Source organism: Mytilus galloprovincialis, chromosome 8, assembly GCF_965363235.1.
Source record: "Mytilus galloprovincialis chromosome 8, xbMytGall1.hap1.1, whole genome shotgun sequence".
Classification (NCBI taxonomy): Eukaryota; Metazoa; Mollusca; class Bivalvia; order Mytilida; family Mytilidae; genus Mytilus; species Mytilus galloprovincialis.
In genome coordinates this window covers 53,314,845-53,449,108 of record NC_134845.1, presented here as the reverse complement: position 1 = coordinate 53,449,108, position 134,264 = coordinate 53,314,845, and the positions used below count along the sequence as shown (strand labels likewise).

The 134,264-nt window shown below is 31.4% G+C and overlaps 1 protein-coding gene and 4 long non-coding RNA genes across 5 annotated transcripts; 2 read left to right on the top strand and 3 right to left on the bottom strand.

Annotated features, from left to right (window-relative positions):
• Positions 1–24,488: 24,488 nt before the first annotated feature.
• On the bottom strand, positions 24,489–122,549 carry LOC143042200 (uncharacterized). The gene is made up of 10 exons (XM_076214467.1): positions 122,537–122,549; positions 38,069–38,102; positions 36,968–37,142; positions 35,640–35,942; positions 33,465–33,534; positions 32,694–32,752; positions 29,905–29,955; positions 29,072–29,116; positions 28,483–28,527; positions 24,489–26,713 (listed from the first exon to the last, which is right to left on the bottom strand). Exons 2-10 carry the CDS (start codon positions 38,099–38,101, stop codon positions 24,804–24,806), a joined length of 2,691 nt encoding a protein of 896 aa, XP_076070582.1. The 5' UTR covers position 38,102; positions 122,537–122,549; the 3' UTR covers positions 24,489–24,803.
• Positions 44,348–47,128, top strand: LOC143043379 (uncharacterized). Its single transcript, XR_012968351.1, has 4 exons — positions 44,348–44,430; positions 45,116–45,221; positions 46,671–46,723; positions 47,081–47,128. It is a non-coding gene; the product is annotated as an uncharacterized LOC143043379 (long non-coding RNA).
• Positions 53,729–55,170, top strand: LOC143043378 (uncharacterized). Its single transcript, XR_012968350.1, has 4 exons — positions 53,729–53,810; positions 54,281–54,386; positions 54,799–54,839; positions 55,131–55,170. It is a non-coding gene; the product is annotated as an uncharacterized LOC143043378 (long non-coding RNA).
• On the bottom strand, positions 69,810–71,159 carry LOC143042199 (uncharacterized). The gene is made up of 2 exons (XR_012967904.1): positions 70,969–71,159; positions 69,810–70,528 (listed from the first exon to the last, which is right to left on the bottom strand). It is a non-coding gene; the product is annotated as an uncharacterized LOC143042199 (long non-coding RNA).
• LOC143043377 (uncharacterized) lies at positions 112,580–115,130 on the bottom strand. The gene is made up of 3 exons (XR_012968349.1): positions 115,059–115,130; positions 114,292–114,350; positions 112,580–112,642 (listed from the first exon to the last, which is right to left on the bottom strand). It is a non-coding gene; the product is annotated as an uncharacterized LOC143043377 (long non-coding RNA).
• Positions 122,550–134,264: the final 11,715 nt, after the last annotated feature.

The following is a 134,264-nucleotide window of genomic DNA, read 5'->3' as shown; positions in this document are numbered from 1 at the left end:
CACGCTAAATTGTATATTCGTTTTCTTCTGGCATATTTTACATGTTCTAGAAGATGTTTTGCAGTATAGATTTGTATTTTATCGTTTGCACGAACTCTTGATTTTAGAAGTTTGCCTCAAATTTGTGAAGTGTTTAATCTTGTTTTTTTTTGCTGTTTCCAAGACTACGGTGGCCATTTCGAAAATAAGAAGACAGATGACATTTCAGTAGCAATTAACCGGGAATAAGCTTAAAATTTGTAAGAAAATTTTACTTTGACGTTTTTTTCCATAGGGACCAATATTACACTTTAAGTGTTAAATGGTAACAGCAGCAATTATCAAAATTAAAAAAAGCAATCAATTCTACAGTTCATACTATTGTTCCACAGGTGTATGTTTGGGGTCGTATCTTTACGATTGATTAACTATAAATTAATTAAGGAATTGTTTTTTTTTTCACGTTTGGACTGTTTCAATGGCAACAGTAGCCATTTTGAAAGCTCATACGACGAATGGCACACTTTCGACTGACAAGTTATAATTTCTAAAAATTTGGGTCATTTTCTGTTTTTTTTTTTACAGTTTAGCCGTTTCCATGGTAACGGCGGCCATCTTGAATATTATAACTCTAAGTGCACATATGCATATGATGCAGTTTTATCTATGTATGACAAGTCATCTCCGAGAACTAAGCTGGACAACAGTATGGATGAACAATTCGTAAGAATAACAATATGTCCCCCTTTTTCAAAAGGGTGACATAACAAATTATTGCATGTTCTACAAAAAAGTCAATAATTTGTTGATAGTAAAGGTGTCATACCACCAATTAAAAGTCCCTATCTGTTCAACCAAATTTTACAATTTTCACAGCTTTCTAAATATTTTACCTTAAGTTTAACTTCATAGAAACCAGGTATATCCTGAATTGTACATGTATCAGCTTTCTACATGCCAATTTTCAACAGCTGTTTAAAATCATATAAAAAAGAAAAGGTCTTCCGAATAGAGGTACCACTAAAAATAACCCCTGGTTTTCTGGAAATCTTAAATTAGTATACTATGGGGTGCATTAATCCTCAATTTTGAATGCAAACTCATAAACAAGTAAATTTTAGCTCAAAATGGTCTTAATATATTTCTCTTTCACCAAAAGTTTCATTTCTGCCAATTTGTTGGTTAGTTTAAGTAAACAATGACATCAAATGCACTATTTTTTGTCCGAGTAGGCCTACTTTCACATACGTTCTAAATGTAAGGATGTAATTGGTGGTATGACACCTAAAACAAGCTCTAAATAATACGCACAACGAACCTGTTTTGTTACCTTTAACTTTAAAAACAGAGGCATATATTACAAGGAAAAACGTTTTTAATGTTACTTGTCGGACTTTTTTTGCACAAACGATTGATTAATTGATATGAAGTCCAAGGGATAAATATATACAAATGTCATTCGAATCCCGGACAAGAATAATTTCACAATAAAACAATAGGCTGATCCTGTGATATTGGCCTTTAGGAATGATGATCGGAGAAATATGGGCTGCCACTGGAAAATGAGGGTTTATTGAATAGGGACATAGATAGAAACTTCAATCTAGACAACTACACCCCTCTGAAGGATGTACACCTCTGAGGAGCCAAACATTAAAAAATTTCTAAAATTAAACTTTTGATTTTTTTTTTAGGTTAATATGACGTTTACAAAAAAATATTGGTGAAGAAAAAATCACATGGCTACAACCCATTGAAAGTACCCAACTTTGATGATTTTCCCATTTTCATCAATTTTCACCCGTTTTTTGGGCTAGTGTCGTTAAAAAAATCACAGTTCCACAATTAAATTTTTTTTTCTAACTTTCTATAAGATGAAATGGACCAATCTTAATTATGTTTACCTTAAAAAACATAGGTAGGTGTTAATATAAGAAAATGTTATCATATGTTTATGCTTTTCGTGTCGGATTAACAATGTTGGGAGTTTTGTAAATTTGTGATTTTTCTGTTTTAAGAACAAAACGTACATCATTTCAACTTGTTTGTTATAAATGATTTTAAAAAAAAACATAACTAAGATATTTGAAAAAAAATAAATGGATATGGGATGGACATGTTTCTGGTAAAATCATTTCTTGTACACCTCACATATTTCTTAAAATTTTGGCTAAAAACTGATTTGAAAGGCAATAACATTCAAAAAAAATATATGAAAAAATCTTACTGATGTAAATACATTTTTTTCCGATTTAAGTTTGATTAAACCATTTTTGAATTCATTGATATTTCCCACTTGTATCACATGTTTTTGAAATAATTCCGGAACGAGATTTCACCGAGTGTGCACCCACACGAGCATGCCACCGAGACCGCACATATCTTTTAAATAGCTACTAGAATTTAAATATTTTCAGGTTGGATTTTTTAGGTACTGTGTTTCTTTTTATGAAAGCAAGAAAGGAATGGTAATTTTGATAAAATAGTGAGAGATGCAACCTGCAAAAAAAAAAAAAAAACACGCTTAATCTTATTGAGTAAATTCAAGCGCAATACATGTGTTGTCTTTTGTACACAAACCGTGATATGGCGCCTAAATTTTAATTCTGGTATCTATTTATTTATAATTTATATATAACAAAATATATAAAGAATTGGAATAAACGTTTATGTTCGTGTTTTATTTTTACTCTACTATATAACCAATGTATTCAGTTTTAAGCCTATTTGAAATAAAAAGAAGAAAACAACCTATTTTTTTGATCCAATCAGTAAAGATAATAAACATACTTACTGTTAATAATTTCTGCATTAAACCACGAATATCCTTCAGGAGTGCCTGTAAAATATCAATCCAATTCAAGATTAAATTATACGTTCAAAGTCTAAAACGCTTCTGCAAATTTGATACTAGCTAACCCCTCTTCATTCATTTATGAATAAATAAAACCTTAATTATACAGAATAAATCCAATACTGACTTTATGTTTTTTGAATGCCAAAATTGACCACACAAGATGTTTCTTTGCCTGAGAATTGCAAGTATGTATTTAATGTTGCTAGTCATCATTGTTTTTAACAGAAACGATCGATTTTTTCTCAAACAGCTTCTGAATATGAATGAACGATAATTATTAGTAGAGTTGAAGCCATTCAATCAATTTAAGATTTATCGACTGCGGTAAAATAACTGCTCTTTAGATTATCTTTGTTCAGTCTTGTCAGTACGTTTTTAATATATGATATAAGAAAGAAGATGTGGTATGCAGGTATGCTTACAGATGAGAAAACGTTTCACAAAAGACCAAATGATACAGAAACAAACAACTATAGGTCATCTTACAGCCTTCAAAGCCCATACCACATAACCAGCTGCAAATATATCAGGCCTCGAAATGACAAATGGATGACAATTCAAACGAGAAAGTTTGTATCCAAATTTTTTAAAGAACCACAAATTTGTATCACAACAAACAACTACCGCTGAGGTACTGTCTCCTGACTTAGTACTATGAGTTTGGTTATCCTTTGCCATTTATTGCATCTATTTTGATTGACAATGCGAAATAAAATTTAAAAAAAAATCTGAATACAGCCTATACGCATACATAAATGTAATCTTTCTTTTATATCTACATTCGATCATGTAGTTAGTACGAACTTGTAATGCAGATATTATTTCATTTCTATCAGTAATATCTTATTACATTGGGAGATGGACGCACAAGCATTTGCGAATATCTGTCATAATAAAATTTATCCACGTTTCCGTTTCAAGACGTATATTTTGGGTCTTCAAAGGAGTGCCTAACTATTGCGTATACCAATACAAAAGAAGTAGATAAAACTTAACATATTTGATTTTAACAAAAGACTTAATAACAAAAAGTGTTTTCTCAGATTACAAGAAGAAACCGGAACTTCATTTATAAAAACATATTTGAGGGGCTTGTGCACGCTAACGTTTACGCTGCATGATTAACATGTTTTGTCCATTTCAATAAATATTTTGTTTTCATTTTGATAGTTTGTAAATTTCAAACTAGATACAATTAATCTAGTTGTATTGACATGACCGAGAAGAAATGAAATTCCCTCGAACAAAATACAAATACTACTACGTGTATTGAGGTTTGAAAAAACTTTGCTTCGCATTAGAAGGTGTTTTAACTATATGAAAGGTTAATCAGAAAACGGAGAATATAATCAGTTATCAAAGGTACCAGGATTATAAGTTAGTACGCCAGACGCGCGTTTCGTCTATATAAGACTCATCTGTGATGCTCATATGTATAAAGCCAAAAAAGTACAAAGTTGAAGAGCATTGAGGATCCAAAAACAAATGCTGTAGCGAGGATAGTGTTACATTGATTACACGTTGAGTTGAATGTAAACCATTTGTAAATGACAAAAATGACCAACGTATAATACTGTATATTGATATTCAAATAAGTTGATAACCAAAAACACTCTTTCGATAGCGATCTATAAGAAACCTTGATACCTGTTAGCCAGCATACGACATTCATTATTAATTCAAAGACATTTCAATGTCTGGGAACTATAATCTCTGTTCGTGCACGGAAACATTGTTGTAACTTTGACATGACACTGTATGTTTAAACGATTGTTCAACTTTGATTGAAAAATGGCAAGAAACCATGAAAAGTTATATACAATCAGGAGATTGAGAAAGATTGCCAACAAGACACCTGCCCACTACAGTTCAATAATGTGGTTTTTGAAATAATTACATGTATCATGTAGGTCATTGTAGTAATGTGAAAAACGCGTATCATATTGTGGGATTTAGGTCTTGATACGAGGAAATGTGTAACAATTAAATTATAAAATCTGATTTATGACAAAACATTGAACAATGTAGATACCCCTTACTGAAGAACCTTTTATACCATTAACTATCAAACTATGGAATCATACCGATTTGTCCCTTCGAAAAGACTATGTCTCAAAATTTAAAATCCGATTGAAATGGCTAAAAATTATGATTAAAGATGTGCCTAAGCTCTTTTTATATAAACCGAGAGAACTTAATATAACATGCATAATTCTGAAATAATTAAGATGTTTTTTGTCTTTCTTGCTATTAACCAATCTTGAACTATGACCTGTTCAAAATCAATATACTTACTGACCCTTCTTGTTTTTGTTAAGTTTAGTTCATACAATCTTATTTGCCGAATTAAAGCAAACTGTATTAGATACAAGTAAACAAGTAACACCTTAATATAATATGAATTTACAATACATCTGTAATATAATGCGCATGCATTGTAAATCAATCAGTTTATAGAATATAAGACAAGCGATCATAGGTAAAAACGAAGAGAGAGAGATTCGATGTAACATTGACGCTGTACATCATTTCCTTTTCGACTGTGCTTTAAATACACGCTAGAGAGACATTCTAATGAACAATCTGAGACAGCTCCTTAATGACCTTCAATTAAAAGTTAAGTTATTTATATCTGGTAATCCGAACCTCTCGTATGAACAAAACATCTATACCATTAAACAGTTATGTGAGTTAGTTAGAAGGTCTGATATTTCTTGTATTTACAGTACATTCACGTCACGTTAGCATTGTTTTATCTTTTTTTTCAAAAGATAGACTCGTAATGTATGGTTATATTCTGAATTATTGCATGCGCTTATGTCAAATGTCCAATTCATTTTACTTTAAATAAATAGAATATGTTAATTTTCGACTTATTAATAAATTAAACTGATTAATAAGAATTAAAATGTGCTTTGTTATTAAATGCAATATCAGTATTTAGTTCAAATATATAATCTTCAATTAATCCTAATTCTATCTTATTCATTCTTATGTGACGTTTTTTCATTTTTTCATTTTTTGATGCTCTGTTTTACTAATTCAAATGACGTCATTTTTTCGTCATTTTTCAGTTTCAAATAGGACGTCACTTGGCGTAGAGATTTAAACGTATTCGGATGTGTCTACTTTTGTGTTTCAAATGTCTGGTTATGTAAATGTATTTCAGTTGTTTCCTGTAATTAGTTAATACTTCAGCTTTATCATGTACATCTTTTGAATATTCATTTTATTAAATTTACTGTTTGCAAAAGTATAAATTACTCTAAATTATAGGGATTTTCTGGTAACTTAACAGAAAACCCTTGCCGTTTTTGGCACAACCTTTTTGATCTTTTGGTCCTCGATGCTGTTCAACTTTGTACTCGTTTCGGCTTTCAAACTTTTGTATCTGTGCGTCACACATAGGTCTTGTGTGGACAAAATACACTTCTGGCGTATTAAAATTTTGAACTTGTTGCCTCTTGTTGGCTGTTGTTCGTGTGATTCTTTGTCAATTGTGTTCTCCAATTTATTTATATTGTAGTCCTGTGTTGTCATTTTGATGTTATATTTCACATGGCCATAAAAGTGCGAGGTTTGGCATGCCACAAAACCAGGTTCAACCCACCATTTTTTCCTTTAAAAATGCCCTGTACCAAGTCAGGAATATGGTCATTGTTATATTATAGTTCGTTTCTGTGTGTATTACATGATAACGTTGTGTCGTTTGTTTTCTCTTATTTTTGAGTGTAAATTCACATTGCGATAAGACGTGTCACGGTACTTGTCTATCCCAAATTCATGTATTTGGTTTTGATGTTTTATATATATTATTCTCGAGGGATTTTGTCTATGTGTGTTACATTTTAGTGTTATGTCGTTGTTCTCCTCTTATATTTAATGCGTTTCCCTCGGTTTTAGTTTGTTATCCCGATTTTGTTTTTTTGTCCATGGATTTATGAGTTTTGAACAGCGGTATACTACTGTTGCCTTTATTTAATTCTAAACAAGAAATAAAAACAACTGGCAGCAATCAATGACAACCATTGCATTTCAGGGTCATTTATTATGATCATGAAGAAAAGTAGGGTTCACAGCTGTAAATACTAAGGTATTAAATGGTTGGTTTATAACAATGTAGATACAGAAAAATTATGTGAAAATATTTATCTTGTTTTTTGGTTTCTGGAATTTTTCACTGTTTCATTTATGGCATTGTACTACATGTGTCTTGAACAATCATGTAAAATTGTTGTCTCATAATAAGCATTGCATAATTGTTTGTGCCTACAACTCATCTTAAGATTTCAGTAACTTACTCTGATGTCGAGGGTGATATGCAACCAACACAAAGCTCAGCATTACTGTGAATATAAAACAAATCGTATTAATATCCAAATACAAATTTAATATAAATTGTAGAGATAATCAATGCAGTTTTTCGTATTTACACATTTCATGCATGACTACTTAGTTACAAATTTCAAGTAGTGACGCATCGTATTAATGTGTTTAATAGCACAGAGAAATAGGGACTGCTTGTAAGAAAGGATTAATACTTCGTACAATGTACTTAATTGTGCTTCATGATTGTATGTCTTATTACCATATAAGATTGTTTAAATGGTACAATTACTATAAATGTGATAATGTGATCATTAATCTTAACTTATACAATATTTCATATTTGTTAAGGTTGTTATATGTATTTGCATAATATGCCTGTTCTATCATACCGTACACATTGTTCTCCGGCAAAACAGGGAGCACTTATATTAATAGAATCTTTGTTTTTTTTAAAATTCAAAAGGGTAATTTTTTCTTCAAATTCTCTATTTTCATCCCATGTTGAACTTGCAACAATGACACTAAAACATATAGTTTTATAGAAAGAAGATAGGATAATCAAAGTGAACTTACACATATTTAGTTATTGAATAATTCTTTTTTCGATTTGTCTGATATTTTGAAGTAAAGAACAACAATAAACAAATGTCATATGTGTAACTTTGGTAAAAGTCTGGGCTAATTGAGTCAATATTTTGCAATTTGATTAAGATGATTTCAGCGTTAGTATTTGGTAATAATATATCTTAAATTGGAACAATGTAAAAAGTATTTTGTAAAATACCAATGATATCCTTACCTGTAGACGCAAGGCTAAATATAATGGCAAATAACACGTAGATTCGACCTACAATTAGGACAATATTATGTAAAAGGAATGAACACACATATAACTGATCTTATGTATACAAAAAAGGAGAAAATGATATATCATTTAATATACGAGAAAAGATAGCTCTGTTCACTGATACGTTTTCAACGTTATCTGTTAATATTGCCATTATACAAATTAAAGAATAAGAATCTACTAATACTATTTAAACAGACCACTAAACAACCGCCACAATTTAAGGAGAAGCGAAATATATCAACATGATCAAAGGGATTTCTAAACTCGTTACTCATTACTCGAAAACAAACTGACAATCCTAGAGAAAAAGAGCCAAAAACACCAAAAAGACAAATACACACAAACACCATATTGTTTTAGCTTAATCTGCGGAAAAACAACATATAAATTATGAAGAAGGTTCTTTGCAAGATTTGGGTTAATATGGATCTATGTCGCACGTGTACTCATAGACCCATGCATTTATGTTAAGCTTGAGAAATCGTAATTGATGTAGGTGTAACACTCCAAACATGGTCAAATTGAAGCATCTGTTCATGAATTACTATTGCTGTTTAAGTAAGGTTCAAATTAAGGCGTGGTTCCAATTCTATTGTTTTGCTCCATATTTTGAAAGACAGATAAGATTTAGTTTTATAAAAATTCAGAAATTGTTGGGAGATCTTGGTTGTGGCGAATTATACGACTGTGTTACTACAGCGATAACTAGACCTTGCATTTTGATATCTTATACATATCTTCTCCTGAAAACACAATAATCAATTTAATAGTTTGGCAAGGTCTCCGTAAATTGCAATAATAAATGTACAAAATAATTTGTCAATCAACAGTACCCGATGAAATGGCGTCGAACTCATTAGTTTTAGATGTAATTGTCTGTATTTGATCTTCTTTTATCCTGAAATCAAACATATCTTCATTGAATAGCGAATTGTAAGACCAATAGTCAAATAAAGCACAAATCAAAGACTGACAGAACATTGAAGCCACAAAATTTCAAGGTATTGAAAAGATTGATTTTAACAAGCTATTCTTGCCATTAATGACTAAAACTATTTTAACTATTATTAGGTACTAATAGTTATCGGCAACAACTTGTTCTATCAAATCAGCCATTTTATTCTGTTGTAATTTATTTTGATGGCTCTCTTAGTATCTACTCTTGTATTCTCGGATATAACTACTTAACAATTTACAATGTATTGCAAATGTAACGTAACATTCGGTAAACAAATTACATGTAAACAAATAAGTGCCATTCGATGTAATATGATTTGCTAAAAATTTAGATTTAAAAGATACATAAACTAGTCTGTACTTACTCGACCTGGTTTTTTAACCGGCACTTAAATGATGAGTTCCACCAAGTTGAAGACACAACGCAATCATAATCTATGAGGTAGAATACACAGATATACTATCAATCATTCGCAAGGCTATGCGTGTTGTTTTATACGAATCGTTTAACAATAGACACCAGTGTGTTATACAAAGGAAGCAGAAATGGTCACATGTTGTATACACAATCACAAACATAAACAATATTTTGAATGTTCCTGAAGTGCTTTTCAAATTTATTGCAGAAAAAAAATATACTTTTCAGACTGTTCAGTTTTTTCTTCGTTGATTCAAATTAAAATATAACCTTCCACAAAAAGTACTAAAACGTCTTTTATATCAAGCCAAGCAACACATAGATTGTACCCAATAAGTACTTTGAAAAAACTATCAAGTTATTTGTAAGGAAATTATATAATAGGAAGACATGTTATTACAGCACCAACTTAACGCGTACATATTATGCTTTATACTCTTCTACATGTGGTAATAGCGTATACTAAATAACTACAACATGTCAGTAGAACTGGTAGAGTATGCAGTTTTGATAAAAAGGGAAAAAAACGAAACCATTTTATAAACGAAATCCACGCTAATGTTTATAATGATAAATCAAAGAAAACAAACTCACTTTCAAGAACACATATATGAATGATGCAACATGTACAAAGCGTATGCATGTATGACATATACTTGATAACACATACCTTAACAGACTGCATTGACCAGGTTCCAAAGCGATATAAACTGTTACAGAATAAAGATAATTGTCATGAAGATCATATCGTTCCAATTAAACAGAGACGAAACAATCAGTATAATTGGGAAACAAAATTTTAAAAAATCATACGGTTTTAGTCGGGAAAAACAACAAGACAGAGAATATTGAAGAAAAAAAGATGACCAGAGATCCTGGTTAAATGAATATATTATACAAACAATCTTCCTTGCCTGGAGTAAGAATTTCCACAAATAAACAGCTCTTCAAGTAACATGTACAATCTTCAGTCTGTGGCAAACAAAAACAAGGATTTCTAGGTTTGAAGACAAAATCAAATCCATTGGTATAATCACATCTACATGCAATATCAACGATATTGGTACCCTTTTAATAAATGATCTGTCCAACATCATTGCATTTCGAAGTTTTGTAAACACATTCAGAGCTACCATTAGTCCAAAACTTGAATGGTTGGTACCGATCATTGTCACATGTTTCTCCTTGCAGATTCCCGACATGTATAAACTTGTATCCTGCAGAGACAAGAACGCATTTGAAAATAATTGAATATAGAATAGATGCATATGACAATATAATCAATTAAAAGCGATTACTAAGCTACATTTTCAGTAACTTGAATGTTTAAACTGGAGGATCAACTTAACAAAAAATCCATACACATGACATCATAGAGCAAGACAAAATGCTGATAAATACTGTTATTTTTGTATTTTATTTCTCTAAACTAATCATAGATACCAGGACAACATTTTGTATATACGCCAGACGCGCGTTTCGTCTACAAAGACTCATCAGAGACGCTCGAATCCAAAAAGTTAAAAGGCTAAAAGGCGAAGTTGAAGAGCATTGAGGACCAAAATTTCTAAAAGTTTTGCCAAATACAGCTAAGGTAATCTATGCCTGAAACTTAATCTATACAATGCTTTTTGTTTACTTACCGGGTTGTTCGAACTCAGGATTCTTTCGACATAATTCTATATTTTTCTTATTATTTTTATCGAACAAACACATATATCCTTCACTTATATTGCATTTAGCATTTGTTCTTATTTTCATTTGAAGAAAGCTTGGACAATCAAATTCATATGAATGCAACTCATTCTGCAATGCAGCTACTATCTGTAGTTAGAAAACAAATTTCTATCATGCTAATATATTTATGCATCTATGATTTGAATATTTTAAAAACTGAAAACAATTCATATTACTATTGGTAAATAGTATAAATGTATTTATATTAAATTGGCCGTTTATCAATAGTGTGTAATGGATAAATATTTATGCATATGAAGGGATAAGAACATATTTTATAGTTTATAGAATATATACATGATATATGCTCTCATCGGTAAGTTGATCGTGGTTTATGCTCTGTCACTATCAAATGTTGGCATGTTGGATAGGGGCACTAAACTACATTCTTTCGTCGAGTTTAGATGATCCGATACCCAACGTTTTTTGGTTTTTGTTCCCTATTTTAAGACTATGATATATATTTAACACATCCAAATAAACGAATTTACAATTACTCCTTTAGACTTATGATACTCCTTCGTGTTTTGTGATGTGTTGTCTTTAGATAACATTTGAGTTAAATATTTTTCGGATTCTTTTGATAGTTGCCACGATATATATCACTTTCGTTTACAATGGTCCTTATCAGGTTATGTCTCATTCTGTTTGTAAATGTATAGAAGTGTAAACTTAAGACATTATTATAAGAACATCTGCAATGTAAAATTCAATCTATCATGTTACAAATTGTATTATTTTACGCATTACATTAATACTTATAGAATAAATGTTTAATTTAAGGAAAACTATAAAGAATAAAAACATACCAAAAACAGTGTCTGTAAAAATGACATGCTGAAAGAAGAGATGCAAATACTTTACAAAAGAAAATAGAAAGCAGTTCGTAAAGCCCTTTTTTGAATGTATGGTTCATCACAGCGGAAGCAGTTTCTAATATTTCTCTAAATTAAAATTCTGGAGGATATATAACTGAAACTAAATCTGAAAATTTTGGATTGTTAATTGAAAGAACATCATCAATACATCTGAATGTGAAATTATTGAAACATCAACAGTTTTGATATAAAATTGAGAATGGAAATTGGGAATGTGTCAAAGAGACAGCAATCCGACTATAGAGCAGAAAATAGCCGATATATTCAATTTCAGAGAAAGATATCTAGATTTAAAATTATCCAGAAGTTAACAAGAGGTTTTTTTTGGGTATCCACATAAGGTAAATACCACTACGCGAGTAAACAGATTTAATGACTAAATAAATTTTGTCAATCTGAGGAACACATCTTTAACATGATTAATTAAGAGTTCTACTGCTCAGGTTTTTTCTTAATTGTATGATAAAAACAAAAGAATGGAGAACCTTTTAAAGCAGTGCCTATCAAACTTGAAATTCAGGTTCAGTATTACTTTAGAAGCATGGGCACTAACGCAAATTTCTTTATTGTCCTTAACTAACTTTTACAGTAGATGCAGTCGACAATTTTAAGTTTTCATGTGTTGTTGCTGTTGGTATTGGATGAATACAATGAAATACATAAAAGGTATAGCATGATTCACCAACATTTTTGGTAAAGTAAAACAGACCCTGGCTTCCAGGTCATGAAGTCGACTTTTCTACATTTGTAAATGCTTAATAAGTACAAACAAAAAAACAATTAAAGACAGGCAGAAAAAACACAGCCAACAACACATTAACCATTTTGCATCTGTCACAAGTGTCTATATGCATAGTTTATTTCTATAAGAATCGTTTCAATTTCAAGAGATAGTTACTGAACTTGAACACTTAATCAAGCGAACTAAAATATCAAGATTCGTGTGAAAGTAGTAATTATAATTCAGTGATGATTTAATTGAAGAATAGAATAGCAGGTTGTGGCTTAGTTTCATCTTGAAGTATTTCCAAAATATTTATCTTCCTTTTCTCTTAATTGCCCACAGATATTTGACAAGAACAATCGTTCTGGAAGCAATCTCAACCTTTATACAATATTTTATTTAAAAAAAAAGCTTCTAAAAGAATTAAAAGTGTTGTTTAAACAAAACAAACAAGACTGTGTGTCCAGTACACGGATGCCCCACACGCACTATCATTTTTTATGTTCAGTGGACCGTAAAATTGAGCTAAAACTCTTATTTGGGATTACAATTGAAAAGTTCATACCATACATTACATGTGTACTAAGTTGCAAGTTGATTGGCTTTCAACTTCATCATACCTTGACCAAAATATTCACCTGACGTGGGACAGAAGGACGAACTTACGAACAGACGGACGGACAAACGAACGGATTAACGGATGCAAATACTAGAAAACACAATGCCTATAAATTGGGTATAGAATTAAATTTACCAAATCAATAATATGATAGTTGTTATTTATTCGTAAAAGGTGTTTGAGCCTTTTGAATGTTTTGATTTTGCCATTTGATTACAAAACTGTTTTAATTTTTTTTTGTTAATTGAAAATTGTGTTTTATTGACCGAACCCTGTTGTGAATTTAAAGTAACGAAACAATACGTTGTTATAGTTGCTTAAAATAATGAATTAATAACGACATTCTGTATTTAGAGATGTCAAATATATATTTTTAATTGTCATCATAGTGTGCAGTCAACAACAGAAGAAATAATTTATCTACTTGTATTATCACTAGTTTCAGATTACATTTTGAAAAGAATATTGTTTCGGCTGTTCGGACCTAGTGTAAACAATAAGAAAACAAACAATATTTCATAACTATGAATTGTATGGGTAAGTATATCAATTACAAAAAACTTTTAAAATTAAAATGCAAAACATAGACAAAATAACACCATACCTTTTTATCCACTTATAACGTGTCTACCTGCGTTTAATTAGTTGTGTATAACAGGTGCAGTACAATACCTTTAAAGCAAATTCTTACAAATCTTTTAGCGAACAGTTTGTGTGTTTAGGTATGGATAACAGATTTAACAAACAATAGAGTATTTCATTTATTTGGCAGGTAAATCTATTGTCATTACAATGCACAAATCAAATTTAAAATTAGTAGATTTGTCTAACTAAGTATTTAGAGGTGAATGAAAAGAAAATAACGAAAAATTCAGAAACTTGAGAATAATTTAAAGCGGAAAGACTTTATTGAAATGTCAAATTAAAAGCTGAAACACATCAAGCAAATGGATAACAACTGACGTATTACTGAATATGTATAGCCATTTTTTTATGTTGAAAGTGGCGGATAAAACATAGTTTTATAGCTAACTAAACATTGTAAGACAGACGCAAACAATTCAATAATATCAACATCAATGGTTGTAGAAAATAAACAGATGCCATTGCTCATTGTTGAAAGCCATACGGTGACCTATAGTTGTCTGTGTCATTTTGGTCTCTTGTGGACAGTTGTCTCATTGGCAATCATACCACATCTTCTTTTTTTATATAATAGGTAAAAAATGTCAAGAATAGGAGTAAATCAGTCTATATTAGGTTATTATCATAATAACAATAAAAACACAGAAATATCAATGAAGACACAAAAAAAGGCATACAGACAAAACACATGAGCAAACAATTAAGAACATTAATACAAAAATTTACCAGAGCACAATAACACAATGAAGTCACGTCAAATGAATGCCTGTTGTTATGTTTGAGACAAAAACAACTGACAGGCGTTTGTGTTTTTGATACGATCGTCAGTGTTATTGACACATTATTTATACACGAAATACAAAACGGAAAGGAATATAAATAAAGACAAGAGTATAATACCGCTGTCCGAAATTCATAAATTGATTGACAAAAAAAAACAAATTTGGGTTAAAAACTAAAACTCAGGGAAATACATCAAATATAAGAGGAGAACTACGACACAACAAAAACACAAAACTAAAATTTTACACACACAGAAACAAACTGTAATATAACAATATAGTTAAGATAAGGTGAAATATGTATTAGTTTTTGAATAAGAGATCAATCAATATACATGTAATCATGACAGGAATAATAAACCTTAAAAAAGCAATGTTTGCACAAATAAGGGATGTACTAAAGTGATTGGCATTTGTATCAAATGTTCGGACTCCTTGGTGTTATTCCATACAATACAAGTAAAATCTTTAGCCCCATAACTAGATATAGGAAGATGTGGTGTGAGTGCCAATGAGACAACTCTCCATACAAATAACAAATTATAAAAGTAAACCATTATAGGTCAATATACGGCCTTTAACACGGAGCTTTGGCTCACACCGAACAAAAAGCTATAAAGGGCCCAAAGATTACTAGTTTAAAACCATTCAAACAGGAAAACCCACTTTTTGCATACAAGATTTAATATCTCATAAAAGATCATTACCAAAATTATAGCAGCTTATTGATTTTTTTTTCTTATGATTAAAAACCCAAAAATACCAATGCAAATCTATACTATTAAACGAGAAGACCTCATTTTGTGTGTCCTTCTCCTTCTTCCACAATAAATTAATCATCATGCCTCTGTGTCCTAAAGGTAACATGTATAGTCGCATTTGTCATCCATTCTTATGATCATTCATTTTGGGTTATTTTGGGAGAAAAACGAAAAAAATTGCGTTCGGATATTTTCCCGTCATTGGACAAAACTTTAAGTCAGATTAGACTTCCGGTTTGTGTTTTTCTGTACTTTGAACATTCAAAGACTATGAATAAAGTGTATACATTTGCTTTCTGCTATTATTTGAGTTCTAGCATTTATCATTTCCGGTTTGTGTTTTTCTGTACTTTGAACATACAAAGACTATGAATAAAGTGTATACATTTGCTTTCTGCTATTATTTGAGTTCTAGCATTTATCATCCTTGCTTAAAGTGTTTCAGTTTGGGTTATTTTGGGAGGAAAACGAAAATAAATAGTATTTGCTTTTACTATCAATTACAATAGTGTACTATCCAAGGATATATTTCTGTATACTTACATACATTTACTATAAATAAATTGTAATTGTTATAACTTTAAGTCAGATTAGACTTCCGGTTCGTGTTTTTCTGCTCTTTGAACATACAAAGACTATGAATAAAGTGTATACATTTGCTTTCTGCTATCATTTTGAGTTCTAGCATTTATCATCCTTGCTTAAAGTGTTTCAGTTTGGGTTATTTTGGGAGGAAAACGAAAATAAATAATATTTGCTATTTACTATCAATTACAATAGTTTACTATTCACGGATATATTTCTGTATACTTACATACATTTACTATGAATAAATTATATTTGTTATAATTTATTATTAATTCCGATGGTTTACGGGGGAGGGTGCTCTTTACTATTCATGGCGTTCACTGATGTATATATATTATATAATATCAGTGCCTGTATTTTAAACACTTTTGAAGATTGAATAAAGTGTATCAAGTTGATTTCTGCTATCATTTTGAGTTCTAGCATGTATCATCCTTGCTTAAAGTGTTTCAGTTTGGGTTATTTTGGGAGGAAAACGAAAATAAATAATAGTTGCTATTTACTATCAATTTCCCCGCGATTTCGCGGCTGTGTTCTAGTATAAGGTATATTTTAAATATCAAATATGTCCAAAAGGAGGTCCATGACCTATCAATATTTTTTGCTTATTTTGATTCATAACCAATGCTCTTTTGACTTATATCATCAATTTACATTCTTGATTTTTTTGAATTCCACAAACCCGCACCTAAGTTCATCATTTAGTCTTTAACAAGCATTGCAGAGTTTAAAACAAGTGCAATATTCAGAGTCAGATAACACAATGGTATATCCACAGTAAACAACATATTTTTCATTATAAATATTGTTATAGAATCTTTAAAAGTAGTAAGTTACAAATACACCTCGGAAAACTATGTTAAGTCAGCAACAAATCCTAAAAACCTCTTGGTGGTAAGGGGACTGACTCCCATATTATTTGACAGTCTACTAAAATTGCTTACAGCTACAAATGAATTGATGAACATAATTTGTTCTAAGTAGTTAAACTTTTTATCAACACAACTCTTATTATTCTACTAACAGGGAAATTGTTTTACATGCAAATTATCAACCCATTTGTAAAAACCTTTTGTGCATTTTCCACTTGGTTTGTATCAGCTTTTTTAATATTTACATATTTAGTAATTGGAATATTCTTGATAACACACAAAAATAACCATGCTTAAAAATGTTGCATGCCAACAAAATGAAGCCCAAATTATTTAAAGTTAAAGAGCGAAACAAATGACGAAGTTGAAGAGCATTAAGTAGCCTAAATTCCGAATGGTATTTAAAAGTATAGAATGTTTTATATGCCTGGAGTAAACATTGTCACTTTAATGAAAATGTCAAAAATTAGTTTTCGATTAATTTAAAGTAATGCCCATATTTATGAAACATGAAGTCAACACTGTTGAATCATGGGCTTGTTATGGCCCATGCCGGCTAAACACCTCAGGCAGTGGCATCGGCACAGTGGAAATATATCACAAATTCATACGTATATGTACGTCAATGCTACGGGAAGACTTTTTTTTGTTATTATTTAATTATTATTTAAAAATGGGTGATTTCGCTGGAAGAATAGCAATTTCGAAATTTCACATTAAACTTTAATAAAAATGAAAACTGGAAAATAACATTCCAAAAAATTAACGATGTTCTGTTATGTCTCTTTAAATACAAGCAAGAAGACAAATATCTTAAGTTTAACATTGCAGCTAAAAAACTGTATTTGAAATGTTACTAATGTTATTCACATAGCTTATAATCTAATAATTTTCACTAGCATTCATGCAGGCTTTATTGAGGTTCATTCATATAACTTAACACGACGATCTCACGGGGAGGATTACTTCATATATTTTGAGTGGTATGAGTGTGCTGCAAAACAAGGTCACTTTTCTATGCCCTGCTGGTTAGAGTTCCCCTTTTCATGTCCTGTTGGTTAGAACAGGGTCGCCTTTGCATGCCCTGCTGGTGAGAACAGGGCTCTTTTTTAAACAAAGCATTTGTACCTCAGATAGATAACCTTAGCTGTATTTAGCAAAACTTTGAGGAATTTTGGTCCTCAATGCTCTTCAACTTCGTACTTTATTTGGTCTTTTTAACTTTTTTGGATTTGAGCGTCACTGATGAGTCTTTTGAAGACGAAATGGCCGTCTGGCGTAAATATAAAATACTGATCCTGGTATCTATGATGAGTTTATTTGTATAGTACAGGATCGCTTATTAAACTGTTTAAGATACAGACTGGATCTGCATCTATTTTATACGGTCTAGAACAGGGTATAGATTTTCTGAGCGTGTATAGAACAGGGTATGTTTTTTCAATAATTTTGTTTAGAACAGGGTATGTTCGTCACTGTATTGGCTGCAGTAAGCAAAGCAACTTACAATAGCATACATGACAGCACTGTAAATATAAAAAGGAAGATGTGGTATGATTGCCAATGAGACAACTATCAACAAAAGACCAAAATGACACAAACATTAACAACTATAGGTCACCGTACGGCCTTCGATAATGAGCAAAGCCCATACCGCATAGTCAGCTATAAAAGGCCCCGATAACACAATGTAAAACAATTCAAACGAGAAAACTAACGGCCTTATTTATGTAAACAAATGAATTAAGGCGATACAAGGAGTGATCACATCGCCTGTCCTTCTGGTCTGAAAGTCCAGGGTAAAAGATATGAAAGAGATATGAAAGAGTAATAATTGTTTGAACGACATGTCCTTAAGAAATTTAAAGGACGAGAACATAGTTTATGATAATGTAAATGACTGCAATATCCCGTTCATGTTATTTCCAAATAACAGCTGAGAAAAATGACTGTAAAGATTTTACCTATATCTGCCGTCGCCATATTGGGATAGCCGTAATTCCAGTTACGATTATCTCTTTAATACCAGTGACATATGTAGTATGAATTTTACATTATTTTGTTTTAAAGTATTCAAATGAAGGATGTCAAAGCGATTCATCGGTCCTTAGGTAACATTTTGGGGTATAAAATTCAGAATGGAAATGGGGAATGTGTCAAAGAGACAACAACCCGACCATACCGCAGATAACAGCAGAAGGTCACCAACAGGTCTCCAATGCAGCGGGAAATTCCTGCACCCGGAGGCGTCCTTCAGCAGGCCCCTAAACCAATATATATACTAGTTCAGTGATAATGAACGCCATACTAAACTCCAAATTGTACACAAGAACCTAAAATTAGAAATGATACAAGACTAACAAAGGCCAGATGCTCCTGACTTGGGACAGGCGCAAAATTGCGGCGGGGTTAAACATGTTTATGAGATTTCAACCCCCCTTATACCTCTAGCCAATGCAGAAAAGTAAACGCACAACAATACGCACATTAAAATTCAGTTAATAAGAATTCCGAGTCTGATGTCAGAAGATGTAACCAAAGAAAATAAACAAAATGACAATAGTACATAAATAACATCAGACTACTAGCAGTTAACTGACATGCCAGTTTCAGACTTCAATTAAACTGATTGAAAGATTATGTCTTCATCATATGAATATCAGGCACAATCTTTCTTGTAAGGGGTTTAGTATGATTGACAAATACCAGCTATAACGATTTGTGTTGTTTATAGCATGTTTGCCTGGAATTATCTTCATCAAACGCTTTTATCTAACCATTTTAAAGTGAAGTATCAATGACACCTTAGTACACGAAGAGCTTATAGTTATTGCAGGTGTCAGTAGTTTAATGGTTGTAATTGTCTTTGGTTTTGGAACCGTTTATACAATGTACCTTAATTTTTGGTTGTTGTTTATTATTGAAAAAAAGCCGTACAATACCTTATGATTGTTTATATCATTATTCATCATGACTGTTTTATTACACACCATAACACTAAATCCAAAAAATGTTTAATGTATGTACGTATTACGATGATGATCTAATGACAAATGTTGATGCATTGCAAGTTCCTTCGTGCTTCTTTAAAAGTTGAGGTAACTTCCTAGTTACCTTCATTTTGCTATTGTTAGTGGTATTTCTTTGGCTGCTCTATTTATGTTGTTTCCCTTTTGCAACCAAGTCTCTACTATATTCGAATTTTCGTGAACACAAGCATTATTGAGTTGTGTCAACCCTTAAGTCTTTTCTTCAGCGTGAATAGCATTCCAGCAATGTTTGGTAAAAGATATATTATTGTGTCGGCGATATTCATTTCGCATGCTTCGTATAACGGTGTTCTTCGAATATTATCAATTTCATTCAATTTAACTTTTTTTAACATGTTTAAGGAGTTTAACTACTTCTTTATTCCCTCTAATCATGCTGATCGATGCCAAATGAAGTGCTGTTAAACCTTATGTATCTTTCTTATGGTCACATGCTTTGTGCTTGAGTAACATTTCTCCCGTATGGAGATCGTCTTTGCTTCACGCTATATGAATCACATTGCGACTGTTACTGTTTCGGAGATGCACGTCCGCTTTTTGTTGTCAAATAATTTTAGCAATGAGCTGAGCTATGCATTACTGCCAAATGAAGAGCTGTTTTTCCCGTCTACATCTTGTTGAATAATACTTGGCATGTCATTTTTTTTAAATATGCTTATAATATAAATCAATGTTTACGGATAATGACACTTTGAGACAGTCAATTTGTCTCTTGAATTACCAATATCTTTCATCTTTAAAGCTTTAAAAGCGTGGAATCATTTCCATTCGAAACTTACCAGAACACATTTGTTTATTTGCAAAGACAGCAGATATGTATCCACGACTAACGTCGTTTATTAATCGAATGAAATATTCATTAAACATATCTGGAGTAACATTTATCATGCATATGCTGACATGAATTATCAATGATATGGTTATATTTATAAATTAACTGTTTACAAAATTTTTAATTTTTAAAATACAAAGGCTTTTCTACCCGAGGCATAGATTACCTTAGCTGTTTTTGGCCAAACTTTTAGGAATTTTGGTCCTCATTGCTCTTCAACTTCGCACGTTTTTTGACATTTTTAACATTTTTGGATTGGAGCGTCACTAATGAGTCTTTTGTAGACGAAACGCGCGTCTGGCGTATATACAAAATTTAGTCCTGGTATCTATGCTCCGCTTATATACTGCATTAGGAAAATAAATTCATCAATGATTCCAGGATTGAAACTTTGTATTTGCGCAAGACAATGCAAGACGCATGTTTCCTCATCAGTGAAGCTCGAATCAACAAAGTTAAAAAAAATCACATAAACAGGATAAAGGAATCTCCTCCGCTAAAACTCAAATATCTATAACGAATTCATTGGACACGATTGTATATCCTAATGTTACCAATTTCAAGTAGAACCAAACCATGAACATAATAATTATGCACATGCAATTAAATCTTTGCGTATAATATATAAACACAGAAACAGAAAATACACACAATATTAGTAAACATCAACATGACAACAAACACTAGACTCCTAAGAAAATATAAAAAAGAATATGTGGTAGTTTTGCCAATGAGACAACTCTCGACAAGAGACCAAATGACTCAGAAATTGTAGGTCTATAGGTCTATAGATCACCGTACGGCCTTCAACAATGAGGAAAAACTGATACCCAAAGTCAGCAATAAAGGCCAAATATTAATGTTATTTTACCAATTTGTAATTAGTTCTTGAACATAGTTGACATTGGCACACATATCGATTTTGACATCAGCAAACTAAAACATAGCTACATGTATAAATATGTATTATATCTATAAACATCTTCCTATATTTATGTTTTTCAATTTTTTGTATGTATAAATACACATCCACGTTAATTTGCTTTATACGTATTTATTAAGAGGTTAAATTCTAACTTTCTTACTGCCTGTCGATACTTTTTTGGTATTGCACAAGCCATGTCTTCTTTGACCGTCCATAAAGTTAAAATACATAATTCCTGGGATGTTTTTATTTATTTTAGTCTGATGCATGATGTTTTATTATTAATAGTTTTTGACTTTTGACTTAGCTTTCAGTAACTGCGAGTACTCTCAAATCGTACTTTCGTGATAATTTTATCTGTTCATAAAATTTGTAATGTTTTGTTTTTTTTATATTATGTTTAATTATTGAATGTGATGTCTCGTCTCTCTATTTTTAATATATAAAAACTATTATGAGTATTTAGTATGACTATAAATTTTCACTCTGTTTTCGTACTATGAACAACAAAGTTATTTGGTTTGAAAAAATAATGGCATTTTGCATGATTGTATAATATCTAGCAACCATTTTTGTTCATTTACTTGTGTAAATTATTCAATTTTGCAGCTTTTTGTTCGCGTCACAATGTCCCGATTTTTATATACGATGGACAGCCGAATGCGAAAATTGTAAATTCGTACGAAGTTGGTCCCGACTCGTTAAAATACCAAAAAGTGACCGAAGCAAGTACGATGAATAACTAAGTCTATACGATGGTGCTGAAATTATATACGATAACAAAAGATGGACATACGAAAGTTAACCGAAGACGGGTATTTTAGCTTCATTTCTCAGCCGAAACCTACACGATAGTACACGAAGGCTACACGATCGATTACGATGATGGCGCGATAAATAGCATAATACACAGGAAATTGGTTGCTCATTTTTTTACCTGCTGGTTCTAAAGAAAATATTAAAGGTATTTCCAGTTACTGAATGTTTTGGTTGATTTCTAAAAAAACAGTTTATGTATCAAATATGCATATTCAATTTACCATTTTCTGCATGTGTCATATACAAATATAGTGTCTATATTTGTCCCCAATATGTTACATACGAGGGGGTGCCTCGCTCGGCATTTCCTTGTTTGAACTGTAAAATGTGTGCACTAGTCTGAATAATCACCCATAACTATGTTTACTGATCTATCTTAAAGGTAAGGTAATGGGTTCGTTGATCCCTTTTATTCAAAAAGAGCTCTTTCCAGGAGAATATCATAATGATATAGACAAAAGGAAGGATGTGGGGAAGCAACAAATGCGGCAAAATATGACACATAGAAAACAAAATGGTTATGGAGTAAACATTCGTGTGACAACAACTCAGACGATACATAAAATCAGCATAATGAAGAAAAATTTGGTTTCCCTATATACGTGTATCCGCAGTGTTGGTGTACGAGGCGCGTTTATGATTTTCATTATGTTACTTGATATGAAAAATTGACAAAAAATAATATTTTACTTGTAAAAGTAAATCCTGAGCCTGTAATAGCTGCTCTTCTTGTTCCATTTGAATTAATAGAAACAACGTTGTCGCCTTTCTTGTTCTCATAGAATCATATAATATGAGCTCCATGTTTTGTGAATGTCTTTCTTAACTGTCGTATTAGACTGACCATTGCATATCGCGCATGGCACTTTAAATGTATTTTAGCGCGAAAATTAACTTACATTTAGCTGGATTTATTGCCGTCGTTGTTCCATCTTGTTTTACTTTTATTCGATGGCAACACAACGGGATTACGAGGTCTTCACGAAGTCGTGTTGGCATCGTAAGACCTTCGGGTAGCTTCGTGATTCATTCGTGTAGACATCGTAATGTCAAAACTGCCCGATGGAAACGATGAAAACACGAATGCAATACGATGTTCAAAGATGCATTCTCGGTGACATTATGATGGTGAGGATGATGATACGAACTCAATACGAACCCTCAACATCGGACGCACCTTCGGGGATTTTTTAACATGTTAAAAAATTTAGAACCCTTCCCGAAGTTGTCCCCGAAGGCTAGAAAAAGTGGCCGATGATTCTACGATGGTTAAAGATCGCACTACGAATAGCCCGATCTGGATACGATCACTCCCGATTTTGAAAATTTCTATAATCGTGTTGCCATCGGCGTAAAAATCGGGACAGTGTGACGCGGGCATTAACATTTTACCTCTTATCTCACCTTAATCTTTTTATATTTACGAAGTTTCATAGATTCAATTGGTTTGTTCAGTGTAAGTTCACTTGGTTGTGTGTGTATGTCATTTGTTTCGGTTCAGCCATTTTAATATATATTTTATAGTGTGTCTGTCTATGTTGTGATGTAATACTATTGTTTCAGATAAGGGTGATATGTGGTACCTACGTAAAACGTATCAACCCCCTACATTCGTTTGAACCTGTCCTAGTCCATAAGTGTTTCTCGTTTCCCTTTTTTTATATAGATTATACCGTTAGCTTTTTTGTTTGAATGGCTTTACATCAGTAATAATTTTGGTCCTGTATCGCTAGGTGTTAGCCAAGGCTTCGGATAAAGGAAAGTACTTTGACCTAAACAAATTATGCCTTGCCTGGAGAGTTGTCTCATTGGCATTCAAACCACATCTTCTTATATTTATATCCTTTTTTGAATTTACAGGTTGGTATTTTTGGTAAAGTTTTATTAAATTTTAAGGAAAGGCTGTGTACAATTTATCATTTTCTTTTACAAATATTATGTTTAAATATTATATTTGATTTTCCATTTTTTATCTCCAAGTAATTGCGAGTAAAGTAGAACATTTTTTTCTGGTGATATAACAATATTTCGCAAAAATTTCAGAAGAAATATTAAGATAATGTGTATAACATGCTACAAACATATGTTCCATCTAAAATTAAGGGAAATAAAGTGAAATCGAGTTGTTTTGCTTTTATATCCTATTGCAGTACTTAATGTTTACATACATGCGCACTCCTTTCACTTATGTATCATTGTTATCTCTTCATATTCCCGCAAAAGTTTGATTATATTTTTATTTCCATGCCGTTTTGCAATTTTCATTGGTGTGTCATTATTGTTTGACGGTCTATTTACGTTTGCACCGTTTTTTAACAATGTATCTACTAAATCTGTATGTTCTTTCTCACATGCAATATGAAGTGGTGTAAAGCCATTTTTGCTGTTTTCAATATTAATATCGTTCATTGTACCATGTGGACGTTGCTGTAAGAGGAATATAACTACATCTAGACGATTCATTTCGCACGCTACATAAAATGGTGTCCTTCCAATATCATCAACTTTATCCAGTTTGGCTTTCTTCTGTACAAGAAATCTAACTACTTCAGTATGACCTTTAATGGATGCCAGATGGAGTGGGGTGAATCCATGTTTATCTTTCTTATTTTTGTGTGCTTTGTGTTTTATTAACAGATCGGTCATGTGCAGGTCACCATTGTTACAAGCAAAATGAATCGCACTACGATTGTCACTGTCTCGGAGATGCACGTCTGCGTTGTGCTGTAAAAGAATTTCAGCAATGTGCTGATGTCTGTGCAATACAGCCAAATGAAGAGCTGTTTTCCCGTCCAGATCTTGTGTATCAATGTTTGGCATGTCATTTTTCACAAAATATGCTAATAAATCAGTGTAACCCGAAGATGAAACTTGATGAATAACAGTCGACTTGTCTTTTGCATCAACAATAGATTTTGCTTGTAAATGTTTTTCAAAGTGTGGAATCATTTGCCTTCGAAACTTACTAGAGCACAATTGCTTATTTGTAAATACAATAGATAAATATCCACGACTAATGTCTCGTATTAATCGAGTGAAATATATGTTGTACAAATCTGGAGTAATATTTATCATGAAACTGTCAAAATTTTCTAATAAACCAGCTATTTGTATTCTTGTCTGCACAAAATCAATAGATCCATATGTTAATACACTTCTTATAAAATGTTGACCAATACAACAAGCCATCATTTTAAAAATATATTTATGCATAAATGTAAAACAGTTATCACACTTCTTAACGAATGTACCATCTAATGATCGCAGAGTAGATAACAGTAAGCCTTTAGAAGGAGTTTGCAAAATTCCTGACTCAGTAATTATATCTCTAAGCATGACGTCAGTCTTAACGTTATCTTCATCTAGTACATTTTCTTCGACAACATTGTCGAAAACAACGAGCAGGGCTAACACTAAGTAGGTCGCATTTGATTTCAGTTTAATGTTGTTGACTTCGTATGCTACATAGCTGGTAGGATATGTGAAAAAGTTTTCATTTTCTTTACTAGCTGCTAAAATTATGCAAATACATGGGAAAAAGCTGTATAACATGCAAATGTCATCTTTAAGTTCACTAATGATTCCACTCTTTAGGTAAGATTCACCAATCTCTTTTCTTTCGTCGACTGATAACTGAAGGTCATCTAAGAGAAAATCACAATGTTCAAAGGAGATATTCTCCAAAGCTAGTTGATTCTGAACCAATTGATATATCTGCGATCTACAGGTCATTATTATTTTTGTGTTAGCATGGTAATCTAAAACTGTTTTTAAAGAGGAACAAATAAGCTTGAAATCTGTGTCACAGCAATATATCCCAAAAACGTCATCAATTATAAACACTTGGTTCATACTTGACAAGGCATACTTATGTAGATCACAAGCATTGACTTCAATTACCATGCATTTATGGGTTTTCTCTAAAATAAAGGCCACATAATATGCATTTGCCGTTTTACCAACGCCTGGAGGCCCACTTATTAATAAACAGTTGTTGTTCTGAATTCTCTCCAAAATTACTTTTGTGGCTCTTGTACTGACAAACTTTTCCGTTTTCTCTTTCCAATTTAGTTTTTCCTTATTTAGGATATCTGGAAATAAAACAAATGGTACAAAAAACTACATATACCTGCTTTTTTTTTAACATTTTTACCTATTGCGTCTGTTCGTTGTGTTCACCAATCGTTGCCAATATAATGGAATTTGATGCGACTGTCATACACATAAGAGCAATCCACCATTTTCTACATCAGAAAATGTCTCTACAAAGTCAGTTATATGACGGTTGTATCATTCGTTTGATGTGTTGGAACTTTTTATTAGAGAAATTCCTTTTAGAATTGTCCAAGGTGTTCAGTATTTTTGTGATTTAAATCTTGGCTAGATTTTAGGATTTATCAATAAACACATGAAAGATCCCAGGATTAAAAGCTTTTACGCTAGACGCAGGTTTCGTTATCTTTAGAAAAGTCATCAATGAAACTCGAATAAAAAAGTTAAAAAGGCAAAATCAACTACGAAATAATTTGAAGCGCATAGAGTCCTTGTTAATTCAAAAGGTTTTGCCAAATTCAGATCATGTTATCTATTCAACTTAGCATTATCATCATGTCAATTCCGTCATTTTTAATTTAGTAAACAGAGGCCTCTATTTCAACGAGAAAAGTGGTTAAATTTATATGCTCGACATTTTCTCTTTTCATAAATAGTTGATTGGTTGATATCAAATACAGTGGTCAATATGTAATGCATATTCCGGACTAAACAAATTGCCAATAAAATAGTAGTTGGATACTGTAATATTAGCCTTCCGGAATGATAATCGGTGCAATTAAGACTGTGCCTACAAAATGAGGGTTTATTGTTTAGGGATAGAAATCGAACCTTCAAACAAGGCTCCTACTGACCTCTTAAATAGTTGTTGCAATAGTTCTAAACCTGCAGATATCGTCTTTTTCTACAAGAGGAATCGGATTAAATGTCCCCATCATGAGACGTTATTTAATACATTTTGTGTTGCATATACCATAGCACTAAACATATCTTTTAGTCACATGTCCACCCAAAATATCGATAAATACATATTTGTAATTTTGTAATCAAAAGAACAATATATACTAGCATTTAATTTCAGGATAGGTAACTTTATTTTACTGCGATTTTTTAAAACCAAGAAGGGATTGATATAATATTGAGACATGTGCATCGGATCTGCGAATACAAAAAAAGGCAGCAGTAGTATACTCATAAATCGATTGAGAAAAAAAAACCAAATCAAGGCTACAAACTAAAACTGAGGGGAACGCATCAAATATAAGAGGATAACAACGACCTTACAAAAAAACAGCATTAAAAAAATGTAACACAAACAGAAACGAACTTTAATATTACATTGGCCATTTTGCTGACTTGGTACAGGACACACACAAGACTAACCAGTGACGTTCAGATGAAAAAAGTTCGACAGCCAAAACAAGTACAAAGTTGAAGAGCACTGAGGACCAAAAGTTCCAAAACGTTGTGCCCAATACAGCTAGGGTTTTCTAAGAACATCCTTATTATTTAGAATAATTTATACTTTTGCAAACAGTAAATTTTATAGAATGACTGTATGATAGATATACATGACAAAACTAATGTGGTGAAATAATACCGAAAAAACGGATACATCACATAAAACAACTTAATCCAGAACATAAAAATACACAGCCGAGTTGGTCAAAGCCTTAACGTACAAAGTGACGTCACATTTGAAAAATAAATCGTTAAATTTTATTGTGTGAATCGAGGAGCTATTCGCGTGTCTTTTGTAAATGAACTACAATTGGATCAAATCAGATAAAATTGTTAATATACTAACTATTCATAATTTCTTTGTTGAACCATGAATCTTCGTCATCAGTGCCTGTAAAATATCAATCCATTTCAAGATTAAAGTATGCGTTCAATTTCAGATGAAAAAATATAAACATTAAAAGAACAGTTTAATGTGTACGAAGACAGAAACTAACAAACCCCAGGTGATATAGTTTATTGATATATCAATCTTTTGATATACGTATGTTTTATTTCCTGAGAAAAATAAGTATGTTTTAAATGTCATCATTACTTATCTTTTCTTTTATTTGAAATGGTCAACATGTTCTGAATAGCTTCTAAATAATATTGAACGATTACTTTTAACATGTAACGTTCAATTGCAGCCATTCAATTGATTTTAGGTCTTATCAACTGCCGCAAATTCAGTACTGGTTAGACTATTTCTGTAGTCTCGTTAGTACATTGTCAACTTATGATATAAAAAGAAAATGTGATATATTTGCCAATGAAATAACTCCTCACAAGGGACCAACTAATACAGAAATTAACAACTTGAGGTTACGCATAACAAGCATTTTATAATATTTTGTGTTCATGCAAATAATTTCAATTTCAGGTAAGTAACTTACTCTGGTGTTGAGAGCAATATGCTACCAGCACAAAGATGAGCATACCTGTGAATATAAACAAATTTGTCTAAAAAGCCAAATACAAATGAAATATAATTGTAGAAATGAAGACTGAGTGTAAAAGACGGATTCACGGTGTTTTTTGGGCGTCTGGCGCAGATACGAAATTTCACTCCTGGTATCTATGACGAGTTATTTTAGTATAATTGTGTAACTGTGATCCTTAATCTTTACTTTAAAATCTTCCATACATATTTGTTTTTATCGGTTTTGGCACACTAATAATGTTGTGCAATGCCGTTCATTTTATCATGCTAACAATCGGTCTCAAATCTTTATCGGGCCTTTATTTATTCGAAGTTTTGTAGGTTTATTTCAGCATATACATGCGTTTATGAGATCTATTTTCAATACCTATTGAACTCACAACAGTTACACTGAAAACAGTTTGATTTTAGGTTTTGTGGCGTGTTGGAGATCTTACTAATATTTGAGATAAGGCACTACAATAAAAGAACTGTCAATTAAATGCACTCGATTTTTACAGTTTTTTTTTACGATTTCGTTATACACAATTTTGTTTCAATTCTGTCACACACCACCTGTATACCATGAATTAGCAACATGACTCATGTAGTTAAAACTATTGCCTCTATGTGTTTGTTATATTTGGACTTTTAACACTCGTGATGCATATCTTTATATCTTTCATAAAACATATTTGGCAGTTGAAATAATAATTCTTGTTTATGCTAATTTTAAGCTTAGTGTTTTTGAAAATATTTAAATCTGAATGTATATGTTTTTGGTCAAAATACAAGTGATATACATACCAATAAGAAAAGGCAAACAAAATATAATGGCGAATGAAACGTAGATTCGACCTAAAAAATAGACAAAATTATGTGTAATAAATACAAAGCAAATTACCACAACATCTTTAAGACAAAAAGAAAACAATTATAAAACCAAAAGAACAGTAGTGCATATACATATCAGCTTAGAAGACCCAAGTTCCCAGTTCAAAAGTATACATTGAACTGAATAAAATTTAACTCTGAGTTGGTATCACTGAGCATAGTCACTAGTTACAGTCGATTTATGCACAATCTTAAAGTAATATGGTAAAGTTGGAAGCGACAATTGAAACACAACAGTCGTGCTAAACAACAAACACAATAAACAAAAACAAAAATACGTCAACCACGTTACTGGTTAAGAAGGACATCAAATTGGAAGGAAATATTCGTGCTGATAGTTCGAAAACAAACAGCCAATGCCATGGCAAAATACGATAAGCGTCAAAGGTCAACATGGTCAAAAACAGTACACATAACAAAAAAAAAAAAGAAAACTAACGACCTAGCAATACAAACCTTAGCAATGTGGTCAGGGACGATAGGCATATCCTGTTCCACACGATACACCCATTGTGGTAATCATGTAAAACAAATCTTATGATAACTAAAGTATGGTAAACAACTTTCGAAAAAGATCGAAAGGGATTGTGGTAACGTTATTTGGATCATTACAGTCGTTCTCTGTGAAACAGATTGTCCGTATCTGTCAGCCAGCATGTGGTTCGTGTTGTTTATTCTTTAGTTTTCTATGTTGTGTCATATGTACTATAGTTTGTCTGTTTGTCTTTTTCATGTTTAGCCATGGCGTTGTCAGTTTGTTTTAGATTTATGAGTTTGACTGTCCCTTTGGTATCTTTCGTCCCTCTTTTGTGATGACATTCATAAACTTTTCGAACTAACAACAGTTTTATTACTCCATTACATGGAATTATTTATACAATAACTTTATTAGGTCTTTCCACTTTTCTGTGGAAAGACCTATTGTTTTTCTTCTGATTATTTTTTTTTTCTTCCGCCTAATTTTGTTCTTGCGATAAACATTTGTTTCGCAATATGTCGCTTAGATATTTGGTATATGATATCGAACAGTTTATGCGCTTTTGAAATTTACCCTGCGTAAACGAATACTTTTCTTTGTAGGAGTTATCTCCCCAAACACTGTTTTCCTTGTTAGCGCATCTCCTTCGCAACCGTAAAAGATTATGACAAATTTATTTTACAAAATTGCTCGTTATATCCTTCGCATGATTTGTCCTATTTTGACCGAAGCGATATGACCGCTCCATATGAGAGTTATTTCCCCTTATGCATCTGATATAAGTGATATGAATTTCTATCTTATAAATCATAAGTGATAGAGACCTAGGATCTTTTGATTTGAGGTCCTTGGTCCCAAAAAATGAAAATTAGGTCAAGGTCAAAGGTCAAGGTCATATTCTAATATTTGAATTTGGCTTATTTTCACTTATATCCAAAGACTGTATAAGATATCAACAAATTATTTTTACTAAATTGTTAGTTGCGACATGTCGTAAGATGTAAATTTTGATTGCAAGCGTACGTTGAATGTAAAAGGGAGTTTTCTCCCCTCTTGTATTTAAAAATACGCGTTTGGTGATATAACTCATTAACTAAATATAATAAAGACCTATGGTCTTTTGATTTGAGGTCCTTGGTTTATGACCTTGAAATTGATCTCAAGGTCATAGCTTAATTTGACGTTCTAGATTTTGACCTTTGCTTTTATTCTATATGTATACATGATAAAGATATACAACTTTTAGAAAAAGGTATCAAACCATTTAACCTTGTAAAAAACAACCGGAAGTGACCCTTTGTAAACCGGAAATAGCTATTTTTTTGTACTTTATTAATATAAAAGTATATAGAACCAGATATTTTTGGAATCAGTGTCAAGTAAATATTCAAATATAATCGGAAGTAACATTTTTCAAACCGGAAGTAACAAATTAACTCCCTTATTTAAAAAAAATGTATGGAAACAATATATTTTTGGAATCAGCTTACTAGGAGCTATCATTTGACGATTGAAATGACATTTTAAACTTAGTTTCACAACTTTTCATATCAAAATACATTGTTTTGATGGAAAGACCTTCAATTGTTCTCTGAACAATTGGTTTTTAATTATAAGCAGCAATCCTTTTCAATAAATTTATAAAATCATGTTAGGAAATTCAAGCTCTGGACCTCAGAAAATATTGTAATTTTAAAGCATCATTTCACAGGGGCGGTTCAAGACATTTTAAAATTTGGGGAGGGGTGGCCCAACCCAGAAAAAAGGGGGGTTTCAACCATATGTCCCCATTCAAATGCATTGATCGGCCTTAAAAAAGGTGTTCTAACCCCCAGACCCCCTTGGATCCGCCACTGTTTAATGAATGAATAACGCCATGTACTTTAGTTGACGATGAAGTTTAGAACTAAATATTGATGTTGTGTCCTTAATTTTGTAAACTGATAAATATAAGGACTTTTTTTTATGATAAAGACAATATGTAGACCCTCACGAATTCAAATAACATAATCATTTTTATCCAATGGTATTAAATGTAAAAAAAATGTGGGGAAAACATCTCATTTAAAATCCTAGGTTTTTTGCGTTTTGCCATTGTCTTCAAAACTATTCAAGTGTCAATGTTGTCAATAATTTTCATGTCACAATTGTTTTCAAGCGAATGAGTGATGTTAGTCTATTGGATCGTTCAGTTTTATAATTTATTACACAACAATGTATCTACCTGTAGTTATAGCACCAGACTCGTCAATGGTAACTGTCTGAATTTGATCTTCAATTATTCTACAATTTTAATCCATATTATGAATAATCAACTATACAGTAATAACAGCAGTCTATATAAAAGTAAGTCAAATTTATAGAAACTAAAATATAATTTGTTATGTGAATGATATATCTAGCAAAAGATGAAAACATATGAAAGCTTGCAATTTGCCAAAATCTTTCTCATTATAATATAAGAGTAATACAAGTCATCAACATCCACAGGGAAATTAAGATTATCAACATCAATGTGAAGTCATTTGGATGACCCCCAGTTTTTTGCTCAACTTCTGTTGTAAATTTACATGTATAAGGTATACAATATAATACATGTAATAGAAATACTGAACTCCGAGAAAAATTCAAAATGGAAAATCCCTAATGAAATTACAAATCAGAGTTCAATCACATCAAACGAATTGACAACAACTGTCAGTTTCCTTACTTGTTAAAGGCATTCTGTTATGCAGAAAATTGTATTTTATTGTAATTAAATTCAATACCGTCGTTATTGTTTTAAGCATCGTTTTTATTTGATGTTGATGGCTTCTTTGTAAATCTATATTTACTTCTCTGTTTGTACGTAACTTTTTATCAGTTAACAATGCATAGCTAATCTTGTCTAATTTCTTTTAAAACTTAGTATATTTCAGCGTCATTCCATACCCTTTTTTTATAGACTTGTAAAAGAATACAGAATGCAAGGATTTCAAGGCAAATATAAACTTACTCTGTGTTGTCTTTCAATCGGCATTCAAATGATGAGTTCCAGTGCGTTGTAGGCGGAACACAATCATAATCTATGAAATTAAATGTGCAAAATATACGGTAAGTCATTTGTGAAGTTATTTGTGATGATCTTAAACTCATATTATTATCGCCCTTTTACAGTTATAATATTAAAAACCGTGTTACAAAAATTGCAAAAAAATGTCAATACAAAGTTAAGGTGTTTTGTACAAAAGTATTACTATGTAATTCATTATATATAGGCTTATTTTGAATTAACACTGTTTTTTTTTAAATAGATTAAAGATATGTATATGACTTGGACATTTTTGACGATCATATACTTTAATGTATTCAAATTCAAAGTCAAGCCTTCAGGCACTAATTAAATTCATCATGTACATGTGATTCATATAAATTATTTGTTTTAATTTGTTTAAAAGCAACTTTATCTTAACAATCAAAACAAGCAACACATAGATTTTATCTAAAACAAAAATGATGTGAAGTTGTTAAACTGTTAGTATAATGGAATGTGCATGAAACTCAAATCATGAATTAACTACATCTAAAACAACATAAAAACAAAACAAAAAACTGCACTTCTACAGCATATCATAAACAGTAGTATGCAGTATATTAAACTGATATTTAGTCATGATAGCAAAAAATGCTCACTCTACTAATTACAAATGTATCTGAAAACTAATGATTAATAGCAAGTAAAAATAAATAAAAATAAAAACAACACTACTTTTCTGGAAAGCATCTGAAATATATTTTGAAATCAGTTTGATATAAAATAACTTATAAAAATGAAATATTTTAAAATTTTCTTCATTCTCTTATGATATCATAGCAATGTAATTTGTTATAAACTCTTTAATTGCATTATTCATGTTATTGTCATTTATTGCTTTTTCTCATAATTGAGGTTTGTTAATTGCTTTTTAAGAGCTACTCTTGTCTATTTTTGTTGAACAAATTCCCAAGGTCTATTTTTTACTTATGAATTTCGTCGCTAGTTTTCTCATTTGGAATTGTTTATGCGGGGACTTTTATGGATTTTTGTTCACCGTTAAAGGTTGTATAATTGCCTTGTTATTGATAACAATAGCCTAGTTTGAATTAGGATGGACAGTTACTTAAATAAAGATTTACTAGCCCATCATAAAAATTGGACAGTCATTTTCATAAAGCAAGGGACTGATTATTCATTTTCAAACTATATTTATGATTAGAAAACATAATTTTTTAAATGATTTGTTTATTATAAATAATATATGTATAGTCAAGTCATTGTGTACCATTTGATCAGAATTAATCATCATCCTCTGCAGAAATTATTCTTTCACATTCCCAACTGCATGCATGTATATGTATTGCATATCTATTTAGTATTAAAGTTTGGTTGTAACTACAATGTAGTATCTTTAAAAGTATTTGCAAACATATTTCGCCGAGCGGAGCAAAGCAAAATATTTTTAAAAGGGTTTTGGAGCCACTGAAGGCCCAAGAAACTATAGAACAAATGATGCAAAAACCCTTTCTTAATCTGAAAATACAAGTTTTGCTTTAATAATTTTAACTTAAGTTTCTAGGGACAACAATAAAATACCAATGTGCACGATAAAGCAAAAATGGATTTTACATAGTTAATTCTGTGATTGCAGTTTTTTTTAACTCATGATCAATTTCATAACAAAATTACTAGATTACAAAAGGAATGCAACACTAACAAAATACAGAAGGGCAGTCAATGAACAAAAGACAAATAATGAAGAAACATTGATCCCGAAAAATCAATGTAGTTACGGCCCTGTTAAAAATAAAAGTGAGGTAAGGTTTCCTGAGACAATATACCTCAAGTTTAATGAAACCAATTGTCAGACATTTCAAGTATATATTTAAATAATATCTATATTTTAATTATTAAAAAAAATTGGGAAGAGTTTCCCGATTTTTTTTTTTGGGAAAAGATGAGTTTATGAAGAATCTGGTGCCATCTCATTCTTTCGATTAGACCTGCTGAGTTATTTATTTACAATGCATTGCAAGTCAGGTAATTTATTTTCAAACTACCACAGAACAAACCATTTTTTTTGTGATTATCAAGATTGATTTATTTATTTTCAAAATCCTCCTCCCCCAGAATATCAAATGGTCGTCCCCTTACCTGGAGTTAGAATTCCTCCAACAGAACATTTTCTTAAGTAACATGTACAATCTTCCTTCTCCGGCAAACACATACATGGATTTCTTGGTTTAATGACGAAAGCATAGCCGTTAGCATAATCACACCTACATGCCGTGTCTTCAGTACTTGTACCTTTTGTGTACATAAGTTGTCCAATACCATTGCATTTCGACGATTTGAGCACACATTCAGAATTCTCATTGGTCCAGAATCTAATCGGTTGATACCTGTTAGTGCCACATGGAACTCCTTGTAATGTCCCGACAATTATAAAATTGTATCCTAATAAGAATATAATGATTGGGATATGAACATTGAATACATAAAATTGCATTTGAAAAATAGAGGCCTCAAGCAGCCTTTGTCGCTATTAAACCTGATATTTGTATTTACAATTGATACATTTGTACATGAAAAGATGCAACCGTTATACTTTTGCTTTAAATTTTGGAACATAATTTAAAAAACTGCGTTTATCCCCTATGTTTATTTTTAGCAATGTTTGCCATGTTGGTTGGCAGGAAAGGGTCATTGGATACCTTTTTTTGAAACTTGATACCCTACTACTTACTGTGGCTAGGTTTTGGTCAAATTTGTCTCTGTCGTTTTGGAAAAAAATAAATTTTACTTGTTAAGGGCAATAACTCCTTATGCGGTAATATAATCATTTTGGTTGTGTTGACTTAATTGTAAATCTTACATTGCCGAAAAATTATTACAGTTTATCTCTATCTATAACATGTATAATAATATTCAAGATAATAACAAAAAAAATGCAAAGAAAATCCTTCAAATTACTAATCCTGGGGCAGCCATCCAACAACGGCTTGTGTTCAGGACAGATTGATCTTAACCTGGTAAACATGTTTACCCCTTTTTTTCTATTTCTAGCTATGGTAGTCATCGTGATTTGTAAGTTGGGTCACCGGACTAATTTTTGGAACAACATACCACAATGATAGTTGTGACCAAGTTTGGTTAAATTTGGCCCAGTAGTTTCAGAGGAGAATGATTGTGTAAAAGTTATCGACGACGGACGACGACGGACAACGGATGACAGACGACAGACGACGGACGCCAAATGATAAAAAAAGCTTAGTTTGCCGTTTGACAAAACAATGACATACAAGAAAGGTATCTTTTTATAAAAAGTGTTGTTAATGTCAATGAACATAGAATTTACAGAACGTTGAATGTTTTAACAAGATGAGAACATTTAAAACAAACGGACAGAAATATACGATAAACGTCTTTAGTTGTGCTTCCTCTTTTCACTTTGACACATTGAATTGTCTTTGTTTACTTACCAGGTATTTCAAATTCTGGCTTATTTCTACATGACTCTCTGTTGTGCTTCGTGTTATCATCGAACAAACAAAGATATCTGTCACTGTCATTGCAATTAGCAATGGCTCTTATTTTTCGTTGTAGATATTTTGGGCAGGATAATTGATATGAATGTGATTCCAGCAATACAATCATCTGCAGTTAATAAACAAATAAATCATTATAATTCTTTAAACTTGTACCTACTTATAAGATTAGAGAATATAATTATAATTATTAATGACAAATAAAATAATATTGAAATATTTTTGTTTATTCAATTTACAATTTAAATAAACATGTTGCTTGATAAACATATGTTGAGAATGTTTGCATCCATATTAAAAGATAACCACACATAATCGATTTAATAATCGATTTGCTCTGCAGAAACCATTTGATTGCTGTTGGCGAATGATATAATTTAGTATAGGAGTCGATAAAGTTCCAAAACAACAGATCACTCATTGTTACCCTCAGTAATACCTTTAGCATGTTTTAGAATTCGACAGGTTATTTCTTTATCTTATTCATATGTATTCATGGTATTCGTAACCTAAATCTATAGACTTGCCCACTTTTTTAGATTTTATTGTATTGTCACATATAAAGACGCATGGATTCGATACCTAAATGGATGACTATTGAAAGTTTCACAAAGTGTCTGATGTCTACAATGTATCTGACAATGTGAATGTGTGTATTTATACTAATTGAGGCGAGGATATGATATGATTCTTACACCTATATTTTTTTTCAATTTTTTGTGGTGAGTCGTTCATATCATTACCTTCGAAAACTTAACACTTCAAGTTCCCTAAATTACGATTAAAAATGCATTGTATTTCTTTGATACAAATGAGTATTACTCAGCTCCCAAGTTCTTTTCTAACTATCGATAGCAATGATACTCATGATTTTGTCTCATTTTTGTAGAATCTTGTCCAAAATACATGTCATATCGTATGCAAACTATATGTACAAACCCAAGTGTTTAAAGATTATAAACTCTGACGTATACATATATTATGCGGTTAGAATATTTAAAGAGAATGCTATGACTAGAAAACGAATGAACTTACCAAGAGAACTGTTTTCAAACACCAAGAAGCCATACTAAAAGAAGAGATACAAATAATTTTGAAATAAATAATTGCTCGAGAAAGAAAGTATTTACTTATTAGATTCAAACAAAACTTCATTATTTCAAGTATTTGTTAGTTCTTTTTCTCCATGTACTTTTTTATTCTGTTGATGGTCACCTTTTTGTTATAAATGCAGTATGTAACAAATTAAGTTTGAAATTGCAGGTGATCTGAAAGAAATTTATGCAAATACCTTACAAGAATGTTGATTTCCTTCAATAAATTAACCGTCAAAATAGCAACGTATCATATCGTTCAGTTTCTTTAAACTCATGAAACTGATGTTTTCCCTTCATAATCATAAAAACATGCTTAAGTTTTGTTTTAGTTGGTGTTGTTGTAATCGTATTAATAAATGTGTTATACATTAAATGGTATAATAAAAAAACCTAACAATAATGGTTAAGTACACGACACAATACCCTATTTGAATTCGACTCCTTCAAGAAATATTTATGTATAAATACATACAAGCTGGTAGACAGACAACAGCCAACGACATACAAGCCATTTAGTATACGGTTTGATTTGTGTATTTATATGGATTATAAATTTAACGAGACAGTCAGTTCCTAGACCCGGTAATAGACTAGCATACCAAATTATCAAGCCTGCTATACTGGAAGAGGTTTTCTAATTTGAGAGGTGTAATAAGAATTAGAATTAAACTAAATCAAAAGAAAGGCTAAAGATCCCAGAGTTGCTGTAAAAAATATGAGTCTTTGTTCATCAAAATTAATCTGCAATAAGCCGTACGTTGTGTAATGGTCTATCATTAAAATTACTTACACACAATTCGTGGGTGTAAGAAAATACTGCGCGTCAAATTTTATCATACACAGGAAGAGATGTTTTTAAATGTACTAGGTTTGCACTTTTTCCCAATTTAGCATGTTTAGTTTCATGTTTTACTGCATGAAAAATATAAAATTGCAAGGTATGGCTTAGGTCATGTAGTATGTTGCGTCTTGTCATTTGTCAATGATGGTGAAAAAATATAAGAATATTAGTCTCAGATCTTTTGTTTTTAACAACATGCATAACTTTTAACTTGAAAGGAACCAACAAGATATCTTTTGGAATTCCGTGTCATTGACGCATATACAATATATCCATGATATTCCATACTTTATTTTCCGTTTAAATGAAATATTCACAACATACTTTTAAAATTTTGGTTTCCACCTTGTGTCAATCGTTTTCTTCTTTCCAGAAAAATCGGACATTGGTTTCGAATGACAAAGACTTCATATGAAATGCTACAAATTAAATTATGTTGAATTCTAACAAAAAAAAAGCTTAACGACTTTTAACGACGTGACTTTCGTGAGTTTGAATATTGAAAGGACACGATGCATGTTCAACAATGAACATTCCTTTGGATTTAAAGTGACGACACTATATTTGATTATTGTTTACATGTAGACTGTAAACAATAGCGAAAATGTGTATATACTGTATAACTGATCATTGATAATATAGTGTGCAATTAAAATTAGGAACATTGTTTACCTGTCTTCATTGTAGCTAAAAGATATCATTTAAGATTAAAGCTTACATACTGAAAGTAAAGGGGTTTAACCATTTTTTCACTAAGTTGAAAACAATAATAGAAACAATTAAGTTCAGATTTAATTAAAACAACAAGGCTGTATCTGTTATGATCATAATACGTATATCGTTAAATGATTGTGTACTATAGAAAAACTGTTTATGCATGGATATGTAAATATGTCACATTAAACTTCACAATCAATAAATAGAAATAAAAACGCCATACCTTTTATATACTTCCCTCTAATGGATTTCCTACCTATGTTTAAATTACAAGTAAAAGGTAGGGTACACTTTATTTAAAGGTCATGAATATGTGTGCATAGAAGTGTTTTTCGCCGAAATGTTAGTTAGATAACGTACAGGATATGGATTTAAAAAAAAAATATTCATAAGGGGTCCTTAAGCATTTCAAGATCTATATTACTCGGTTAAAATGTTTTATTTCAGAATTTTCTTCAAAAAATGATGAATATCCTTCGTTCTAATAGAGATTCGTGATTAAATAAGGTAGGATCTCAACAATTCCATAAATATTGAAGGACGTCCTAACTTCTTTCAGATAAATTTCGCTTAACAATAATGTGAAAAAAGAAAAATATAAACGGAGTGACAAGTTGGCATGAAATTATTTATACAACTAATTATCAAATATTAATGCATACAGAAAGTAAACCATCTACAAATATTAGATAGATTGTTGGTTGATCAATGTATTAACAGGGGAAATAAAAACAGATGATCTCTTATAGCATTAAGAAATTTTTCGAAATTACACATTCTGAATGGGCTCAATGAATATTTCCTACACTTATGAATTAACTTAAGTTAATCTCGGAGTCCTTAAATATAGGATATTTGTTCTGTTGTTTTTATTCTGTTTATTTTTATTTTGTAGTTACAACATGTAATTTAAATGATGAAATCACAACGCAAGCGTTTTACTGGCGGTTAAAAATATAAACATCTTCTTATACATTTTCAAACACTATGGTTTAAATAACGTTTTATTTTATGATCACCTGATTACAGTTGATCATTCAAATTAAACATGTCTGTGTCATTTGGTCCCTTATGGAGAGTTGTGACATTGGCAATCATACAACATCTTCTTTTTTGCATGGGAACTTTTGATTTCAAATAACTCGAAGCATCAGCCATTACTCGTATACAAATGTAGCTATTTTAAACATGAAAAAATACATTTGTATACGAGTATGTCAATTTGTTGTCATCTTTTGGGATTTTTTCCCAGTCTGTAATAATATTCATACGGATGAGAGGCATATCTTGCTCTGTAGACACTTTTTAAATCTGCAGCCATGTCTGGTTTCAAAGAGGACGTTATTTCAGAATACGAAACAAACAAAACTTTGATTGGGAAATAAACAATTATGTGCAAAAAATAAATAAGGTACGGTTGGAACGATAAACTTATAAGTTAAGACAGTTTGATTTATATAAATATGACAGTAGCAAGAAAAAAAAAAAAAAAAAAAAACAGGCTCTATTACAAAGACGAAATCTTCAAATTACAAGGCAGATATGCACGAGAATAGTGCAAACTCATCCATTTGCCTTTGCGAATCCCCCATCAAAGTATTACTCAGTGCATAAAAAAATTAGCTAGGCTTTATAAACACACAGAAAGTTACATGCTCCTTTGATGTCACAACCTGTAAACTGCTTGTTATATGAATGCGTCTGGATTCATTAAAACAATTGTGTTTAAGGCCTAGTGTCATAATTGATAGTTTTTTTATGTATCTTGTTTTAAATGCACTTCACCATGAACCACGTGACGTCCGTCTATATCACTTGCAGTTCTTATTAAAATGTATTGATCATCGATGGAAATATCGGAAGGTGTCATTTACTTTGAATTTTTGAAAAACTAAGGCTTTTCTACCTCAGGAATAGCTGTATTTGGCAAAACATATAGGAATTTTTGGTCCTCAAGGCTCTTCAACTTCATACTTTTTTTGGCCCTTTAAACATTTTTTTTATTTTCGAGCGTCTTTTTGAGACGAAACGAGCGTCTGGCGTAGTTATAAAGTTTTAAACCTGATATCTGTGATAAGCTTATTTGTTCAACCTTGGTACATCTATATACATTTATAGTTTGTATTACAGATGTCAGATTTAGTCAGACGGACACCGCTTTTGAAAAATAAAGTAAGGCGATTTATACACATGACTAAATTGTTTGTGATGTAGATGTAAATAATTGCAGGCGTACAAACGTCATTAAAGAGTAAACCACATACATTAAGCCAGAATGAAGGACCCAGACAACACAAACACCACATCACGAAAACAATCAGTGAAATAATTAGAAATTGTGAATTGATACAAAAACATTCTTTCTGAATCAATGTTATTTTTGGGTTCTGTTTTCCCCATCGGGCTAGTCGGTGATGATGGTTGTTGTTGTGGGGATAAAATCCGAAATGAATTGAATTAATTGCATATATCATGTTTGTTGGAAAACTATTCCATTTACGGACATGTGGTTCATAAGTGTTTCTCGTTTCTCATTTTTATATAGATTATATCGTTGTTTTCTTTTTTTCGTTTGAATGGTTTTACACTAGTATTTTTGGGGGCATTTTATATTTTGGTGTTCAATGTAAGGCTAGGCTCCTTGTTGAAGACCGTATCTTGACCTTTAATGGTTTACCTTTATACATTGTGACTTGGATGGAGAGTTGTCTTATTGGCCTATATCTATGTATTCCCAATGCCTTTACTGTTGTAAACTAAATGTATCTAACAACAAACACTTATGCTATGCGTTTGTGTGCAATACATAATCTTCAACGTATACACCGAATATTGTTCAAACGATAAGTGCATTTATTGTGGCTTTTTAGTTTATATATAAATATTATACTTCCCTATACTTTTTGTTGATATGGAAACGAAAATTTGGTAAAAATGACCTAATTTAATAGTGGATTTTCTATTTTTTTATATTGATTTAATAAAACAAATACAATTTTGCATTTAATCTCTTCCGTCCGTATTCACTCTAAACAGGATATTTGGTAATTCTGACATGTATAATGAGGTCACTTTTTGCTTTTTTCTAGTTTCTTTGTTCATAATATGCAATTGTCAGCTGTCTACAAACGGACACTGCTTTCGAAACATAAGGTGAGATTGTATTGTCTTTTTTTTATTCCATTGTAATTCGATGTGCATAACAATACCAAACTTACAAACTAAATGCACTAGGTATGTAAACATTTATTCGGGCCTGATATAAATACCTTATACAACAGCTCCTATGCATAACTTTTACTTTGTGCAAAAAGCTGTTCGGATAATTTTCCAAAGCTTGAGGACTAGGAACATTTGAAAAAGACTTAGTAAAAGTTTCTTCTAAATGAAAAAAAAACCACAAACAAGTAAAACAATTACTCAAACCCGCGGCACTCGTGTTTAACTACCAATTTTTATGAGCCCACGGGCTCGTTTTTGCTCGTGTATAGGTAAAAATTGCTCGCAAAATCCCAAGGGAACAGGCAAGTAGTGCATTTGCATACCAAACAGTACATTTCTATTTTACCATTCTGTGAAATGCTTCATTAGGGAACAAATAATACTTCCTGGTTTCTAGGGGATATCTTTATATTGACTTTTATGTTCGAGCCTCTTACGCTCAATTGAATTTATCTTCATCTGTGCAGGGCAAGTCAGGATTAGGTGTAGTTTTGACAGGTTATGACTCCAGTTTTATGCAAAATAAAGATACAATAGCTGTAAATGATTTAAATTATAAACGTAAACATGCAAAGCACTGGAGTAATATTTTTTTGTTATTTTATTCAAGACACTTAAAAGCATGTAGAATTTTGATTTACGAAATTATACCCATTGCAATCAAACATGATTACATATGTTGTAAATCCAATATTACGTTTTCATATTTTATAAAAAGAAGCAACGATTTGTTTGTAAACTAAGTGAAACATTGTTCGAAAAAGAATTATCCTTATGTATGGACTTCTATATATGTTTATTTAACATATATTCTGTGACAAATAAAGACGTTTAGGAAATACAATTGTTAATTAAACATGTGTATATTAATCGTATGCATTTTTATGTGTATAACGCATATGCATGTTATCATCTGGGATGAGTTTAATTCCAGTGCAATGCTTGATTTCAAAGGTAAACTAGTAGTGTTCGAATTATTAAAAGCAAAGTCAATTCTAGTCAGATTGAGATACTGTTTTAACACAACAAGATTTTGCCCTGCTAGAAATAATATACATTTGACAAAACGTTAGCAATTTTTGGTCCTCAATGCTCTTCAACTTCGTAATTTATTTGACCTTTTAACATGTTTTGATTCGAGCGTCAATGATGAGTCTTTAGTAGACGAAACGCGCATCTGGCGTAAATATAACATTTTAATCCTGGTATCAATGATGAGTTTATATACAATGAAGAAGTACATATTTCCACCAAAAAAAAAAAAACCACGAAGCAATAACTTTTCAAATCAGTGTATTGCAGAATTTAACATTATGATAGTATGTGCAAATGAATTAGTATTTATATTTCTTTAACTAGGCTGTAAGACATTAGCGTGGGGTTAATTTAACTCAGGTTTGTAATATGATTTTTCAAACGAGTCGTTATTTTATTCTCCAGTACGTCAGAGGGCATTTCCATCAAAACAGTATTCTGTTGTCGCAACTTTGAACCAATAGGCAAAAATAACACATGTAAAGGTATGTTTAATATTCTCTATGACAAACAATTGAGGAATCACATATCAACAAGCTATGTGATGATCGTCAAAGAGCAGGAAATTCAAAAATCGCTGAAACAAAGTTATTTCTAATTAATTCATGAACCCTTTTATTCTTCTTTTCAAATTTCTACTTGTTTTACTTTATAGCTATGTAGATCTGAGCGTCACTGATGAGTCTTACGAAGACAAAATGAACGTCTAGCGTATTAAATTATAATCCTGGTACCTTTGATAACTATTCAATTATCTTACAATACCTATAAGTCATCAATTGAAACAGAAGATAAAATAGCCGCCCCCCCCCCCCCCCCCCTAAAAAAAAGAAGAATATTGCACATAAGTTAGAAGGGACATTTTTTTAAGCAAATTATTATTTGGTTCCGTTTTTAGATCCCCGATGGTGTAGTTTTCCTTACTTATTTACCTAGAAAGGTATTGGGCAGGTCATGATCATGGATGTCAGCACATGCACAATTAAACAAAAAAGACACAGCAATAATGGTTGAATTGTGGGAAAACTAACGATCACAGAACAACCTACCAAATGAATGAACTATTCTCTTTAGATATTATACTTGCCTTATCTTAAAACTATTAAAAATACAGCAACGATCCAAAAAATAAAACGTGGTCCCATAATTAATTAATCTCTATATTTTCAGTGTGCGAGTTTGGATTTACATCCGATGGTTCTAAATGTGAACCATGTCGTAACAGCAAATATGGCGAAAAATGTGGAGAGACATGTTTCTGTAACGACAATGAAAGGTAAGTCTAAAACAAATTAAAAAATAATAACTTTACAACAATTTTTTTCATCAAATTCAATTTTATGAAATAATTAATTTTTCATGACAAGCACATATGTTTTCTGGTGTCTGATTGGAAGTTAAAATTGGAAAGACTGGAATTGACATTTCATTTTTCAATTTTCAAAGTGTAAATTTTTTCATTCACATAATTTTTTTCATTTCGTTGCATTTCTGTCAAAAACTATGGTAAAAATGAACACATCATTCGTGCATTTGGGGAAATCGTTACTTTCTTCCCTATTTATTCATATTTGATGCAGTATTGTTCAAATTGGATTTTTATAATTGATAACCAGTATGTGGCATTAGGGAATTAAGATTAAGTACTTACTAACTAGCTGGTGATTTTTAACGACCTTGGCTGGCTAGTAAGCCTTTGCATGGTAGGTAGGAGAGAAAATGTTAGGGAAAAACAATTATTTGTCCTTAATCCTACATAATGATTATCACAAAGACGCTTGTTGAGCTTTGATAGTGCAGGGATACAGGCAATCCCCTCTATCTGGTGATTAATGTCATAAAGGTGCGCATAATTGACGAACTTTTCCATTTTTCACACGTAGTCAAGTAGTTCAGAACAGGAGATTCGAAATAGAAATAAACATGCTAGACAAGATTAATGAAATTGAATACTAAAAAAAAGAAACAAAACATTGGCATAATCGACGACAAAAATCGCGATAATGTAAGTGTATGGTGCAGACTTTAGCATACATGCCATTTCGTACGAGGTAAGCCTCAACAAATTCGCAACCGAATCAAAGAATAAACTGCATACCTCTTCTTTAGCAAACAATTTAAAATCAAGAGCATCGCTTAATTCTACAAAATTAATGCAATCTTTGATTTGAATGATTATATAACTTGTTTGGGTTTATAAATATTTCGATATGAGCGTTACTGGTGAGTCTTTTGTAGGCGAAACGCCCGTATGGCGTACTAAATTATAACCCTGGTACCTTTGATAACTATTTAAACCACTGGGTCGATGCCACTGCTGGTGGACGTTTCGTCGCCGAGGGTATCACCAGCCCAGTAGTCAACATTCCGGTGTTGACATGAATATCAATAATGTGGTCTTTTTTATATAAATTTCCTGTTTACTAAACTTTGACATGTATGAATTTTTCGAAAAACTGAGGATTTTCTTATTTCAGGCATAGATAACGTTGGCCGTATTTGGCACAACGTTTTTGAATTTTGAATCCTCAATGCTCTTCAACTTTGTTCTTGTTTGGGTTTATAAATATTTCGATATGAGCGTCACTGACGAGTCTTATGTAGACGAAACAGGCGTCTGGCGTTCTAAATTATAATCCTGGTACCTTTGATAACTATTATGGTTTAATATTATTTTAATTTTCTAATTTCTAAAGTTTGATAGGTTGTTTATTTTCTCTTGCAGGTGTCATCATAAATACGGTTGCGTCTCTGATAGAGAAGGAAAGGATGTGTCTGGTAAGCATATAAGTTTTAACTATGTAATAGGCCACTAAAGCAACAAACACTATATGATATGTATTTGCATTTTCCTGTATACAAATACTTTATTTATCTAATCGAAAGACTCAAGCTAACTGTTTTGAAATGTTTAAACGAGTGCAAAGGATACTCATTATTGTTAGGATTAAAACTGGACCATATCTAACATGACATTATTAGCTAAAAATACGCAAACCAGACATTTTATAGAAGAAAACAAAAATTTATTTAACTAAAATTCCTAAATCATGTTCGTAATTACATGTAACAGAACATCGAATTGAGCTGATTTTTAAAAATTTATTTTAACTATATTTTCCTCTCTAATTGCAGGTACTACTACAACGTGTACAACTATCATTCACAATTTGGCAAATGAAGGCAAGTTTACCAAAATAATATTTAAGTCGTTAAAAACGCTTGTGACAAAAGCTAAAATAATATATCTTATAAATTAAAAGTTTAAATATAAAACAATACACAGGTTGACGACGTTTGTACTTGTAACAGATAGCTCTATACGATATCAAATCAAGTTTTGTATGACACATGCTTGAATAATAAATGAGTGATGTATAAAGTTATCAATCGTTTGTTTTCAATATTGCATATCTCGTTTTATACACCAGCAATAGGCAATACAACTTTTATGTTTAATGTTAATATATCAAAAAACCGAATGTTTAGGAACGAGTTATAGTTATAATAGTTAAAAGTAAGGTTTATTATCACATTAGCATTGTGTAAATAATATTTATAATAGGAAGATGTGTCTATTCAGAAACAACATATAAAAATTTGGTGCGTTATTTTCAGGTGTGAACCCACGTGTGCACCACATTTATGAGATTATTTCTAATAGATAGAAACAATAGTACAGTATTTTTCATAATTTAATTTCACATTCTCATTTTTAATTGAGGAAAGCATTGAATAACATTGATCACGTCCCGGTTACATTAATTATAGCAGCAACCTGATTGTTTTTCTATATCATCTGTACCAACTATATGGTGACACAGAAAAGTATATAGCTCTCTTGATATAGTCTGTGTTATCTATGTCAATGCCCTTATAAACAACTGAATTTCAGTCAATCAGAAGACTTTTACATAAATAATTAAATTATGTGTGTGTGCTTTCAATGCCGTTGATATTTTGAGATGGGTTATCAGAATTTGTACTTTACTGTAGGGTTATAACTTCCGTTTTAGTTGTGTATTATTAGAAATACTTGTTGTTTTTTATTGAAATTACATGTAATTTATTTTGTGCGCTTTTCACTTATATATTTATGTACATTCAGAGCACATCTGATCTTCATATGTTCATGTGTCCGTCCTTTTTTAGGAAGATCATCATTAGAAAACTATCTCGTATTATTTTTTTGTGATTGATGATCTTGTTATTATCTTTGTCAAATCGAAAGCCTTGCTACAGTGTTCGACACATGTAACGATACGTGTGTACGGTCGTTGAATGCTTGAAAGAATGACAAAATAAAAAAAAATAAATAAATGGGCAAAACAATTGTGACAGATACATTAGGTACTTTTCGAATAATATAACATGTGAGAGAAAACTAGCTTAATGCCACGAGGTTTACAAGTATGATATGAACAAGAACATGATATTCTTATCCAGTACATTCATTTTGAATACTTATAAATTGTCTTGTAGCTTATTGCTACGATTTGATATCAAAACATTTTAGCTATTGGAATTTGGATAATGACTAGTGTAGAATAAAAAAAATGACTGCATGAAATATGATTCAGTATTTGACCAAATAAAGCATTTAATGTAGGCATGGTTATCTTGGAATTGCTATAACATTTATATATTGACTATTTTTTTTTATCAACTTTCAGCTATAACTTCGCGGGAACAGATGTTTATTGTTATCATTATATTTCTCGGTTTGTTACTTTTATTGGTTTTGTTGCACAAGTGTTGCAATACATCCATCAATCCACCTAAAAGCATTGACAGAAAATTAAATGAAATAGGACATGCTCAACCTAAAAATGAAGAGGGTATTGAAAGTGTATACAACGAAATAGACGAATTAGCTATGAACACAATAACTTCAAATACATCATTTCATCACTCCTACTTAGAATTACCAAATATTCTTAGTAGCAAACTGACCACAAAAGAAAATACATTTAACAGATCAAGCAGTATTTTTACCACACACTTAAACTCTGAATCACAACCCGTGCAACAAAAAACTCGAAATGACTTTAAAGAACACACAAATGACTTACACAGTCCAGAAGGAAGTGAATGTTCAGATGTGCACATACCTTCAACGTCTTTTTCAAAGCTTCAGTCAATTGAAACAATGTTTGAACATCGAGAAAGCTCGTTACCAAGCAACGGAACTGTTACAGGTATCCAGAATGAGTATTCTGTTTCCAAAGATTCTACCTGTAATGGTTTCGGCAGGTCAATGAGCAATAACAAACTAACGTTGAAAGATGTAAGAAGTCAGGCAAGGCGAATCAATGTAGTGGACAATCCACTTTATAATGAAACAGTGAATATGCAACCGAAATCAGCGGCATGGCTTTCAAAAAGGAAAACTATATAATTTTAAAACACACATATTCAGTCATTAGAGTTCGGTATATTTGTTGATTCATTTTATTTATTAAAAATTATGTATTGTTTATATTTCAATCATGCATCGTTCGTTTCTACATGTTCTATTAATTGACTCTTCCAATAACTTTCACATAATATGTGAAAGACAATTCGTCTGATCAGAAGCTAAAGGACTGTGGGTATCTTTATTGTTCGTACACCAAAATAAAAATAATTTTACGTCATTTGTTCAATTTCGATTATTGATCACGTAGCAAACCAATCACAACGTTTTGGTGTACGATTTGGAAATATTACCCAAAATGCATTAGATTCTAAAACGGCGAATTGCATAACAGTTGTTAATATAGTGTTCTGTGTTTTTGTCGTTATGCACTTGTTCTTTTTTATTATGATGCTGATAGGCTAAAATAAAAAAAATGTAAAATAAGTTCTATGATTTTGTTGTTTTATCAATTATATTTCCACGTGTCGAACAGGCAAAAAGCTTTATTTGATATTAGTTCCAGTTTTCTTTAAAAAAAATGCATTCCTTCAACATTTTCGGATATATCAAATTCGTCTTATAATACAACTATAATCCTTTTTTTAAAACATTGATCACATCATTTTCCGTCTGTATAAATTGACAGATGGTTTTCATTATCATACATGTATGACAACATGCATATTTTTGTGGGGAATTCTAGCAGTTCAACAAGTATGTACATTTATAATTGAGATAATTAATGTTTTTTTTATTAAAACATTATGTATTATGTATGTGTGATATTTCATTCAAAATAGCTAAATTCCTTTTGATTATCAACATAACGATTTGAAATAAATCAATTAGTGCAAAACTTATATATTTGAGTTTAACTTAGTAGTTTTTGGTACACACCTTCTGTAAAACCGTACATTTCCTTACAGTTTTCTTTTGTCTCGCAGTTCGGTATATTTGTTATTTTATTTTTTAAATTGGACAAGAGATCAATGCAATTCAAATTAGTTTTCCCCTTATCGTCAATTACGTCGTACATTGTAGCAATTAGTTCCAGTAGTATTTATCGGTTGATTATGTTTCCAATATATCTTAATAATTGCTTATGATAAAACTGCACACGTTGAACACTTACTTCTTAAATATCAAACTAAAGTTTCAAAAAGAAAATCCAGAAACTTTCATTGTTTATTAAAAAAAAGCAATGAATGAGGTGGTTAAATTTGATATATGCCTTTTTGTGCTTCTCTTTATATATATTTTTCTTTGTTTTTATAGTAATTAAGATTATAACACAATTTTGACTGCTGTTCCCCTTTTTTGAAATGTTTACCTATTATTTCTGCTCGTTTTGTTCACGCATTGTTGTCCAGAACATTGGTGACACTATTATCAAAGGGACAGTAGCATCATGATCTTATTTGGCATACACCTATTCCCTATTTCTAAATATATTTTTACTTGATTGGACATTCCTCTTCAAATTCCACCCAAAACAGTTAGGGCTTCTTTCCAAACTGTTCAATTTTCTGCGTTTATGTAACTTGCAGAAACTTTCTATACTTTCAAAATTCGTTGGATTTCCCCTGCAGAAATTGCACGTGCCAGGCTGTAGTAGAGATGTATGTCTTGTTGTTCTTCAGGTAGGTTCTGCTTTTCGCTTAAGGTTGTAAGATGACTTACGTCAGTAAGATCCCAACGTGCGTGTGCATGCTGAGTGTATTTTCATGACCAACATATTTATGTTGATTTACCTTTTACTATTAATAAAGATTATATTTACTCTATATTTTACTTGGACAATTTACTTTTGTCAATGGAGACAAGACAAATTTGCAATCATTAAAGTAGAAAAAAATATTAAGCTATTTCATGTTTTATAGTAAGCCTGCAGTTGGTGACCTGGAATGATTTGGTTCACTGACAAAAACAGCACGAATAGAATTTGTGTGACCATTTAAATGCAAAAGATATTCCAATGCGAGACAACAGGAACATATGCACACTTCATTTTCGAAGAATGAAATTTTGGAAAGAGAAGATTTTATTAGCTATACAAGTCCGTTAGCAAATATGCTTTGTAATTTCAAAAGTATGTGAATGAGAAGCGAAAAATATCAAAAGAACATTCAAAATCAATAGTCGAAAAGCAAACTGACAACGTCATGGGTAAAACATTGAACACTCAACAGACAAACTGTTGTACACACAACAAAGCATAGGAAGCTGCTGACGAAGCAACACGAACCTCAATACAATCTGGGACGATATCATGTGGAAGGGTAAAAATAATACTAAACAAAACAAAACATCACAAATAAAATAAAAATATGTAGTGCACTCATACATTTTATTCATACATGTATAAATGTATTTTAACGAACAAGTTCACTTGGTACAATATAACAGGCCACAGGAAGTCATGTCACTCTTTTTGAACAATATTTTACCCCCACTCTCAAAGTCACAAATTAACAAATCTTTGGCAGTTTTAATTACAATAACTTCAGACAATATAGTTGATGTAAAAAAATAAATCAATTACATAAAGCATTGTCAAATGCACAATTTATACCATAGAGATTGCACTTTGTAAATACAACTGTTTCACACACAACGCCTCTTTTGCGAAGATATATAATATGCATATATCTGTCGTTTTGTTTACGTACTGGTTCCTGGTCATGATCTTTATGTTTCATCTCGTAGAGACATGCCTTTTGAAGTATATATAAACATGGTTGTGGCGAATTTTGAATTATGAAGTTGGACACAAATAAAAGAAGTGATATTACGGAATTTTAATACAAGTTTAAAGTCTCAGAAGTTCGGCCATATACATGATAAATGCCACACAACCTTAACTTTTGACCTTTGAATAAATTAGAAGCGCAAAGCGATTATTTATTTAAAGATATTTGATAATAAAAGGGCACCATTTTTAAGCGCACTGGATAAATTAAAATTAAATTAGTTAAATTGCATTTATATATTTACAGAACCTACAAGTTCATGTATGTACACTCACTTTACCGTTGCAAATTGAGATCTTCTAGCAAAATGACGTCTTACGTCCATTTGTATGTACAAAACTTGCAATCACTTTTATACACAAATTACTAGCAATGAAACGTTATGCACATTGAGTTAACCTTATAAGTGTTCAATTATGTAACATAACTTTGTCTTTATATGGAAACACACAATAGTTGTAATGACCTAATTCGATATTGGTTTGTAAACAACGTTATGTTAATATACAAAAAAAAACCACACAATTTTGTATTCAATGACTTCCGTCCTTATTCCCTTATAATAGATTATTAAGTATTTTTGAAATGTATAATGGAAAATTCTAAAAATGTAATTTGCCTGATTTTAGTTTCTGTTTTCAGAATGTGCAATTGTCAGTTGTCAACCAACGGACAATGCTTTCGAAATATAAAGTAAGTTCATTTTGTCTGTTTTACTCTTATTGTTATACGATGTGGATAACCACTAAAATATCACGCTTACTTCTATAGGTATATTATTATGCAAAAATTTGGACCCGACCTAAAGTTAAAAAAAATAATTGTAATGCGTAGCTTTTTGTTTTAGTAAACGTGTTATGGAAATGTCGTTTCGAATAAAAGAAAATGGACAAGAGACCATCGTACAATTATCAGTCACAATTTTGAATTGTCTTTAATGAGTTTAGTTATCAGTAAAAAAACTTGCTTTCAGAGACATTTTTCATTGTTTTAATCAACAAAGCAAACCATGTGAAGCAAGTCGGATTCTGTAACATGTCTGGAACCATTAATTCTGGCCCTGTTAGAAATAACATGCAGTTGAGTAGATTACATGTCCGATAAAACAAAGTCCAGCGCATAGCTGTAACATTGAAAATCAAATAATAGAATGTTGGAGTAAATCCAGCAACTAAAGAAAGATAAAGGAATAATAAAAGTAGAGTGATTAGTTGCAGATTACAGATCACGTAAGGCCACAACAGTACAAAGGTGCTTTACGAGAGTGAGCTTCAAAATCGAACTGTCATACTGTTATATATGTATTTTTGTGACTTTACTATTCAGCAGTGCATGCTTTTAAACTACTAAACTTTCAGAAACCAGTGACCTTTTGTTTGCAGTTAAAGCTATTTCAAATGTGTGAGCACAAACTAAGGTTATGTAAACGTTTAACATAAATATAATTCACTTTTTTCAACATCAGACAAACAATCTACGACTGCTATAATTTGCAGAATTTAATATAAAAAGCATGGGGCTATGAATTTTACTTGTATTAATCCTGACAAGACTGTAAGTTTGTTACTGTTTAAGACATGTTAATAATATATGATTAATAGAATAAATTGTAACTTTTTTCTCTCCAGTACGTCTTCTAGTGGATTGATCATTTCCGCCAAAACAATCTTCTGTTGTCGCAACTTTGAACCCATAGGGAGAAACAACACTTGCAAAGGTATGTTTATTATTGTCGAATAAAAAACAACTGTTCGAAATAACATAACTTTTTACACATGATTTTGGAAAAGAAACTTATGATGTTTTCTGTAATGGATCCAGAATAAAGCTTTAGTTCGACATCGAAATAAAAATTTAAACAATGGAAAAATAGATTGCAAATAATGACTCTAGTACGTGCACAGCGAAAACCAAACTAAAGCAAAGAAACAGCGCTGTTATTGTTGTTATAAATCTCAAAATTCACAGCGAGGCCTTACATGGAGCATAACGTCTTGCATCACTACTAGTAAATGAACCGTGTATGGCGCAATTATGTGCAAACTAACGATCACGCAACAATTTTGCCTTTATACATATTGATACTGTTCTCTTTAAATAGTATACTTTTCTTATCTTTAATTTGTTCAAAGGGCAACAACAAGTAAACATAACATTATTCTTCCATAATAAACTACTTGTTTTCAGAGTGTGAGTTAGGATTTACATCAGATGGCACTAAATGTGAACCCTGTCCTAGCGATAAATTTGGCGAAAAATGTGGAGAGACATGCTTCTGTCACGATAGTGAAAGGTACGTATGTATCTTTTGAATCACATCTGACAAGAATGACAGATTCAAAATGATAAAAGAAGGAAAGAAAAACCATTAGCATTAGCCACGACAAAATTGAAACAAATATATTGTATAATGCTGACTTTTGCATGCATTCCTTTTGGTATGGAACGAACACACAACCTTACCTAGTACGCCACAAAATCAGAGATTCTGACTACATGAAAAAAAACTTAAGCAAATGTGTTACATTTAAATAAAAAGTATTGCTACCTTCTAAATAACTTAATTCGACCTTTAATTTGATGGAATACATATTAAGAATGAGCATTTGTGGTTTAATAAAAAGTTATCAAAGTTACCAGGATTATAATTCAATAATGTTTAAATATCTACATCATAATATGTGTTTGTCATCATTTGTTTTCAGGTGTCATAATAAATACGGTTGCGTCTCTAAACTAGTTCATGGTAAGTATATTAGTCGTTATTGTGTAATAGGTTACCAAAAGCACAAAGCACTGTTTTGCATTGTGCAATTTACTGCGTATACATACGTAATGTTTATATCGTTACTATTGTACAAATTAAAGCGTCAATAGTGAGGCTGTAAATCAAATTTGTTTTTAAAAAAATCTTACGGTCACTAGAATTTCTTCACCATTTTTTAGATAGCAGTACAGCAATAAGATTGATTTTATTTGTTGCTGTTTTTTAATGTTAAATTTATTTTTTCAACTGTATTTCCATTTATAATTACAGGAATTAATACTACTAGGACTACCATTCATAATAAAGACGGCAAGTCTCATCTTAAATTATTTTAGTATTATACAAAAAAAAGACATGGAAATCTTTAACTACTTTTAATATTAAAGAGACTACAAATCTGAGTGTTTTTTTTACAGGTTATAAAAAGACATTTTCAACGGTATATTAAGCCGTTAAAAACTAAAAATAAGAGAAGAGTATCAAAACAAAGTCGAACTATTCGATGCCATAAGTTAATGACATATAAGTGTGATACGGTTCCGTATTTGTCGTTTGCCAGGGAATTCGAAAATATTTCTATTCAGTATGAAATGCAACATATCTGCTGCATGTACTCACCTTGGCGGCGAAAACACAATTAATGTGTTTACGAAAGTTTTAACTTAACTTTCAATTTCGTGTTTGCAAAGCATAACAAATTTGATAACAAAAATTGAAAGTTTTTTTTGAAACATTCGTGTACAAATATACCTAAAAAATTCAACAATTGTTTGATACTAAACTAGATATAATGCGTATATCTAACCTATGTACCTTTTTGTATTTCATGTTTGTCTATTTCTTACGTATTATTTTCTAACACAAATGACTATTGGTTATATTCTTTGATTTTTCTTATTTTAGGTACTGATAGGAACAATGTAATCATATTCATGATTTCCATTGCTGTCATAGGCATTATAGTTATAATCATTTGGACAGTATGGAGATGTAGATTCAAACTTCTACACTTTACGAAATTAAAACGTAGGAAAAAATTAGGTGAAGGAAGACATTACGGTTTACAGATAGAAACGGAAGTTGACATGGAATAAACTGACCGACATACTACAGATGCAGTGATAAACGAACGAAACATGATCATGTTAGAATGCTGATCAATAATTTATTCATGGTGCAAATTAAAAAAGCACGACACGATAAACTAACTATTAATCTTTTCATGAGGCTAATTCACATCTCTTCCCCAGGTTAATTTGTACAAAACAAATCTTATTAGGAACCGTGTTTACCAATTTTGCAATCAAACATGTTTATTCAACTGTGTTGTGTTTTAAACGTATACAACAACAACATATGTCTTGAAATCATAGAAAGGCATCTTTTAAAGGTATTTTCAGCGTTATTTATATTTGCAGATATAGATGCGGGTGCGTATAAATGTGGAGTAAGTGCTCGTTTTCGCTTCGGAGCTAGTCCTTTTTTGCAATGTGCTTTGTAGCTGGAACTAGTGAGATGTTGGTTGATGTGGCTTCAGTCAAATGTAACTCGGAGGTCTGCTCTGTGATTTGCTCCATATATATGCCTATTAAGCCATATTGCAATGGCATCTTCTTGGCCCTGACAGTAGCTGAAAGGACAATATCGTTAGATATAAAAGAATCTTATTGAAGCTTTTCTTTCGTTTAACATGCACATTAATTTAAGAATATAAGTTTTTAATGCCTAAAGATAATCAATGAGTCACCATGAAAGAGGATGTGTGATTAAATTACAAATAAGGGAAAAGACCCAACTATGTTCAAATCTATCCTTGTTTTGATAAACGCCTCATCTCTTTTCGACACACACTCTGAAAATAAGAATTTAAAGCGAACTAGTGATTCAAAACCAAAAACCAAAAAATCATGACTTTCATCGAGGAAGTTTTGATATACTTTTTTTTAATAACATCATGTTTTAATATGTTGTATACATATATAAATGGCTCACAAAAAAAACCCAGTACGATATAAAGTTCCCTATAATGCATAGTGTAAAAACAATTCAAACAGAAAGACCAACAGTTAGGGTTATATAAAAACGAAAAAATGAGAAACATATATGTACTGCAACATCAAACAACAACTACTAGACACAAATTTCTGATTTTAAATCATAAAAATAAAAATGCTATTTTTTTAAGTTGTGGACAATATTATAAAACATCTCTTTGATAGCTAATGCAATCAATGACTTTCAACCACAACTGTAGTCCTACATCTGTCCCTAATCCGTGTTGTTCTTGTCGAGAACACTCTGCTCCCGCTAATGTTTCTTGAGAAAATAACAAAAGTATCGAACTCCGATGAGAAATCATGAAAGGAAAGTCTCTAAGTTGATTGATTTCGTATATCTGTCATGCAGCTAAAAATCTTTAAATATGCATGACGCATATGAGTCAATATTAAAAAAAAGTATAATTTCCATGTCCCATCTCTCACCAACAATTATTTCTTTATTCAGGCATCTTTATGGAAAATTTTAAGTTGTAGTATTAACTCGAGTATATAATGCACCAACTGCAACCAATTGAAAATTCTTTTTAATATTCTTCTAATAAAGTTTTGGAATTTAAATGGTCAACTCCCCAAAAAATCATGTTGTCCCCTGTTAATTCTCAAAATTAAATCATTCAAAGAATATCGAAATTAAGTAAATAGCCAGTTAGATTATATAAAAAAACTTCTCCATTACTGGTCTGATTTTGTTATAACTAAAGTATGTAAGAACATTTTGCTTTTTTATTTCAATAAATCGTTGTCAAAGCCTATCCCAGCACCCCAACGCCATATATCATAAGGTGTTTCGAACATCTATTTAGACTAATTAGAATTAACTAATTGACCATGGTCATGTCCATCGTCAGGAGCCCAATCCATTGCATAGTGACACTTATTATAAAAAAACTGTAATTTCAATTAGGGGCTCGACACCTCATGATCTGTCTGACTAATATTTTTCTATACTCTTTATCTACTTCACCTTGTTTATCAATTTAACGAACACAGTTTAGAAACTATTTTCATAATCTGCAACATATCAATTACCCAGAGTTGCTGATGTTACTGTGTCTTTCAAGTTTGTATGCACACGGAAAGCAAACAGAGGTCTTTTATCAAATAAAAATAAAAATTTTGCCTCTTCGTCATCCTTAAATGTATCCCAGTGAATTAAGATATTGTTCTTTATGTGTGATTTCTGTCTTGAAAACACTGTTGAGAAAACCCAGGGAGGCGACTGTAATACAGATTTGGGCTTGACCATTAATGTGTCTTTTCTTTGTTTTGCAGTCACTTCCTGCATAACCGGTTCATATCCAGATTTTGTTAAAAAGGGATGACGTTTAAAAAAATCACCCTTGTCAAAATGATATTTACATCTTAGTTTTCTTGCAAATTCATTCAAATCTGATGCAATACTAGATTTTGCAAATGTGGTCAAGGGAGACGGTAGATATTTTAATGTTTAATCTTTTAAACAGTTGTGTTATCTAAACAACAATGAAAAAATAAACTTTTGAATGAAAATATACCAATTTGAAATTAAAATATTTAATAAAGTAATAATTGTAGGTCTTGAAGGTACATACAAACATAGTACATGTATTATCTACTTTGCACATTTCGATATTACATTTCAAAATTGACATTGTGTTAAAATAAGTGGCAATTGTTTTTCTGTATTATATCAAGCATTTCCAATACACTGATACTTTAAATACTGCAGATACTTTAAAAAAAGCTATTTTTTACAATCATTTACTCTGCAAAATTCACTAGCAGGAACATACTTAGGTAGGTTTTGTGTGTGCTGTTCGGTGTGAGTTAAATCCGAACTTAGGTCAATGATGGTTTACCTTTATAAATTGTTACTTGGATGGACAGTTGTCTCATTGACACTCACACCACATCTTCTTTTAGTTGAATGACATATCAGATTTGATACAGTTGCTATGAAATGTAATGCGTATTTTTATATTGTCAGATTATATGTTAGAAAATCAGGGAAATTGAAAAAAAAATGTACACACGTTTGAGGTGATTTCGTTTTTGTAGTTTAACATGTTGAATTTCAAGTTAAATAAAAATCGAGGAATGTAAACGCTTTCGAGTTTAAATGAAAGCAAATAAGGTGTATGCTCTTGTTTTGCTGCAAATAATTTAGTTCCACACATGTCTGTTATAATAGATTCAACGAAAGGGTGGAATTATCTGCCTTTGTTTAAAAAGCATACTAAATGCATGTGGTTCATTTACATGTACCCATGACTTCAGTTATGAATGCGTTTTTTTCGCCTCGATAAAGTAAAAAATCTAGACTACACAGACGCAGGGCAACAATGGGTTTTCAATACAGCGAGAAAATGAAGCACACATATGTGTGCTTCAGCTTGTCCTTAAACAAAATAAACTACTTGTTAAGGGATAATGAACGTCATACTAAAAGAGGGACAAAAGATATCAGAGGGACAGTTAAACTCATAAATTAAAAATAAACTGACAATGCCATGGATAAAAATGAAAAAGACAAAAAGACAAACAATAGTACAAATATACACATGACACAACATAGAAAACTTAAGAATAAGCAAAACGAACCCCAACAAAAACAAGGGGTGGTCTGAGGTGCTCTGGAAGGGTAAGAAGATCCTGCTACACATGTGGCACCGTCGTGTTGTGTATGAAATAACAAATGCGGTAAATAGTTTAATTCACATTCATGAAAGGGAAGGGGCTTATAATTACGACGTAAGAAACATATCCGATATCTTTTGTAAAACGGTTTTTCCATAACGGTCAACCAACTCGTGATGGTGTCCCTGAAATTTACGAAGGGATGATTTCAACTTCACAATTTGGAACTCTTGATGTAATAGCTTCCGTCTGAGCAGCAACCCTCTATCAAGAAAATCATGATAGGAAATACATGTACGGGAATGTCGTTTTAATTCGAGGACATATATCCCGTATGAACTAAACTTCGAAACATATGAAAGAAACTAAAATTACAAATTATAAAAAACTAACAAAGACCAGAAGCGCCTGACTTTGGACAGGCGGAAAATGCTTCGCACCTAAATATGTTTTAATTAGTTTGTTATTATGCAATGTTTTCAGAGAAAACAACTAGTAGAAATTAAGTGACATTTTCTTTGCAATTGCATAAATAGTGATACATCGAGTTTCGATTGAAATTACAATGCCTTGTCTCCGCATTCATAGTTGACTGATTTGGATTATTTTTCCCTCTTAACTTTGATATTTGATGGATGATATCAACAGTGTACTTATCTGATTTCTAGCTACTTTTCGATATACCTTGAATGTCAAATACTTAAATTCAAATAATTAATACACTTACATTGTTATATTATTTGTATGTGTTATGTTAAAATGAAGTTTCAAAAGCATAGAAAGAATCGACTGATTCATAAACAAATATAGATCAAGAGGAATTTCCTGTTTAAACATGTTAAATGAGAACAGGACATTTGATCGAGCCTAAACGGAAAACTGTTGTTTGTACATTTTCTGGCAAATGAATGTTGAATACAACTAATCAAGGTCATAATAAAATACGTTTGTATACGTTTTTATTTTTATTGAAACATAATTTATTTTGTAAAGCCGAATAAGACTATTATCAGTGCTACCCTTTTTTTTTAAACAAACAATACAAAACCAATTGTTAGTCCAACATTATTTCACTGAGCTGTATCCCTTCGAGGACTTGAAAGTGGAAAACCAAGTTAATAAGAACATGTAAATATTTAATTTTTAAGATTAATGAATACAATGCATATTGCTGACACATAATGCATATCCCAATCCGTATTCAAATCGATGTATAGCCGTATTGTGTTGCAATGGCAATTTAAATGTCAGTACTTCAAATTGTAGCTTCATTGTTTTGTCCTGTTGAACTGATTAGATAAGACTGAAACTTGAAACTACAATTGGATAAAAAATGACTATTATACTTTTTTGTTAACTAAAAGTCTCAAGGATTCTATGTCGCTCATTTTAAATCAGTCAAAAATCAAACCGTAGAAAACTCACATGTTTTACCCAAAAACTAGCATATTTAAAGTGACCAGATCCCTTGAAGAAATGTGATGCACAATGCTTAGGTACAACAATCGAACAATTTGTGAAACACATACATGTAACTGTTTTTTTGCTAAATGGACGACCTTTTCAGTAGTATTTCTCACATTCATGAAGCTTCCATTTATATTTTGTTTAGTGGCGACCAAATTTGTCCATGTCTATGACTTATTGGTATCTTTTATCTTTTTGACGTTTAATTGTGCTTATTATGAATACATTAATATGCTCAAATACTTCAAACGATACATCATCGTACATCACCGAGTAGAATACCACATGCGGGTTTGGCAATGTTTGACACGGGGTTGCGACTTTTAATATTCGAAAATACAACACATTCAGGTAATTATCATATGATTATACATGTTATAAGTATTCAAATTTATTTTTAGAGAATTGTAGTTATATATTATGTAATTATTATGGCTTTATTCATATATTGATATGAGCGTTACGGATGAGTCTTACGTAGACGAAACGCGCGTCTAACGTACTTAAATATAATCCTGATACCTTTGATAACTATTCACACCACTGGGTCTATGCCACTGCTGGTGGACGTTTTTTCCCCGAGGGTAACACCAACCCAGTAGTTTACACTTAAGCGATTAAGTGTTGACATGAATATCAATAATGTTGTCATTTAGGAATTTACAAAACATTGAATACTAACAATGACCACTGCCCTTTCTTCGATCTTGATATCTATATCACTAACGGAAAGCTGAATACTACAATTTATGATAAAAGAGATGATTTTTCATTTCCTATTGTTAATTATCCATTTTTAGATGGTGACGTTCCCTTGTCACCATCTCACGGTGTTTATATATCTCAACTTGTACGATTCGCTCGTGTATGTAACAATATTTTAGATTTTAACGAGAGAAATGTATGTATTACTGAAAAATTATTACACCATGGTTTTCGATATCACAAACTAGTTAAAACATTTACTAAATTTTATCATCGGTATAAGGACATCATTCGTAAATATAGCTCAACATGCAGACTTAGTATACGTTCAGGTATTTCCCATCCATTTTTTTTATTCACCTCAGAAATTAACAAACCTTTGAATAGACTTATAAAGAAGGGATACAGTGACGATATTGTTGTCAGGTCATTAAATATTGCATATTCTGGCGTTAATATTGATTCACTTATAGGGTCTTTGCATCGGAACTAAACCCAATTATTCAAAAATCAGTTGTTGGCATGACACGGATTATGTTCTTCTCATATATGTTATAATGGTATGATACTAAACCCCTAACGGGAAGGATTGTGCCTGATGTTCATATAATGAAATCATAATCTTTCAGTCAGTTTAATTGAAGTCTGGAGCTGGCATGTCAGTTAACTGCTATTAGTCTGTTGTTATTGATGTATCATTGTCATTTTGTTCATTTTCTTTAGTTACATCTTCTGACATCAGACTCGGATTTCTCTTGAACTAAATTTTAATGTGCGTATTATTATGCGTTTGCTTTTCTACATTGGCTAGAGGTATAGGGGAGGGTTATTATATAACAAACATGTTTAACCCCGCTGCATGTTTGCGCCTGTCCAAAGTCAGGAGCCTCTGGTCTTTGTTAGTCTTGTATTATTTTAATTTTAGTTTTTTGTGTACAATTTGGAAATTAGTATGGCGTTCATTATCACTGAACTAGTATATATTTGTTTAGGGGCCAACTGAAGGACGCCTCCGGGTGCGGGAATTTCTCGCTACATTGAAGACCTGTTGGTGATCTTCTGCTGATGTTTTTTCTAGGGTTGAGTTGTTGTCTCTTTAACACATTCCCTATTTCCATTCCAAATTTTACCAGAGGCGTTTTTTTTATTTATCTGCAATTATAATGACCAAAGCCGAATCTGTAAAAAAAACATGGATGTTTAAAAACTGAAACAGTGGAAGAACTGTTTACAAATTTTCTATAGCTGTATGTCTGTGCCTTTAAGACTTACGTATTTAACTTTGGTATCGAAATTCCTTCACTTTTTTTATACCCTACCAATATGTTTGTATAATAAATGTTATGATGATATTTCTCATAATTTTAAATGCGGTGTTCTTGCAATTTATAATGCTGTATTTTTTTCATCCTGATTTTAACATTAACTTTGAAAAAATAATTATGGTGGTGTTTAAAACTTTAAACTTATTATGTTTGATTTGTTGTAGAAAACAACAATATTTGGTATATGATGCTTCCACCGGTGATTTTTTTATAACATTTGCAGTCTTAGGCCGACAGAAGCAGAGACGGTGAATGCTTAAGCATAGGAAATTGTCTGCAAATCGAAGTATTCGAACGATTCTGATAGAATAAACGATATAGTTTAAAACGAAATATGTGATCACGGTTTACAACTTGCTCAAACGTATATAATGTTCATTGTGGTGATGAAAATGGATCTACGAATTGAAGTTTTAAGCAAGTTTATTCCTTTTTTAGCTCACCTGGCCCGAAGGGCCAAGTGAGCTTTTCTCATCACTTGGCGTCCGGCGTCCGTCGTCGTCCGTCGTCGTCCGTCGTCCTGCGTCCGTCGTCGTTAACTTTTACAAAAATCTTCTCCTCTGAAACTGCTAGGCCAAATTTAACCAAACATGGCCAAAATCATTATTAGGGTATCTAGTTTAAAAATTGTGTCCGGTGACCCGCCCAACCAACCAAGATGGCCGCCATGGCTAAAAATAGAACATAGGGTTAAAATGCATTTTTTGGCTTATAACTCAAAAACCAAAGCATTTAGAGCAAATCTGTTATGGGGTAAAATTGTTTATCAGGTCAAGATCTATCTGCCCTGAAATTGTCAGATGAATCGGACAACCCGTTGTTGGGTTACTGCCCCTGAATTGGTAATTTTGAGAAAATTTTGATGTTTTTGGTTATTATCTTGAATATTATTATAGATAGAGATAAACTGTAAACAGCAAAAATGTTCAACTAAGTAAGATCTACAAATAAGTCATCATGACCAAAATGGTTTGTTGACCCCTTTAGGAGTTATTGCCCTTTAAAGTCAATTTTTAACCATTTTTCGTAAATCTTAGTTATCTTTTACAAAAATCTTCTCCTCTGAAACTACTGGATTAAATTAAACCAAACTTGGCCACAATCATCATTAGGGTATCTAGTTTAAAAATTGTGTCCGGTGATCCAGCCAACCAACCAAGATGCCCGCCATGGCTAAAAATAGAAGATAGGGGTAAAATGCAGTTTTTGGCTTATCACTCAAAAACCAAAGCATTTAGAGCAAATCTGACATGTGGTAAAATTGTTTATCAGGTCAAGATCTATCTGCAACAACAAAAGAAAGAGAGTTTTTCACGACCTCAGCTGGCTATACAACCCTTGCACTGGTGGCAAAGTGGGGGGGGGGGGGGGGGTTTACGCAACAACAAAACTACTTCACAACTTTCTCATTACTTTGCATTTCTTGTTAGATAAATTTTACAAAAATTCTCCCCTGAAACAACTGTCGAATTTAAACAAACTTGGTTTAAATCACCACTAGGATATCCAGGGACCACTGTGTATGATGACCCTGCCTGCCCACATGGCTGAAATAAAACATAGGTTTCAAATGCACTTTTTAGTATTATATCTCTGAAACTAAACGACAGTACAACAGTTGCATTTATCATGCAACAATTGTAAATAAAAATATCAGGTGAGCGACACAGGGTCCTTGGACCCTCTAGTTTTTTATAAATTCTGAGGTTACGGCAACAAAGAGTGACATCGTATTGATGTTTTTAATTATGACATCTCAGTCAGTGTTACCAATATTTTCAATCGTTTTATTAAATTACTTTGTAATTATTCAAACTATGAAATAGTTATATGACAATTTATTTCTTGAACACAAAATAACAGTTTTCTAAGTCATTGTTGCATATAATACGAACACTATTGATAATGTCCTCCACAGTATTACCCATGGCTTTCGTCTTATTTATAAAAAAAACGTTATGAAGATGTTTTATTGTATATAACATGTAAACATGTTGGTCGATAGTAAAACGTAAAACAAAGAAGACAATGACACACAGTCTTCAACAACATAAAGCTTGCATACAATATGGTAAGTTATTAGTTGTCCCGAAACTACAAATAGTTGTAAATAGATTAGCAATAGCTTCGAGATATATAACAAATCTAAAGAATGAATTGTATTTTTCAATCATTAATGAAAGTGTTATAGTGAAATACTTATTCGCTTTTATCAGCCAGTTTGTTTCAATTTAGTCAAAATTAGCTAAGAAACATTGATGATGAATTTTGCACTTGCAAGTGAATAATTCGACCTCTTTGAACCCGTATCCATGTCAACTTTAATGAAATCCATTAGCTGAAATAATCAACATAAGTAATTCGAAGTAATATTTTAAGTAATTTCAAGTATTTATTACAAGTAAATACTAATAATATAACAAGTAATTGTAAGTAATTCACAGTAAAACGTCAAGTAATTCACAGTAATAATCCAAGCAATTTCAAGTAATCCTTAGTAATTATCTTAAGTAATTCTCAGTTAAATAATAAGTAATTACAAATAATTCTAAGTAATAATTTCAAGTAATCCTTAGTAATAATTTCTAGTAATCCTAAGTAATAACTTTTAGTAATCCTAAGTAATAATTGTAAGTAATCCTTAGCAATAATTTTAAGTAATTCATAGTATTAATATTAAGTAATTCTTAGTAATAATTTAAAGTAATTCTTAGTAATAATTTTAAGTAATTCTTAGTAATAATTTTAAGCAATTCTTAGTAATAATTTTAAGTAATTCTTAATAAAAATCTTAGTAATTCAAAATAATAATTCAAGTCATTCTAATTTAAAGTAATCTGCTTAAAGTACAAGAGTTCAAGAAAACAAAATCTAATCAATGAAATATTTATTCAAGAACAATTTAAGAGTAAATAATTTCTGTACTGATTAATCCACACTCCCATAGATTTGTATGTCATGTGTTGCTATTTATAGCCACTTATTTATAAAATAAATTGAAATAAAAACTACACTGTTTTATTATAAATGCATATAATTTGAAATAGTAACATACCTTTTTAAAGAATGATCATATACTATATCCTTTGTTATAATCCATTACTCTTGTGTTTTGTAAGTTAACATTGGCAATCTCCCCAGCAACTCTTTGTGTTACATTTTCATTTAATTGAATTAGTACACAAAGAGTAGCCAGAAACATGAAAACCCACAACATGTCCTTTGTAAGGTTCTCCTTTCCTTTCATGTTTGTAACTCGTGCAAGTATTTCAACAAACTTTGTAAACTTTTGTTCAAATTCAAAACTGAATGAGCTCCAGGCAATTTTCAAAAATAGCTTACCAAAGTCAAATAAAACCTTAATTCTGATTGGCCGAATATTTTTTCAGTCTCAAATCAAAAACTACTTATTTAAAATACAGGAAATATAATACAATTTTGTACATTTATAATTAATAGTTAATTTTTAATTTTAATAAAACTTAGTCATGTTATTTTACATTATAAAATTATATCAAAAATAGATAATAATAATTTGAGGATATTTTGATATGAAAATAGGTTAAGTAATGACTAGTAATTCTATACTAAGTAATTCCGATCAAATGTTTTAAGAATTTCAAAGTATTATCTAAAAACAGGCTATTTTTTTCAAATTGGAATTATTTTTTGTAATTTGCATGATTTCTTGTGCTTGAAATTCCATGTTTATTCTGCATTATTATTTTTAAGCATTGCATAATACTTTCCATACAATGTTTTTTGTATAGATAGTGTTGTGCGCAGCACAGTACATTCTATTGAAAATGTGTTATCTACTTTGAAATAGAAAGTGTTGGGCGTCACACTGAACATTAGAATACAGAATATGCATGAAATTTATAAAAAATTTCAAGCACAGGAAATTATGTAAAATCCATATAATTAAAAATATTTCCTAGTTGGAATAGTTGCCTGTTTAAAGAAAATTGTTATCCAAAATTATGCAATTTTCAGACTCAAACCTACATATTGTTGACATTGTTAAATTATGGAGTCAAATTTCATAAGAAGCATTTATTGATATATATAATAATCCTTATGCAAGAAAAGAACATGATATAGTGCCTTAAAAGAGGGACGAAAGATACCAAAGGGACGGTCAAACTCATAAATCTAAAACAAACTGACAACACCATGGCTAAAAATAAAAAAGACAAACAGAAAAACAATAGTACACACGACACAACATAGAAAACTAAAAAAATAAACAACACGAACCCCACCAAAAACTTAACCTACTTAGTAATAACAAGTTTTATATCCATGTTATCAGAAGTAATTCATGCAGTAACTTTCATACATCATTTTAGTATGAATTCAAATCAAAGCGCGAAAGCGCTGTAAAGGCAGTTAATTACAGGTTGTGTGTATTTCTAGTCCAGTTATATCATTATCTTCCACAGAACAGAGGTGGTTTGTAGTATTTAAGATTTAGAGTTCTCTTGTACCTAGTTCACCTATATCTATAGTCTACTGTTTACAGTATATTTTCTGTAACTCGCCATGAAATGCATTTTTAAGACATAAGAACTTTTCCTTTTTAATGTAAATAAAACTATTTTTAATTATTGATTATATACACATATTCAATTACTCCTATCCTATGAAAAATAATTCACAAAGATTGACTAGTCTCCGTTCTGTGTGTATTGCTAGAACATCAAGTAACATAATGGTTAATGTACATAGTAACATGTCAACTCTTTTGAAGACAGAACTTTTTTAAAATTCTCCCTCCAAGCAAAATTATTTTTCAGTATAAATGTTCCAGACCATATGAGTATTTGGACCGTACGCGTACGGTCCGGACCGTATACGTATACTCGTACGGTCCGACCATACGCGTACGGTCGGACCGTATGAGTATACGCGTACGGTCCAGCTGACCAGACATGTTTTGAGATCATATGGGTTAAAAACAAATATTTATCAAAATCTTTATTTTTAGTTATACAAATTGTTATTATTACAAATAGATGGATGAAGTGAATAAGCGAACAATTGACATTAAATATTTGTTTAATTGTATATCTGAATCCTATTTTGTTACTCTGGCCCAAGGTGACACTAGTCTTGCTACCACAAGGAACGTCATATTTTTTTTTACATTAACATGTTTTGTTCATGCATGTTCCTTTGAATATGCATTTTTTTTTGTAAAGTTCCTAAATATTCTATGACAATTGTCCTCCCACATTATGTTTACTTCCGATAACTTCAATTTCATGAGCATACTGGGCTGCAATTAATGAATTACTGACATGCTAAATACAGGAGATTAACAGATTAAATAAGCGTGTTTTTTAAATAGTTAAAATGTTAAGTTTTTATTTCAATTACTATTGAACCTTTTATATTAATTTGAGATATAAGTTATGTTGATCTGTTATATACATTTGTATCTAATAAACTTGACCAACTTCTTAATATTAGTCAGACCGTACGCGTACGGTCCGACCGTATACGTATTTTGAAAAAGTACGCATACGGTCCAGACCGTACGCGTACGGTCCAAATACTCATACGGTCTGGAACATAAACATGATAAAGTTATCTACCTGTATTAATGACCTAAAGACTCTCAAGAGCCTGTGTCGCTCACCTTGGACGGTCTATGTGCATATTAAACAACGGACACATATAAAATGACAAAATTGTGTTTTTGATGATGGGGATGTGTTTGTAGATCTTTCTTTACTGAACATTCTTGGTGCTACAATTATCTCTATCTATAATAAACATGGCCCAGTATTTACAGTTGAAAATATTTTTTAGAAATTAACAAAAAATACAAAAATTTATGAAAATTGTTAAAAATTGACTATAAAGGGCAATAACTCTTTAAGGGGTCAACTTAAAATTTTGGTCATATTGACTTATTAGTAGATCTTACTTTGCAGAACATTATTGCTGTTTACAGTTTATCTCTATCTATAATAATATTTAAGATAATAACCAAACTCTGCAAAATTTCCTTCAAATTACTAATTTGGGGGCAGCAATCCATCAACGGGTTGTCAGATTTGTCTGAAAATTCCTATGCAGATAGATCTTCACTGAAGAGACAATTTCACCCTATGTCAGATTTGCTCTAAATGCTTTGGTTTCAGAGTTATAAGCCAAAATCTACATTTTACCTGTATGTTCTATTTTTGGCCATAGTGGCCATCTCGGTTGGTTGACCGGGTCCAACCACACATTTTTTAAATTAGATACCGCAATGATGATTTTGGCTAAGTTTGGTTAAATTTGGCACAGTAGTTTCAGAGAAGATTTTTTGTAAAAGTTTATGGACGACGAAACCAAGTGATGAGTCAGGTCAGGTGAGCTAAAAAGGAGTTCTTAATCAAGGTAACAATGACATCTGGTGGCCATAAAAGCTGTCTCATTAGCATTTTAACCACTTCCCATATTTGCTTTTAAGACAATAGAAGAAAATTATTCAATGCAAAAACAAGAGTTACTTGTAAATATGAAATTCTCTTTACAGTATGAGTTTTTCTCATTGTTGGAGATTGTACAGTAGTACAGTCCTGTAACTGCTTATACCCATTTCTTATCCCCTTGAGTTTGATAAACTCACAGAATATCATATATTTACATTGTGCCACATCTCCTTATTTTTATATGCATTACAATAACATGAACAATTGTAATTCAAATCTATATATCAAAGCAAAATGAATTTCACTACTTTCATTCATGCATCCTTTGGGAAAATATAAGTTCTAAAATGACACAATATATGTTTATTTATATAAAAATAATATTTAGTTTTCGACTCTTAACAGGTATAAACAAGAATGTGTCCCCAGTACACGAATGCCCCACTCGCACTATCATTTTCCATGTTCAGTGGACCGTGACATTGGGGTAAAAACTCTAATTTTGCATTAAAATTTAAAAGATCATATCATAGGGAACATGTGTACCAAGTTTGAAGTCGATTGGACTTCAACTTCATCAGAAACTACCTTGACCAAAAACTTTAACCTGAAGAGGGACAGACGGACGGACGAACGGACGAACGGACGAACAGACGAACGGACGCACAGACCAGAAAACATAATGCCCCCCTACTATCGTAGGTGGGGCATACAAATGCACAGCTTTGTCATGATTTGTGAAATCTGTGCTGAAAACATAGGCATTTATGGTGTTTGAGTAATTCCATCTGTGAAGCTCAACATTAGCTCGTCAGTTGGTGGTGGACAGTTATAAATCTTTCCTGCAGGATGAATGTACATCTGTTGAGGAAAACCAATTTCACAAATCAAAACTCTCCTCTAGATTTCTCCTACAATATTCATCCAGTTTAGTTCTTTTGGTTTAACGGGACACCGTCCTGATTTTTAATTTTGTAAACCATTCAGTCTCTTGCTTACAAATGGTGCATGAAAATAGGATGGGAATGCATGGCAGTAGACAAGTCTCTATAAAGTGGGTATGTGCCCTGAAAAAAGTTTTATAACATTAGCTTTTTTGAAACTTGTGAAAGACTTGTGCAACACACATACCTAAATAACTATAACATAGGTGGAGAGCATCATTCATGTCAATGTTTTGTTCCTGTTTACATTGTCATTGATATTTTTCAAGAAAGCCCGAGACATAGCTCATGAATTCTTGTCATTACAACTGAAATTTACATAATTACAGCTAAAATAATTATCAGTATAATATATCTCTTGTAGAAAAACCATTCAATTGTAGTATTAACCAAAAAATGTCAAACAGATGATATTGAATCGTAATCCCAAAAGTTATGACGTCTTGAATTCACCCCCCTTTTTATTCTAAAACGATAATTGCGGTTGCAAACAGACTTTGGTTTACTTGCATGGCGATTATATAAATAACAGTATATATTTCTTAAAGAAAATAAAGTTTTACCATGAATAGTTTCCTGAACGTAGTCGTTTTCAGTAAAATGTGCCTTGCAAACAACAGCTGATTGATATGGGTTCTACGATTGCATCGCACATGACAATCTACGTTTGAGCCATGGCGTTGATCCAACGTTTCCTTCTTATTAGGTCATTTAGAAATGCAAGTCCTCCTCTTAAATGACACTCAGGAACACACCAACAAGGACTAGGCATCTTTAATTGTGTGATTGTTTTGCAGTGCAAAAACGGAAGTTAAGGACGGAACTGACTGGTCTCACTAATAAGAGACAAGAATAATTTTAGAGACAAACAGCGACAAGAAGTTTAATTTAGTGACGAAGCGACAATAACTAACAAAGGACAAGCGAATCGTAATTCTCTCACGAGGCTATTCTCATTTGATGTGATAGGGTGAAGCTACACCTATCAAATACGTCCCTATGAAAAAGAAGAATTTCACTGTTAGAAAGGAAATGATATTGCATGGTTTTGATTCAATAAATTCTTTAAAAAGAAATTGATTTTTTTTTGTTTTGATGGCCAATTTTTAGCGTGTGCATAAAATATATTTTTTTTTTATATCTAATAAAAACTAATTCCTTTCTTCTTAATAAAAACATATTTTTATCTATCAATGTACAGTAATATAAAAAATGTTTTATAACCGCCCCTATAATAAAAAATAATGCATGTTTTTTTAATATCTATGAGGAATAAGTTGTTGCAATGACATTTTTTTTATTTATGTATAGTCGCTATATAGTCTTCTTGACGCTTCTTCTCGCTAAATTAATTATATTGTCGCTTCTTATCGTTATTTTAATTTTATTGTCGCTTCTTATCACTTTTTGACGCTTCTTGTCTTTAATTAGTGGAACCCTATTCAGGAACGATAATTTCATATTTTACATAACTGAAACCGAAATAACTATAACGTCATACGGCTTCACGTACAGAAATACTTTAAATTGTATATTATGCAATATAATTCACGGTCAGTCGACTTTTAATTATAATATCATGTTATATCAACGAGTGAAATGATTTTAAAATATCTTTAGATCACAAATAGTACTCGAAATTGAACGGACCTCTTTCCACACGGAATTCGAATAATGATAAATTGTAATCAGATTGACTGCTTATAATGCACAAGACACATTAATAAACAGATTTTTAAAATGAACAATACACACTGATCGTTTCTTTATTTCCCAATGTAAATGAAAGGAACAAAAACCAATACATACCACAAAAAGTAGAGGAGAAATTTAAACATTTCCGGATCTATTTCTTGCAAAATGACCCCCAGCAAAGATTTGCGTAAGGAAAGATGAACCTCATGACTTGAAAGTCAGGCCTTAAAGCACTGCCTTTAAAAAATGGGTAGTTCTTGAATATATGACTTAATCTAAGTTATTTCTTTCTACTAAAAACAGTACGTGTAAGTAATTACCTAAATATGGATTAAGTAATTCATTTAATCAAGTGACTAAAACTTTTATTAGTATCTGTTTTAATTTAAGTAATTTTTTTGATAGACACACGTTTTCAGTAAACAAATTACTTGTTTCGAGTAACTATTTTCATATCTAGTAAATAATCTCATCATAGATACAAGGACTAAAAGGACTAAAATTTGTATATACGCTAGACGCGCGTTTCGTCCAACTTGGAAATATTTTTAAAATATAAGTAATTGCTAGTAATAGTGAGTAATTGGTAAGCAATTCCTAGTGATGAGTAATAAATTATTCAAGTAAAATATAATTACTTAGTAACATTTTTTTGTTTGTGATATACAGATGTATACACGTCAAAAATATTGTAATTCTTGAATTTGTACAACAAATAATACTAAGCCATTTGTATTAAATAATCAATTTCCAAGACCTACACTCACAATCAAGACATTATTACAGCAAATAGCTAGATACAAAACACCAAATTGATATCAATCAAATTTAAATCTTATCTAGACGCAATATTTATTTCAGAAGTTGTAAATATATAGAGTCAAATTATATAGTAATCATTTTAAGTAATTTATTTAATCCTACCTAGTAATGAGAAGTAATTTGTTTCAAGTTATCAGAAGTAATTTTGGTAAATCATTTACTGCATTTAAGTTAAAATAAATTACTAAGTAATTTTTGAAATAGTTTTACTAAATTCAAGTAATCAATTTTTACTTAAAACTATTTGGATTACTTTAATCAAGAAAAATAAATAATTAAGAAATTTCAAGTAAGTTCTTCAGAATATTTAGTAAAACTAAGTAAAAGTAAGTAATTGTAAGTAATAATAAGTAAATATGTAAGTAATAAAATTACTCAAAATGAGTAAAGAAAAATTACTAAGTATTTTTTTTTAGTGTGTGTGAGAAATCGAAAATGACAATATGAGTGAAATCGGTGAACAAGAATTAGAGAGCTACATGTAGTGTCCTTTTAATGTCGCATGATATGCACCTCTAAATAATCTTTTCCATAATCCTCATCGATATAAGATACTACAAAAGTAACAAGATATAGGGTTTAAAATCTTGCAAATACAATCCTCCACCAAATATCATAATTACTGTAGCGGTACATTATACAACTTTTTAGTGAATAAAAAAGAAATACATGAGAAACTTTGCGAATGTCAAGGGAAAAAACCCAATGCTAATTCCTTATTGACCTAGGCAATATTTTGATATGTTTGCTTGGTTTTTGTCTTTTTGTTTTTGTTATTTTAACGATAATTGTTATCGCTTCATCGTTTTGTGACTATGAAACTGTGGTATAATACTGTTGCCTTTATTGATTCTAAGTGAGTCAGCAAATAACATGTAGTTGTCTATAACGAAACAAATACAAACTATAGATATGTGCATACATTATACTTATCTGCCAGTTTAATGTAAGCACAAACATGTATAACTAACTTCCATTTTATAATAATGATACTCACTTTTTCATGGGTTCACCTTTAGAAACGTAACAGTATGGTTATAGCTAAACCTAAAATGAACAGAAAATATTCAATCTGAACTCATTCTTTCTTTATTACTCACAAAGTAAACGCCATTTTGTCATCAATAAGACCCTCGAGTACACACACGAACATAATAGTTAAACCGTCAACAAATTGTCTTATCATAACTATGAATCATCAAGCGAATATGTAAACTGTATGATGGCATACCTTATTAAATAGCTTCTCTTTTTTTTAAAGATTTGTAAATGAAATAGATAGTTGTACCTTCATAAAATAACGTATAAAGCAAATACAAGGATAAGCATATGCAATACAATGTATACTCTAGAGACTGTAACGCGTATCTGTTTATGTAAAACTGTTCTACCGAAAAATACATGTGTATGTCAACATTGGTATGTAATGTCTTCTGCGCAATAACTGTATACAAAATATTTGTTAACAGAAAAACAAGGCTGAAATAAGATGATGACAGAAAAGACGGACCATGGAGACAATACACAGCCATTCCAATATGATCTTCAACATGGCATGACAACATGTAAACTATCAAGGTTATACAACGGAGAATAACTATTAACATGATTAAGGTGAAATTCCCATGCCACGTAATATGTCCAAGCAAACACAATATGTTTTTCTTTCGTTTTTCTTATTCAAAGATGAAATCAATTACCATTAAGAGATGAAAAACTCAAGTAAATGCACATACTATTAAGATCATTTCAGGAACAATGTATGTAATGCAGACGTGTGATAGCTGAAACTATTACACTTTAGAGTTAAAAACTATTTAATGAAATGTGATAGTCTCAAGTCGGGTACATAATGTGTGACTGTTTCTGTATATATGTTGTTATTTATTTGTTCTTTGACATATGTTGCATATTTTGTGTTGAACCCATGAAATTGTAACTTTTGTTAACTTGAAGGTAGTTAACACCTTGTCTAAGCTAAAGAAGAATCATATCGATATTACTGTTAATGGAGCCTTGATATTTTATTTAAATGATCTGAGGTTTGCAGCTTACCTGCAATCAGTAGTGCCCTACTGGTTAAGAATGTCATTGGGATCATATCTTTCGTTTTATCTGTTTTCGGATTTACTGAAAAAGAATATATACAAGCTAGATAAACGAACTTCATATTACAAATCTTCAATCATTTGTCTAATTGCTCGACTTCAAATGCAGAATTCATTTTGACCGTAAGTTCCCAATTCATTACATTATATCTTCAAAAGTACCTTTGCCAAAACTAAATTTACAAAACTGAGCTCCGGGGAAAAAACAAAAAAAAGGAAAGACCATAATTTAAATGGAAAAATCAAAAACTCAAACACATCAAACGAATGGATAACAACTGCCATAACTGTTTATGTCTCCTTTGTGGTTTGCTGCTGCTGGCAATGAAAGTTACCTATTACAGATTTTGAGTATATGAAACGTTTATGGTGAAATTACAAAACGCAAAACAGAAAAACAAACATCGTTTATTGTGGAAAACGTAAAAGGTATGATAACGCTAACTTAGTTTTTCCGTAGTCCAAAGCAATATAACAAAAATACCGGAAAGTTCCTATTCAAACGATTAACGCCCGCACACACCCAACGAATGGAGGACTGCATATTTCTATATTGGCACAGCCATTTTCTTATATAAAAAATGGTGGAGTTAACACGATTTTATTGTTCGATAAACCTCTCCCTTGTATGAAATTTGCATACGTTCCAATTACATTAAATTGACGTGTGAACAAAACAAACAGACATAATAGGTAAACTTTTCAAACATAGGACTACATAGTCAACATTGTGTTCTGATATTATTAACTATTAAACAAACATTTTTCTTTTCGAAAATGTCGAATGAACTAACAAATTTTCATTGATAATATTTGTTTTTATAAATTGCCTAGTACCTATGTCTTGTGTATAGTATCAAATGGTTGGTAATACCCATTTAAGAGTTCAAGTTATGTCTTTTCATCACCTTAAGGTGGTACCCAACACTTTAACTGAAACTAATTTGGCTCGTTTAATTTTCATAAAATGTTGACAAATTATTTACTTTGACCCTTTGACAAAAAAATACACTGGTTATATAGCAGGTTGACAAATGCTTATTTTGATCATTGAGAAGCTTTATATTCCTTTTATAACACAACGTCATTAAAACGTTTGGCTGATTTTACAGAGTTATCTCCCTGTAGTGTTAGGTACAACCTTAAAATCATTTTTTTTTGGTTCTCATTTTTCTATTATTTCGTTTATATTTCTACATGTTCTAAATTTAATTACTAATAATGGAATATTAGTAAACTATCGTCGACTCTATAAGGCACATTAACCTGATGGTTATGTTGCTGAATAGTTACCAAATATAACCTTAAAATCATTTTTTTTTCTCATTTTACTATTATTTCGTTTATATTTCTACATTTTCTAAACTTAATTACTAATAATGGAATATTAGTAAACTATCGTCGACTCTAAAAGGCACATTAACCTGATGGTTATGTTGCTGAAAAGTTACCAAATATAACCTTAAAATCATATTTTTTTTCTTCTCATTTTTCTATTATTTCGTTTATATTTCTACATGTTCTAAACTTAATTACTAATAATGGAATATTAGTAAACTATCGTCGACTCTAGAAGGCACATTAACCTGATGGTTATGTTGCTGAAAAGTTACCAAATATAACCTTAAAATCATTTTTTTTTCTTCTCATTTTTCTATTATTTCGTTTATATTTCTACATGTTCTAAACTTTATTACTCATGATGGAATATTAGTAAACTATCGTCGACTCTAACATGCACATTAACCTGTTGTTTATGTTGCTGAATAATTACAAAATAACCGTATGTCATCAAGCAAGAATGTGCATGCGTTGTACGAGTTTGACATTGGATATACGTTTATCTAGTTCTAATTTATTTCATACAGCATGTCCGGGTCCTTATGGAAGATTATAGTTCAAATTGTATAAATATCCCAAAACTACAAGGTGATGTTAACTAAGGTCAGAATAATACTGGACCAAACGACCTCTTAATTTCGAGAGACCAGTACTTATAAATCATATATATGAAGAAAAAAGTTATTTGATTTTTTTTAATAATTGTGTATTTTTAAGACAGGTATTTACAAAACAAAAAACATTTATGAACTACTTACCATGTACAATTTCTGTTTCTATTGGTTTATTTCTGAAAATACAATTTTATGTATTTGACATTCTCAGAAGAAGCATGTAGAGTTATTACGAATGATCATTGTTGTGACATATCAAGTTATATCATTCGTTGACTTTGTAACTCCTAATTTATTATATACAAATATATATATTTTATCAACTGTTACAACTTCAAATGGCAATAGTTGTTATGGATATTCTTTTAGATCAGCTATCAAGTTTTACGAACCATACAACTAAAATCGTTTTCTCCATACGCAACAAAACATCCTTGATATATATTTATATTTGATATCGTATTCTTAGCTGAGTTATACATTTCCCGATCAGTGAAAAATTAGCTTGATAATTAACATGATAGTGTTTGATAGCAAGCAAACAAGTAAAATTTTCTTGTTTTCCTTTAAAATACTTTTTTTAAGTAGAAAAATGGGCAACCATTGCATGATGACGTAATTTATAAAGAACATATCTTTTGCAGATTATTGAAACAGAAATATAAAGATGTTCTTATTTACAAAAAACAGTCTAATTACAAGCAGAAAACTCGCGGTTAGAAATATTAAGTATGTTTAAAAAATTGTGGAATGTTTTCCTCGTAATGGGATGCACATTAACTTGTTGATATTACCTGCATCTGAGATTATAGTTAGAGATGTAGTGTTATCATCACCCAGCAAATAATTTGATTCAAATAAAAGCCATGCCAGAGTCTACATTGCACTTGTAACGAATTGTGACCTTGCATGTTTTAATAAAGGCCACCCTCCTACTTACAGATGCACAAAAAGCTGCAACAACGTGTTAGTTATGTGTTGCTTGTTCTGTTTGTACAATTTAGTCATAGATTGACTCACCATGTTATATATGCTTAATATCATATGTAATATTGAATATCCGAATGATATACTAGTATTGGTTCTATTTTTGTTGAGCGAATCATCACATAACAAAATTATATATAATAAAAAAAAAAAAAGTTAAAATGATAACAACGACAGCTGTCTTATTTCGACCTCATAAAAGTTTTAACAATTATGATATTTGAACATATCAACTTACTTTGAAGGGATGCTGGGGTTGTTTGTTGTGCTTCCATTGTGACTTGAACTACCTGTTACACATTGATAACCTGTTAAAAAATAGATATTTATGAAATGCAGATAAGAACAAAACACTTTTGATAAATAGCATTTTGAAATTGACTTCAGAATGGAGAATAAAAAATTGAATAATGATTTTTGATTGATTGTCTGTTGCTTAACATCCAGTGCAAAAAAATGCATGCATATTTAGGACGAGAAAAATATATTAATAAATACAGAAGGTAGGTTCTGTAATAGAAGTGTCCGGCATAAAGGTCGACAAAATTCAAACTACCACGGGAAATGAGTTTGTTTGATTAGGACGGAAAATGAGCATTGTAACAGGTCACCTACGGGCCGCTCATCTGTCTTACGTTAGGTTGTGGCATTCTTTCATCATGAGGCATCGGATTAAACGTCCCCATTATGACTGGACGTATATGCAAATTAGTATATTCCGCACAGCCAAATGAACGCACCACTGTGGCGAGGGTTTTACTGCCGGTTGGTGGAAGACTTCAATTTCCCAGTCATCCTTACGGTTATACTCATGCTGTATTTAATTGTTAACACAAGCAGTTTGAGAAAGGATGTATACTTTGACGAGTCATCTTATACATATAGCAATTTCTTTTCCTTTTTTTCTTTTGTTTTCTGAATGGCGTTATGAGTTTCTGTGCAACGGGTGACATCTCCGTTTTGAGTCTTTTTTGTGTGCCCTTGTCTGCAGAATGTTTTTCAAGTGCATGTATTTCAAAATGATTTGGAAAAACATTAAGTATAGTAAAATTTAAATACAGTTGTTTTAATCAAAATCCATATGACTGTATGATTGAGCGATGGGTCTTAGAGGGCAATGTTTCCAATGAATTTACAACAACGCTAGATTGAAATAACGACTCTTTCATTAAATAATCAACAACCGGATATAAAATGCAAACATTTATTTTTATTTTTTATTTTACTTTTATTAACGTTTCTCAATGATCTCATTAACGTTATAAGTTTTAACTATTTGTATGTTCATAGTGATGTACCTGCATTTAGTATATATCCATCATTACAAAGTTTATTGTAACATGAACAGTCTTCCTCAGAAGGCACACAATGCGCGATATTGTTAGGTTGTATAATAAAGGAGTACCCTCTCTCATAATCACAGCGGCAAGTAGTATCCGTCCTGGTTACTAGATATTTGTCAGTCACAATTATTTGACCCTCTCCGCTGCACAATGATTTTTGAAATGTACATTCACTGCTTCCGTTTGTCCTAAACAAAAATGGCTGGTAACGGTTTAAGGCACAGAATCTATGGTCAATATAAACCCTAACCACAACCTTAAACCCTGAAAAAAATGTGGTGTACTTTTTACTTTTACATATACTGTTGATGCAAAATCAAATAAAACGAATTCGGCGGAAAAAAAGAGGCTTATTTGCCGATATCTGATAGTTGTCGTGGTAACGGATTTTTGATATGTAATACTGCGTTCACACATTACCGATTACGGCTCACGTTCGAAACATGACATCTCTAAGACACAAAAAATTGAAAACAACTTAGAGAAAAAAGAATTATAGTACATGTGTCAACGTGTATCAATTTTAAGACATTTCTATCAAACCTTAATCAGGCAACAGCATTTTTTTACATTTGTAAATTTGTTAAAAGTCTAATCAACAATGATCAAGGTCCTGTGATTCATGGTAATCTTAAATATTTTAAGCCGAGGTCACACATTCACAATGTGTTCCATCGTCCGGAGCTTCTGTGATACCGTGAGTGATGGGAAAAACAATGTTTCATCGATGTTTTTCACTGAAACAAATAAATGATAGCACTAGTGTGAAGAAATGAATTGACACTCTGCGCATTAGCGAACTGAGTCTTAAAATTATTATCCAGGTCAATATAGGTCATTAGACCACAAGGACACTAGTTGTTTTTATGTAAGAGTAAAAATGTTTGGTTATGTTATGTTAACTGTATTACGATAAATATGGAGATGTCTTATAAAATCATGGACACTACTGTTGAGAAACGTCTGTTGTGAAGTTTCTATGGTGTCACCAACATGGTGTTATTGACTCATTCGGGCTGACATTGAAATGTTTTGTTCAACAAAACAGAACTATAACATTATTATCTGACATTTTGAACTTGAAAGACAATTTAAGAAAGAAGCGCAATTGTATTATGAAAGTGATTCCGTTCTGATCACTCCTGTTAAAGCATCATATCTACAAAACAAATCTATATTGTGTGCAAGTTCACTGCAAACAAGATTTTACCTTGATGTTCAATTAAATGTTGTACATGTTTCCTCTTTCTATCATTTTAAACCTAGGTAAATTGAAGTTCCGGAATTATTAAAAATTGCGCTTTGGATTTTATAAAAAAAAATATAACAAGTATATTCGGCAGCACATTTACCATTCAATTGCAATCGAAGGTTTCGTATATGCTGATGGTCTATTGGTTGACCAAAAAACGTATTAACCCACTTAAACATACATTTTATCAAATGTGCACGCATATGTGAAGAAATTAATCAATCCTTAATGCAACATTAAATAATTAATTCTTTATTAATGGATCAGAACATCACTTTTATTCTTGAAAAAATGTTAAACCATGGTAACTTTGTGTTTACCTTTCAAAAGGAAAAACAAATGATAAGAAGAGTTAGAACATACATAAATGAAGCAAAGTTCTGTGTTTTGAATGGACGATTTGCATTGAACGACAATTTCACTTCGATATCACGCAAAGGAAAAGCCGTTGTAGACATATGTGTACCACAAGATTCCTTCAATGACTTCCGAATTTTAAAGTGCTAACAACTCAAGACATTGTTGACAATAACAACTTACAAGGGTTAATTGCCGATAAATCAAAGCTACCGGACCATTCAGTAATCACCTGCGAATTTAAAATTACGCTTTGTAATCTTGTCAACAATCAACTGAAACATCAAATCGATCAAATACTCGCTCCAGACACAGACTAGATAGGATACAGTTAGATTTTATGTCAAGTCATTTAATGCAACACACTTTATTGAATCTTATTGGTCAAATTTAGCATAGTATAGAAACTCAAGAAAACGTTGACAACATATATGACAATTTATGCAACTTAATTATCGTAGAGATGGATGACAAAATTCCAAAAACAAGTTCTAATAAATCCAACAGACGTTATAAGCATAAGAAACCCTACTGGAATGACACTCTTAAATACTTATGGAATGCTATGCGCATGCGTGCAAATGATTTTCTTGCGTGTACAGGGACACAGAAAAACGGCTGTTCGACAAGAATACATACAAGCAAGAGATACATTCGACAAAACTTTGAGAACGCTAATACAGACGATTAAAAGCTGTAGATATAGAAACAATGTCAACAAGTGAGTTTTGGGAGAAAATAAAAAAACTAAGTCCGACAAAAGATACCACAATACCGATGGAAATAATGAAAACGGAAATCCAGTTAGAACGGAATCCGATGTCCTTAAGAAATGGCGTTCAGATTTCCAGAATCTCTGCAATGTAAGCAATGGTGACGAATTCAACAAAGAATATTATGATCAGGCTATAATACACAAACAGTTACTTGAACAAAACATGGAAGACCCATTATACTCGCAAAATGATCAGATAATTACAATATAACTATAGAGGAAATAACAGAGATTGTAATGCACTCATGAAACCGTTCTGCATGTGGATATGACCAAATTCCTAACATTGTCTTGAAATTACCTTTGATTATAGAAACTCTACATCATCTGTCTCAGTTCATTTTCGACACAAGTATTATACCATCTATATGGAGGAAAACAATTATTTGTGCAATTCTGGAAGATTGTAACACTGATTCGAGAGACCCAATGAACTACAGGGGAATAAGCTTGTTGCCTTGTATAGTAAACTTTACAGTGCACTTATTAATAGAAGAATCACGAATTATTTAGAAGGTAATGGTTTCTTAGCGGACGAACAAAACGGCTTTAGACGGAATCGTTCATGTAAAGACCATATTTTCCCATCCGAAATAATGAGAACTTATTCGTTGCTTTTATCGACCGGAAAAAATGCTTTGAGTCATTGACAGGGATATGATGTTGTACAAACTACTACGATATGACATTAATGGAAAGGTGTACAACTCTATAAAAAACTTTTACCAGAGTTCTGACTCATGTGTGAGATTAAACGGTAAAATTACCGACTGGTTCTGTTGCGAAACGGGTGTAAAACAAGTGGACAATTTATCGCCGACATTGTTTTCGATATTTGTTAATGACCTGGTGATGGAGTTAAACGATATGAATATTGGATTTGGATTAAAAGACAGCAATCTCTCAACATTGCTTTATGCTGACGATATTGCGCGTTTGGAAAAAAATGAAAAGGACTTACAACAAATGTAAGACAACTTTCTGGTGCAAACGATGGAGATTTTTGATAAACACAAGTAAATCGAAATGCGTCAATTTTAGAAAATCTAGAGCTAAACCTACACACTTTGAATTCAGCGTTGGTCAAAATAAACCTGAAAATGTTAAGGAATGCAAGGAGTCGTGTTTTCTTATAATGTAAACTTCTTAACGCATACTGAAGCATTAACGAAGTTATCAGGACGAGCATTGGGGAAAATAATATCAAGTATTACCAGTTTAAAGAGTTCGGAGTTAAATCATACGAAAAACTGTTTTATGCCTGTGTAGTGCCTATATTACACTATGGATCCGGAATTTTGGGATGCCATAAGTTCCAAGCTTTGGAGAATATTCATAATAGAGCGATACGTCATTTCTTAGGAGTTCATCGCATTGCACCCTTGTTGGCGATTTATGGTGATATCGGATGGCTACCTTGTCACTACCGACATTACATTAACATGGCACGTCTTTAAAATAGATTTACAGTGGATTACAAAACTTGCTTTCGAATTTGATTATGAGCGATGCCAAAACAATTGGTGTTTTGATTTTGAAGACATTCTTATTAAACTTGATTTAGACAGCCATTTTGAATGTTAGGAAATCATCGATATGTCGTTATTGGACTTACGATTACAAGACTTCTACCTATCTATGTGGAAAAGGGACATTAATCATTAAAGTTTCCAAGCTAAAAACGTACACTAAACTGAAACAATGGTTGAACAAGAATCATACATTAAATTGAATCTCAGCAAATCACAACGATCCTGCATAGCACAATTACGGTGTGGAATTCTACCACTTAGAATAGAGACTGGAAGGTAATTGGTAAACAACGAGAGGAACGCATTTGTAATTTCTGTACCGGAAACAACATTGAAAACGAATCTCATTTTGTTCTTGACTGTTCGCTTTATACTGAACTTAGAAACGAACATTTCGAAGACATTATTTCAGATGTCAACTACTTGCAAACGAGCAATGCCAAACAACTTTATCATAATATGTTGATCAACTTTCCACGAAAAACTGCTAAATATCTGGTGGACGTAATTAGGAAACGACGTCAAGTTGTATTCAAACAAGTTTAATTAATTATCTAAAACTTTAATTTATTGATGATTATAAAAAGGTTACTTCATGGTCAATCTCAATTCTTCCAGTTTTTTTATTATAAATAATAATCTATTATGCATTCAACTGGAAATTTACTAAATCGATCTTCTGACAACTTATTTTTTTTTCTTTTATATAAGTTTGAATTTTTCACTATTAATTATTTTGAATTTAGCTTAATTTTGCTTTTCATTATTTTGTTTGAAATCCGTGATAAAAGATTTACGTTTATAGTTTGAAAGTGACTTATAGACCAAATTGTATTGTGTATATAATATATTGTACAGTACTGAAATGTGATTACACACGTCACTATAATAAAAAAAATACTTACTAACTTACTTTAAAAGAAGAATACGTTTCATTACTTTCTTCAAAATGGTAAAAATAACTTGTTATTTATGATATTATAACTCATTACTAAACTAGACTTATTAGTGCAATTGTGATTGGTATATGTATAGCAATCATATCAAACGTCCCTATTTTATAATGTACCGTTGTAGTGGTTGTTATAAGACTTTTTAGTTAGTGATGCACTACACATAATTGAAATATGATTTGAAAAAAAAACAGACGACTGAAGCAAAGTGAGTGACTCTTTTACTTAAAAGAGGATATTGTACAACATTTGAATACGAGTCAGTATTGAGTGTGTATCTTATATTAAACATTTCCATTATGTATTATCTGTAATTGGTGCATAATCAGTTATTATTTGACGATAAATAACTTGTACATTAGTATTTTTTACATTAAAAGACGCGAAGACAATGCGCCAATATATGAAACAGCTTTAACTTGTGAACCAAATGTCTAACAATAGTGATATGTACAATTTAGGTTTATTGAATGATATTTTATAAAAGACATTAAAGGAAAGAATACCTGCTAGTGCAACATCTGGATGTTGCCTACATAATTCAGTATACATAACGGTGTTTTCGTCGAACAAACAGTTATACTGTGATCTCTCCTTACAACATGCATCTGCCCTAGAGTTCCAATGTGAAGAATGGGGACACTGGATATCATATGATTTGTATGAACATATGTATATTAAAATCTGAAAACACATTTATTATTTGATATTTAGCATTATGAAAATAAAACAAACAATGTGAAAAAGGAAATCTGAAGTATTCATATGTGTATGTCGAATAATTGAACCCAGCAAATAAAAATAAAACTTCTTACAAGTTTTATGAATTTACATTATACAATTCAACTAAATGTTTACTGAATTCAGCTACTTCATTTCGCCTTTAACTAATTCTCGGGTTTTCGAATTATAATTTCCTCAATGTTCTTCAACTTTATACTTGTTTGGCTTTATTACTATTTTGATAGGAGCGTCACTGACGAGTCTTATGCAGATGAAACGCCCGTCTGTCGTATCTAATTATAATCCTGTTACCTTAAATAACTATTAAAGCTCTCCTTATGAATTTAAAATTAACAGGAAAATTTGATAAACCCCCCTATATTCTACGATATCCTCAGTAGATTAAATAAAAAAAAACAATACTAAAAGGAACTTTTCTTTGAACTTTTATCATTTAATCCCTGTATATGTGTCGTGAATAACTAGTACTATCCCTACTTTTGCCTAAAAACTGACAATTTTTGTCTAGCATGCTATGCAGAGGACATGCATGGTTAAACATCGTTGAACATGTATGATCTTATATCATTCATATATGACAGTTATAATTTGAGACTACTTCACTTAAACTCCTTTTGTTTGTCGATGTTTCTTGAGAACATAATGTGTTTGACTTCAATAAAAAAAAATGTTTCAATAATATCCAGTAAAATGTACAAAAAAAAATGTAACTCAATTTTGAAATTTGAGAAATATTTTCCCATTTAAGATTTAGAATGTTTTATTCAAATTGACCACATTGTGTAACATATTTAATGAAATAAATATTAAACTGCCGTTAAACTGTGTCTTGGTTTTTTGGAATTTTATAAACAGAACAAAAAGACAAGGAACCATGTTTAAATAATCTTTAATGATACAATAAATATCATCTACCAGTGTATGTAAAGTGCGGATCCTAAAATATCATTTTCACTGTATATGTCATAAATGTCTGATGTAGAATGATAAATAAACAGACGATTTATTTTTTATTTTTGAAGAAAATGAGGAAAATTAGTTAAAATGAATATGTTTAGAAATGAATGATACTAGTAAGACAATGTCAGAGATGCGAACGGGGTTTTATCGCGCATAAAGCCATCCAGCAGTGAAATATATACCGAAATAGGTGAATATGTAGGACATTTCGCGAACAGATCGTGCAGTTGATTTTTAAAACTAGCAGGTGAGATGGTGTTGCAGAAAAATGTTCCTTTCAACACAATTATTAAAGTTGTATAACGTAGAATAGGTTTTGTCATTCAGTTTCTTCATATTGAACTAAATTCCACTATGATGCTTTCTTTATGCAAGTCATGTTTGAATGAATGTATGAATGAATGGATGAATAAGACCCTTTATAACTTGCTGTTTGGTGTGAGCCAAGACTCCATGTTGAAGACCGTATTTTGACCTATAATGGTCTACCTTTATAAATTGTGACTCGGATGGAGAGTTGTCTCATTGTCACATATAACATTTTCTTATATCTATCTATGACTCAAACCGAAACAGGATGGGATAAAAAGGGATAAAAAAAACACACTACTTTTCTAATATATTTATAATGGGCTTAATATACCATACATTTGAGTGTTTTCAAATCGTACAATTTTGCCTAACCGGTTACGCGGATAGTCGTTTGCCCGATTAAACGGTTAACCGGTAGTTTAAGTTCATGTTTAAGAGCCTTACCTATAGTACACTAAACATGTTCGTTTTCATAGACTAGGTCTACGCAATATCAAAAATAGAATAATGAAGCAAATCCTAAAATTTAATCGGATTACTGATTTAAAATAACGGTTTAAAAAAAACATGCATTCTACTCATGTTTACTTGAGATCTTGGCCCGAGCTGATACTGTGAGCCAAAATGTGTTCCTGTGAAAAAAGTTCTAGTTGAACTTTTATCACAGAAAATATGTTCTGAGAGAACTTTTTCCACAGACAATTTCTATATAATATGTTCCATCTCTATAAAATAAGTTCCACACTTTACCTGGTGAAATAAGTACCGGGTTTGGGAAATATGTACCTTACAAAGAGAAATTAGTTCCATATTTTTAAGATTTGTTCCATACCTCGTGAATAACATCTGGGTTTATGAGATTTGATGCTCACCTGGTAAAATAAGTCCTTTATCGGTGAAATATGTACCACTGGTTAAACAAGTTATCGTATATACTGAGCATTTATCATCAGCCAGTTAAAAGTTATCATTCAAGTTCATTATAAAAATAAGTATTATATTAATTGTACAATAAATAAATATAATTCATCAAATTTGTATTCTTTGGAGTATAGCAATGTTTAATTATATAATCGTAAATGATATCAAAATGACAATAGAGTCAGAAAAGTAGAATACTAATGTTCATCTTCATCCTATTGTTACAGTAACGCCTTCAGTTGTAAATGTATCCCATGCAAGCACACTCAGTACAGCATAAAGCTTGCATTATGATTCAAGTGTAACAAGAAGCATTACAAGAAAATTTAAATAAGAAGTGAACTTATTCATTAATGTCTATGAAAGATGTGCATATTCGTTTAAAAAAAATACCACAGGAACTTATTTTACTCTTAATATTAATTGGAACAAAACTCATAGTTATAATAAAGAAAAAAAGTAAATTTAAGAATATAATATGAAATGTTGAATAACCATATATTTGATGAAATATGGATGAGGAGTATATTTCAATTTGAAAATATCATTAATACTTAAGTCATCAATTAAGTTTTTTCATTTGTTGCAAGTCCATTTATCACATAAATCTACAATAAAAATTCCTCGCATCTTCGAAAATTCTACAGCAGAAATGATTGCATTAACAGTGATAATTCGTCGCATCTACAGTTATAATGGATCGCTTTCAATAATCGATATGCTATATTATGTTGCCTTTATAACACTTATTTGAACTTAAATGCTGGTTTTGTACATTAAAAAGACATATCACAATAAAAATGTTGAAACTTAACTTCAAATCAATTATTTTGGTATTTTCGAAACGTAAACAAATACAGTTTTTCCATGATCTTTTATTCTACAATAGACATACTCGCATATGACAGTGAAAATGAACTAGCTGGATTCGCACTTTATATACACTGATCTTCAGTCGATTTAAACAAATGCATATACTAAACAAGACATTCAAACTTATTTTTGTACATGTACTCACCATTTGTATAAAAAAGTGTTTGACAAACATATTCTAGGCAACTGAAATGACAAATTATAAATTATTTTTTATAACTTAAAAAAATACGAGTATCATACAATGGGTATACAAAGGAAGCTACAGGAGCAAATGTAAGTAACAATTCCTATGAAGAAAATAGATTATAGCTTGCAGCTGATCAAGCCATCAACCATTCTTTACTCGCAGTAAATTTTAATAACGTTCCATACATGTTTAAATCTTCAGTTATCGCAATACCAGAAGTTAACCTTCGTAACAAAATTCTACATGTTTACGTCATCTCATTTTTCAATTTAGCGTACATCCATTTATTTTTTATTTTATGTTATTTTTATTTATTTTTAGGTTTGCCTGTTTGAATAATTTGCATTTTTGCGCCTGTCCAACTTCAACAACCTCCAGCCTTTGTTAGTCTTGTATATATATTCTATGTTAGTTCATTTATATAATGCGGAGTTTAGTGTGTCGTCAATTTTCGCTGAGCTATTACATATTTTTGTTTAGGGGTGCGGTATTTTTTTGCTGCGTAGATAAGCTATTGATGGCCTTGATCGGTTTGTCTCTTTGACACATTCCACTTTACATTTTCAATTCTATTATATAACAATGATACCAATAGCCACTTTTATGCGGTGAAAAATCAAAATTCCGCTTCAAACAATGTTTGCTCGATTCCCAAAGATGAGGAGGGAAAATACAATTTAAACAAAGAAAAGAACAGTACAAATACGTCTATACCGCATAGTTTTTCTCACTTTTGAAGTTCGTACGACATCATGAATTAGTACGGCATGCACTACAACTAATATATTACTTACATACATATAACGTGTTCTACCAGACTCACATGATTCAATACACACGGTACACCTTTTTGTGAATAATTTTATTTTCTTCACAATGTAATCTCTGTTTATTTATTTGTTTGTGTTTCAGAAAAGTGTAATGAACATATTATATTTTATTCTACTTCAGCACAATAATGTCAAAGGATTCTTAGTTTGTGCTTTTTATATATAAGCCAATATTGAAGATTTATAGTGCATGTCTTCAAAGAATGGAAGCAAATTGTGATAAATAAAGAAGTACTTTGGGAGTCAGTCAAAAAGTAAGTATATGCAAGGCATTTGTGCACGAGAGCTAACAAAAACTGTCAAGAATGAACGCTAAATTTCAATTGAAGCTTTTCCAGGGTAACTGATTCAACATTGTCTTCAATAATGGCTGATTATAGTTATTATCTTCATGAACATTTCATTTAATTCTTTCATTATATAAAATCAGAAGGCAATACTAACACCTTCAATGGGCTTATAAACGATGTATTGAAAAATTTGAAATGCATTTACACTTTTGTAGATTAAAGCATGTTTAAGCCGTTAGGAGTTTACAATAACGTAATTGATGAACTTCAACTTTTGCTTAAATGTGATGTTTTGAAAGTGCTAGCCATTGAAATTCTCTCTACAGATATTTGCAGTAATATATAACAATTGTTTGGTGGTGATTCAGTATGTATATATAAAATTACTAACGTATTTCAAAAGTCCTTTAAACATTATTTAGTCTTGTGCTATAAGATCAAAACGAGCTGATTCCTCCAGGATAGAAAATGAGCCAAAACGGGAAACATATATTTGTAGTTCTATGATAGGATGAAGATGATTACTATTTATAGTAACAAATAAAGTAAATGAAATGTAAGAAAAAAAAACTTTGCATTCCGTTACTTTATATATATCTTTGGCCATGCTATCTTCATTAAAATAGAAAACTCGTATTAGTTTTATTCTCATTTGGTTGATTTGACCAATCCACCACATACCACATACAGGTTTACAAGATATACAAATAAGACATATTTTAAGGGAGTGACCAAACCGATTCGGTTAACAGTGATGTATTCATATTAAACTACTGATTGTATTAATACCCTTATAATAGATATTTAGAAAATTCCTTGTACCAAGCTTTGACATTTTTCCCACAGGCAATCATCAGAGATGCCTCTTATATGGTGTCATATCAACACCACACTATATGAATAAAAATGTTTGGTATAACTTCCATTGTAGCATATATCAACCAAAATCAAAAAGGTGTGGATGTATATGAAAACCTTTCTGTTTGTCTTTGAATTTTGTAAAATAAATTCTCCCTGTTTTTCTCATACTCAACATCCAAAATTGGCCAACTTTGGTACACTTTACTTTTTAAATGCAAGATAGTGATGTAAACAAAATAAGATCTACATAACATATTATTTTAGTGAAATATTTTATATTCACAAATTAAAAAGCGTCACATCTGAAAGTAAACGTGAATATTTACCATGTTTACAGAACTGCTGAAAAAAACTAGCAACTGATGAAGAGAAAAAAAAAACCAGTCATGTTGTAAGTTTATTATTGTGACGTAATGCATTTAAGTTGTTGTAGAAGAATCCAATGGAATTATGCCAGTCAATGGTGAAGATAGGACACTAGAGCAGTAACTCTTTCAACAATTAACAAGACAGAATTTATGTAAGAAGTCACCTCGATGAAAAGTTTTTTTTAAACCACAGTTAATCATTTTTGTTGATGATTACTATTAATATACAACAGTTACATGACATAAAATGTACAAACTTAAAAAAAAATCACCTTTTTAATCTGAGATGTTCAGTGTGTGTGTAAAATCGGGAGCGGAAATCAGGAATGTGTGAAATGACAACAATCAGACCAAAGTACAGAAAACAGCACAAGTACATACATTGGTCGTCAACACAGATCGTTGACGCGATTGAGCTGACCCTTTAACACAAAATATTAAATTCACAGAGCAAGATTGCGATCTCACAAAACATATTGAACTCCGCCGCATTTTGTCGCCTGTCCCTAGTCAAGATCATGTAACACGTGTTAGTCATTTGTTTGTAATTTGTTCCGGCAATCAACTGTGGCATTTTAAGTGACTATTTTAATTAAAAAGTTGAGAAATAAGTATATATATACTATATGTTATTCAGGTCTCAAACAGGGTATATACTGTGACATTCCCGGCTTAGAGCTTATATCCCCTGAGCCGAAGGCGAAAGGGATATAAGCCCTAAGCCGGGAATGTCACAGTATATACCGTTTCTTAGACCTGAATTACACATATATTACGGATTACCCCTGACTTAATGTTTTTTTTCCAGTGCAGGTATTTGTTGACAACACAGATATATTGAAAAACCCAACCTGATATGATCGGCATACGTGAAGGATTTTCTAATTTGCTGTGAACATAATTTTATCGTGCATGTAGTAATTAATAATAACACTTTTAGCATTAAATTTAAGAATTAAAAGTGTAAATTGCGTGATTTTAAATTCAAAATGTATTGACTGACACACGTCATTATTTTCCCTCTGTGAGCCTGACAGTCCCATAGCTTTTGACTACGCCACATAGTAACTAGTGTTATGATGACGTTTTTGAGGTTCCAATTGGGGATGGAAACGTCGTATATACCCCGGCAGTTTCCCGAATATATGCTGACATCTCGGTGTTGTTATCAAATCACAAACCTCGACACATTTGTAATCCGTAATATACATTTATATAAGATAATAACGAACATCTTATGTAAAGGAGCTTTCTAAAAAAAGTTATCACCAAATTTGTTTGCGTTTTCACATATTTTTTTCTGATTTTAATCCAGAACTGACATTTTATTATTTTAGGTCTTCAATATAGATATGTAATAGGATGTTCTATTTTCTATAAAGATTCCATTTAAAGATTTTAATCATACATGTATATAACCGAGTTTTTCCACTTTTCACTAGTTTTTCTCTGGAAAACGAAATTTTAACCAACATTACCAAAATAATATTTTTACTTCATGTAACTATATGCTGCAGTTTTCCATAGTAACTTCCTGTGTTGCTAAAACTGTGACTCTTTTACTATGACGGTTCATGAAAAATTGTATGCTTGAATGGAAAATTGATTTACTTCATGTTAATACTATTTAACGTCCCAAGGTATGTCTCTATGAGATAAAACCTAGAGATCATATCTGAGAACCAATATTTTAACAAATTATCTATCAATATTACAATCTCTCCAATAGAGGCGTTGTTTGAGAAACAGCTGTATTTACATAGGGCAACCTATACTAACATTTATTTAAGTAGACAACTCGCTAACAACTCTTTTTCTCACAACAATACTTATTTTTCAGAATAATAGCCTTAAACAAATCACTGCATATACTCTATTTTTCCTTTTACAGTATATTTTATAATCCCTACCACTGTTTCAATTTTTCTTTATTTGGAAACAAAACTTTAATTATTGCCAGCTTATACTATGTGCATGTTTTCTAGCATTAAATGTCTAGAACCTGTTTCAAACAATTCTTGTAACATATTGAAAGCACTTTAGAATACTACAAATGTAATGTTGAGTAGTACTTCATTCCATCATTCAATATCATAGAAAGTATTCAATCGTGCCTCTGTCTCCAGTCCATATCTTACTGTATGTCTATTTGTCAAAGAACGTTCACAACTTTTGCCTCAAGTAGTCAGTGTAGAAATCATGTCACAACAGTATAATCTCTAACCATATGTCTTACAAATTTAACTTATATATGAACTAGAAGTGTTTATTGAGAGCCATTTGCAAAAGTGGTACGTGTGAAGATACCTTTTTGGTGTATGAATTCATTAAAAGATTGATAGAAATGACTGCTCACATCTGAGTTTTGCAAATTTTCCAAAGGAGGTGTGGTTTGAGAAACAGCTGTTACAAAGTGCAACCTATAGGATTTCACAAAATTAACATAAAAGCATATGTCCTATTTTCTATAAAGATCATAATAAAGAGAAAAACTATCATTATCAATTGAGATTTCTTAAATTTCCTGTTTTCAGTTGGTGTTTTTTTCTTTGAACCTACACTTTTCACCTCAAGATTTCTTTAATACGTGTAATGATAAGAAGGAGACTTTATGAAACTCTAGTATGATCAAGCGTTCTGTCTTTACCGAACTATTTACTCTTCCGGTTATAATTATTTCCTCTCTAAAAACAACACATATACTCAACCAACAATAAAATTTCCCTCAAACTATTTTTATGATAATTATTTAACATGTTGTTTTTACAAATACATATTCTGATTTGCACTAAAACAAAACTTGTGTTGCAACTAAGTTGCATGTTGAGTGATTTGTTAGCTAAATTAACAAGGCTTAAATAATAACCAATTATTGTTCCTAAATAGTTTTACCCAATTATCCCTATTGATTAGTACACAGCATATTTGAATTAACCAGTACATACACTACAATGTTGGCGTTTAAAGTGTGCATTTAAAGAGGTCAATTTATAAACTGAACTGAAATTTTTACTTGTCGAACTTTTCTTGTCATTTTTCACATATATTTGGCTCTTTGCCAATAATTAATATATAAATAAATCTTACCTCACAAGAAAAGATTACACCACGTGTATGAAAAGTATATAAACGACGCGTGATTTAAATGCAGGTGATCCGGATCGATTGATTTTTTGTAAACGCATGCGTTGTTAACTTTGTCGTATTTCGGAAGAATGCTATATTTTATTATTGAAAACAATATCTCTTTATTCCTGCTTTGCTTGAATATATCCTTGGTATAAACCTAGTTTCCGCAAATGTCAATTGACACTTTGGGTTTTCCATATATATCAAGTATAACATATTGTTTTATAATGAATCAACATAAATAAGCACTTCGATCAGACAAGTGCTTATTTTGTATATTTTTAAATTGTTTCCTGAAACATATCCGATGAACTATGTGAACGTTCAAAACTATAATGCGTTGCAAAAATGAAATGGAATTTACTGAATATTATTTGTATATTTAGTTTTTTTAATGTATGTGTCAAAGCTTCTAATTTCGGTGTATGTACAGAGTACAAAAAGTATGTTACAATGTAGTTCCAATTGAATACTTGTTTCAATGGGAATGAACGCTGTATTTATAACAGGGAAGAAGCTCACACCATTCTCATGCAAACATATGGCACAGTTTGTATATCAATGGTTAAGTTCTTATACGCTGATTGCAATAACTGTTGTGTAAGTTTTATTTCACTCGTACTTGTCTTTTAATAGTTTAATTTGTATAAGAAAATAACTGAATCAAGTCAGAAATGTGACAGTCGTTTGATGTGTTTGAGTTTTTGATTTTGCAATTTGATTAGGGACGTTCCGTTATGAATTTTTCTCGAATTTCAGTATTTTTGTGATTTTACTTTTTTCCTTTACTTAAAAGTAAAATTTATTGGGTTGATTATATTAGAAAAGATATATATGGTGATATAATTGCAAATATATCTTTTAGTATATAAACTAGAGGCTCTGAAGAGCCTTGATTGCTCACCTTGGTCTATGTAAATATTAAACAAAGGACGCAGATGGATTTATGACAAAATTGTGTTTTGATGATGGTGATTTGTTTTTACGTCTGACTTTACTGAACATTCTTGCTGCTTACAATTATATCTATCGATAATGAACTTGGCCCAGTAGTTTAAATGGAAAATATTAATAAAAATTAACAAATTTTATGAAAACTGTTAAAAATTAACTAGAAAGGACAATAACTTCTTATGGGGTCAATTGACCATTTTGGTCATGAAACTTATTTGTAGGTGTTACTTTGCTGTACATTATTGCTGTTTGCAGTTTATCTCTATCTATAAAACTATTCAAGATAATAAAAAAAATGTCAAAATTTCCTTAAAATTACCAATTCAGGGGCAGCAACCTAACAACGGGTTGTCCTATCCATCTTCAAATTTCAGAGCAGATAGATCTTGTCCTAATAAAAAATTCAACTCCAGTCAGATTTGCTCAACAATTTTACACTGTGTCAGATTTGCTATTAATGCTTTGGTTACAGAGATATAAGCCAAAATCTACATTTTACCCCTATGTTCTATTTTTAGCCATGGCGGCCATCTTGGTTGGTAATCCGTGTCATCGGACACATTTTTTAAACTAGACACCCCAATGTTGATTGTAGCCAAGTTTGGTTAAATTTGACCAAGTAGTTTCAGAGGAGAAGATTTTTGTAAAAGTTAACAAACGACCACGACGGACGACGGACGCAAAGTGATAAGAAAAACTCACTTGGCACATCGGGCAAGGTTAGCTAAAAACGAGATTATCAACAACTCAAGGTCACCGTAGAACCTTCATCAATAAACAATTCCATATCATATAAAACAATGTAAAATGCGTATAACATGTATAAGGCCATTATAGTATGATTTTTAATTTCAGTTTCTTGTGTATAATTCGGAGTTTAGTATGAAGTCCATAATTACCACTGAACTAGTAACATATTTGTATAAGGGCCAGCTGAAGGACTCCTTAGTGGCATTCGGCTGTTGTCTGCTCTATGGTCGGGTTGTTGTCTCTTTGACACATTTCTCTCTTTCATTCTCAATTTTCTTTAAATTAATCATTATCTTTATATATGCACTGACCACGGCATTGATTTATGACATGCCATTTCCACGTGTGTTTACCGGAGATTATCTTTTATAGAAATTTATAAATAATTAGTGATTCATAATTAATGTTCATGAAAAAAGTATTTAAAACGTTTACAAAACAATTAATTGTGATTTAAATTAGTGAGGTTGGGTATGTATAAAGTACGGATTATGACTTCCGTTGATTATCACCTAAACACTACTCAATCGGGGCCTTTAATCTTGTTGTGTTTTGTTTTGAAAAAAAATAGTGAGATATAACAAAATAAAAAAAATCTAAATCATCTAAAACCTCTTGCATCCGAGAATAAACCATATTGTCAACGATAAACAACCTGAATACGAATTACCGCTAATCCTGGCTCACCCAGTGGCGTCAGATATTTTGTATTGTGACGTCAACATTTTACGGGAACCTGTGTGATATCCAGTAATGGCGGACAAATAGCGATAAGGTGTATAATGAAACTATCGATTGGAAATTACTCTTACGGATAAAAGCCATAGGAAACAATGTAACTGAAACAATTGAATAAGTAAAAATAATGTTATTATAATAATGAAAGACCATGACATACAAATACATCGATCTCATACCAGAATATCGATACCCTTCCCATATTCAACCGGATTTATTTTAGCTTTACCAAGCTATGCAAGAGTTGTGTCCCTTGTTCTGTCAAACTTCCGGTTTTCGTTTGAGTTGAACTACGTGTATCTCGAAATATTTCTCTGGTCCAGCTAACTTCGAGATAACGAGAGTCGACCGAACATTGTGACTTTGATTGTGAGTTGTCTGATTGACACTCATACCACATCTCTATATGTATAGGTTCGGTCCAAATGATCACCCCGAAGATATAACAAGTAATTTGAGCAAATAAATTTGTCGTTTGTTTTAAGGTTATGAAGGAATATCGGATATAAGAAAAAAAAGTGTTCGGAGATACTCTAACAAGAACAAGTTTTCGATTAAACAGGGTCAATTTTAAAAACGTACAAACTGTTCAATATCATAATATAGGCGGAAGAAAACAAAATAATAATCAGAACAAAAGCAAAAGTCTTTCCACAGAGAAGAATTTTCACTTTAACATGTTTAATAAAAGATTGCCATTTTGGGTAAAATGCTATAATAATACTAAAGACAAGTTCTCACTCTGGCAAGCATTGTCCCGTCACAATGTTCTCTATTATGAAACATATAACATTTATTTGTTTAATGTATTTTTAACGATATTTAATAACAATGTTTTTTTCATTTACATTAAATATGAATTTATTTGTTAAAGCATATTTATTAACAGGATAAAACATGGCAACGTTTACAGAAATGTAATAGTAAAAAACTGTTGTAATCACTTCTATATGTCGAATGGAACTTGTGTAGGTAAGTTACAATACAATATTAGGTCAATGTAAGCAAAATATAAACTTTTTTGTATGAGGCTGAGTAAATTTGGGAGGGCGAGGTTCTAAATAGCTATCAATGTATTTAGGGGCCTGCTGAAGGAAGCATCCGGGTGCGGGAATTTCTCGCTACATTGAAGACCTGTTGTTATTTTCTTTGGTCGGGTTGTTGTCTCTTTGACACATTTCCCATTTCCATTCTCAATTTTATTAGTTTAAAAGCTGCAGTATAAAAAACAATATTAGGTCAATGTCATAAAAATATAAACTTTTTTGTACTCGGCGCAAAACTGACGAAGGGCTTGGTAGAACCTCGCCCTTCTCCAGTTTCTAAAGCAATACAATACGTATTAGAAGAATGCAAATAGTTGAATAGAAACAATACCAGCTTCAATTAAATCCCGCTAGATGTATTTTTATATGCAAGCACATCTAACATTGATGGCTAATAATATATTTCTAACGATGAAAAGGTGTATGATTTCAGAATGTCCAGTCGGTCACTTCTCTAAAGGCATAAAGTGTGCACAATGCCGCAATGGAAAATTCGGGAAAAAATGCGCAGAAACCTGTAGTTGTAGCAGTTCAGAAAGGTAAAATCTTGAACTAGTGAATGATAAGTATTCCTTAAGTTTTTATCATTGGTTGCACAATTCTGAATTTCTGGAATGTTAAAATATACAATCGACAGGACGCTTAAGGAAGCTTTCTATTTAGATAAACCTTTTTCCTTAAACACACGAAATAAAGCTCATCTGACAGATCGGTTATAGAATTACTGTAGTAAGGAACAAACAGGGGCTTTTATGGGCATTTACTAGATGACTATGCGGTGTACATTTTGTTGGCTGTGCTCATTATTAAAAACCGCACGATGATCTATAGTTGTTTATTTCAGTGTCATTTGGTCTCTTGTGGAGAGTTGTCTCATTAGCAATCATACCACATTTACTTTTTTTATATTTGTATACATGTATTTTTCATCGCACAGTTTGAATGGCACTTGTAAGTGCTAGCGTAATATGTCCCCGTTTAACGTATAATATAATATGTCAACTGTTTATCTATAAACATTAATGATGACTTTTTTAAGCTGTCGTCAAACCTTACCGGATAGCTCGAACAGACGCCGAACGGATGAACAAAATGTTTTCCGTTGTCAAACTTTATATCCGTTGGGTGTCCATTGGTATACTGATTGAATAAAACGGACTGGTAACGAATGCATAACGAACACTCACAGGATATCCAACGTACGAGAAACGAAAACGTACCGGACAAAACGGACGTCGAACGTTCGTCAAAAGGACGAGTACTGCATAAAAAGGACACCTTCCGGAAGCTACCGGATAAAACGGATGAACATAAAAAATGGAAAATTAAAAAAAAACGATAACTATAACACATATCTTTCAGGACAAAATTAGTCCGTTAGCCACGGTTTTCTCGTTTTAATTGTTTTACATTGTAATTGCCAATGCGGTATTGGCTTTGCTCGTTGTTGAAGGTCGTACAATGACCTATAGTTGACAATTTCTTTGTCATTTGTTCTTTTGTGTACACTTGCCTCATTGGCAATCTTACCATCATCTTCTTTTTCATATATGCAATGATCTTGCCCACCATCTCATTGGTCTTCTCCTTCTTCTTTCGACAACTAGTAGGTTTATTTTTGCAACTTTTAAGGTCAATCGGTCCTGAATAAGAGCTGATTGATAGTGAAGACACGCTCTTACTCCAAGATACTTCTAGAGAAATTATAGACAATCATGACACTCAAAAAATTGGACATATTATCAATAATTGTCATTTCTGAGTGACGCGAAATTTTCAATTGGCATTTAATCTTTTTGCATTCGGTAGGTACACGTATGTGGTTTACATTCGTTAGTTATCTGGTTTACATTCGGTGGGTATCCGTTATCCTTCCGTTCATGCCCGTTTTCCATCCGTTCATTATTCGTTTTATCCGTTAAACGTCCGGTTAAAGTCCGTTGGTAAATTTGTCTACTGGAACTCCAACAGATTTATAACGGACAGGTAACAGATACAAAACGGAAACGAAACGGACGAGTACTGTACAAAAAGGACGCCTATCAGACGTTCAACGGCCACTGCATCTGTTGGACGTCCGTTCAAAGTTTTAAACATGCTAAACAATTTCCACCGGACAAAACGAACGTCGACGAATAAAACAGATATGAAACGGATATGGACGGACGTGTAACGATAAGAACGGACGTCTAACTGACATGCACGGATTGCAAAAAAAGTTATCCGTTCGGCATCCGCTAGGGTGTGACCGAGGCTTTATATATTCATTTCGCAACGTGGTGTTTGGTAAAGTGTTAAACGGATGAATATTCTATAAATACATTGCCTTTTTCAAATAAATCATTGAACTATGTATTAGAACATGTATAAATGACCCAGTTCACTTTTTGTTTGAAATAATATATATTTTTGTATATAGATGCGATCATAGAGTTGGATGTATTACTACCGATGGTAAGTCATGTTACACAGGAGTAACTTTTCATACATATATTTAATATCTCGTATTTTCATACATATCTATATATTATCATTATGATATTAAAAACTAATTGTATATTCAAATCAGAATGCTCTATATGCGCTCCAGTAAAAACATTGTTTTCTTAATAACAAATTATATACATAAAGAAAAGTAAAAAAGTCCTAAGTATTAGCTTGATCCTAGTATATTTTCGCATTGAAATATGTTGATACTGTAATTGTTTTATACAGCAACAAATACAGTTACACATATAATAGCTGTAGTTTTGTTTTTAAAAGAAATAATTGAACCTGTTCAAACGAGCATTCATTTGAATACGCAATGAAATTATTTCTTTTACAAGAGATGAATCATCACACATACCAGACGTACAGTTTTGATGATATATTCTTGGTTTCATGAGGTTCATTTTACGCAAAAATAGTGAAGTGACAACCATACAGTCTGTTGATTTTATATCTATCATTACTGTTATTGAAACAAAAGCAAATAGATGCGAACTTTGCGTATAAAATTGGTATTTAAATCAACATTGTCAGTGAACAAAAAGACTAAAATATATTTTTCTCGATTCATTATTTATTTGGTATATTATGACATATATACACAGAAAGTGAGGTATGATTGCTACAGAGGCAAAATTTCCTCCAAATACCAAATAACGCTAAAGTTAACAACTATAGGTTACCGTAAAACATCCAACAAGGAGAAACACCCATACTGCATAGAAACCTATAACAGGACCCATATATGGAAAAATTGTACACAATTATAAAAACTTAAAAATAGTTATTTAAGGTGGTACCTAACACTTTAACTAGAATTAATTTGCCTCTTTTAATTTTCTTAAAATTTTGACAAAGTATTTACTTTGACCCTTTGACAAAAATATAAAAATTTCAAAAAATTTGAACCAACTGTTTTATCAGAAAAATTACACTGGTTATATAGCAGTTTGACAAACACTTATTTTGATCATTGAGGAGCTTAATATTCCCTTATGAACACTACGTCATTAAAACGTCTGCTGATTTTACAGAGTTATCTCCCTGTAGTGTTAGGTACCACCTTAATGTCAATTAAAAATCTTTCTATTGCGAAAACATTAAAACTTATGTCTCTTTTTTTATTTTATAGTAGTAAATCCTCTAAAGGATAACAAGATATTTATAGTCTTGGTCATCCCAATCATTATCCTGACTATCATTATTTTAACTTATAAATATTATCAAAAGAAGAAACAAGATAATATTGCAAGTTCTTATTTGACGTCAAATGTAAACACGGACATTGTGAAACAAACTGTTGCTACGCATACATATGATGTACAGGAAGAGCCCCACTTGTATGACGATATATCTGACGAAGTACACGGAAGAGATACATGTATGGAAGTTGAAGAAATTATCAATCAGGAAACCGAAACTATTAGTGTTTCTATCCACTATAATGATACATGTGGTTCATCTATTGAAGAGAACGAACCAGAGACTAAAAGTTTACGAAACGAAACTGATCACGATCATGGGATAGATTCAAAAAGCGAGAACAGTGACAGAGGTTGTGGGTGTTTAAATAATTATGAAGCAATAAGTTCTGACAACATCGAAGCACACAAATACCTATCATTAGAATCAATTGAAACATCAGATTGTTAAAATATGTCAAACCCTATAAATCAAGACAATAAACAATATTTTCTAAACTATTGAACTGCAAAATTAGATATAAAAAATGTGACTTAAATGATGTAAATGTCTTTGTTGTATAGGTAAACTACCACATGCTACTAGTCTTCAATCAGATACTGACGTCACACATACTAATTTTGATAAATGCATTTGATTGTGTGACTTCAATTGTAGAGCAAACTACTTTCTTAAATGACGACCTCACAGTACTAACATAAACGGCAAATAAACATACACTTGTATTCCTACCGAACTAGACTATTACTGGATTTGAAATAACACAAACAACACGGCGGGTGCCACATGTGGAGCAGGATCTGCTCAATCTTCCGGTGCACCTGTGATCACCCAAGTATTAAGTGGGGTTCGTGTTGTTTAGTCTTCAGTTTTCTATGTTGTGTCTGTAATATTATTTGTTTGTTTGTCTTTTTACCGTTTTAGCCATAACGTTGTCAGTATGAGTATGACTCTATATCTGTTATCTTTCGTCCACGCAAGACATTTCGTATTTCATCCGCTCGAGTTTCTTTTTCTGTGTTAAGAAATTATCATAATTTAAGAATGGTTTTTTTATTTATGACATGATTTTTTTTTAATTTCATGGAATGCTATTACACTAAGACAGAAGCTCATCTTTATGTTCAATTATAGTACATTTTGTATCTAATACAATCTGTTTTTTATTTTATATTTTACGAATAAAAGAATTCGCTGTTTACAGCCATCCTTACATAATAACACTGACAACAGTAGAGATATGTGGTTCAAGGGATCGAACCTTTATGATATGTGTCTGCTTTTATATGAATTAAAAAAGAAGATGTGGTATGGTTGGCAATGAGACAATTCTCCACAAGAGACCAAAATGACACAGAAATTAACAAATATAGGTCACCATACGGCCTTCAACAATGAGCAAAGCCCCTTCCGCGTAGTCAGCTATAATAGGCCCCGGAATGACAATGTAAAACGATACAAACGAGAAAACTTTAGGCCATATTAATTTTAAAAAATGAATTACAGGCTCCTGACTTAGGACAAGCACATACATACATACATAATGTGGCGGGGTTAAACATGTAGCGGAATCACAACCCTCCCCTAACCTAGGACAGTGGTATAACAGTACAACATAAGGACGAACTATAAAAATCAGTTGAAAAAGTTCTTTCAAATTTCGAAAAGATAAAAATCACACTAAACAGGGGTCTTTGGGTAAAATCGTTACAGTATATTCCCCTCTCTTATTTAAATTCGACAAAATTCCATGATTCCGTTTGAATTTAGCGCTTAAGTGCCAGTCTGCCTAAGAATCAGGCAGTGGTGAAAACATGACAAAAACAAACCCACCCAATTTGACATTGATTTCAGTTCATAATATGTAGTTATGCACAAAACTAACATTCATTTCCATTTTCTGTTCTGGTAATAGAAGATACAATTTGATTGAAATGCACTAGAAATTTACGAATAAGGGGAGATAACTCTGTAATTTGCTATCATTCTAACCAATTTTCTAACCAAGTTATTTGATATTACCAGACACACACAAACGAAAGACTAATAATTTTTAACTCAGGATGATGGTTAGTATTAAATAGCATGATAAGCTCGATGGCTTTTTTCTAATAATGTTTTAATTTTTACATAAATTGCCTGATTCTTACAAAGACTGGCACGTAAGTGTTTATGATATCAAAGAAGAAACGTGTAGAGGCTCGATGCTAAAATATAAATCCGGTTCAGAAGATAAATGCATTGTAGCAAAACAGGCGAATTATTCATTTTAAGTGACTATAGTACAAAGTCATGTATCATAACAGGACATAAACTCAAAATAAATCGGAAGAAACATTGTTTCCTTTGAATCAAAAACATCACGTTAACAATATATTTATTTCAAACTGAAGCTCATTATTCAGAAAGTTATTGGCAGAATTTATGTTTCACAACTGATAAAGAAAAGACGATAAGCATTTAACTAGCATAATTTTAATAACTGCAAGTAATCCAAAATCGTACTTTCGTGTTAACGTGACCTGTTCATACACTTTGAGTGCTTTTTAATTATTTTTGCTCACTACTTGAGTGTAATATCTCGTCTCTCTTTATTTTATACATTAAAAGTAGATAATATTGAAAATGTTTTGTAAGACTATTACTTTTCACTTCTGTTAACGTACTATGAACAACACAATAATTTGTTTTGTAAAAATGAATTTCCGTATTCAATTATTGTAAACCTAACATCAAAATTGTTTTCATTTACCTGTGTACATTATTTTATTTGCTGCTTTTTTCAAGGTCATTGATGTCTTGAAAACATTCACCCCTTATTCAGTTGATTTTGTATTTACATTGGGGCATAGATTAACTATATTCGTTCAGTGTATTTTCACTTGTTTGTGTTAATATGAATTTTGATTGAATTAAACCATTTCAATTGATATTTTGTATTGCGTCTGTCTATGCTGTGATGTAACACTATTGTTTCAGGTAAAGGGAGAATATTGGTTTCTATGAGAAAAGAAAAAGCTTAAACTCGTTGCATTTGCTTGCACATTTCCTTAGTTTGGAACCTGGTGTTTAGCGGTTGTCATTTGTTGATCTCTTTCACAAGTGTTTTTTTTTTTGTATTTTTATAGAGTTTAGACTCCTGTTTGAATTGTTTTACACTACTAATTTCCTTGGGCATTATAGCTTGCTGTTCGGAATATTCGGTATGAGCCAATGTTCCGTGTTAAACACCGTTCTTTGACCTATACTTTTATAAATTGTGACTTGGATGGAAAGTTGTCTGTATGGCACTCATATCTTATCTTCTTATAGCTATTCCTTTTTGTAAAGTTTTGTTTAAGTTTTATTAAGTTATAAGGAAGTGTTGTGTTCAAATTATTATTTATTTTACAAATATATTGATTACATATCATATTTGGTTTTTCCTTTTGTATCTTACGCCTCCTATGTAGAGTAAAAAATATATTTCGTGTTCGGTTATTTAAAACTTGTTCGCAAAATTTTCCTTAGAAAAGGAAATGTAAAGACATCTAAAATTAAGGCAAAGCAAGTGCAATCGAACGCTTTGCCTTGATATAATAGTGCATTACTAAATAATTAAATACATGCACTTTTTCACTGTTGTATCGTGTTTGTCTCTTCATATTTCCGCAAAAGTTTAATTATATCTTTATTTCCATGCCGTTTTGCAATTTTCATTGGTGTGTCATTATTTTTTGAAGGTCTATTTACGTGTGCACCATATTTTAACAAGGTATCTACTAAATCTGTATATTCTTTTTCACATGCAATATGAAGTGGTGTAAACCCATTTTTGCGTTCTTCAATATGAATATCGTTAATTGTACGTTCCTGTAAGAGGAATTTAACTGTGTCCAAACGATTCATTTCGCAGGCCACATAAAATGCTGTCCTTCCAATAGCGTCAACTTTTTTCGGTTTGGCCTTCTCCTTTGCCAGAAGTTTTACTACTTCTGTATGACCTCTTATAGATGCCAGATGTAGTGGGGTGAATCCAAGTTTATCTCTCTTGTTTATATGTGCAGTGTGTTTTATTAACAGATCTACCATATGTAGGTCACCATTGTTACAAGCCATATGAATCGCACAACGACTGTCACATGTGTCACTGTCTCGAAGATGCACATCCGCTTTTTGTTGCAAAAGAATTTCAGCAATGTGCTGATGTCTATGCAATACAGCCAAATGAAGAGCTGTTTTCCCGTCTGAGTCTTGTTTATCGATATTTGGCATGTCATTTTGCACAAAATATGCTAATAAATCAGTGTAACCTAATGAAGATACTTTATGAATAACAGTCGATTTGTCTTTTGCATCAACAATATCTTTTGCCTTTAAATGTTTTTCAAAGTGTGGAATAATTTCCCTTCGAAACTTAGCTGAACTCATTTGCTTATTTCCAAAGACAGTAGATATATATCCACGGCTAATGTCGCTTATTAATCGAGTGAAATATTCATTGAACAAATTTTGAGTAATATTTATCATAAAACTGTCAATATTTTCTAATAAACAAGCTACTTGTAATCTTTTCTGCACAAAATCAATAGATCCATATTTTAGTATACTTCTGATAAAATGGTGACCAATACAACCAACCATCATAGTGAACATGTATTTATGCATAAATGTAAAACCGTTATCACACGTCTTAACGAATGTTCCATCTAATGATCTCAGAGTAGATAACAGTAAGCCTTTAGAAGGAGTCTGCAAAATTCCTGACTCAGTAATTATATCTCTAAGCATGCTGTCAGTCTTAACATTATTAGTGTCTAGTACAATTTCATCTACAAGATTGTCTAAAACAACGAGCAGAGCTAACACTAAGTAGGTCTCATTTGATTTCAGTTTAATGTTGTTAACTTCGTACGCCATATAGCTGGACGGATACGTGAAAAAGTTATCATTTTCTTTACTAGCTGCAAAAATTATGCAAAGAGATGGGAAAAAGCTGTATAACATGACCACATTATCTTTCAGTTCACCTATGACTCCACTATTTATGTACGATTCGCCTATCTCCCTTCTTTCATCAACTGATAACTGAAGTTCATCTAAGAGAAAATCACATTGTTTAAACGAGATACTCTCCAAAGCTAGTTGATTCTGCACCAAATGATATATCTGCGACCTACAGGTCATTATTATTTTTGTGTTAGTATGGTAATTTAAAACTGCTCTTAAAGAGGAACAGATGAGACTGAAATCTGTATCACAGCAATACCTTCCAAACACGTCTTCAATTACAAAAACTTGGTTTATACCTGACAAAGCATACTTATGTAGATCACTAGCAGCTACTGCCATTACCATGGATTTATGGATTTTCTCTAAAATGAAGGCAACACAATATGCATTTGCCGTTTTACCAACGCCTGGAGGCCCACTTATTAATACACAATTATTGTTCTGGATTCTCTCCAAAATTACTTTAGTAGCTCTTGTACTGACAAACTTTTCTGTTTTTTCTTTCCAATTGAGTTTTTCCTTATTTAGTATATCTGGAAATGTAAAAGAATGGTAAAAAAAACTAAATGTACTTGCTATTTTTCACATTTTTACCTATTGCGTCTTTTCGTTTTGTTCACGTATCGTTGTAAATATAAAGGCATTTGATGAGACTGTTATACACATGAGAGCTTTAGCTAGCTTTAAAACCAGGTTCAATCATGGCCACCTTTTCGAAATAAAAAAATGCAAGTACCAAGTCAGTTTTATGACAGGTGTTATCCATCCGTAAGATGTGATGGAGCTTTTGAATTGTCATTTGATAAGAGAAATTCTTTTTCCTCGGAGTTCAGCATTTTTGTGATTTTACTTTTGGCTAGATTTTTAGATCTATTAATAAACACATCAAATATCCCAGGATAAGAAGGTTTAACATCAGACGCAGGTTTCGTTATCTATAGAAAAAACTCATCAGTGAAACTAAAATAAAAACAGTTTAAAAAGCAAAATTAACTACGAATTAATTTGAAGAGCATTAAGCACTTGTAATCCGAAAGGTTTCATCAAATACAGCTCAAGTTATCTATTCAACCTAACATCATCGTCATGTCAACTCCGTTATCTTCAATTTAATAAACAGATGCCTGTAGTACAACGAAGAAACGTTGTTAGTATATATGTACGACGTTTTCTCTTTTCGTAAATGATTGATTGGTTGATATCAAGTCCAATGGTCAATATGTTATGCATGTTCCGGACTCAAACAATTTCCCAATAAAACAATAGTTGGATACTGTGATATTGGACTTCCGGAATGATAATCGATGAAATTTGGACTAGTCCTGCGAATGAAAAATGAGGGTTTATTGAATATGGACAGAAATCAAAAAGCAACCTACATACTACAAGAGTTGTTTCAATAGTTGTTAACCTGCAGATATTAGTCTCCATTCCTACAAGGGCATCTGATAAAGTGTTCGCATTCTGAGGCTTTATTTAATACACGATACATTTTTTATTACATCTACCATAGCAAGAAACATATATTTTAGTCACATTTCCCCCAATATCGAAACAAACATATAATTGTAATCAATTGTATTTTTTTTCCAAATCAAGAATGGATAGATAATGTGGATAAAATAATGAGACATGTACATACATCTAACATGTGTATACAAAAAAATCTTTAATGTTATTTAGATTGTCATAGCCACTAGAAACAATTGATTTATTCACAATCTTAAAGTAAAATGGTGAAGGTGAAAAACTATAATTGAAAATAGTCCTGCTCAACAACAAACACAATAAAAAAAAAAGTCATCCACGTGACTGGTTAAGAGATGTACAACACACCAAGGAAATCTTTGTGTGTAATTCATGTTTTTTGTAGAAAAACCGTGCATCTGGTGATGAAACATTTTGATTATGGAATCTATTTAAAAGCTTAAAAGTTAAACTTATCTTGACTGGAACTATTCAACAAATTTATTTTTCAATGTTAACCCAGTTTGAATTAAAATTAAAAAAAAATCTATTTTGGTTCAATCAGTAAAGATTATCCACATACTTACTGTAAATGATTTCTTTTTTGAACCATGAATCTTCATCATCAGTGCCTGTGAAATATCAATAATTTTCGAAACTAAAATATACGTTCAATTTCTAAAACAATATTTAAGATTTAAAGAAAGTTTAGTTGGTACGAAGACAGAAACTAACAAAACGGATTTCTGATCCATGTATATTCATAGTTTAAAATAAAGATATGCTTCTGAAAGGTTTGATAATATCTAGCACCGTCTTCATCCAACATGAAATTAATAACATCTTAATCATACAGAAAAAAATCTAATAATGAATTGCATGCTTTTTTGTGAATGACACAATTGACCACGCAAGATATTTTTTCAATCATGTTTCAAATGTCACTAGAAATAATTTCTTTATTTGAAACGTTCTATTATATCTGAACAGCTTCTGAATAAAAATGAACGATACACTATTAGAAATAAGTATAATTGCAGTCATTCATTAAAATCTAGACTTATCCACTTCGATAAATAAGTAATTTTCAGACTATTTTTGTGTCAGTACGTTTTTGACCTATGATATATACAGAAAGATAACATAACTCTTCCCAATAGACTAAGTAGTATATAAATTAACAAACTCATGTCACTGCTCCTTCTTCAACAATGATCAAAGTCCATGCCATATAGTCAGTTATATAAGTAGATATCAGAAGATGTGATATGAGTGCCAATGAGACCAATCTCCATCCAAGTCATAATTTGTAAAAGTTTATCATTATAGATCAACGTATGGTATTTAACATAGAGCGTTTGCTCACGCCGAACAGCAAAACATATATAACGTGCTCCAAAAATGAACAGTGTTAAACTATTTAAACGGGCAAACCAACGGTTTAATGTATATAAACACGAGAAAAGAGAAACATTTTTGAGCCACATCAACAAACGACAACCACTGAACATCAGGTTCCTGACGTAGTACAGGTACAAACAAATGTAACGGGTTTAAACGTTTTGACAGGTACCAACCGTCACCTTTTCTTGAAAAAATAGTGTAACATCACAATATAGAAAGACAAATTATAAAATATCAATTGAAATGGCTGAACTTATTCAAAAGACATGAACACCAACAATTGAATACACACTGAACGAACAAAATGGCGTATGACACAAGATAAATATAAAATCAATAAAATCAAGGGTTAGATAATAAACAATTTCAGAAGGTCAGTCATATCCTTGAACAATATAATTGTTTTTTATATGGCGAACTTGGCCATTTACCTCTTTATTGTTGTTAGAAAACATAAGATATTGAAATATTGGTTATGTATTATAATAAACAAAAAGTTGTATACGATGTATATAAACTGATCTATGACGATGCTATCAATGGTTTTGTAAACGTGGCCTCAAATATTCGTGATATGTTATATGATCTTGTTTTAAATCATGTATGGCTAAATAAAGATGCTAGCACAATTTAAAACATTAAAACTCGTATTAAAGACCAATAATTGCAGAATTGGTCAGCAACTATTTAGGAATGTAGTCAACTGTCTTTTTATAGTAGATTTAAATTAACTTTTTTTTATTGAAAAATATCTGTCTTATATCAATAATGTTAGTCTGTTAACAAAGTTACGTAGTGAAACATTAAAGTTAAATATTGAAGTTAGCCGTTATAACACCATTCCTAGAGAAAATCGTTCATGTGAATATTGTAAAATGTGTGTTATTGAAGATGAATAATATTTTGTTCTCGTTTGTTCACCTTATAGATCTGTACGAACACAATTTTCACCAAAGTACTATAATTGTCATTTGCCTAATACTATCAAACTATTAAATTTACTACAAGCTTTTAGTAAGTCACTTACGATCAAATTATGTAAAAGCTGCATGGAATATTCGATCTTATATAGTCTCATTACTTAATTTATATGTCATTGTATTATACTATTGTTCTCTGCTGTCTATTCGTGTTTTATATTATGTAATATATGTTGTTAATTTTGCCATATAGCATGTCTATGCTTTTCCAATTAAGATTCATTCATTCATTCAATATGCCGCCATATACATGATAAAACGATGAAAGGTCCAGAAATGACTTATGTTAGACAAATCAAAAGAGAAAACTGACGGTCTAATTTATGTACAAAATGAGCACCGAAAGAAATAGGTAACAGCAACATACAACAAGCATTGAATTACACATATACCATTCTCCAGACTTTAAACTATGAGTTTGATTAGCCTTTTGACATTTTCGCATCTGTTCTGATTGAAAATGAGAAATAAAGCCTTAACATGCAATACAGGGACTATAAAATTGAGAATGGAAATGGGGAATGTGTCAAATGTTTAACAGTAAAATCTTGTCACATTGGAAGATGGACGTATACGTGTATACTGGATTAACTGTCATAATTAAATTTCTCCAATTTTCTGTTCAATGACGTGTAATTGGGGTCCCTAATATTCGTGATAGTATTATATAGCATTCTTTCAACTATGATTTATACCAATACAAGGGACCAAAGTCGATCAAAAGAAACACATTTGATTTTAACAAATGACTAAAAACCGATTAGTTTTCTCTCGGACTAATTAACTCAATAGGAACGGTATTCATCAAAATATGTGTCATGCTAGTGCACGCTAAAATTTGCGCTGTATAATTAGTATGCTTTGCCAACTTGAATTGATTTCCTTTTGCATTGTAAAAAAGTTTATGTGCATTTCAAACAAAATAAATCTCGATTACTCGTATCGAGAAGAAACAAAAATCCTTTAAACACAATATAAAAATAATTACGTGTATAAAGGTTTAAAAAGACTGATCTCAGAATTCGGGAAAAAAAACACACTGTACCGAGGATAATGTTACATTGATTATATATTTAGTTGAATGTAAATAAAGGCAACAGTAGTATACCGCTGTTCAAAACTCATAAATTCATGGACAAAAAACATAATCGGGGTAACAAACTAAAACCGAGGGAAACGCATTAAATATAAGAGGAGAACAACGACACAACACCGAAACGCAACACACACAGAAACGGACCAAGCAACAGACAAAACACCACGAGAATAACAAATATAACATCAAAACCAAATATGTGAATTTGGGATAGACAAGTACCGTGCCACGTCTTATCTCAATATCTCAAAAATAAGAGAAAACACAAACGACTCAACGTTAAAATGCAACACACACACAGAAACGAACAATATTATAACAATGGCCATCTTCCTGACTTGGTACAGGACACTTTTAAAGGGGAATAAATGTGGTGGGTTGAACCTGGTTTTATGGCATGCCAAACCTCGCACTTTAATGGCAAAGTTAAATATAACATTGAAATGACAACATAATATTACAATGTATTATAAACCATTTGTAAATATTAAAAATGACCAATACCATAATACTGTTTTTTATGTTTTAATATTGAAAGAAGTTGATAACCAAAAACACTCTTTCGATAGCGATCAATAAGAAACCGTAACACCTGTTTGTCAGAGTATGACATTCATTATTAAATTCAGAACATGGCATCAATTTCATTTTAAAGTATAGAACACGATCGCTTTTCGTGCGGTTAACACACAAATACCATTTTAGTGTTGACTTATATTTTTACATGACACAGTATGTACAGTTTGAATCATACACAAGCACTTTAAAATATTGTTTGAGCATGCAATTATGTTTTTGTAGATTTCAGGTAAGTTACTTACTCTGAAGTTGAGTGCAATATGCGACGAGTACAAAGATCAGCATACCTGTGAATATAAACATTCGTCTTAAAATCGTAATACAAATCAAGTATAAATTCAGAATAATGACTGAGTGATAAAATAGGATTCACACGTAGTATTGCTTTAAATAGCGCTTCATGGTTTCATGCATTATTATCATTTTAGATGGCCTGGTTTTGGTGGACCAAAAGCTCTTCAACTTTGTACTTAACTTTACTTTGTTTTACCATTTTTTATTATAGCGTCTTTTGAGCGAAATGTCAACCCTGGTATATATACTGAGTTTATTTGGTACAATTGTGTAAATGTGATCCTTAATCTTAACTTAACAATCTTCGATACATATTTGTTTTTATCGGTATTGGCACACTATGACTGTTGTGTAATGTCGTTCCCGTTATCCTGTCAACAACAATGGTTCTCTTATCTTTATCAAGCTTTCATTTATTTGAAGCTTTGTAGGCTAATTTCAGCATATACATGCATTAATGATATATATATTTTCAATGCCTATTGAACTCACAACAGTTACACTGAAAACTGTCGAACAGGTTCAAGGGCACTTTTAATGAACTTGCAGTTATAATTTAGCTTTTGTGGTGTGTTGGAGATCTTACTGATAATTTGGGATTAAGCACTACAACAAAAAAACTGTCAATTAACTGCAGATTTGTTTTACGATTTTTTTATACACAATTTTGTTTCAATTCTGTCACAAACTACCTGTAAAAAATGAATTAGCAACATGACTCATGTAGTTAAAACTATTGCTTTTGTGTTTTTCTCATATTTTGACTTTAACACGCGTGATGCATATACTTATATCTTTCGTAAAACATATTTGCTAGTTGAAATGATAATTCTTTTTTTTGCTATGTTTAAGCTTAGAGTTTTTGTTATAAAATATATTTTAAAATATTTGAATCTGAATGTATATGTTGTGGGCAAATACAAGTGATGTACATACCAATACAAAAAGCCAAACAAAATATAATGGCGAATACAACGTAGATTCGACCTAAAAGATAGACAAAATTATGTGTAATAAATACAAAACAAATTACTAAAACAGAAGAATAATAGTGCAAATACATATCAGATTAGAAGAATCAAGTTCCAAATTCCAAAGTATACATTGAACTGAATACATGTTACGTTTCATTTCGTATCACAGAGCATAGGCACTAGTTACAGTCGATGTCTACACAATATTAAATTAAATGATAAAGATGGAACATGATATTTAAAAAACAGTCCCGCTGAACAACAAACACATTAAAAAAAAAAACAAAAAACGTCAACCACGTGACTGGTATTGAAGGGCAAAAATAGCAATAAAATATTTGTGCTGATATATCGAGAACAAGCTAATATCATTGTCAAATACGAAAAGCGTTAAGGCGTGAACATGGCCACACACAGTTCACATAACGAAAAATAGAAAACTAACGACTAAGCAATACAAACCTAAATCTCCTTCTCCGCATATTATACTCGTTGTGGTAATGATGTAAAAACAAACCTAGTGATTACTTTAGTATGGTAAACAACGTTCGAAAAAGATAGAATGGGATTGTGGCAACGTTATTTGGATCATGTAAGTCGTTCTCTGTTAAACTGATAGTCCGTCTCTGTCAACCAGCTTGTGATGACATTCATAAACTTTTCGAACTATCAATTTTATTACTTCTTCACATGGAAATTTTGATTCAATAACTTTATTACAAGCAGCAATCCGTTTCAATAGAATAATGAAATCATGCAAGGAAATTCAAGCTCTGGACCTCAGAAAATATTGTAATGTTAAAGCATCCTTTAATGAACAAATATCGCCGTGTACTTTAATATTTATACAATATTTAGACCCTCACGAATTCAAATAAAATAATCATCTTTTCATATTGTGTTTCATTTTAAAACAGTGAGAAAAACAGCTCATTGAAATTCCTATGTTTTGTAGTTTTGCCATTATCTTTAAAACTATTCAAGGTATACTAGATTTGAACTAAGGCTCACTTATAATTTTTTTTTTCAAATTACTGTCAATGTTGTCAATAGGTTTCATGTTACAATTTTCAGGCAGATGAGTGATGTTAGTCCATTGGATCTTTTTAGTTTTATAATACATGAAATCATAATCTTTCAGTCAGTTTAATTGAAGTCTGGAGCTGGCATGTCAGTTAACTGCTAGTAGTCTGTTGTTATTTATGTATTATTGTCATTTTGTTTATTTTCTTTGGTTACATCTTCTGACATCAGACTCGGACTTCTCTTGAACTGAATTTTAATGTGCGTATTGTTATGCGTTTACTTTTCTACATTGGTTAGAGGTATAGGGGGAGGGTTGAGATCTCACAAACATGTTTAACCCCGCCGCATTTTTGCGCCTGTCCCAAGTCAGGAGCCTCTGGCCTTTGTTAGTCTTGTATTATTTTAATTTTAGTTTCTTGTGTACAATTTGGAAATTAGTATGGCGTTCATTATCACTGAACTAGTATATATTTGTTTAGGGGCCAGCTGAAGGACGCCTCCGGGTGCGGGAATTTCTCGCTACATTGAAGACCTGTTGGTGACCTTCTGCTGTTGTTTTTTATTTGGTCGGGTTGTTGTCTCTTTGACACATTCCCCATTTCCATTCTCAATTTTATTACATAATAATTTATCTACCTGTATTTGTAGCACCAGACTCATCTATGGTAACCGTTTGAATTTGATCTTCAATTATTCTACAATTTTAATGCATATTATGAATAATCAACTGAACAGTAATACCAGTAGTCAAACTGAACGTAGCTCAAATTGAAAGATTTTGGAACCCAAAATATAACTCGTTATGTAATTGATATATCTAGCTAAGATTTAAATATATGAAAGCTAGCAATTTGCTAAAATTATTCAAATTATAATATAAGAGTACTAAAAATATTCAACATCGACATTGAAATAAAGAATATCAACATCAATGTGGAGCCATTTGGATAACCCCCAGTTTTCTGTTGACTTCCCATTGTAAATTTATATGTATAAGGTATACAATATAATAAAAATACTGAACTCCGAGTAAAATTCAAAACGGAAATTTCCTAATCAAATGGCAAAATGAAAAGCTCAAACATATCAAACGAATGGACAACAACTGTCATTTTTCTAAATTACTTCAGCCAATTTTTATGTAGAAAAAAATTGTATTTTATTGTAATTAAATTCAATACCGTTGTTATTGTTTTAAGCATCGTTTTTATTTGATTTTGATGGCTTCTTTGTATATGTATCATCACTTCTCTGTTTTTACATAACTCAATTAAAAAAGCAACTCTTGTCCAATTTCTTTTTTAAACACAGCATTTTTCAATGAGCGTCATTCCATATCCTTTTCTCTTAGACTTGTAAAAGAATACAAAATGCAAAGATTTCAAGGCAAGTCTAAAACTTACGCTGTGTTGTCTTTCAATCGGCATTCAAATGATGAGTTCCAGTGCGTTGTAGGCGGAACACAATCATAATCTATGAAATAAAATGTACAAAAATACGGTAAGTCATTTGTGAAGTTTTTTTTGATAATTTTAAATTCATGTTATTATCGCCCTTTTACAGTTATAATATTAAAAACCGTGTTACAAAATTGCAAAAAAATGTCAATACAAAGTTAAGGTGTTTTGTAGAGAAGTATTAATATGTAATTCATTATGTGTAAGCTTATTTTGAATGAACACTATTTTTTTAAATTAATTAAAGATATGTATATTTCTTGGACATGTTGCACTAGCATCTACTTTAATGTATTCAAATTCAAAGTTCAGCCTTTAGGCACTACTAAAATTCATAATGTGCATGTCCTTCATATAATTTTTTTAATTTGTTTGAAAGTAAACATCATCTTAACATAATCAAAACAAGCAACACATAGATTTTATCTAAAACAAAATCGATGTGAAGTTGTGAAACTATTAGTATAATGGAATGTGTATGAAACTCAAATCATGAATCAACTTCATCTAAAACAACGTAAAAACAAAACAAAAAACTACACTTCTACAGCATATCATAAACAGTAGTATGCGGTATATTAAACTGATATTTAGTCATGATAGCAAGAAATGATCACTCTACTAATTACAAATGTATCTGAAAACTAATGATTAATGGCAAGTAAAAATAAATAAAAATAAAAACAACACTACTTTTCTGGAAAGAATTTGAAATATATTTTGAAATCAGTTTGATATAGAATAACTTTTAAAAATGAAATGTTTTTAAATTTTCTTCATCCTTATTTGATATCATAGCAATGTAATTTGTTATAAACTCTTTAATTGCATTATTCATATTATTGTCAATTATTGCTTTTTCTCATAATTGCTTTTTGTTAATTGCTTTTTAAGAGCTACTCTTGTCTATTTTTGTTAAACAAATTTCGAAGGTTTATTTCTACTTATGAATTTGGTCGCTAATTTTCTCATTTGGAATTTTTCATGCGGTGACTTTTTATGGATTTTTACTCACTGTTGAAGGTTGTACAATTGCCTGTTATTCCTCACATTCGCCTAGTTTAAATTATGGTGGGCAGTAACTTAAATAAAGATTTACCAGCCCATCATAAACATTGGACAGTCATTGGAACAATCACCCTTACCTGGAGTTAAAATTCCTCCAACAAAACATTTCCTTAAGAAACATGTACAATCTTCCTTCTCCGGCAAACACATACATGGATTTCTTGGTGTAATGACGAAATCATAGCCATTAGCATAATCACATCTACATGCCGTGTCTTCAGTACCTGTTCCTTTTTTGTACATAAGTTGTCCAATACCATTGCATTTCGACGTTTTGAACACACACTCAGAATTCTCATTGGTCCAAAATCTAATCGGTTGATACCTATTGCTGTCACATGGAACTCCTTGTAATGTCCCGACAATTATAAACTTGTATCCTAATAAGAATATAATGATTTGGATATGAACATTGAATACATAGAATCACATTTAAAATAAGAGGCACCAAGGAGCCTTTGTTGCTAACCTGATATTTTTTATTTACAATTGATGCATGAAATAATACAACCGTTATACTTTTGGTTTATATGAAATTTTCAGATAAAATCCAAAAACTGCGTTTATCCACTATGTTTATTTTTAGCAATGTTTCCCATGTTGGTTAGCAGGCAGGGTCATTGGATATCTTTTTTGTAAACTAGATACCATAATACTTATTGTTGGCAAGTTTGGTCAAATTTGTCTCTGTTGTTTCAAAAGAAGACTTTTGTAATATGTTAAATTTGACCTTTTAACTCCTTATGAGGTCAATTGACCATTTTGATCGTGTTGACTTATTTGTAAATCTTACTTTGCTGAAAATTATAACAGTTTATCTCTACCTATAATAATATTCAAGATAATAACAACAAAAATGCCAAATTTTCCTTCAAATTACTGATTACAGACGGCGACGGACAACGGACAAGTGATGACAAAAGCTTACTTTACCGTTTGACAAAAGAAAATGACATACAAGAAAAGTATATTTTTTATAAAAAGTTTTGCTATTGTCAATGAACATAGAATTCACTGAACGTTGAATGTTTTAACTTGATGATCACATTTAAAACAAACGAACAGAAATATACTGTAAACGTCATTAATTATGCTTCCTCTTTACAATTTAACACATAGGATAGCCTTTGTTAACTTACCAGGTATTTCAAACTCGGGCTTATTTCTACATGACTCTCTGTTGTGTTTCGTGTTGTCATCGTACAAACAAAGATAACTCTCACTTCTATTGCAATACTTATTTGCTCTTATATTACGTTGTATATCGCTTGGGCAGTATAATTCATATGAAATTGATTCCAGCAATACAGTAATCTGCAGTCAATAACAAATTATCATTATCATACTTAATACTTGTACCTACTAATTTGATAGGAGAATATAATCATAATGCTAAATGAGGAAAAAATAAAACTTGATATATATTTGTTTATTTCATTTTCAATTGATGACAATTTTTGCATGCAAATAACGATGAGAACAAATTAGCGATTCAATAAATTTATATGCACTGCAGGAGCGTTTGGATTGCAACTGGCAAATTATAGAATGTTGTATAGGTGCATGTCTTATGCCTAGCAACAGGTTACATAAACATGTAGTAACCCATCAGTAATACCTTCAGCATGTTGTTGATTTCGATAGGTTAGTTCTTTATTTTATTCGTAAATAAATCAGCTTAATATCATCATTCATATTTATGTTACCTAAATCTGTTGACTTGCCCACTATTTTCAGATTTAATTGTATTGTCAATACTTGATGATTCGATGCCTTAATGTGTTCCTTTTGATTGTTTTATGAAGTCTCTGTTGTGTATCCGATACTGTGACTGTGTGTTTGTTTATTTAAATACAGTGAGTATGTGATATACTTCTTACACTTACAATTTTTCGTGTTTTGTGATGTGTCATCCCTAGACACTATTTTCGAGATATTGACACTCAAAGTTCCGTTTACATAGCATAGTTATTACTTGATACGAAGGGGTGTTACTCAGTTATCACGTTTTTTTACCTCACGTCGTATATAATGATACGTATTGGTTTTGTCTCATTATTGCAGTTAAATATACATGTCATATCAAATGCAAACTATTAACCCAAATGTTGTAAAATCATAACCTATGATGTATACATATAATATATGGATTAAAAATTTAAAAAGCATGATATAAGTAGAAAACATATAAACATACCAACATAACTGTCTGTAAAAGTCTAGAAGACATGCTGAAAAAAGAGATGCACATATTTTTGAAGTAATACTTGTTTGAGAGAAAAAATACTCACGTATTGATTTCACGCCTTACGTTGATATCACCGTGTTGTTGTGCGATGTGTGTTCCACATTCTCTCTTAATTCGTGTATAGAATTTGTTGTATTGCAACATGAAAAGAATTTGGTTTGAAATTTCAGATGACAGAAGGTCATGCAAATAACTTTCAAGATTGTTGATCATTCTTTATGTTTTTGTTTCTTAAGATGTTCAATGAATAAACTGTCAATACCAATCAAGTATTATATTGTTGTGTTTCTTTCAATTAATGAGACTTATATTTTCCCTTCATAATGATTATAAAAAGAATGGAAAGAATATATAAAGCCGTGTCTATTCAAGTTGAAATAAAAATCAAGTGATATTTTAGATGCGTGAACATGTACATGTATGTAACATGTATGTAATTTTGAAGAGCATCTGTGTTTTTTTATTTTCACATTTTATTCAACCAACATGTTTATGTTTTTCTTTGTTGTTTTTATTATTTGGATAATAACAGTGTAATACATAAAATGCATGTCAAAAATTACCAAAAAACAATAATTCAATACAACACACAATTCCTAACACATATACGGCTCGTACAAGTAATTATACCTTTAAATAAAATACACTGACAGACAGACAGGCAACAGCCAACGACACATAAAAACCATTGTGTATATTATGTAATTTATCGCAAGTATTTCATGTATCTATATAGTTTCATTTTTATGAGTCAGTGTAATTTATGACATTTTCTGAATGGAATAGACCGGCATACCAAATTATTAAGCCTGATATGTACAAGATGAGGTTTCCTCATGTGAGTGGTGTAATAAGAATTTTTCTTAATAGTTTCAGAGAGAGGCTAAAGATTCAAGTGTTGCTATAATTATAGTCATAACCTTTGAATAAAATATGAATATGTGGTCATTGATTTCTTCTTGGATTTGTCGTACGAAATTTAAGAGTCTTTCATTGACATTACTTGAATAAGTCGGTGTAAGAAAATACTGGTTTTAAAACATATAGTATCTTCATATAACGGAATAGATATAACAAGAAGTATTTATTGCTACATTTTGCATTGTTTTTCCAGAACGAACGTGCAAACGTTCCGGATAAAATGTCTTAATCTAACTGTTTTCAATTCTCATTAACATAAAAAGCATTTTGTCGAACAGAGATTCTTGAGTTAGAATTTGCATGCACACGACATATGTTCAACAATGAATATTCTTTTGAACTCAAAGCAACGACGACACTATTTAGTATGTTGTTGTTTACATATGAAATGTAAACAATAAAGAAAGTTTGAATGTAGTCTAGTGCAAAATGTATTACTTCAAGGAGGGGAATCTACGTCATCACGCAGGGTGTCGGCGATTGAAATAGGACCACCATCTTGTCGCTTCAAGGTAAGAATTTTACTTATTATGCCAGTTATATGAGGGTTATGATTATACAAAATAGTCCACCAAAGACTATATAAAGTAGGAAAATGAATGAGCCATCGCTCAATATTATTGGTTATCTCAATTTTGCAAACACTTCGATACCAGTTTTAGGAATTAGGTCAACATGCAGGATATCGGCAAAAATTTTCTTAACAACATCTTGATTATCAAGAACCGCCTACTTTATCAACAAATGAACATGTCCGAATTCTTTATTGTACTCGGGAAAATACTTGTTACTCACAAATATCCGTCATTATAAAAATGGAAAAAGGATGTCGGCAACACATCGAATATCGAAGGATGTCGGGGACACACTAATATATTAACAATGTAAGTGTCCTTTGATTATATCAACCATAATAAAGATACGATAAAAAAAACAGGATTAGTGTTCCTTGCTTGCTTCCATTTCATGCACTCAATTTCAGGATTCAATTTTTGTAAATATTCGAGAAAAAAAAGTTTTAGAAAGTGAAAGTCAGATTTCGTTTCAGTTAAGCCAGGGGTCCCACAGGGGTCAATTATTTGACCAAGTCTTTTTATTTATAAATTAACTGTTTACAAAATTTTGAATTTTTTGAATTTTTTTTTCTACCTCAGTCATAGATTACCTTAGCTGTATTTGGCAACACTTTGAGGAATTTTGGATCTCAATGCTCTTCAACTTCGTACTTTATTTGGCTTATTTAAAACTTTTTTGGATTCGAGCGTCACTGATGAGTCTTTTGTAGACGAAACGCGCGTCTGGCGTATATATAAAATTTAGTCCTGGTATCTATGATGAGTTCATTTCATCTGGCCCTACATCTACCGGGTGTTTAGTAAAAGCAGCAGTAGTATACCGCAGTTCGAAATTCATAAATCGAGAAATAAAAACAAATCCGGGTTACAAACTAAAACTTAGGGAAACGCATCAAATATAAGAGGAAAACTACGACACAACAGAAATACAACATTAAAATGTAACAAACACAGAAACGAACTATTATATAACAATGGCAATTTTCCTGACTTGGTACAGGACATTTTAAGAAAGAAAAAATGGTGGATTAAACCTGGTTTTGTGACATGCCAAACCTTCCAGTTTAATGGCAATGATAAATTTAGCATTAAAATGACAATATTACCTGACAGGATTACATTACAAAAAAATGGGAGAAAATATAGGACAGAGAAATACACTAATAATAGCTAACAAAAAGTATCAGGTTTAAAATTGTATACGCCAGACGTGCGTTTCGTTACATTTTTACTTGCAGATGATACCGTAGTTAATTTGGCTTTTTAATCGAACTTTCATGTCTCTACAGTACAAAAAGATCTCATGGGAAACTATGCTGGTAAAGGCATTCCACCCAGACAATTATGCAATGTCATCCCAGACACCAGATTAAAAAAGCAATCTTATATAACTACACGTTGTTCAACCACGGATTAGCATAAGGAAGAACTGCAGGAGCAAGTGCTATCAATTCTTGCAGTTTGTCATTTTTTGGGGATCCTTTATTTCATGTTCCATTTCATGTAACTTGTCGTTTTGAAGTTGATCTACAAACAATCGTATGCATGGCCCTGTTGGTCCTCTATCGTGACATTTGCTCAAGTCTACTGGCGGTTTTGTTGAAATTTCTTCAGTAATTGACATTGGGGAAACTTTATATTTTTGCCAGGCGTTTTTATTTTGATGACAAATGAGGATTAGCATGGTTTTGATTTTTTTACGGGTGGCGACTTAGTGGGCGATCTGGTCGGCTGTTAAACATCGGATTGTATTCGCGATCGTTTCCGCCTGCACAAGTTTAAATTTGATTTGTGGCTTGTCATGACCATTAGTTTTAAATAAGATCTAGTCACATGTTGAATAACATATGTGTTAAAAATAGTATATATTAGTGTGTCCCCGACATCCTTCGATTTTCGATGTGTTGCCGACATCCTTTTTCCATTTTTTAAAAATAAGACGTTTTTCGACCATAATGACGGATAATTGTGAGTAACAAGTATTTTCCCCGAATACAATAAAGAATTCGGACATGTTCATTTGTTGATAAAGTAGGCGGTTCTTGATAATCAAGATGTTGTTATGAAAATTTTTGCCGATATCCTGCATGTTGACCTAATTCCTAAAACTGGTATCGAAGTGTTTGCAAAATTGAGATAACCAATAATATTGAGCGATGGCTCATTTATTTTCCTACTTTATATAGTCTTTGGTGGACTATTTTGTATAATCAAAACCCTCATATAACTGGCATAATAAGTAAAATTCTTACCTTGAAGCGACAAAATGGTGGTCCAATTTCAATCGCCGACACCCTGCGTGATGACGTAGATTCCCCTCCTTGTACTTATAATGTTGTGTATAATGATAAATATAGAATATTGTTTACCTGCTAAACGATATCGATTCAGATTAAAGATTACATACTGACAATATTTCCGTTTCACCTTTTTGTACTTAGTTGAAAACAATGATAAAAATGATTAAGTTCAATCAATTACATGCAATTATTAACAGCAAGATTGTATATGTTTGAATTATAGTAAGTCTGTTATTAAATATACATGGAGATGTAAATATATGTAGTAATAATCCATTTTGAAAATAATAGATAGACATGATAACGCCATACCTTTTATCTACTTCCCGCTTATGAATATTCTAACTGACATAAAAGTAAGTTTAAATTACAGGTAAAAGGTAGGGTACACTTTTTTAAAGGTCATGTATGTGTGCATACCAACATTTTCTTGCCGAAAAGTCGGTTAGAAAAAGTATATGTTGTGAATTTAAAAGTACACATATTTAAGGTGGCCCTTAAACATTTCAAGATTTAAAGATTAATAATAGGTCAATTACTTAAGAAGGTCCTTGTATGTTAAGATATCCTCCATGCTGATGAAACTTCATAATGATACAGTTCAAGACCTCAACAATTCCTTTGATGTTAAAGGATATCCGGAAACTTAATTGTAGACTGAGGTACTTAAATGATAAGCAACTCCAAATTTTTTTTTTAGGATAACTTAGAATAAAATAATTTGGATACTTCCTTATATAAATTTCGTTTAAATAAAATGTGAAAAAATGGAAAATATAAACTTCGTAACAAGTTGGTTCGAGTACACAGAATATAGTCCTTATTTGAAAAGTGTGTTACTTGCCATTTTTTTTATACCCCTTCCAAATTTATTTCTCCATGTGTTATGCCTAAAATAGAATGTAGGAAGGTGAAATGACACTGCCAAAAAATTCGGTCATAACTTTTAAAGTAAAGTAGTGTTTTTGTCCAGCTGAAAAAGGTTAAAAATTAGCACTCGTGAAGCTGTAAACGTTTTCAAGACCCCTTTCACACAAAATTGTCCATATGATAGTCGAAAACATTTTGATACAAGAGATTTAATTGGTGCACGCACCAAATTTTCAGGCCGGAAATTTGGATGTTTTTTGTTTAAAAAAAAGTGCATCTCATATATGGACTTTCATCTCATTTTCTCATCAATGAAGTTTATGTCAAGATGACATATTTTTTGGAACCCTCGGTTTTGACTATTACAGACCCATCTACTGACAAAATATTATTTCCCCACGAGTTGTATCTCAGATATGGACTCTAACGAAAATCAGTAAAAAATGTAATCAGTCACTCATATATGTGAAATGTAAGTCAAAATAACCTTATCATTATCAGGACCACTTCCAGTTCCAGCTCTCCCTTTACACCATTTGCGAGTGGGGTCTTGCGAAACAATGATAGTCCATCGGAAGGGGACGATAAATGGTTGACCCGTGTTAAGAGAGATCAACATCTCTTGCACGTAAAGGACACCCTTGTAGCTTTCGAAAACAAGAAGGCCAATTTCACTTTAGGGCAGCATTCGCATCCGCAAAGTGGAAAGGCATTTATATAATTGAAATAACTTGTTTCCAAATTCACTATAAATAAATATGGTTATAGTAGATCGATGAACCTTAACTCTACGATGGACAGATGAAACACTAAATCCCTGTCCCAACTTCGTTTGACAAAAGGTATAAAAATCTTTAAGGCACACAAATTTCAAAATATCCCTTTTAGTAAAGGTTTAGAAATCCTAGACATAATGTTTTCATTTTATTCGCTTTTGGTGAAGTATCAACTATTAATAACAGTCATAAAAATAGGAATGTAGCTTTGAATGCTATTTAACCATGAATTCTGCTCAAACCAATGCGAAGGATCAACGATAACTTACTATCAGTCATGAGAAATATTGATCATTGTCGAATGTCTCATGGGGACTTAAATATTCAGTACAACAGTTAAAACGTTCCATATTTAGGTTTTACAATATTTTGGTATTACTATTGTCTCATGTTAATTTACATATTCCCTCCATATGTTCATCGGGTATACGACAGACTAAAAAACTATTTCATACTACAACTCAAAACCATAAAGCTTCAGACACATGAAGCAAATTATTCTTTTCGTAACAACTGATAATTTTAATTTCAATCTGTTTGGTTATAGTAAAATTGCAAAGTATCAACAGACGTCAAGTGGATATTTTAGAGGTTTGAAAATCACTTTCATTTACTGAAACACGTTACCTATAAAATGAAAAACTTCGAAATCGTTTATGTTGAAAGTAAATATATCTTTATTATGATTATTTTTCTAAATGATGAAAACTGTATATACTATTATTAAAATTGTAGAAGAATATAAAATGAGAAAATAAAGCAGACTATAAATTATTTCCCATGTTCCGACGACGAGTTGTTGTAAGAACATTGTACCTTGTTTACATTTCTAAAAATATCCTGGTTTGGGAAATCCCACAATACATGCAATACGGGTCAAGCATTCTGTGCATAAGAAAACAAGGAAAATTTATTGTTATAAATACTTGGCAACTTCTTCTTATATAAATGTTAACAAAAAATGTATTTATTTCAACTACCTACATGTAAAATCTTTTATTTTCATATACCGCAGAAAATGATAATGAAGATCTGCAGAAACTTGTGTAACAATCTCAAACCCATATCATATAATTGACCGGCTTAGTGCCGGCCCATAATAATTTGTCCCAAAAGTAATGCAACACACTTTAAAAATATCATTGAGAAAGCGCAGGTTGAATTTTTAAATTTTTTATTTATTGTCTAAAAGAAATGCACTACGAACTAACTGTGTACTTTGACCAGTTGGCATTAATTAAATAACTAAAACAAGTTATAGTAACTGTTAACAATTCAGCAAAAATACTTAACTAAACCATCTACAAATGTTAGATAGTTAGTAGTTGATCAATGTATTCTAAAAGAATGATAAAAAAGTACATAGCAATGATGGCCTCAATGAGTCTTCACTACACTTATGAATTAACTTAAGAGCACATCCTTCAATATATGACATTTTGACTTTGCATGTTTATGTTTTTGCAATTATAAAATGTAGATCCAATATGAATTGTGATCAGATTCGAAAACCCAATCAAAACCACAGTGTAATTGTGTTTACTGGCGCTCCAAATTATAAACATCTCCTTTAATATTTGTCAACACCACGATCAAATAAATAACGTTTTTGTTTATGATCTCCTGATTGCAATTGGTCATCATAAGAAAACAGTTGGTAGCTTGTGGACAATTGTCTCATTGGCAATCATACCAATTTCTTTTTTGTTTTGTTTGACAACTTTTGATTTCAAATAATTAAGAATATTATCTGTATATGCTATTCCGAACATAACATAATAGTATACGACTGGTGTGTCAAAATATGGTAAACTTTTTTACTTTTTTGGGCTTTTTTTTTCTTTACGGATGAGGGGAATGACATCTAGTAGGCTGTATACACTTTGTAAATATGCAGCCATTACTAGTTACAAAGAGGAGAAGACGCTACTAAGTTGAAAAACTTGTGTCTAATCCATTGGTCTTTTTTGAACAATAAAATATATTAAAACTAAACTAAACTACAAAGATGATTGTATTTTAGAATACGAAAACACTTTTTTTTTGAAACAAACAAAACATGATTTGGAAATAAATAATTAAATGCAAAATAACAATTCAGTTACAGTTGGAACGATCAACGTACAAATTAAGACTGTTTTATTGATATAAATATGACAGCCACAAAGTATTACTAAGTACATGATAAATTCAAAAAGCTTTATGAACACACAAGAAGTCACTTGCTTCTTTGACTTGCTTTTACTCAGTCACACAATTGTTGTCAAGGACTAGTTTCATAATTGATATTTTGTATTATGTATCTTGTTCAAATAAAGATAAAATTGAGAATGGAAATGGGGAATGTGTCAGAGAGACAACAACCCGACCTTAAAAAAAACAACAGCAGAAGGTCACCAACAGGTCTTCAATGTAGCGACAAATTCCCGCACCCGGAGGCGTCCTTCAGCTGGCCCCTAGACAAATATATACTATTTCAGTGATAATGAACGCCATACTAATTTCCAAATTGTACACAAGAACCTAAAATTAAAATAATACAAGACTAACAAAGGCCAGATGCTCCTGACTTGGGACAGGCGCAAAAATGCGGCGGGGTTAAACATGTTTATGAGATCTCAACCATCTCCCTATACCTCTAGCCAATGTAGAAAAGTAAACGCATAACAATACGCACATTAAAATTCAATTCACGAGAAGTCCGAGTCTGATGTTAGAAGATGTAACCAAAGAAAATAAAGAAAATGACAATAATACACAAATAACAACAGACTACTACCAGTTAACTGACATGCCAGCTCCAGACTTCAATTAAACTGATTGAAAGATTATGATTTATCATATGAATATCAGGCACAATCCTTCCCGTTAGGGGTTTAGTATCATACCATCATAACATATATGAAAAGAACATAACCCGTGGCATGCCAACAACTGGTTTTTCGAATAAATGTGTTTAGTTCCGATGCAAAGACCCTATAAGTGAATCAATTTTAACGCCAACATATGCAAACTTTAATGACCTGACAACAGTATCGTAACTATATCCCTTTTTAATAAGTCTATTTAAAGGTTGTGTTAGTTTCGGAGGTGAATACTGACATTTTTGTGCTTTATAAAGATTATTTCCATAAAAAATTGGATGTGAAATACCTGAACGTATAAGAAGTCTGCATGTTGGGCTATATTTACGAATGATGTCCTTATACCGAGGATACAATTTAGTAAATGTTTTGACTAGTTTGTGATAGTTTTAAACCCTGGTGTAATAATCTTTCAGAAATACATACATTTCTCTCGTTAAAATCTAAAAAACATTGTTACATACACGAGCTATTCGTACAAGTTGAGATATATAAACACCGTAAGATAATGCCAAGGGAACGTCACCATCTAAAATGGATAATTAACCATAGGAAATGAAAAATCATCTCTTTTATCATAAATTTTAGTATTAAGCTTTCCGTTAGTGATATAGATATCAAAATCGAGTAAAAGGCAGTTGTCATTGTTAGTATTAGCTTTATTTAAAGTAATTTCAACAGGATACATTTCTTTAGTATACATACTGAAGTTGTCATTATTATTATTAAATTTGTTTATCAGACATGTCAGATGTTGTTTCGAACAAAAAAGGTATCTTGTAAATTCAAGGGCAGATATAGTATCAAAGCATGTCCAATTGACATACTTTTTAAATGCCTATTTAATTAGGTGTGTGAATTTTTTCTTAATGAGAATGTGAAGCAATGTGACTTTGAACAGATTCAAAATCACCAATATAAGCATGCAATTTATCAAGTACTTCCAACGAGTTCTTGACACTCCAAAAGTAATTAATTCCACTTTTTTCGAAGTCCTTATTTGAACAATTTATTATCAGGTTATGAATTGTACCAAGTGTTCTGGTAAGAAGAATAGACAATTTAGTAGTGGGACATTGGCTTGAAGACGAAATAAATCTATATTTGAAAGGGGTTTTGTGTAGGTTCGCAATGCATGTCACTATAAACCATGTGACGTCCGTCATTATCATTTGCAGTTCTTCTTAAAATGTGTTGTGCATCGATGGAAATATCGATAGGTGTTCAGCCTTGGTATATATTTTCATTGTTGTAGTTAAAATTTAACCAGACGGACACTGGTTTTGAAACATATTAAGGCACGGCAATTTGTACACAGAACTAAATTGTTTGTGATATAGACATGGTAGCTACAAGCAATTTCAGGCGTACAGCCGTCATTAGTGAGTTAATCACATACCTTTAGCCCCGATAAGCATAAAGTTAAACAAATCAACGAAAGCACAACAAAATATAAACATTAACTGAAAAAAGGCAGGGTTAAACATGGTTAATTTGTTAGCGCTTAATCACTCCCTTAATCTGGGAAAATGGTTAAGACAAAAGACGAAAACAGACAGTGAAATAGTTAGACATTTTTTAATTGATACAAATACATGCTTTTTGAAACAATATTGTTTGTTGGTCTTTCTGTTCTCTATCGGGATAGTCAGAGTGGAAGGTTGTCGTTGTTCGGATAATATCTAAAATAAGTTGAATTATAAACATATAGTATGTTTGATGGAAATTATTTCATATTTATCTGTACATGTATTCCCAATGCCTTTACTGTCCCAAATTGAATCAATCTAAGAACAAAAAATTATACTATGCGTTTTTGTGCAACACATCAGTCTGAACGTTAACACCGAATATTGCATAAACGATACGTGAATTTAAATTGGCTTGTTAGTGTACATGTGTACATATATATATATATATATATATATATATATATTGTACATCACTATAAATGTTTCTTTATATGGAAACGTAAAAATGACCTAATTCAATAGTGGATATTCATTTAATAATTTAAAACAAACACAATTTTGCATTCACTCACTTCCGTCCGTATTCACTTAAAACAGGATATTCGGTTATTTTGACATGTATAATGAAGTCGGCATTTGCTTGTTTCTAATTTTTTTTTTAGAACATGGAATTGTCAGTTTCCATCCAACGGGCAATGTTTTCGAAACAAAAGGTAATATGATATTGTCTTCTCTTGTACATGTTGTAATACGATGTACATGACTTACACACTTAATACAATTGGTAAATAGCCCTTCATGCAGGCTCGATCTAAGGATTTTACACAACAGTATCTACACCTAGCTCTAGCTTTGTGCAAAAACACTATTAGGATTTTGCATTTATACCAGAGACATATTAAATATTTTCTAGCTTGCCGAAGAAATTGTTTCCAAAACTATCCGTTGTACTTATGTTTGGACTTTCTGCTTTTATTTGATAATAAGATAATAATCTGTCACAAAGAAAGATAATAAGTATCACCATTGTCAATCGAAAACCGTGTATATTGGAAAAACAAGGGATGTCCAGCCATTTTTAAAAGTTGTGCCTCCCAACTGAGGATAAAAGGGGGGTTCCAACTATATGACTCCGTGCAAATGCATTAGTCGTCAATATAAAAAGGGGTTCTAACTATATGTCCTCATTCAAATGCTTTTTCGTCAATAGAAAAAGGAGGATTCTAACCCCAGAACCCCCCTCTGGAGCCGCCACTAACAATCTATCATATTCGTTACGATTATTTATCGTTATGCAGTTTCTGTGTTTTATGCATATGTATGTTATTTTCTATGGGAAGGCTTGATTTCAGAGGAATAGTAGTACTGTTAGCATCAATAACAATCATTGAAATTGGATTTAAAACCAGTAGGTCTGCAAGAAAGGACAAACGATGCAGTAGAACATATGTCCGCCAAAACAAATCCCCCACATAGCAGTACTTTCAAAATTAATAACAACAATGCTGCAGAAATTACGGCATCAAAGTATAATGGTTGTTTAATGATTTTGTTACGCCATATAAGCCTAAAAAGACTTTATCGCGGTGAGTGTAAAAGTAAAACAACTGTTAAAATTGAAACTCATGTTGCATGATACATATTACAAATACTTGGATTATTACATTTTGCATGTCGTGCAGATAAGCATTGCCTGTTTTTGTACTACAAAACTTTAAAGAACCATTGAGATCATACAAGCAATCAAATTTATGTCAAATTTGTCAGAACAAATCCAGAGTATTTACAGTTTTAACATAAATTTTTTACCATTTCATTTCAACCGTGACTTTGCTACGAATGCTTAAATTACAGAATTCAATAAAATATTTGGCTATAAATTAAAAGAAGTTTGATTACTTTTAATTTCAACTAGAATGTCAGTTATTTTTATTTAAGGCAAGTGAATCATATGTATTTTTTTCTACAGTACGTTTTCTAGTGGAGTAAACATTTCCATCACAACTATCTTCTGTTGTCGGAACTTCGAACCAATAGGAACAAATAACACATGCAAAGGTATGTAAACATATTTTGACATAAACAATTTATAAATCACATATCACTAAGCTATTTGATCATCACCATAAAGCATACAATTTGAAAATTGCTGAAAGAAAGATACTGTGCTTAATTTAATACTTTTATTCATGTTTTTAAAGATAATTGTCTAAGATATTGTCGGAAATTGTCTTACGATACTTAGAAGCCATCAATAATTTTAAACTGTAATATTCTCAAATTTGCTGGTTTTTTTTCGGGTTCAGCAACTCTTGTCTGTTATTTGAAATTTATATGGGAGTTAAATTAGCCATGAAAAAAACCTGTTAAAATTGTTCAGAAAGGACAATCTTATTTAGTTTTCAGTTGCTTATGCTGAAGTATTTCTTATTGATTTATTTAGAAAAGATGTAGAGCATGCACAATTATTGATGCCACGTCAATACATGCATAGACAAAAAAAAAAAAAAAAACCATGAAAGGCAAAATAACAGAAGAAGGGTAGGGTTCTGTGCAATGTAACAATCACGCAATGACTGTCCTCTGTACATTCATAGAATATTCTCGTTAGATTCTCGCAACGATTAAATAAAACAACATCTTTCCATAAATAATGAATCTCTATATTTTAAGGGTGTGAGTTCGGATTTACTTCCAATGGCTCTAAATGTGAACCTTGTCCTCGCGACAAATATGGCGAAAAATGTGGAGAGAAATGTACCAGTCACGACAGTGAAAGGTAAGAATTTAAAACAAACAAAACATATAACCCACAAAACATCTTTTATATCAAATGTTATGTGATAAAATTATTTCATTTTATATGGCATCAATTAGAAATCATCTTAATTACCTGAACATATCTAGAATAACCTACTATCAATAAGACTTAACTTATCGACATGATTAAAAGTATATCTTATGTCAATATTACTTTTCCATGACACAAATAACCATTCATTGGTGTCAAAGGTGTTGCATGCATATGTAAGTGGCACTTTTTATGTTCAATATACACAATATTATGAAACTTAAACTCAACAATCGTTTTGATAAGGTAAATTAGTAATTTAAAGTGCCTTTATGAAAACTATATTGACTGTATATAAAAAAAACATTGTCATGCAGCAGCTTCTGATGTTCCTGTTATAACAATTTTGCATTCAATAGACCTCTTTCAAGTTTTGTTTCATTTCCGTTCTAAATTTTGGATTTAAGTGAACATTATTCGTTCATTTAGTGGCATCGTCAATTGCTACCCAATTTGAACGAGCAGCTACAAAATAAGACGAAATATTTCATAAATTATTCTGGAGATTTATTTCTCACAATTTATAATCAGTATGCTGTCATTAGGGAATTTGGATTAAGTACTAACCAACAAACTAACTGGTTGTTTTTAACGACCTTCACTAGCTTGTAAGCCATTGCACAGTCAGCACGATATTTTAAAAGTACTTACCGAACAAACATTACTTTTAACTCATCCTGCATAATGACGACCACAAGGACGCTTGGCGAGTTTTAGGGCACTCATAGTTGACGATTTTTTCCTGTAAAAGACATCCTTCAAAAGGGGTTTATTGTACATGTTGTATGAAAAGTTATCCGGAAGGAACGTGAAAGTCGGTTTAGACAATAACATGCTAGACATGATCATAGATATGATATACTAAAACGATGAAAATAAATCATTGACATTAACGACGTCAAAAATCGCGATAATATAAGCGTACATGCCAATTGGTATGAAGTAAGCCTCACCAATTTCGCCAAAGAATCAAATAATCAAAATACCTGGTTTTCGGCGCTAAACCTCTCACTTGTACGACAGTCGTACAAACTACACACCACCACATTAGCGAAAGTGTTATTAGGAGCATCGGTAATATCCGAAAAACATAATGCGACACATGATTTGATTGATTAACTCTGTATAATTTATGTTTCATAATGTTATAATGCTCTTGCAGGTGTCATTATAAATACGGTTGCGTCCTTGATAGAGAAGGAGAAGGAAAACATGTGTCTGGTAAGCATATTATTCGTAATTGTGTTAAAGGCTATAAAAATACCACTACATGATATAGATTTCCATTTTTTTGCATAACTTTACTTTATTTATCCTAACGAAAGACTCAAGCATAACTGAGTTGACATGAATAAACTAGTGCCAAGGATAACCTTCATTGGTTGATCTAAAATGGAATCATGAAAAAAAGCATTTTTGGTAACATATAGTTACTATATGAAAATATTTTGCAGAAAAAAAAAACAAATTATTTTACTTAAATGCCTTGATCATTCACTGAACTATGTGTAACAGACTATAAATTGAATTGGTTTGAATTTTATTGTTAATTTTTGTTTACTAAAGAATCCCTTTTTTTATTTTAACTCTGTTTTCTTCTCCTATTCCAGGTATAACTACACGTACAACTAAGATTCACATTTTTACAAATGAAGGCAAGTTTACCACAATTATAGTATTTAAGAGAGACAAAAAAAAAACAATTGTGACAAAAGCAAAATATAGATATAGGAAGATGTGGTATGAGTGCCAATGAGACAACTCTCCATTCAAATAACCATTTATAAAAGTTAACCATTTTAGGTCAATGTAAGGCCTTCAACACGGAGCCTTGGCTTACTCCGAACAACAAGTTATAAAGGTCCCAAAAAATACTAGTGTTAAACCATTCAAACGGGAAAACCAACGGTTTAGTTCTTTATAAAAATCGAGAAATTCGGATATGAATTAAAATAAACATATAAACGTCAAATCAAAACACTACATGATATAGATTTCCTTTTTTCTGCATAACTATACATTATTTAACCTAACAAAAGACTCGAGCATTACCGTGTTGAAATGTTTAAACGAGTGCCAAGGATACCCATCATTGGTTGAATCATGAAAGAAAACATGTTTGGTAACATATAGTTATCATGTTTAAATATTTTGCAGAAGAAAAACAAATTAATTTACTTAAATGCCTTGATCATTTACTGAATTATCATTGAATGGGTTTTTATTTCTAACTATTAAAATTTATTTACAAAAAGAATCCCTTTTTTATTATTTTAAATCTGTTTTATTTTCCAATTTCAGGTACTAATACCTGTACAACTACGATGCACAATTTGGCAAATGAAGGCAAATTTACCACAATAGTATTTAAGTGAAAAAAACTATCGTGAAAACAAACAAATTAATATATTTACAAATTTAGATATAAATGAAAATAACCAGCTAAACGATGTTTGTACTTGTAACAGATAGCTCAATATGACATCAATTCATGCTTTATTTGAGACTTGTTTGATAATAAATAAATGAACGATGTATAAATGTATACGTCGTTTGTTTTTTTTGTTCATATACTAGATTATCTTAAATTTGAAACCAACAAAAGGTTATAAAACGTAACAGTTTAATGTTGATATTATATAAAAACCAAAAGTTCGGACCGAGTTAAGATGAAAATAGTCAACTGGAAGATTTATTAACAAAATAGTTTTGTGTAAATTATATTTATAAAAAGGAGAGGTGTTATGATTGTAAACCAGCCAATATCAGCCAGGGTTCAAATGACGTGTATGAAAGCGATACAAATTTGTAATCAATTTTAGACAGGATTATTTCATTGGTGCTGTTGGAAGATATACAAATGTAAAAGAGCGTCTACTTTCTTAAGTTTGTAAAGACTTCCCACTTTTTGTAGTAGGAATTTTTGTTCATACTTTCAAATTGTCTTGACACCTTTATATTGAAAAGACCCCGTAGAAAAAAGGCAAAACAAATCTATAGTGTAAAATACAATAAGAAAAGTTATACTTTAAAAGTTAATACTTTGCAATTTAAAATGCAAAATACGGAAACTCTATATCGTATATTAGATTCTAAAACATTTATAATTAATCAAATACGTTAACTTGTTTGTCGGTTTCGTGGTCGTCCAAGAATTCGATTTGGCTCGTGTTGCTAGATCCTTAATTTGTATAACGTGCTTTGTAT

Excerpts from the sequence above, each read along its gene's own strand:
- LOC143042200 (XM_076214467.1), bottom strand. The coding sequence starts at position 38,101 with ATGGCTTCTTGGTGTTTGAAAACAGTTCTCTTG. Across the intron at positions 35,943-36,967 it reads GCCAGAATTTGAAATACCTG|GATACAATTTTATAATTGTC; the intron begins GTAAGTAAACAA and ends TATTCTTATTAG. Across the intron at positions 33,535-35,639 it reads TGGAGGAATTCTAACTCCAG|ATTATGATTGTGTTCCGCCT; the intron begins GTAAGGGGACGA and ends TTAATTTCATAG.